This window comes from Conger conger, chromosome 9 (assembly GCF_963514075.1).
Source record: "Conger conger chromosome 9, fConCon1.1, whole genome shotgun sequence".
Lineage (NCBI taxonomy): Eukaryota > Metazoa > Chordata > Actinopteri > Anguilliformes > Congridae > Conger > Conger conger.
The window spans coordinates 24,633,490-24,777,668 of record NC_083768.1 but is presented as its reverse complement, the minus strand read 5'-3'; the positions used below and the strand labels follow the sequence as shown (position 1 = coordinate 24,777,668).

The 144,179-nt window shown below is 42.2% G+C and overlaps 8 protein-coding genes across 9 annotated transcripts in view; 3 read left to right on the top strand and 5 right to left on the bottom strand.

Moving 5' to 3' along the window:
- Positions 1-10,274: 10,274 nt before the first annotated feature.
- Positions 10,275-22,058, bottom strand: LOC133136127 (cytochrome P450 2K1-like). Its single transcript, XM_061253357.1, has 7 exons — positions 21,913-22,058; positions 21,073-21,233; positions 19,648-19,821; positions 17,452-17,593; positions 12,147-12,334; positions 11,383-11,524; positions 10,275-11,275 (listed from the first exon to the last, which is right to left on the bottom strand). Exons 1-7 carry the CDS (start codon positions 22,025-22,027, stop codon positions 11,091-11,093), a joined length of 1,107 nt encoding a protein of 368 aa, XP_061109341.1. The 5' UTR covers positions 22,028-22,058; the 3' UTR covers positions 10,275-11,090.
- A 415-nt stretch (positions 22,059-22,473) lies between these two features.
- On the bottom strand, positions 22,474-24,064 carry LOC133137605 (cytochrome P450 2K3-like). Its single transcript, XM_061255947.1, has 2 exons — positions 23,858-24,064; positions 22,474-22,644 (listed from the first exon to the last, which is right to left on the bottom strand). Exons 1-2 carry the CDS (start codon positions 24,062-24,064, stop codon positions 22,474-22,476), a joined length of 378 nt encoding a protein of 125 aa, XP_061111931.1.
- Positions 24,065-32,915: 8,851 nt separating this feature from the next.
- On the bottom strand, positions 32,916-46,607 carry LOC133136126 (cytochrome P450 2K1-like). Its single transcript, XM_061253356.1, has 9 exons — positions 46,378-46,607; positions 43,507-43,669; positions 43,075-43,224; positions 39,371-39,531; positions 38,634-38,807; positions 37,134-37,275; positions 35,260-35,447; positions 34,455-34,596; positions 32,916-34,337 (listed from the first exon to the last, which is right to left on the bottom strand). The coding sequence occupies exons 1-9, from the start codon at positions 46,582-46,584 to the stop codon at positions 34,153-34,155; spliced, it is 1,512 nt and encodes a 503-aa protein (XP_061109340.1). The 5' UTR covers positions 46,585-46,607; the 3' UTR covers positions 32,916-34,152.
- Positions 46,608-53,673: 7,066 nt separating this feature from the next.
- On the top strand, positions 53,674-92,186 carry ext1c (exostoses (multiple) 1c). 2 transcript variants are annotated; one of them, XM_061256285.1, is made up of 12 exons: positions 53,674-53,885; positions 59,765-61,050; positions 84,241-84,334; positions 85,602-85,709; positions 86,067-86,186; positions 86,580-86,712; positions 87,063-87,181; positions 87,384-87,479; positions 88,406-88,492; positions 88,986-89,146; positions 89,295-89,466; positions 91,323-92,186. In XM_061256285.1, the coding sequence occupies exons 2-12, from the start codon at positions 60,113-60,115 to the stop codon at positions 91,506-91,508; spliced, it is 2,214 nt and encodes a 737-aa protein (XP_061112269.1). In that variant the 5' UTR covers positions 53,674-53,885; positions 59,765-60,112; the 3' UTR covers positions 91,509-92,186. The 2 variants fall into 2 exon arrangements, with proteins under 2 accessions (XP_061112269.1, XP_061112268.1); XM_061256284.1 differs by lacking the exon at positions 53,674-53,885 and adding an exon at positions 54,451-54,921.
- A 457-nt stretch (positions 92,187-92,643) lies between these two features.
- Positions 92,644-98,520, bottom strand: zgc:114119 (Mediator of RNA polymerase II transcription subunit 30-like). The gene is made up of 5 exons (XM_061255631.1): positions 98,369-98,520; positions 97,173-97,400; positions 95,933-96,091; positions 95,019-95,108; positions 92,644-94,131 (listed from the first exon to the last, which is right to left on the bottom strand). Exons 2-5 carry the CDS (start codon positions 97,392-97,394, stop codon positions 94,036-94,038), a joined length of 567 nt encoding a protein of 188 aa, XP_061111615.1. The 5' UTR covers positions 97,395-97,400; positions 98,369-98,520; the 3' UTR covers positions 92,644-94,035.
- A 4,884-nt stretch (positions 98,521-103,404) lies between these two features.
- On the top strand, positions 103,405-107,837 carry LOC133137422 (uncharacterized). The gene is made up of 2 exons (XM_061255700.1): positions 103,405-103,490; positions 106,392-107,837. The coding sequence occupies exons 1-2, from the start codon at positions 103,425-103,427 to the stop codon at positions 106,902-106,904; spliced, it is 579 nt and encodes a 192-aa protein (XP_061111684.1). The 5' UTR covers positions 103,405-103,424; the 3' UTR covers positions 106,905-107,837.
- Positions 107,838-112,659: 4,822 nt separating this feature from the next.
- LOC133137604 (cadmium metallothionein-like) lies at positions 112,660-119,315 on the top strand. Its single transcript, XM_061255946.1, has 3 exons — positions 112,660-112,665; positions 115,205-115,391; positions 116,705-119,315. Exons 1-3 carry the CDS (start codon positions 112,660-112,662, stop codon positions 117,229-117,231), a joined length of 720 nt encoding a protein of 239 aa, XP_061111930.1. The 3' UTR covers positions 117,232-119,315.
- A 15,301-nt stretch (positions 119,316-134,616) lies between these two features.
- crybg2 (crystallin beta-gamma domain containing 2) overlaps positions 134,617-144,179 on the bottom strand; it is a 61,617-nt gene continuing 52,054 nt past the window's right edge. The window contains exons 12-22 of the mRNA XM_061255945.1: positions 143,434-143,560; positions 143,171-143,325; positions 141,171-141,297; positions 140,078-140,110; positions 139,271-139,383; positions 138,933-139,062; positions 137,293-137,432; positions 137,018-137,141; positions 136,729-136,887; positions 136,273-136,432; positions 134,617-135,867 (exon numbers count right to left, since the gene is read on the bottom strand). Of these exons, the coding sequence (XP_061111929.1) occupies positions 135,779-135,867; positions 136,273-136,432; positions 136,729-136,887; positions 137,018-137,141; positions 137,293-137,432; positions 138,933-139,062; positions 139,271-139,383; positions 140,078-140,110; positions 141,171-141,297; positions 143,171-143,325; positions 143,434-143,560 (1,357 nt within the window). The 3' untranslated portion in view covers positions 134,617-135,778. The remainder of the gene's footprint in view (positions 135,868-136,272; positions 136,433-136,728; positions 136,888-137,017; positions 137,142-137,292; positions 137,433-138,932; positions 139,063-139,270; positions 139,384-140,077; positions 140,111-141,170; positions 141,298-143,170; positions 143,326-143,433; positions 143,561-144,179) is intronic.

Here is a 144,179-nt window from a genome sequence, read left to right as displayed (position 1 = left end):
GTTAACATTAACCAACCAGAACTTGATGCTGCCTGAATAAAGTAATTCTAGTGAAGCTTATGATTTTATTCTGGCAATTCTTCCAGTTGAAGCTTGCTTGCTAAGTAACTATAAATGCATAACGTATATGACTTGAACTTTGTGTTATGGCTGACTTCCATGTGTTTTAGCTAGCAACCTCCATTAAGTGCATCATATTAGTTTCTCAACTATAAACTACAGCAAGATAAGCTAGATAGCTTATGAACTACTTTTAACAAATTAATCAACATTTTCTTTTAATATTCTTACAAACCTCACCTATGGAACGATTTGTTACACGATTTGTTACACGATTTGTTACACGATTTGTTACACGGTTTGTTATGAATTGTACACGATTTGTTGCGAGTTGTACAGCACACACAAAGGCATTTTGATGGGCCAGGCCAACAGTAGACTTATGATACTGATAGGCAGACAATATATGTGCAAATTACTGTATATAGTGAACTGGGCTTATCCACACCCTGGATCATGAATAACAAAGTCAACATCTAGCTGCTAGTTTTATGTAGAAAAATAGAATCCAGACTGTGTTCACGTGATAGTTAAGCTATCGCTAAGCTTGCTACTTGCTAGCACCTTTGATTCTTCATATTTTAGGTTAGCGAACCCAATTTATAGCCTGAAATAACGGAATACCGAATAGTGTAACTTTTGTAGGGTTAAAGGCAAAACTTTACAAGTGTTACAAGTGCCCCAGGCACAACGTTTAACCATAATTATTTTATAGTCCACAGAAACGAGTGTCGAAAACTACGAAAATATGAGACGCCTGCACTAGAGTCATGAAAGTGTCGGACCCCTGTCGGAGCTTGTTCTTGGCTGCTCTGTGATTGGCCAGTCTGCATTCTAGGGTGTGGCTTAGCTAAAGGCTAATTGAATGCCTCAGTCAGAATGCTGTAAATACTGTATAGTACCTGTTGGTTTGCCTGAAAATCCTCACTATTGAAGCCACTGTGGATCTGGGCAAGTTTGGTTGAACCCTCAAACATGCTTCCCTCAGGGGCAGACCATGATTTCTGTGACGTCTTCTATCTCTACCTCTGGCTGCATCCATTTTCCCCACCAAGGCTAAATAATGCAAATGCCAATCCAAAGATTGTTTGTATAATGGGGCACAAACAAAAAACACCTGGGTAGGTCATTCACTGAAATGATAGCCAGGTGTTTCAGCAGTACATATACAGTAATAGTGGAAAAAACTACATTTTCCCTATAGACATGCACATTTCAATGCAAGTATGACCACTTTTGTATAGATGGTAACAAGGCTGCAAACAAAAAAGCTGAATAAACGGAATAAACTTTCTGCAAAAATCAGAATGATCTGTCTTACGTATTTCAAGCATATACAGTCAGGTCCATAAATATTGGGATATCGACACATTTCTCCTCTTTTTGGCTCTATACACCACCACAATGGAATTGAAATGAAACGAACATGATATGCTTTATCTGCAGACTTTCAGCTTTAATTTGAGGGTATTTACATCCAAATCAGGTGAACGGTGTAGGAATTACAACAGTTTGTATATGTGCCTCCCACTTTTTAAGGGACCAAAAGTAATGGGACAAACTAACAATCATAAATCAAACTTTCACTTTTTAATACTTGGTTGCAAATCCTTTGCAGTCAATTACAACCTGATGTCTGGAACGCATAGACATCACCAGACGCTGGGTTTCATCCCTGGTGATGCTCTGCCAGGCCTCTACTGCAACTGTTCCTGCTTGTTCTTGGGGTATTTTCCCTTCAGTTTTGTCTTCAGCAATGAAATGCATGTTCAATCGGATTCAGGTCAGGTGATTGACTTGACCATTGCATAACATTCCACTTCTTTGCCTTAAAAAACTCTTTGGTTGCTTTCGCAGTATGCTTCGGGTCATTGTCCATCTGCACTGTGAAGCGCCGTCCAATGAGTTCTGAAGCATTTGGCTGAATATGAGCAGATAATATTGTCCGAAACACTTCAGAATTCATCCTGATGCTTTGGTCAGCAGTCACATCATCAATAAATACAAGGGAACCAGTTCCATTGGCAGCCATACATGCCCACACGATGACACTACCACCACCATGCTTCACTGATGAGGTGGTATGTTTTGGATCATGAGCAGTTCCTTTCCTTCTCCATACTCTTCTCTTCCCATCATTCTGGTACAAGTTGATCTTTGTCTCATCTGTCCATAGGATGTTGTTCCAGAACTGTAAAGGCTTTTTTAGATGTTGTTTGGCAAACTCTAATCTGGCCTTCCTGTTTTTGAGGCTCACCAATGGTTTACATCTTGTGGTGAACCCTCTGTATTCACTCTGGTGAAGTCTTCTCTTGATTGTTGACTTTGACACACATACACCTACCTCCTGGAGAGTGTTCTTGATCTGGCCAACTGTTGTGAAGGGGTTTTTCTTCACCAGGGAAATAATTATTCTGTCATCCACCACAGTTGTTTTCCGTGGTCTTCCGGGTCTTTTGGTGTTGCTGAGCTCACCGGTGCATTCTTTCTTTTTAAGAATGTTCCAAACAGTTGATTTGGCCACACCTAATGTTTTTGCTATCTCTCTGATGGGTTTGTTTTGATTTTTCAGCCTAATGATGGCTTGCTTCACTGATAGTGACAGCTCTTTGGATCTCATATTGAGAGTTGACAGCAACAGATTCCAAATGCAAATAGCACACTTGAAATGAACTCTAGACCTTTTATCTGCTCCTTGTAAATGAGATAATGAGGGAATAACACACACCTGGCCATGGAACAGCTGAGCAGCAAATTGTCCCATTACTTTTGGTCCCTTAAAAAGTGGGAGGCACATATAGAAACTGTTGTAATTCCTATACCGTTCACCTGATTTGGCTATAAATACCCTCAAATTAAAGGTGAAAGTCTGCAGTTAAAGCACATCTTGTTTGTTCCATTTCAAATCCTTTGTGGTGATGTACAGAGCCAAAAAGAGGAGAATTGTGTTGATGTCCCAATATTTATGGACCTGACTGTAGTTTCATTTGTCTGTCAAAATGCAACATATTTCCATCCACAGTGATCAGAATTGTATTGGGTTTTGAACTGAAAGTGAACTGTTTTGAACATCCATCCATCCATCCATCCATTATCTGAACCCGCTTATCCTGATCATGGTCGCAGGGGGGCTGGAGCCTATCCCAGCATACATTGGGCGAAAGGCAGGAATACACCCTGGACAGGTCGCCAGTCTATCGCAGGGCAAACACACCATTCACTCACACACTCATACCTACGGGCAATTTAGACTCTCCAATCAGCCTAACGTGCATGTCTTTGGTCTGTGGGAGGAAACCGGAGTACCCGGAGGAAACCCACACAGACACGGGGAGAACATGCAAACTCCGCACAGAGAGGCCCCGGCCGATGGGGATTCGAACCCAGGACCTCCTTGCTGTGAGGCGGCAGTGCTACTCACTGCACCATCCGTGCCGCCTCCTGTTTTGAACAGAGTATCTAAAATTTGTACAAAATTGCTGTAGTTGTACAGACTCTTGCTGGTAGGGAACACTGACTGAGAGAGGCATTCATGAATTTTGGAAGAAGTGGTGATTGAATGCCTTTAGTATCAAAGCAATGCAAAAATATCCACAGTTTAGTTCACATAATCTATTGATATGGTGAATGTGTTAAGTATTTTGAAAAAGTATTTTGAAACAATAATGTTCAAAAGTAGATTTACTATATAGGAGCCAAGTGGGCTTAATTTATGTGCAATGAATACGGCAAGGACTTTTACTAGAATGGGGGAGTGTACATTGTTTTGTAGTTCGTCAGCACTACTACCTCAAGCAGCAGACACTACTTGTGCAACTCAAGTCACTTCCACAACATGCTGGAAGGCGAGTGGTTGGTTTAGGCAAGTACCACGTTACCACTAGCTTTTGAAATTACATTAGAATAACATTTGAATTCTTTCAGAATTCATCATGAAATTGGCGGATTTGCCTGTCAAAACGATTATCTCTCGAATCGCAATTTCTGTCACTTAGGTTACGTAAGTAACAAGTTATGTATCGGTGCTCCACCGAAAGTACGCAAAGCAGTTGATAACATTTCCAAATCTACGGTGCCAGTAGTGTGTCGTGAGCCACGGACCCCTTGCCGAGCTCAGACCTCACGTTCCCACGAGCAGTACCTCACAATGAGGTGTCTCGGGGACGAACTCAAGTACTCCGAACGTCCTGGAGCCCTGGTAAGTTCTACTGAACTTCCAGCCCAGTCTCGAAGTGAAGGGTGTGATGCAAATCTGATATTCGATGTCCTGTATTCAATGTATTCCTCTAAAGAATCTTTATCACATATGATTATAGTAAGATATACTTTATTATAATCAATCAAAAGAATAGAGTTATACAGATTACAGTGTAAATATCATCTTTCAGTTTGCTGATCACATGCAAGTTACATATACCCCTTTAGCTCTTTCTAATTTACCTTTCCACCATGATGTTTAAAAGTCAAGGTACACCCCTCAAATACCCATCCTCCTCTTTGGCCTTTACCTTATCTTATGGCTCCCCCTTCACGGAGATAAAAGCTACTGAACTTCCATTAATACAATGGGTACGAGCACCCCTAAAGTCTACTACTTATTTATATCGTATATAGTATCTTACTAAAAAATAAAAGACATAAAAATAAAAGGAAACTTATAATGTATTACTTCTACGTATTACTTTTCCTACTTCTACAAGTAATATAGATTATAATTACCACCCATGCCCTAAATATAGCCATCTCGTTTTCTGTGGGATTTGATCCTTCTGCCTTGCTGTTGATGAGCTCTTTGAACAGCTGCATTGGTTTGGGAATCTGGGGCAGGATCAGGACCCAGACTTTCGAAAGACGTGACTTTGCACTTCGTACTTCTCCTGCCTGTTGTATGGGATGTGCACTGGTATGACCATATTCATTATTTCTGTTTTTCCCACAGTCATTTTCTCATACCTCAAAAGAAATTTCCCCAATACTTTATCTCATGTGCCCCTCCGGTTTGGGAATTTCCACCATCTTAATATACGAGTGGAAAAACACTAGCTTTTTTGTATTTTTTTAAGGAACGTATTCATTATTACATTACATTATTGGCATTTGGCAGACGCTCTTATCCAGAGCGACGTACAACAAAGTGCATACCCATAACCAGGGATAAGTTCGCTGAAAGACCCTAGAGGGAAGTACAATTTCAACTGCTACCTGTACAACAAAGATAAGGACAAGGGCCTTTTTTTTTTTTTTTTTTTTTAACAAACAAAACAAACAAACAGAGCAAAAGTGACCAAAGTTAACTATCCAAACACTGCTTACCTAGCCAACTAAAAATACCGATACACAAAGCAAGTCACAGAGACCACAATTAAGGTTCACAGGGAGGTAGGGAGGGATGGGGAGAGGTGCTGCTTGAAGAGGTGTGTCTTCAGCTTGCGCTTGAAGGTGGGGAGAGATTCTATAGTTCTGACCTCAACGGGGAGTTCGTTCCATCACCGTGGAGCCAGAACAGACAGTAGTCGTGAGCGTGAGGTGGAGGTTCTGAGAGGGGGAGGTGCCAAGCGGGCTGTGGAGGCTGAACGAAGAGGTCTGGCAGGGGTGTAGGGTCTGCTGATTTTTTGCAGATAAGCTGGGGAAGACCCTTTAACTGCTTGGAAGGCTAGCACCAATGTTTTGAATTTGATGCGAGCCATGACAGGAAGCCAGTGGAGGGAAGTAAGCAGGGGGGTGACGTGTGAGTATTTGGGAAGGTTGAAGACCAGACGAGCTGCTGCATTCTGGATGAGTTGGAGGGGTCTGATGGCGGACGCTGGGAGGCCAGCCAAGAGGGAATTGCAGTAGTCCAGGCGGGACAGAACCATCGCTTGGACCAGGAGCTGGGTCGAGTAGGGGGTGAGAAAGGGGCGGATTCTCCGTATTTTGTATAGGAAGAACCTGCAAGACCGGGTCACCGCGCAATGTTCTCGGAGAGGGACAGTCTGCTGTCCATCACCACGCCGACGTTCCTTGCACTGGGTGACGGCGTGAGTGTGGTATCCCCGAAGGAAATGGAGAGATCCAGATGGGGAGAGTTTTTAGCAGGGATGAATATCATTTCAGTCTTGCCTGGGTTGAGCTTTAGATGGTGGTTGTCCATCCAGCTCTGGATGTCCCTCAGGCAAGCAGAGATACGGGCTGAAACCTGCGTATCAGACGGCGGGAACGAGACGAAGAGTTGGGTATCGTCCGCGTAGCAGTGGTAGGATAGCCCATGTGCAGTGATCACAGGGCCAAGGGAGCGAGTGTAAAGAGAAAAAAGAAGCGGGCCTAGGACTGAGCCCTGGGGAACTCCTGTGGCGAGGGGCCGAGGTGTCGATACCGAACCAGCCCAGGCAACCTGGAAGGAGCGACCAGAGAGGTAGGACTCAATCCAGTCCAGGGCTGTGCCACAGATGCCCGTTGCTGACAGGGCAGACAGGAGGATGGAGTGATCCACAGTGTCGAAGGCAGCAGAGAGATCTAGAAGAATGAGGACAGAGGAGAGGGAGGCTGCTCGTGCGGCATGGGGAGCGCAGTCTCTGTTGAGTGGCCCGATCTGAAGCCAGACTGATGGGGGTCTAGCAGAAAGTTGAGTAGAAGCGGCTCGTTCTATAGTTTTAGAAAGGAAAGGAAGAACAGATACCGGGCGGTAGTTCTGGATGATGGAGGGATCCAGAGTAGGCTTTTTTAGCAGCGGAGTGATGTGGGCCCTCTTGGAGGATGCCGGAAAACAGCCGGAAGACAGGGAGGAGTTGACAAGGGAGGTGACAAATGGGAGAATGTCAGGTGTGATAGTTTGGAGAAGAGAAGAGGGGATAGGGTCAAGGGCACAGGTTGTAGGGCGGTGGCAGAGCAGGAGTTGAGAAACATCAGAGTCTGTAAGGGGGGAGAAAGTGGAAAAGGAAGGGATGGGCCTAGAGGGGGGGAAGGGCACAGTGAAGGGGGCGGTGGTTGTAAAGGATCTACGGATGACTGTGACCTTCTCATCGAAGAAATCAGCAAAGTCATCAGCAGCAAAGGAGGACTGAGGAGGAGGAGGCGGTGCATTGAGGAGAGAGGAGAAAATAGAGAAAAGTTTCCGGGGGTTAGAACCGGAGTTCTGAATTTGTGTTTGAAAGTATTTTGCTTTGGCGGCAGTGACAGCGGAAGAGAATGCCGCCAGGAGAGACTGGTAAGTTGTGAGGTCTGAAGCGTCTCTGCATTTCCCCCACTTCCTCTCCACTGCACGGAGGCTGGCCCTGGAGGTACGGAGGGTGTCAGATATCCAAGGACTGGGAGGGGATGTGCGAGGTGGCTTTGAGACAGGCGGACAGAGAGAGTCAAAGGCGGAGGAGAGAGATGAAAGGAGGGTGGCAGATGCAGAGTTAGTGGGGAGTTTGAAGAAGGATTCAAGAGGGGGGGGTGAGGCGATGACGGTGCTGGCGAAGGAAGAGGGTGAGAGGGAGCGGAGGTTACGGCGGGCGGAGGAAGTGTGGGTGGGAGGAGGGGGAGGAGGATGGGGAGGAAGAGGGAGGGAGAATGAGATGAAGTGGTGATCAGATGTGTGCAGAGGGGTAACCGTGGTATCGGAGCATGAGCAGTTCCTCACAAAGACAAGGTCTAGGACATTGCCCGCCTTGTGGGTTGGAGGAGAGTGTTGCAGGGAGAGGCCGAAGGAGTGGATTAGCGGGAGGAAGGCAGCAGCCTGAGAGGCTTTTATTTAACTAAAATATTTTTTAGCTAAATAACCAATGCCTCATATGTTTAGCTAAACATTTTACACAATTAGTTAAATATTTAGTGAAATGTTTAATACTGAAACAAATGATGTTATAACCAAAAATATAACTATTTGTTGTTGGTGGTGTATAGTTCTGCCAGATGTGTGGGGTTCGGGAGAATTCTGCCAGAACTATACTTATTGCTGCTGGCCACTGCCTTGTTTGATATGTTTAATTTGTAGTAGGACATTCTTTTGGACTCCTGTACAGACATCTAGAGTACAGTTTTATGTTTACACACCATGTTTACCTGTGCTTGCTAAACTAACACTGGCTCTTATATAGGGTATTTCATTGATATCCACCAAATGTTTCAGCTATCACTGGTATGAATTTACATTTTGATTTAAAAAATGACCTTTATCAATGGGCAAAGGTAAACAAGCCAATCACGTCACGTTTTTTTTCAAGTATTTAAAGTAAAAGAATATCAAAATACATAAGATTATAGTGTTAGATCACAATATTGAAAACAATTTGTCGTCCAAATCTGGGACTAATGCTTGCTCTTAACTCTTTCCTGCACTCCTGAACATAACCCTAAAGTTGCATGAACCTGAACACTTGGGTGAGAACAAAAATAAAAATAAAAATTCTAGCCTGCATCTTTCACTATTTAATAAGACTGTTTGAATCACAGATGAATCACTGAGTGTGGGCAATTAGAGCTACAAATTCCCAATAGTCTAGTTATCTCTCTTGCTAGCTCATACACAGGAGTTTATAAATGCATATTATGTATTTGTTTATTCTTGTGTGTGTCAGAAGAATGTATTCTATAGCCTATGTTGCTTATTAGTCTAGCTAGCTAACACCTTTATATTTAAAGCCAAGTCCATCCCATCCATCCATTATCTGAACCCGCTTATCCTGAACAGGGTCGCAGGGGGGCTGGAGCCTATCCCAGCATACATTGGGCGAAAGGCAGGAATACACCCTGGACAGGTCGCCAGTCCATCGCAGGGCACACACACCATTCACTCACACACTCATACCTACGGGCAATTTAGTCTCTCCAATCAGCCTAACATGCACGTCTTTGGACTGTGGGAGGAAACCGGAGTACCCGGAGGAAACCCACGCAGACACGGGGAGAACATGCAAACTCCGCACAGAGAGGCCCCGGCCGACGGGGATTCGAACCCAGGACCTCCTTGCTGTGAGGCGGCAGTGCTACCCACTGCACCATCCGTGCCGCCATTTAAAGCCAAGTTCTAATTAAAATACAAGCAGCTGCTCCATGTCTACTGTTCCCCATGAAATGACACTATGGCCCAGAAGTACAAATGTGGTTTTGGTTTTGTGAGATCCTGCAATTTATCTCACCCATGTCCCTTTAGGGGCTCCTTACTCTTACCTTAGAATTGGGCCTTTATGAAATATTTTGGCTGTATGAATGAATGATTAACCCTTTGCCCTTAACCTTTGAACCTAGTCCAAAACCTTCCTTTAGCCATTAGCATAAATATAGGCCAGGGGCCTGCATCACAAAGCTGGATTATTGAGTTAGCTAGATAGTTGCACTAACAGCTCTTTACTTCAGTTCAGTCCACTTCCAGATTTAAGTCAACTCAACAACTCACTATTGAATTAAGCACAAAATGTATTGATGTGCAATGTGATAAAACTGCCTCTTATGACTCCCTGTTGTAACTCAGCTGAAATAACAGGTATGACTACAAACCCCCTCATTGAGATCTTCCGAAGCAGGTGGATGCTGGGGTGGTGTTGGGAGCGCAAAAACTGAAAGGCATGATTTTCAGGAGTTTGAAGGGTAATTTAAGCAAAGGCAGCAGCAGCACAGCTAGCAGAGCAGCAGCAGAGTGATCAGTCAAACAGAGTAGCAGCAGAATGATCAGTGCAGTAGAGCTGCAGCAGAATGAGCAGTGCAACAGAGCAACAGTGGAATGATCAGTGCAACAGAGCAGCAGCAGAATGATCAGTGCCGCAGCAGAAGGAGCAGTGGCGTGAACAGGCAAGGTTAGTATTCTAAATAGCTCCTCTCCTTAAGATGCAAGCATCATGTGAGTGGGCAGTGCTTCTGAAGTTTTCTGTCCAAACTAAAATTATGTTCTTATTATAACACCAAGGTAGATAAGTACCACTATTCCACCTCCAAAATGCATAATGCTTCCTGAATTTGTGTTGGATGTGTACTGTATCACCAAGTTTGTGATACAGTATACATAAAAGATAAAGATAAAAGACATTGCATACAGAAACCATGTTCACTCATTTTCATATTCAAGTGTACTTAATTGGAATGCTCGAATAACAATAAAGCATCACAACGTGCTGTGTTAAACTCAAATTCATCACTCCAATGTGCAAAATTACAACGACTATGTTATTAGTAATCATAACAATAATAATGAACTTGCCTAGCCGAGAACTGCATTCATATTCCTTCTTCATTCTGCTTGGTTAAGTGTGTGAACATGTGTGTGTGTCTGCGTGTGCGTGCAATGGCAACTAACATAACATAACATAACATAACATAATATAAGGTAATGGCGAAAACAGGCCATTTAGCCCAGCAATGCTCACCTTTTCCTTCCCCTAAGTGTACCAACTGCCTAATTTGCCTAAAAGCTAAATAGAATCTAACCATATCAAGCCTGGTCTTGAAAACCCTCAGTGTTTCTGCCTCCACTAAATGTACTGGCAAGCTATTCCACACATTGACCACTCAGTATGTGAAAAAATACTTCCTAATATCTGCACAGAATTTCTCCTTTGCCATTTTCCATTTGTGTCCTCTCGTTCTGCTAACTGAACTCAACCTGAAGAATCCCCAATAATTCACTTTGTTAATCCCTTTAATGAATTTAAAAGCCTCAATCAAATCCTACCTAAACCTCCATTTACTAAACTTAAAGAGATTAAGCATTCTAAGTCTATCCTCATAACTGTATTATACATGGAATCAATCTGGTTGCCCTTCTCTGAACCTTTTCTAGTGCCTCTATGTCCTTCTTATAGTGCGGTTCCCAGAACTGCACACAGTACTCCAAGTGTGGTCTAAAAAGTGTATTGTATAATGTGAGTATAACTTCTTTAGACTTATAAGGCTTTGGTCAACTATGACCCCCAAGTCTTTTTCCACTTGACCACTATCCAGTTTTGTACCCCCCATGAAGTAATCCTGCCTTATATTTTTATTTCCCACATGTAGAACTTAAATTTAAAGTACCATGTGACAATAAGCCTGCCATTTTTGTCCATTCTTTCTGTTCCAGGGTTTTGATATGTTCTGTGTCAGTGGCTGATGGCACAGAGCTCATAGGGTATGGGTGCATAGGTGATCCCTGGGCTCTGCGAAATGTCCAGATCCTGAGGCCGGACTCCTGGGGGGGGTTGGAATGTGAATCTCTGTAGGAAGCTGGTGAAGAACAGGAAAAGCTCCATCTTAGCCAGGGTCTCCCCAACGCATATTCTCTGACCTGTGGGAGACAAACAGAGAGAGGGGACTGTTGGGGGACCCCGCAGGAAGTTGTGGCGCAAGGCCATTGGACTGAAATGCATGTCACTATGGCAACGGATCACTGACCAGCAGAGAAGGGCATGAAAGCGTCTCTCTTAACAAACCGGCCCTCTGCATCCAGGAAGTGCTCGGGGTTGAACTTGTGTGGCGTCTGCCACTGGGTCTTGTCATACAGCACAGAGGACAGCAGGGGGATGACTCGGGTGCCCTGCACAGAAAAGGAGCTGGAATGTTACCGAGGACAAAAAAAATGTTACTGAGGACAACCATCTCATTACAGGACTGACCCTATACTCCTCTGTGGCCCTTGGTAAGTGATAAAATATTTGTGTGAATCAGTAGTCAAAAGATTACGGGATCAAAGTCATATCCACTGCCCCTGCCCAATTAATACTCCTATCACCCAGGTACAAGATTGATGAAACAAATCTGAACTCCAAGCAAAACTTATTTCCCGTCTGTTCTCAATTTTTTTTTTCTCAGCTAAACGTCTCGTTTTTGTCAACACTGTGATGCGGAGGCCGGGTTAGAGGAGGTAAGTGTGTCTTTGGTCACTGTCATTAAGACCAGCTAAAGTGAAATGAGTCCATGCTGCACATCAACCTAACCTCTAATGATTTACCCACTTTGTGTTACGCTATCCATGTTGCCAAATATATTTCATAACACTGAGCAAAAGGTTATATAACTGCTATGGATTCAACACACTGAAGTAAAGCAAACCTAAGAGCGAAAAACACTACAATATCAGACTTTGTTCAGTTCTAGCCAACAAGATCGTTTTAAATAATCTGCCAGTTGCCGCAGTGCAGAGCACATTCTGATCTGACCTTTGGGATGTGGTAGCCCCTGAAGGTGGTGTCCACTTTGGTCTCATGGAGCAGGTTATTTGGAACTATGTCCCCAAAGCGCTGGATCTCATGCACCACCGCGTCTGTGTATGGCATGCGCTTGCGGTCGTCTGCTCGTGGGGGGCGCTCTCTGCCGACCACATTTTCTATCTCAGCCTGCACCTTCTCTGTTGGGAGGAGAGGTGGGGGAGAAGGATGGTGACACAAACTGTTAAAGGATCATATCATGGCAACACTTCTGCAGTATCATGTTATTCAGTTTTGTGTGGCATTTGTTGTTCTTGGTGAGGGTCCACACTGAGGTGGGTATATTGCATTGTGTGTCATTTCTAGGTTAACTCAAACTTAATTAGTGGGTCTCGGTTTATGGTGACCCACTTAGAGCTTTTGGCCACCCATGAAACCAATCAATCAAAAAAAAAAATATACTATCATTACAATTTTCATATAGTTGGTTACATGCAGGTATGAATCACTATTACAGTAAACATCAGACTGCAAACAGGTCACTCAACCCCTTTAACCCCTGTTATAATGATAAGGTTGGCTCTGTGCTGATTTGCATTGATGCTATTTACAAAGATGATGGTCATGTTCAAATGAAAACTTGCAAACCGATTTTTATCATTGCAACTGCAGTCTCACAAAAATATGAACCCCTTGTTCTGTTGCTCCTAACCAGCATGGCATGTATTGCATGTGTGGGAAACTCTGTTCACCAGGGAACCCTGTAAGTTTTCATTGCCAGACGCAAATGTAGGTAAAACTATGTACCAGGTAGGTTTTTATTGTGATTTTAAATCCTGGGACATGTAGAGGCTATTTCGCTCAATAAAGTCAGCAAAGGTGTGAATTCCCTGTGTTCTCCATTGAGGACATGAGAAAGGATGGTAGACTGTTAACAGTGTATTGTTTTGAAAAATGGGAGTGCCTAAATGCCATTTGCAGATAATCTTTGTATGTTTTTTACTTTTTCCCAAATTGTGAGAAGATACAATTATGGGCCTGAAATCTATCCAAGTTGTTATTGGGTCTAAAATAATAAGACCAAAAATCGACTTTGCATTTTGATTTTCAAAGTCAAACCACCTGTCAGTCAAAGGATGGGGGCATTTCAAACTCAACCAAGAAATCTCCCTTGGAGTCCCTGCAGGCTATGCTGCTGTAGAGTCCATACAGCAGCATAGCTAGCTACATTACATTACATTAATGGCATTTGGCAGACGCTCTTATCCAGAGCGACGTACAACAAAGTGCATACCCATAATCAGGGATAAGTGCGCTGAAAGACCCTAGAGGGAAGTACAATTTCAACGGCTATCTGCACAACAAAGATAAGGACCAGGGCCTATTTTCTTCTTTTTTTTTTACAAACCGCAACGTATGAACATACCCCTTAACTAGCCAAACACTCCTTACCTAGCCAAACTAAAACATCAAGATACACAGTCAATAAATCACAGAAAGACAACAATTAAGGTTTACGGGGAGGTAGGGAGGGACGGGGAGAGGTGCTGCTTGAAGAGGTGTGTCTTCAGTTTGCACTTGAAGATGGGAAGAGATTCTACAGTTCCGACCTCAACCGGGAGTTCGTTCCACCTCCGTGGAGCCAGAACAGACCGTAGTTGTGAGTGTGAGGCGGAAAGAAAGTTATGATGAAAACAACCTGGAAGGCAGTCCACCGTCCCTGGGTGGGCTCAAACCACCAACCTTTGGGTTAACAGCCGCACGCGCTAACCGACTGCGCCACAGAGACAGCTAGTCGGCTAGTTCTCAGAGTTTGGGAATGGATCACAGAACTTTACATGACCTAGCAAGGAAACCGGCTAAACCACGTTACGAAGCTGGTATTTTAATACTGCTTTTGTAAATCTGGTGTGGAGTAGGGCATACACAACTATTCCACAGATCTGTCTGAACATAGCTAAAATCAACCACAAAACGAATGATTAATAATAAATAAATAATAATAATAATAATAAAATCAATAATAAATTACGTAAATTACGTCAGATTGTTTTAATCTGGACGTTGCTTGATCGACTGGACATAGCTAATAAAACTGTCCAATGGGAACTTATGTAACACAGCTTCATTTTGGGCGTGTTAAGGTTAAAGGGACAATAGGTAAGACTTTTTGTGTTAAAACATTGTTACAAGACCATTGTAGGCAAGGGGGGTAACACCAGCAACATCATGAAACACTTGCAGTCTACCCATAGCATAAAGCTGAAGGAGTGCGGCGTGTTTGACTGCCTAAACAACGCATCTAAAGTTAGCAACCCTAACAACACTAACAACACCGTGCCCTCCGTGCAGGCAGACTCCGACAATGCTTTTTATTCAAGTCATGGTGAGTGTATGAATCATTAAAAGGGAAGCGCCATTTTATCCGAGTGTATAGCGTGACGTCACTCTGTCCAGAGCAATCTCGGCTGCTGCCAGAGAAAGTAAATATGTTGCTTTTCCTTAACAAAAAGTGTGAGGGCTAAATGTGTCAGGAGAAGCGCCTCCCCTACACTGTTCTGTTTACATGTATGTGTCTGTTGAGTTGAACATGTAGGCAAGGGCTTTGGTCATCTCCCTAGGTTTTTTTTAATTTAATCTATTCTGAGAAGCATTTGTAATTTTAAGTTAAGCTTCTGTTCTGTTGAAGCATTTTCACATTGACATTTACCTTTAAGGCTGTATGGAGCAGCCTGCTCGTTTTTTTGACATACCTCGCACTGCACATGTTGACTTGCTAAGGGCTTAAAAGGCAGGTGCTCTAAGTTGTTTAATGATATTGCTGGTGTTACCCCCCTTGTGGTAATAAAAAACGATTGAATCTTTTACCATCTTGTAATATCTTTATTTTATACACTAAATTACATGCCGTGGTATCGATAAGAGTATCGATAAATACCGGCACCGATAAGGAGTATCGGTATTGGTGTCGGTATCAATAAAATCCTAATGATACACATCCGTCAACTTTCCAAAACTTTATTACCGTAAATCCTCAAATTGTGGCCGGGGTCTTTTATTTACTTAGGCTGCACAAAGCACAGGCCTTTATTTGGGGCAGACTTGTATTCGAGGCAGGCCTTTATTTCTTATTAGGCTTCTGTTGTAGAATTTTATTCTTAGAAATAAAGTAAAAGGCTACACTTAAAGTGGGCCAACACTGTTCAACACTTCCTGTAACCGTTCAGAAATCATTTGGTGTAGGCTAATCTGGAACACCGTTTGATAAGTCATAGACTTAGTTTATTGCAAATATTCTCAAACACAATAAATCACATTCAAGTCCAGAATCCATAAAATAACAACTTGCCAGACACGCCTTCATGAACAATAGCAAATTAGCGTAGATAACAGCAAGTTAAGGATCTTTTTTTCCTAAAGTGCGTTTTATTGTGAGCCATGCGTTTCGTTTGGAGCAGCATACCAGTAGGCTATCAAAAGATTTTCGCTTTGGTTTGGGATCTAATTTACTTTTGGACTGTTGGATTCTATTGCTAAATGTTGGGACTGATGGGCACTGAAATCTGGGGGGTATTTGATGGTTCACTGTTAAGTTTTATGTAGTTGAAAGAGTGTCGGGATTTCCACCCGTCTGTTTATTGCGAGCCAAGGCAGGGACTGATAGCCCTACTGGTAGGCAATAATACGCCGCCTTGTATTTGGGGGCCAGCCTTTATTTGTCCAAATCGACCACGCCCCCGGCTATTATCCGAGGCCCGGCTTCAAATAGAATCCCGGACACAATTTGAGGATTTACTGTATGTTCTGGTTTGAGGGTGTTTGTTGCTGCAATTCCCCTCTTGACCGTTAGGAGTCCGACATTTACCTATTGTACTTTTAACTTACAATTGGTAAAGGTTAATCGAATATTATTTTCTTTCAGACAGCAGGCAAACACTGGCAGGGATACTATCAACAGGCTGTATGGGCTAGTACTAGCTAGGCTACAGGCCTCTGCCTACACCTATACATGGCACCGAAATCACAGTGGATGATAAATACTGCCTCCCACTAAATATACTGTTGATGCAAATGCTAGCAAGCTAGCTAAAAAAACGTAATTTTGCATTTGGTACTGGTCGTTATTTACAGAGCGAGCCATTCCACTGGATTGGAATGTAAGTTACGCACATTTTTTCGAGCCTGCGCCTTCACAGTTTGATTGACATGTCTATTGACTTTGAAAATGAAAATACAGTATCAATTACAATTTCGGCACGGTTTTTGTGTGCCCGTGTTAAAACGGAAACTGAAAATTTAATTTAATTCACCTGTGATTTTCTGGCAGCGTGTTCTGGTCTGTTTTTGTTGTTTTAGACCAGCCACCGTGGAAATGCAGGCTCTCATGATTTCAACATTTCTGTCAGCCAGAGAGCTAAAACCATTTTTTGAGGCAATTAGAGAAAGTCAAACGGATCAGATCCCTCAGCATTCTTGGGTAGGTTAACAATGCGATCCGTCCTCGATCCAAGAGAGCTGTGCCTCGGAAGTATTGCCTGTGTTTTTCTAAAGCAGCCTCAAAAATAGTCGCTAGCGTAGCAACTTTATTTTCTTCGTAGATGTTAGTCTGTCCCCTGTTGCATTAAGTTGTCCGGTTAAGGAATGTTTATTACTAATAAATAAAGATCTGATCTGTAACGTTGGTTATTTGTGTTAAAAATCAATATAATTCAGAGAGGGCACAGAGAAAAAGCACTCAGCAGGTCACCTGTGACAAATACGTTGTTGAATGACAGGGTGAAACTAAGGGTGGCTATTTGTCACGCAATGCTAGTTGTTATGCATCTCTTAATATGGAATTACTTACTATTTTCCAGCTCGTCTAATACCATCCATTCTGCCCTTACTTTAAAGGGTAGACACCTAAATACTACTGGGCTCCCCCTCTGTAGCCAGTTTCCTTTTAAGATTTCTTCCCTTTTTCTTCCTCACCACGGTGAGTGGTTTTCTACCCACTGAGTTTTACCTCACATGCTTGCTTTCATATTCAGGTCTAGTTTCGACTCAATTTTCCTTGTTTCTCTTTGTAAAGCATCTTTGTGACAGTTCTCTGCAAAAAGCACCATAAAAAGTAAATTGTCCTGTCACCTGCCACTCCGTATCACCTTCAGTAAGTTACACTGGATGGAAAGCATCTTAAACCCCTGGACCCTACCCAAAGTTGCAGTGGTGGGTCTGGTATGGACACACCACTGGAAAACCACAGCAATTGTAAACAAATTTCAGCTGGTGACCCAGTGGGCATACAGTCTGGACACAACCTGTGGTTAGGACACACCCTGAATATGGGGGTACTTCATCATGAACAGGAGACCCCAGCGAAGGGTGGTGGATGTGGTCTCTGTTCCTGCAGCAAACAGGTTCGATACACACCGCTCCATATTCTCCTCATCAAAGTAAGTGTTGGGGTTGTTGTGTTCCTGTAGGGACAGGAAGGCGAGAGCAGCAGTCAGCATTGCAGGTGCTTCATGTGTCATTCATATTTCCTGCAAAGAAACCATTTGAGAGGCAACTGGGAAAAGGACACCTAAAAGCAGGGATATTCAAATTCATCCCATGAGGCCAGTAGTGCTGCTGGTTTACAATTTTACCTGATGATTAATTGAGTGATTACTGCCACCGTTTTGCCAGAGATTAATCTCACCTGGTATAGCCAGATTTGAGTATCCCAGTCATACAGTGGTGTGAAAAAGTGTTTGCCCCCTTCCTGATTTCTTATTTTTTGCATGTTTGTCACACTTAAATATTTCAGATCATCAAACAAATTTAAATATTAGTCAAAGACAACAAAAGTAAACACAAAATGCAGTTTTTAAATGAAAGTTTTTATTATTAAGGGAGAAAAAAAATCCAAACCTACATGGCCCTGTGTGAAAAAGTGATTGCCCCCCCTGTTAAAACATAACTGTGGTTTATCAAACCTGAGTTCAATTTCTCTAGCCACACCCAGGCCTGATTACTGCCACACCTGTTCTCAATCAAGAAATCACTTAAATAGGACCTGCCTGACAAAGTGAAGTAGACCAAATGATCCTCAAAAGCTAGACATCATGCCGAGAACTAAAGAAATTCAGGAACAAATGAGAACGAAAGTAATTGAGATCTATCAGTCTGGAAAAGGTTATAAAGCCATTTCTAAAGCTTTGGGACTCCAGCAAACCACAGTGAGAGCCATTATCCACAAATGGCGAAAACATGGAACAGTTGTGAACCTCCCCAGGAGTGGCCAGCCGACCAAAATTACCCCAAGAGCGCAGCGACGACTCATCCAAGAGGTCACAAAAGACCCCACAACAACGTCCAAAGAACTGCAGGCCTCCGTTAAGGTCAGTGTTCATGACTCCACCATAAGAAAGAGACTGGGCAAAAATGGCCTGCATGGCAGAGTTCCAAGACGAAAACCACTGCTGAGCAAAAATAACATTAAGGCTCGTTTCAATTTTGCCAGAAAACATCTTGATGATCCCCAAGACTTTTGGGAAAATACTCTGTGGTCTGACGAGAAAAAAGTTGAACTTTTTGGAAGGTGTGTGTCCCATTACATATGGCGTAAAAGTAACACCGCATTTCAGAAAAAGAACATCATACCAACAGTAAAATATGGTGGTGGTAGTGTGATGGTCTGGGGCTGTTTTGCTGCTTCAGGACCTGGAAGACTTGCTGTGATAAATGGAACCATGAATTCTGCTGTCTACCAAAAAATCCTGAAGGAGAATGTCTGGCCATCTGTTTGTGACCTCAAGCTGAAACAAACTTGGGTTCTGCAGCAGGACAATGATCCAAAACACACCAGCAAGTCCACCTCTGAATGGCTGAAGAAAAACAAAATGAAGACTTTGGAGTGGCCTAGTCAAAGTCCTGACCTGAATCCTATTGAGATGCAGTGGCATGACCTTAAAAAGGCGGTTCATGCTTGAAAACCCTCCAATGTGGCTGAATTACTACAATTCTGCAAAGATGAGTGGGCCAAAATTCCTCCACAGCGCTGTAAGAGACTCATTGCAAGTTATCGCAAACGCTTGATTGCAGTTGTTGCTGCTAAGGGTGGCCCAACCAGTTATTAGGTTTAGGGGGCAATCACTTTTTCACACAGGGCCATGTAGGTTTGGATTTTCTTTCTCCCTTAATAATAAAAACCTTCATTTAAAAACTGCAGTTTGTGTTGTCTTTGACTAATATTGAAATTAGTTTGATCTGAAACATTTAAGTGTGACAAACATGCAAAAAAATAAGAAATTGAATTAGTCATGAATTAGTGTTGTGACCTCTCCTCTCATTACTTGCTTTACATAAATGTTTTAGTGAATTGGCCATACATTTGTGAGTGCAGTTCATCCTTTTTGAATTTGCTCGTCAGTGTCCCATGAATCACCTGCAACACTAGTAGGCCGCAGAAATCCGACAAGCCCGGCATGCAAATGATTTAGGTGCAAGATATGATATATATACTGTACTGAAAAGTCTTAATTTTGACCTCATTTTGCCTGACGATGAAGCAGTCAATGAAGCTCCTCACGTCATTCCTGTCATGTTCTGCTTTGTGCTGCTGGTAGACTTTCCTGAAGTAAGAATTTGCCTCATCCCTGTTGGTCCTAACCCTTTGAATATCACCCATCAGGAATATTGGTATAGGGAATGCATCATATAGCTGCAAATAAAGAGACAAGTATATAGAGTCAACATTAACCAATGCATGAACAGAACAATTTAGAGCAAATTACTCAAGTTGTAACCACAATGAATAATGGCCCTTGCCCTGTATTTATAAAGGATTTCGTAATAGAAGTGGTGATCTCCAATCAGGTTACCTGAACCATGTTATAAACTTATCCATTTGGATCAAGATGGCACAACTGATCTCAGATCAGTGCTCCTTTTCTGAGAGGATTTATGAATTCAAGCACTGGCAATCCTTTCGAACTTCATGAAAGGAAGATATCATCCCCATCCATTTTAGTTCCCAACATCACTTTCCAGCAAGCATGTCATAGAATATTGCTAAAATGTCGCAAAGACAATAATAGAATTCAGGAAATTGATAGCATGATAGCATGCTATATAGTAATTTCAGACCTTTTAATGACTGACTGGCAGGTGTTCATGTTATAGTGGGCTCAGGGTTCCAGGAAATCTCGAGCTATGACAATATTTTTCATAAATCATATTTCTTATGTTTTTATGCATTAAACTTATTTGAAGAGCCATTGAAAATATTTGTAGGGATAAAACCATTGGTTATGAGAAATATAAAACATAACCTTGGTTTTGGTGCTGGTCCCAGCACTCTCTGCCCTCACTCTGCCACTGTGTAACAGAAATGACAGGCTGCATGTAGCTAGAGCAGCCTGTGTCACCTGTATGTCATTGCAGCTCTAGCTAGCTACATGCAATCAGGTGTAGGTGGCATAGTGCACTCATCAATGAAACACTGAGGGTGCCCACTTGAAAACTTAGGACATGTCATCATCATCCCCACTCTGGGAAAGCATGGTCCCAAGGTGAAAAAAGGTTTCAGATTAGGTAAGCCGTTGTGTATTAGACTTACTTAACCTAGGCTAATTCTTTTTCTTTTTTATTATCATTAAAGTTATCACCCATATCACCCATGTGAAAAAATAATTACCCTCTTAAACATAAGAACTGGTTGAACCAACTTTTTTGAAAAGTATTTATCACAACCACAGCTAGCTTAATCTTCTCTGGACAATCCTCCTCAGATTCAATCTGTAGGGTTTATATGGTGTCAAACAATGACTTAGTTACCTGGAAAATTCCCTCCCTTTGCAACCTTAGCTTAGGATGTGACAGCCCAGACGAGGGTAGTTTTGAGTTATCGATACTTTTTTTTGTAGGTGCAGCAATCAGGTTAGTACTGAATGATCTGACATTAAGCAAGTACCTGCGTCATAGGGCTGACGGCCAGTCGAATATTCTCACTGACCAGCCTCTGCAGACGGAGGAAGTGTGGGTCGTCATACTGAAAGCGTTGACCAAACACCAGCACACAGATAATGTTGGAAACAGCAGAGTTTATGTGTATTGTGGGGTTGAAAGGCCTGCCTGATTGGGAGAAGAGGAGAAATAAATAATTGTAAAATATTTTTACACAGATGACCCCAGAGATTAATAACATTTGCCTTGAATGCTGCAATCTGCTGCTCATTCAGTGTCATAATTAGATCAATTTCAAGGCAAGGGGAAAAAACCACACAAGCCACACAAGCCAGAACAAATCTGGAATATGGATTGAAGTAAAAACTCCAGGAGTTCCAGGTATTACTCAGTGCAGTTATCCAGCTAACTCAGTAATCAGGCTTTGTGATGCAGGCCCCTTGTATGTGAGAGTAGTGAGGACATCTTTGACCACTCTGGCCCTTCTTCTCTGACCTCTCTCAGAGGTGTTTTTGCCCACAGAACTGCTGCTCACTGGATGTTATTTGTTTTTTTGCACAATTCTCTGCATACTCCAGAGACTCTTGTGCATGAAACCACCCTGTCTGGCACCAATAATCATTCCACGGTCAAAGTCACCATTCTGAGATTTGGTCTGAATAACAGCTTAACCGCTTGACCATGTCTGAATAATTATTATTACTGACTAATTATTAAGCACAAGAAGGCATTTACCCTGGTGTAAACACTTTTACTCTAGTTTGAGGAAGGTTTAACGTGATGTCGACATTTATTCTGGTTTAAGGAAGTTTTACCCAGGTGTAATTCTTGTTTGAGGAAGGCTCACCTTTGTATTGTGCAAAGACGTCCAGCGTCTGCTGTGCCTCGTCTATGATGCGGTCCTCAATAGTACTGCGGCCCATGCCAAAGTCCCGCAGAGTGGACAGCGTGAAGCGGCGCATGGTCTTCCAGGACTCGCCCACCCCAAACACAATGCCTGCCAATGAGGACAGAGACAGAGGAGATCTCCATGTGCTAGGGACTATTATACCGGTGTCAGTTAACCTCACTCTGTCAGTGGCATAGCATCAGTAGCTAGGTATCCATTAGTATGAATTTATGTGAAAATGTCAATTCAAAATTTTGTACAACTTGCCTTAGGGAAGTAAGATAAGATGATTTTAAGAAAATGCCTGACCTAAGCTGTTAATTTGATTTCCCCCAGACCACAAATTAACAGGTTGGGCATGAAGGCATGTTGAAAGCAGAAGGAGATATTGGGAGGCATACTTTTACAGCTTCAAACAAATCAGCCATTTTATGTGAAAGTATACATAGTGCACACTTGCAAATCACCCTTGAAAGGCATGTAGTAACCTGGTGTCACCCTTATAAAGTGTACACTCGCTCACTCACCCTTGCCATTGAAATTGTGCTTAGTCGATGGAGTCAAGCCCCTCTCCCCAAAGTCATGTGCCTGGGTCACCAGAGCCTCCTTCACAGCATCATATCCAGTTAGAACGATGTACTTCTTCCTGGCCATATGGAAGGTGAACACTGGTCCATACTGCTCTGCTAGCTGGAAGTGTGGAGAGGGAGAGGGGGAGGAAAGGTAGAATGTAATAACCAATAAGTCTAAAGTCTAATGAATACCTAATAAAGTGCTCACTGAGTATATACAATTTATCTCATTTCTCATATAATAAATTAAGGAAAAATGTAAATTTGGGGAAATGTTAAATGGGGAAAAAAGGGATACTTTGCTTCAATGTGGGGAAAAATGCACAAAAAACGATAACATTAATTATTGGCACCCCTAACAATTATTGTTGATAAAATCAAAGTGCAATTGGCAATACTATTTTATTTTAATTTAGTTAATATCAGCCTTAAATAACTATATTGCATCATTCCCGCCCTTCCTGTTTCACTAGACTATAAAACAAATGAGGTAACAAGCAAGCAAAATCATTGTCAACCATTAGCATGGGAAAAGCCAAAGAACTGTCAATTCAGAAGACACAGATGGTAATTAACCATCACAAGTCAGGTATTGGGGACAAAAAAAAAAAAATGGTTTAGCATACCACTTAGTACTGTAAAGGCAATAAATAACAGGTGTAAAACATAGGTGGGGCGGCCTGTAGCATAGTGGTTAAGGTACATGACTGGGACCTGCAAGGTTGGTGGTTCAATCCCTGGTGTAGAGGGGGGTGTCCCAAGGTTATGAATGATTCTGAAAAGTTCTGCATGGAGGAATGGTCAAACATCTCTCCAAATGTGTTCACCTACCATATCACAAATTATAGGAAAAGGCTCTGTCATCTTTGCCAGGGGTGTTTGCACAAAGTATAAATGGGTACCAATTGTGGGTTTTTTGGGGGGAATTGTTTTATTTTTTAAACTCAAGACTGACTCATTAATAAAGCAGACGACTTTACGCATGTTGGATAATAAAGCTTATATCAATAGCTGCATTATTTTTTTAGTTTTAGTTTGCTTTTTTTAGTGCTTTTTGTCAATATTTATTAAAGGTGCTGATAATTCTGAAGCCCACTGTACATGCATGGGTTAATTGTGTAGGCCTACCTACACTACTGACCTGTTCTGAACAGCACAACATGTTAAACACCGTTAATAGGCTACATCATTTACTTATTAACCTTTGTGCCTCTGTTTACTGTGGCTATGATTACCCGAGTCTCAAAGTTCTGCACAACGGCAAAACCAAACCACTTCTCCCATGGTTCAGCTTCCCCAATGCTGATACATACCAACAGGCATTGTCTTACCTTGCACATGGTTCTCTGAGGGTAGTTCATGTTGAGGATGTTGAGGTTGCCGATCAGGGGCCAAGGTTTGGGTCCCGGGGGGAACTTATAGCGGCTGCACCTTTTTTTTGAAGATTTGAAAAGGAGGATAAAGGAGAGCACTGCTGCGCACAGGAGGAAGAAGGAGATGGAGAAGGTGTCTGCCATGAGGGCCTTGATTATTGACATGTAAGCTTCTGTTTCTGTTTCTTTCACTGTCTCTTTATGTCAGTATGCCAACCAAATATTAACGCTTGTTCTGCAGAGCTGTTTTTGAAACCACCTTTTATGCATGTTCTGCGGAGTTGATTTATATGCTCTATCCTCCTCCTCCCCCTCATTGGTTGGCACTGAGAATGGAGCAACAACAGACCTTTATTTAAACGATATGGCATAATGATACAGTTCATGGCCTTGATACAGTTCCCTCCATAACATTTGGGACAAAGACCCCTTATGTCTTGATTTTAATTGTCGGACTGGGAATCGCACAATTAACATGTGGTTAAATACACATCTCAGATTTTATTAAAGGGTATTTTGGTTTCACCCTGTACAAATTACAGCAGCGTTCATGCATAGTCCCCCTGTTTCAGGGCACCATAACATTTGGGACACTTCACAGGTGTTTGTAATTGCTCAGGTGTGTATAATTACCTTGGTAATGCAGGTATAAGAGTGCTCTCAGCACCTAGGCCTTCCTCTTGTCTTTTGATCACCTTTGTAAATACATCTATTCCATCTATTATTACATGAGGACCAAAGTTGTGCCATTACTTTTTTTACTTTGTCATTTTGGGTTATGCAGTGTAGCTTATTGGGAAAAAAAGTGAAGGGGCCTGAATACTTTCTGAAGCCACTGTACTTGTCATTTACAACAGATGACATTGTAACATATAGGCATACAGTATACACTCAGTGAGAACTTTAGTAGGTATTAATTACTTATTTTTTAGACTTCTGCTGTAGCAGATCACTTAGAGTTCTGATGTGTTGTATGTTCAGAGATGATCTTCTGCATACTCCTGTTGTAATGTGTGGTTATTTGCATTACTGTCACGTCTCATTAACGAGGCGTTTCTGTCTGCAGAACTGCTGTTCACTGCATTTTATTTTTTTGCACCATTCTTTGCAAACCCTAGAGACAAGTGTGTGTGAAAATCCCAGGAGATCAGTCAGGTCAAACCACCAACAATCATTCCATGGTCAAAGTCACTTAGATCACATTTTTCCCCATTCTGATGGTTGAACATTAACTGAAGCTCCTGACCTGTATCTACATGATTGTATGCATGCACTGCTGCCACAAAATTGGCTGATTAGATAATCGCATGAAGTAGGTGTAATAAAGTAAAAATGTTCCTAATAAAGTGCTCAGTGAGTGTATAGTTCTTATTTATTATTTTATTCTAATGCCACATTCATACTGCTGATCATTTTATGCTAACTGTGGAATTGTCTGAATTAAGTGATGCTTTGTTATTTTGAAAAAAATGAAGAACAAACTGAAATGTGAAGACAAGGTCTTATGTGGATAAGGAAACCCACACTAATTTCAGTAAAGTCGATTTGTAAATCAAATGGCCATTCCAACATTTTAAATAGATTTGTTTTTATAACAAATAATATTTTATGATGTGATTTGCTGCAATGTAAAGTGACAATAATGCGGCAAGCAGTAAAATGTGGCCTGAAGATAAAAACATTTTATGAAACATGAGAAGGGTCATATTTCAATATTACAGCACTGATGTTATTTCAGTCTTAAATGAAACACCACTTACATTTGCTCCCACAACTGGTATCCAAACAAAATGCTTTCTTCAGCACGGTACCGCACAACATGGCGGGGAGGGGGAAGGCAAGCACAGAGAATATTTGTCAGGGCTTGTGACACACAAAACTGTGGATACAGATTTATTAGTATATCTAGATTCTGCTGACTAACATTTTCTCTGAGCACACACTGGACCTGCTCTGTTCAACAAACTTCAGCCAAGCTCGGGGCTCCTGCATTCCCACACAGGACCCAAAACCCAGGCCTCGCATTGCCAGGACAGCCTGGACAGCTTCTACCAATGTGCAATGGCAGAGACTGACAATCAGATTGGTGCCATTCTGGCTTTTGCAATAGAATTTTCTTCAGAGGCTGAAACTGAAAAGAGCAATTTCCTCGCCTTAATGCCGAAACAATTGCCACCATTCCGATTTCTGCCATTATTTCATAGTTTTCCCACAGAATGGTTTCAGATCTAAATTTAATTTTTTTTTTATGATTAGTATTTTATTGTTTTTACAACACATTTACAAATGTATTAAAGAATAGTGTTAACATACATTTGTGTACATATATATATAAAAACAAAAAACAAAAACACACAAAAAAAAAAGTTAAAAAAAAAAAAAGACAGTGATGCATTAAAATATACAGTATTACAACCGGTGTTCAGCAGATTGTACCATAATTCGACCAAAAGTAGTGAATATAGTCCAATTTGCAATGAGCTGGAAACGCCATTAAACATTCATCATATATGAATGGTACCGCTCCCACTTCAGGTAATACTCCTCAACCTTATTGAGCAGCCTATATGATAGATGCTCTAGGGCAGCCAGATGACCAAGAGACGTATGCCACACTGCTGGTTCTGGTGCAGAGGAAGCTTTCCATTCTCGGGCCAGGAGTTTGCGTCCTAACATAATAGCGGTCTGGATCCAGTCAGCGATTGTTGCATTCAAATCACTTAATGTAGAAGGGTCACCCAAGATGAATAACCTGGGGGAGAAAGGGATCTCTAGGCCAATCATTTTTTCTATATTAGTATGTATAGTAGACCAAAACTCTTGAATCTTTGAACAACTCCAAAATATGTGTACTAAAGTGCCATTTTTATCCTTGCACCTCCAGCATTCTGCACTTTCAGCCGTCCAGTAGACCCTATTTATAATTTTAAATTGTACTAGTCTAGTTCGCAGTTCCCTTGACATTTTTTTACCATTCCTAAGAATTCTTCCCCATTCCGCCTCTGTAAATGACATATTTAAGTCAGTTTCCCATGTCATTTTAAGGGATGATATATTGAGATCTGAGGCCGTAAGGACCATAGAGTAATAAGCGGAGGCCTCGTGACCAAGTCCAAAACTATTTAAAATTGTTTCTAGAGTATCAGCGCTAGGGGGGGATACTGAGGGGGAAACAAATTTTTGAACCAGTAGGTGTCTTAACTGCAAATATTTCCAAAATTGATTATTTGGTAAGCCAAATTCCTGTCTCAGTACTTCAAAAGATTTTAGAGTATCATCCTGATACAAATCCCCTAGTACTGTGATACCTTTTTGAAACCAGGACATCCAAAGGAAAGGGGATTTATCTATGCAAAGTTTGGGATTTAGCCAGATTCCAGCAGATCGGTGAAGATATGGGTCAAATTTGAAGATCTTAGCTCCCATTGTATATGGGACAAAATAGGGTGAGACCGGTTCTGTGGGGTAAGTCTAGCTATTATATAATTCATGGGCTTAAGAGGGGAGCAAATGTTGCTCTCTAGATGGGACCACAGGGGGGGCCCTCTCCGGGGGCAAAGACCACTGTGCCATATGTCTGATAGTAAAAGCATAATGATAAAAAAATAGATTAGGTACACCAAGACCACCTTTATCTACTGGCCTCTGCAGTTTTTTTAGGTTCATTCGGGGCCGTTTGTTATTCCATATAAATTTATTACACAGTTGATCAAATTGTTTAAAATAGTACAGTGGGATTCGGATTGGGAGAGCCTGCAAAATGTAGCCAAATTTCGGAGCGCAATTCATTTTAATAATATGTAACTTGCCCCACATAGAAAGATACTATGGAGTCCACCATTCTACATCAGCCCGCATTCCATCCAGTAGAGGGTCAAAATTGATTTTAATCAAATCAGATAATACAGGAGGAAATGTTATACCAAGATATCTGATGCCTTTTTTAGGCCAGGCAAAAGTGCCTGATTGGAAGAGAGATTTGGGACAGTATGAAGTAAGGGGAAGGGCCTCAGACTTTGTCCAGTTCACTTTGTAACCCGAGATGGATGAGAACTTATCAATAATTTTGAATAAAGAAGAAAGGGACCGTTCCGGATCTGAGACCAACAGAAGAATATCATCCGCATATAACATTAGCTTGTGACATTTGTCACCAATCTGTATGCCCGGAAATGTAGGTTCTCCACGGATAGCCACTGCCAGCGGTTCTAATGCTACTGCAAAAAGTAGAGGAGAGAGAGGGTCCCCCTGTCTGGTGCCCCTTCCCAGCTCAAATGAAGAAGACACAATACCATTAGTAAACACAGATGCCTTGGGATGAGTGTATATTAGTCTAATCCAATCTATGAACTTCTTACTGAACCCGAAACATTCCAGGGCGGAGAATAAATATTGCTACTCCACCCTGTTAAACGCCTTTTCGGCGTCCAGTGAGATAGCGGCCATAGGGGAGGTACTCTCTTGAGTAGCCCACATAATATCAACCAACCTTCTAATATTGTCTGCAGAGGATCGGGAGCGTATAAAACCAACCTGATCCAAATGGATCAGGGAGGTTATAACCTTATCCAAACGGTTAGCTAAAATTTTTGACAATACCTTACTGTCACAGCAAGTCAAGCTAATGGGTCTAAAATTTTTACAGTCTAAAGGGTCCTTCTCTTCCTTAAGAATGAGAGTAATGATGGCCTCAGATGACCCTTAACTAGGGCTTCATTATGGGTATCTAGGAGTAGAGGTGCTAGTTCCTCGGCGTACGCCTTGTAAAACTCGGCTGTGAAGCCATCTGGACCTGGCGCTTTGTTTGAAGGTAGGTGCTTAATAACATCAACTATCTCCTCAACAGTAATGGGTGAGTCAAGATGTTTGAGCTGATCCTCTGACAACACAGGAAGATTAAGAGTTGACAGAAAGGAAGTGATGTCTTTTTTATCAACCTTTAACTCAGAGGTGTAGAGGTTTACATAAAAGTCTCTAAAAGCCCCATTTATCTCCTTAGAATCAGACAGTAAACACCCATCATCTCTCCTAATAACTGGGATGGTGCTCATTGCCTCTCTTTGTTTTATATATCTGGCGAGTAGCCTGCCAGCCTTATCCCCCTCCTCAAAGTATTTCTGCCTAGCTCGAAAAAGAGAAAATTCTGCTCTTTGGGTCATAATCGAATTGAACTCATATTTCAATTTAGTCAACCTGGTCAGATTTTCTGAGGATGTGTCATTTTTAAAATTTGACTCTGCAATTGCTATCTCTCCCTCAAGCTCCCTAAGTTTAGCTTGATTTTGTTTCTTCTTAAATGAAGAGTGTTGGATAATGTGACCTCTCAAGAAGGCTTTCAAAGCCTCCCACGCTACTTCTGCTGATGGAGCCGTTGATAAATTGGTTTCTATATAGAGATTAATTTGCGATCTAAGAGATTCCTTAAATGGCACATCCAATAAAAGGCTAGAATTTAACCTCCATCTAGTTGATCTTTGTGGTTTATTAGAGGACAATATATTGAGAAATATCGGACTATGATCTGAGAGATGCATATTACCAATATCACATGACCCTACAGTAGATATCAAAGACTGAGACAATAGAAATAAGTCTATCCTAGAGAACGTACCATGGGGTGAAGAGAAAAAAGTATAATCCCTTGATGGTGGATTTTGTAGCCGCCACACATCTATCAGACTAGTTGCCATAGACATGTCTTTGAGTACCCTATGTGCTCTAGAAGTGCGGGCCGATGGAGAGCTACGATCTAAAACTGGGTCCATTACTTCATTAAAATCACCACCCATGATAATGGGATAGTTCCCCATGTCAGTCAATTTTTCCTCTAGTAATCCAAAAAAAGCAGGATCATCTACATTTGGACCATACACATTTGCTAGTATGATATTGTGACCCTGGATCTCGCAAAGCATCAGTATAACTCTCCCCGCTTCATCCGCACTCTCCTTTAAGCATTTAAACTGTAAATGCTTATTTACTAATATTGCAACCCCTCTGCTCCTGCTACTACTACAAGCCGCCCCCACAAAGCCCACCCAATCCTTGCAAAGCTTCTGGGATTAATTTACTAACAGGTAGGTCTCCTGCATAAATACTATGTCACACTTTTTGGATTTAATGAAAGTTAATATTCTTTTCTTCTTAACCACACCTTGGAGGCCTCTGACGTTCCAGCTCATTAACTTTAAGCTACTTGTACTACTAATTGCCATAACATGATATCATGCAAATTCTGCTGAAACCATACTGACCTAATACATAACATCACCACACAAAAATAAACGAAATAACATTAAAATGACACACAACTAAATTGCGTCTGCAAAACATGACGCTTGAAATACACTCAGCTTGGTCCGTGACTCTCTAACTTGAAGCTGCTGGGGGAGGGGGGGGAGGTATCCCATCCCACGCGCGCGTCTGAACTCATGAACGACACTAACGTGTCCTAATCATAATTGTACTCAACCAGAGCAACATACGTTATGACAGTGTTTTAAACATCGAGCCGAACTACCCTGTATAAGCTCGTTTGTAAACCTAAAAGGCCTGCTGCCTCTCGTTAGCCTCTTCCAGGAAGCCAATACGGCTTTCGACTTGAGAAATGCGGTTGGCAATATCAGCTAGTTTGCCGTCTCTTGCACTTGTGGTCAGCCGAATAGCCTCTAGTTTATTGTCGTGGTCCTCAGACTTTTCTAGAATTAGAGCCGTAAGTTTTGCGAGCTCTTCGGCCACTTCTTTTGGGAAGGAACCAACTTTATCAACATGGCCATCAACAATGTTAACGTTAGGTTCGCCACGAGGGAATGTTAGCTTCTTCTGGTTAGCTAGATTAGCCACTTCGCTAGGCTTCCCTTAAACGCCTATTCAATTTTGTTCATGAAAAAAGCCATCAACAACCCACATCACCCCTGTGAAAAAGTAATTGTTCCCTCAACATTAAAAACTGGTTGCACCACCTTTATCAGCAATAACTGCAATCAAACTCTTCCTATAATTTGATATTAGTCTTTGACATTGCTGCGTAGGTATTTCAGCCCACTCTGCTGTAATTCAGACACATTCATAGGTTTGGTATGCCATGGTCAAAGGAAACACCAGATGAGAAGAGGGGAAAAAAAGTTGTTGAAATATATCAGTCTGGAAAGGGTTACAAAATCATTTCTAAGGCTGGGATTCTAGGACTGGGCCAAACCAGTGAGAGCTATTATCTCCAAATAGAGAACAACTGGAACAGTGCTGAATATTCTCAGGAGTAGCTAGCCTCACAAAATTCCTCCAAGGGCACATTGACAACACATGATCCCAGAAGAACATGGAGGCCTCTCAACTATATCAATGTTCATGACTCTACAATAAGAAAGAGACTGGGCAAAGAAGGGATTCATGAGAAGAGTAGCAAGGTAGAAACTACTGCTTTCCAGGAGAAACATCAATGCTCATCGCACAATAGCAAAAAAGCACCTGGATGATCCGCAAGCCTTTTGGGATAATGTTCTATGGACAGATTCAAAAGTAGAACTTTTGTCAACAATATGGGTCCCATTATGTCTGATGTGAAGCAAATACAGGATTTTCACAGTGAGAACATCATACGAAAAAAAATGGTGATGGTGGGTGGATGCTTTGCTGCCTCGGGACTACTTGAGGGAAACATAAATTCTGCTCTGTACCAGACAATTCTTAAAGTGAATGTATGCTCAAGTGCAATTGTTTTATGCAACAAGACAATAATCCAAAATACAAAAGCAAGTCTAATTGGCTGAAAAAGATGTTAATTTTAAATTTAAGGGGGCAGTTTCACAGGAGTGACATGGATTATTTTATAACTTCTTTCAATAAATCAATGAAACAATATTTTTTTTTAAATGTGCTTTGTGTTTACTCCAGTTTCCTTTGTATTATACATTCTCCACTTATATATGTAGTGGGGTCCAAAAGTCTGAGACCACTAGTGAAAATTCTTCCATTTTGCATTCTTTTCTGATTTAATGCAAACTTTTTCATTACTAATTAGATTATCAGCATAACAATTCGAGTTTCAAAGATTTTAAAATCCAGTCCACAAGTCCACAAACATCTTGAGATGTTACTGAATGCTTGGCTTGTCTTCAATTGCCCTCATAAATGTTCAATGGGGGTCAGGTGATTGTGGATTGTCCAGCACTCCACACAGTAGTTCTTGCGAAGCTTTGAAGTAACTTTCATTCGTTGAAATTTTTTCTAAATCCTAAAATGTTCCGTTTATTCCCAGCATTACATGAACCCCCCTCCCCCCCCAAAAAATTTGAATTGTCGTCTCAGATTTTTGGACCCCACTGTATATATACATGTACATACTCTTTCACGGCACTGTAACGGAGGAAATATGAGAGCATTCAGAAAATTTTAAATAAATTAAATAAACTATTATTATAAAAAAAAAAAAAAAAAAAATATATATATATATATATATATATATATAGGCAGCTTTTAAAAATAATTGCCCCCCAATAACATGTCCCCCTGCCCCCCAGTGGTACACAATCTCATCTACTGTAGGTTGGCAGAAGGGCTCGAGCTGTGCCTAGTTACAGTTCAAAACAAGCTTTTATCTCATCCAAGAGCATTGTTGGCCTACATCCAGTTGAATAGCCACTAGACCACATAGCTCATTGGCATATTGCAGCTATCAGTATATCATGGAAAACATTTCAGTTATGTATTGAGTTCAGTTATGTACAATACATTACATTATTGGCATTTGGCAGACGCTCTTATCCAGAGCGACGTACAGTTGATTAGACTAAGCAGGAGACAATCCTCCCCTGGAGCAATGCAGGGTTAAGGGCCTTGCTCAAGGGCCCAATGGCTGTGCGGATCTTATTGTGGCTACACTGGGATTAGAACCACAGGCCTTGCGTGTCCCAGTCATTTACCTTAACCACTACACTACAGGTCGCCCCTACATGAAACTTAGTTGGTTTTTGCATGATGTTAGGGATCAGACACATTGCAAGAAACTGGATCTGTATGAGCTATAGATTGTATTTTATTTTGTTATTTATCTTGCAGGTGCATGGCTTTATTCTGCTGGCACTAAAAATGGCCAGCTGGATTTGGGGTATTTACTGGCCTGTACCAGTGACAAACATGATATGTTATGAAAACATTGAGGCAGCTAGCTCGCGTATGTTGCCGTCTAGATAAAAATGGCCAAAAACTTAGAGAATCAGAAGGAGAGGTAGCTACCAGAGAGGAAGAGGATGGAGCAAGAGGCCACACTTCCGGTTTGAAACATCTGTACTGGTTGGACAGACAACAGTTGCTCACAGAATGAATGGAGGTTAATGGAGTTACCAAAAGTCCAATTACAATCTGTAATTGTTTTGATAATCCAACATCGCATAACGTGAATTAAGCTAAACTAACATTAGGCAGTGATGTTAGTTAGCCAAGATATATTAGGTAACCTGTTTTGTTAACCAGCTAGGTAGTTAGAACTAGCAGTGAATTTGATAAATATAAAGTTATAGTTATTGAGTACTTGAGATCAGTTATAATTCAAGCACGAGATGGCATGTGAGAGCAGGCCAAATCTGTGTGGGTGAACAGACTTTTGAGTGCAAACAGAATAAATCTGCATGCGGGCAAAATAAATTCTGCACACAAATTAATTTATTTTGTTCTCAACTTTTAAAATTTACAGTAGGGCATGCTTTTGGACTACTGTACAGAAAGTTTTATGTTTACACATCATGTTTACCTGCACTTGCTAAACTAACACTGGCTCCCAAAATTCTCTGGTACGAATTTACATTCTGATTAAAGAAATAATCTAAATATCAATTTGTCAAAGGTAAACAAAGGAATCAAGAAATTCGTTAAAAAAATAATAATAATCAAAAAAAAAGAAACTTGTGGTCCAAATCTGTGACTAATGCTTGTGCTTACTCCCTCACTCCTGAACATAACCCTATAAAGTTGCATGAACCTGAACACTTACCCTAATTCTAAGATTGGACTTTTCTATTAACATGGTTGAAAAACACCCGGAATGATTAATTCAGCAAAAGAAATGGGAGTAAATATAGCTGTAATACTGCTTCCAAAATGTGTATAGGATGGCTCTCTGACACGTGTGCTCTTCAGTGTGTGTCTGGACTGCGTGCGTGCGTGCGTGCGTGCGTGCAGGCTGGGGAAGTGGCCGTGTGTACAACAAGTCGTGCGTTTCTCATTTCTGTTCTTCTGTTCCAGGGTATTGACGTGTGTCAGCGGCTGATGGCGCAGAGCTCATAGGGCGTGGGTGAGCTGGTGCTCCCTCGGCATGGTGAGAGGTCCAGATCCTGAGGCTGGACTCCTGGGGGGGGTTGGAATGTGAATCTCTGTAGGAAGCTGGTGAAGAACAGGAAAAGCTCCATCTTAGCCAGGGTCTCCCCAAGGCATATTCTCCGACCTGTGGGAGACGGAGAGAGGGGACTGTTGGGGGACCCCGCAGGAAGTTGGAAGCAGGAAGTTGTGGCGCAAGGCTATTGGACTGAAATGCATGTCACTATGGCAACGGATCACTGACCAGCAGAGAAGGGCATGAAAGCGTCTCTCTTAACAAACCGGCCCTCTGCGTCCAGGAAGTGCCCGGGGTTGAACTTGTGTGGCGTCTGCCACTGGGTCTTGTCATACAGCACAGAGGACAGCAGGGGGATGATCGGGGTGCCCTGCACAGAAAAGGAGCTGGAATGTTACCGAGGACAACCATCTCAGCACAGGGCTAACCTTATCCTCCTCTTTGGCCCTTGGTAAGTGATAAAGTATGTATGAATCAGTAGTCAAAAGATTACTGGATCAAAGTCACGTCCACTGTCCTGTGTCTTTTGTCACCCTTCTGTGGACTAAAAAAGCAGCCATTTAGACCAGTCAAAGTAAAATGAGTCCCTGCGGTACATCAATCTAACCTTCAATGGTTTACCCTGTTGTTCACTCTGCTACAATATCCATATTGACAAGTATATTTCATAACATAGAACAAAGGAAAATGTAACTGGCATACAGTCGTATGCAAGAACTTGGGAACCCCTGGTCAAAAATCATTTTATAGTTAATATCTTGATGAACAGAAGCAAACCTGATATTAATTATTTTTGACGAGGGGTGCCCCACTGTTTGCATACGACTGTAGGTTCAACAACACACTGAAGTAATGAAAACCTATGAGAGAAAAACACTACAGTATCAGACTTTGTTCAGTTGTAGCCAACAAGATAAGCTTATATAAATCAATTGCTTATTTGTTGAAGAGAGGCACGACCCCTGGTTAAAATGTAGAGGTCCTTTTAAATGATCTACCAGTTGCTGCAGTGCAGAGCGCATTCTGATCTGACCTTTGGGATGTGGTAGCCCCTGAAGGTGGTGTCCACTCTGGTCTCATGGAGCAGGTTATTTGGAATTATGTCCCCAAAGCGCTGGATCTCATGCACCACCGCGTCTGTGTATGGCATGCGCTTGCGGTCGTCTGCTCGTGGGGGGCGCTCTCTGCCGACCACATTTTCTATCTCAACCTGCACCTTCTCTGTTGGGAGGAGAGGTGGGGTAGAGGAATGGTGACACAAACTGTTAAAGGATCATATTACACTTCTGCAGTATTTCAGCAGCTTCATTTCATTCAGCTTCCTTATGGCCTGGGCCTGTACCCATGAGCAGCTCCCTGTAATAACATTAACCAATGCCCCTGAAATCCATACTAGAGGCTAAACGTAGAGCAGTCAAGGCACATCTCTACAATCCGCTGTCTCCTGCCCTCCTTTCACAGTGGAAAGCTGTCTGCGCTGAAACACAGAAACAACTCGGGCTCATGGAGAATCAGAAAGGCTGAAGAAATTAAGAGCTATGGCAGCAGAAACAACACCCATGCTCTCTACTCCTGTCAAAATCCTCTGTGGTCCTCAGAATCCAAACATCACCCCGGTTTGGTCAGCAGATGGCTCAATGCTCATTAAGGAGAAATCCCTGATATTGGAGCACTGGGATGAGCATTTCAGAAAACCCTCCTCAACCCCTCCAACCCTTCTGTCCTGCCCTCACTCACAGACCTCTCACACACCTTCCAGCAAGCTCTTTGGCTGAACCACCACAACTCCCAGAGTTGAGCTATAAGCAGCCTGATGGAATCCCTGCTGAGCTCTTAAAGAATGGTGGCTACCTCATTACCAGGTGCCTTCACCACTTCCTGGCAACAGGAAACCATCCCCCAAAACTGGAAGGACAGCAGCCATATAAAAAAATAAAGGTGACAAATTGGTGCCTTCATAGAACTGGCCTTTGATACCATGGATCAAACAATCCTGCGGTCACTGCTGAACAAATTTGGAGTACCATTCAAATTCCTGAATGTATTTTTGCCATCTTGGCAGCATCCTGACTCTATCCTGCCTGGTTGATCAGGATATACAAGCCTGCATCAGCAAAGCCTCAGCTTCTTTTTGCGGACTATGCTCCAGGGTGCATCACAAATAACAACCTTAAGGCACCAACAAAGATGGCAGTTTAGCAAGCTGTGTCTCTCTATACTGCTATATGGTGCGGAGGCCTGGATCGTATACCGCTCTGACATCAGGTGTCTGGAGGCCTTTTATAGCTAGCTTCCAAAAAATCCTTCACATCACCTGGGCTGTCACCATCCCTCATTTCGACATCCTCCAGTGAACTAACACCATCAGCGTAGAGGCAACTGTTGCTAAAGGTCATCTTCGCTGGGTTGGACATGGCCATTGTGAAGCTCCATGGGCTCTTGTGGTATTACCACACTCAAATCCAAACAAACATGGCAACGAAGAGCCCAGCATTGTGAGCATTTTTGTTTAGAGCATTCTCTAAACAATCAGGTGCTGGCAGTGGCTTGCTGAAATGAGCCGGTAATCAGGATATCTAATGTATATGACGTAGAGGTTCCATGATAAGTGTATGCTTTCATCACGATTGGTGGTACATGCATAAAACTTTACAGGGCAGCAGAACATGCTTTTCTCTCATAATTTATGCCGTAAATGTTAAAATAATGGCATGGATTCAAATGGTTCACTATAAAGGATGAATACATACATGTTTACAGCTTAAATAAAAATCTAAATTAAACCTCTGGACCCAGCCCAAAGTTGCAGCGGTGAGTCTGGTGGACATACCACTGGAAAACCACAGCAATTGTAAACAAATTTCAGCTGGTGACCCAGTGGGCATGCAGGCAGTAGTCGGGACGCACCCTGAATATGGGGGTATTTCATCATGAACAGGAGACCCCAGCGAAGGGTAGTGGACGTGGTCTCTGTTCCTGCAGCAAACAGGTTCGATACACACCGCTCCATATTCTCCTCATTAAAGTAAGTGTTGGGGTTGTTGTGTTCCTGTAGGGACAGGAAGGTGAGAGCAGCAGTCAGCATTGCAGGTGCTTCATGTGTCATTCATATTTCCTGCAAAGAAGCCATTTGAGAGGCAACTGGGAAAAGGGATATTCAAATTCATCCCATGAGGCCAGTAGTGCTGCTGGTTTACCATTCTACCTGATGATTAATTGAGTGATTACTGCCACCGTTTTGCCAGAGATTAATCTCACCTGGTGTCCTAGGTTTAAATCTGTTAAACTAGAAGCTAGAAGTACTACTGGCCATGAGGGCCAGAAGATATTTTTTGCATGTTAGACAATACTCGGGAGGAACTATATTTTGACTTTGTGTTGAACTGAACAAAGAAACACATTCCATGTGATAGACATGTTTTTTTGCCAAGCTGAACAAGTGCAAGAGGAATCAGTTCATGCATTTGGAAGCAGACTGAGGCAATTATGATTAATTACTCTCGGAGTCTGAGTGAGATACGTTACAGTACCCTACAGTATCGCTTTTGACATCAGAAAGGACCAGGACATATTTAGCTGTTTGATGGAAGAGAAAGAAGAAATAATTTAAAACCTAGTAAATATTTGTCACATTGATGGCTTCGGCCAATGCAAACAGAGACATTGACTTTCGATTACCACTAGTGTTGATCCACAAGTATGCAAAACCGTGTTGCTTTGCCAACATCATCATATGGATTTGTTCTGATTTGGCAATTTTACAATTTTGTCTATTCTTCATTTTTTGATCCACGTATGACAGTTAGCCTACTAATAAATGCCATTGAGGTTACTGGTTTATTGTCGCTCAAAATAAGTTTAAATAAATATTTAATTTTGTTAAATTGGTGTATTTCAAGTCTTCCGAGCGACATTCATTCCCAATGTGTTCAGTTCTCTGAGGTTCTACTGTATAATATTACTTTTATATGAAACTGAATTTTCGAAAGGGAATCTTTCTCAGATGAAGAAGAACATCATAGTACCGCTGTATGAGGATACTTCTTTTTCTAACTCCCTTTGCTCTCTTGATGAATGCAACACTTTCTCTTGCCTTTTTATTTTGGTAATTGGAACTGTTAACGCACAATGCGTGGTCTGAAATTAATGAGTTTTTAATTGTGTCGTGACCTGCCAGATAGAAATGTGGATTTCTTCTCTATTTACTATTGAAGTACTTATTAGTGAATTGGCCATACGTTTGTGAGTGCAGTTCAGCCTTAGTTAATCTGCCCATCGGTGTTCCATGCAACACTAGTGGGCCCCAGAACTCTGACAGGTAGGCAAGCTCAATTAATACCGCTGCTTGAGATTCGGCATGCAAGTGATAGGATAAGTCTACTGTGCTGAAAAGTCTCTCAGTCTCACCTCATTTTGCCTGATGATGAAGCGGTCAATGAAGCTCCTCACGTCGTTCCTGTCATGTTCTGCTTTGTACTGCTGGTACACTTTCCTGTAGTAAGACCGTACCTCTTTGATGTTGGCCCTAACCCTTTGAATATCACCCATCAGGAATATTTTTAGAGGGAATGCATTATATAGCTGGAAGTAAAGAGACAGAGATACAGTCAGTATTACCCAGTCAGTATTACCCAATGTATGAACAGAACAGTTATGTTGTAAGTTGTAACCACAATGAATACGAACCTGGGTCCGTATTTATAAAACATTGCAGAATAGTGCTGAACCACAATCAGGTTATCCTAACCATGTTCTAAACTTATCCATTTGGATCAAAAACTACTGATCTCAGGTCAGTGCTCCTTTTCTGAAATGATTTATTCATTCAAGCACTGACAATCATTTCAAACCTCATGAAAGGAGCCTTGTCTGTTTTCGGTCCAGCTTACTGTAAGACTATTGCTAAAATATGGCAAAACCATAATGCAATGCAGTACAATTGATAGCATGATAGCATGCTATATAGACCTTTTAATGTCACACCTGAAGACTGGCCGGTTGATTCTCTGAAGTGTTCCTGCCCTGTTAGGCTCAGGGGGTGACAGCCCAGCCATGGGTGGTCTTCAGTTATGCATGCTTAGGTTGTTTTTGCAGGTGCAGAAAGCAGTAGGGCAGGACTGAGGGATCTGACGTTAAGCACGTACCTGCACCATAGGGCTGCCACTCCGCCGAATAGAATCACTGACCAGCTGCTGCAGACGAAGGAACTGCTGGTCGTCATACTGAAAGCGGTGACCAAACACCAGCACACAGATAATGTTGGAAACAGCAGAGTTGACGTGGGTTGTGGGGTTGAAAGGCCTGCCTTTTTGGGAAAATTTTTTTTTTTTTTATTAAACTTTTACACAGTTGACCATAACATTTGTATTATCAGTTGCTGCAGTTTGCTGTTAATTTATTGTGAATATTTGTATCAATTTCACATTTGTAATCATTAGCAGTCAGTTTGTCCTGCCAGTGCTGGTCAAAAGCTGATTATGTTTTACAATTACAAATGAAGGTATGGCAGGCAAATAGAAGCCAATGTAAAAAAACTGTCAATTGGACAAAATTGTTCAGCTGATCCTCTTATTAAGAATGCTTTTTAGGTCTTTTTGGCTTCTAAAGGTCAAAGGTGAGGGAGAGAGAGAGAGAAAAAAAGCCTCACTGATGGTTAAGGAAAACAAAATTGCCTTTGAGCCAGTAGGAAACCCCAAATTAATTATATTATTCATGCCTGAGAATAATAAGATATAGGTGAATGTATTATGTAGAATATACATTTTTTTGTGCACATCAATCAACATTACTGTAAATCAGATCGGAGTTCAAATCGTATTTGTTTTGGATTCAAACACTTTTCTACATTTGACTAAGTTTGTCTAATGTATTGGAACAAATACCAAAAGTGTAAACCCTGTCCATCTGCTCCTCTTTGGAAGCTGGGTCCTTTATTTTTCTTCACTTATCCCCGGTCTCTTGGTCAAATCATGCAACATCACAGTGCCAGTTTTCACTGTTACACCAATGGCACTCAAATTTACATCAGCTCTTAACCATCCTCTCTACTTCCCTGACTCACTGTCCCACATGGCTTGCATGATAGTAAAACCTGCATGACCCACAACTTGTGTGGAAACTACATATCAACAGTAACAAGACCAAAATAATGCTTGTCAGCTCCAAATCCACTTTATCTGAAACGAATTTCTTGATGTCTTGATTCTACACTTTCTACTTCTGCTTTGAACCACGCAAAAAGAATATCAACAAAACAGTCTTTTTCTTCCTCTGTAACATCTCCAAACTCAGACCTTTTCTGATTTATTCCAACACAGAAAGTAATCCATGCCCTTGTAACATCCAGACTGGATTATTGTAGTTCACTTCTAATATCTATCCCCAGCAGAGCTATCAACAACTAAATAATAACTCTGCTGCTAGATTGTTGACTCACACTATATGTCATCACATCACTGCAGTTCTCCACAAGCCCCACTGGCTCACAGTTAAATTAAAAATTCAATTACAAATACTCCTCCTTATGTCCAATCATAAAAATGTTTTGGCTTGATATCACCAAGGTAATAGCTGAAGTTTCTCATATTAATATACAGCTGAATGACACTGCTACAGTATGGAATGGATTTAAGACATCAAGGGTCCAAGGTATCAAATGAGCCTCAAACCACAATGCTGCTGCCAGATACGCAGTACATAAAATATTCAGGGAAAACTATTATTTTTGTATCTTCTGCATATCTGGCAGCAGCACAGTCATTTGAGGCTCATTTGATATCTCAAATTGTGGAGTACAGAGGCAAAGAAATAAATGATGGGTATTTGTTCAAAACATTATGGAGGGCACTGTATATACATACACACTGTGTTTACATATGTATTTATTTGTGAATGTATATGCAGGTATACACTCAGTGAGCACTTTATTAGGTATTTATTCGACTCATTTCTGCTGCCGCACACTGTCCACTTAAAGGTTTGACGTGTTTTGACCAGTCTGGCCCTTCTCATCTGACCTCTCTCATTAACTCTGAGTTTCTTCTCTGCAAACTCTAGAGACATGAAAATCCATGAAAATGCACGAAACTCCCGGAATATCAGCAGTCGTCACAGTGTATATGCTGACAGGACGGTGACAGTAACGCAAATGAGCACCAACTACAAGCGTGGTATGCAGAAAATGGGCTGGTATAAATGGGATAATGGGGCTAAGCCCTCCTTATCTTTTGAATAAAAAAAACGTCTTTAAAAGTTACCCTTGTGTAGGTCTCGTTTGTCATCTTATTTCATGTCAATAATTGAAGCAGTTTAGTTTGAATTATGGTGAAACCAAGAACAACAGCACCATCTAATGGTCATAAGAAAAACAGGGTATGACCATAGAACTGTATTTTGCCTACAGGGCTACGTTCTCAGCCCCAGGTCAGCATATAGCAGTGTCAAGTGGGTGACGTGCTTTACATATAGTGACACCCCCCTTTGATTTGTTATCCATTTGGGCTAAATTTATAGTCTGAAGCAAAGACTTTATAGGTTTGACGGTCTGTGTGAGACACGCCCCTTCAATTTGTTATTGCTAACATTTGTTATATGTTAACCGTTAGTGACGAATTAAGGAAATGGCGGGTACAAATTTGAACAAGGTGGACTATATTATACTTTGCTAATCATCTATTTAATAAGATGTCTGTGGAGGAAAAGTTTCTTGGTTTGAACAACAGGACTGGCTAGGAATGTAGCTCATAATTCGTTTTTCATCTTCTCATGTTCCTTTTTGGAGTAGACACAGCAAGGCATTACAGATTGAAACATTTGTTGGAGAAAATGCTAATTGGAAACTCATATTGGAAATAGCTTTAAGCTGCATTGACAGATTGAAGCTAACATAACGTTAGCCTGTCAGTTTGATGATAGTAACTAGCTAATTGTAACTCAATACAGAGACACAATGAACACGTAAAGGAAAACGCACTCACTGTCAAGAATTGTGTTCCCTCTGCGATGAGTAGGATCAAACTAAATTATCATGCATTAATTGTATTATTTTCCTCACAGTTTTGTGTACAGTTCATATGAAACAATAAAAAGTTATTCACAAAAAATACCCCTCAAGCCCTCCACAACCAGCCCCCACCTATCTTTCTATCTCCTCCTCACTCCTCTCCTCACTTGGGGATCCGGCATTCAGCTGTGCAGCATCAAAACTTTGGAACTCATTTCCACCACACATTCATACGTCCGACTCACTCTCTTCATTCAGGAAACGGCGTATTCAGACTTATTAAGACTAGCATATGACATAGCACAATGCATTTAACTATCAAAACACATACACCCTCACACACAGAAGCGTACTTGTACTTTCTTCTTTTTTAACAAAATATACACATATTTTGATTTCCTATTATTCGTTTTTCCCTTAATAATCTTAGGTTGTATAGAAAATACTTATTTTTTTCTTTATCCTCTGTACTGATTATGATCATTATAATAATTATTATTATTATATAATTATATGAATAATTATTATTATCATTATTATCATCATCATCATTATTATTATTACTTTATCCTGGTGTAAAGACTCTTAGTCTGGTTTGAGGATGTTTTACCTCAGTGTAAAGACTTATTCTGTTTTGAGGAAGGTTTATCCTGGTATTTTTTTTTGTTTGAGGAGGTTTTACCCTAGTATAAAGACTTTTATACTTGTTTGAGGAGGTTTTACCCTGGTGTGAAAACGTATTTTTGTTTGAGGAAGGTTGATCCTGGTGTAAAGACTTTTATTCTGGTGTGAGGAAGTTTTCTACTCTGATGTAAATACTTTTATTCTTGTTTGAGGAAGGCTCACCTTTGTATTGTGCAAAGACGTCCAGCGTCTGCTGTGCCTCGTCTATGATGCGGTCCTCAATAGTACTGCGGCCCATGCCAAAGTCCCGCAGTGTGGACAGCGTGAAGCGGCGCATGGTCTTCCAGGACTCACCCACCCCAAACACAATGCCTGCCAATGGGGACAGAGACAGAGGAGATCTCCAGGTGCTAGGGACTATTATACCGGTGTCTTTTAACCACACTCTGTCAGTGGCATAGCGTCAGTAGCTAGGTTTCCATTAGTATGAATTTATGTGAAAATCACATGCTTTTACAGCTTAAAACAAATTGGCCATTTTATGTGAAAGTATACATAGTGCACACTTGCACATCATTGCCCTTGAAAGGCATGTAGTAACCTATACCCTTAGTAAGGGCATCACCCTTATAAAGTGTACACTCACTCACTCACCCTTGCCATCAAAATTGTGCTTAGTTGATGGAGTCAAGCCCCTCTCCCCAAAGTCATCTGCCTGGGTCACCAGAGCCTCCTTCACAGCATCATATCCAGTTAGAACAATGTACTTCTTCCTGGCCATATGGAAGGTGAACACTGGTCCATACTGCTCTGCTAGCTGGAAGTGTGGAGAGGGAGAGGGGGAGGAAAGAAAGAAAGGTAGAAGTTGACAGAGAAAAGAAATGGAAGAGGGAGATTGAGGTTGGAGGAGAGAGAGAAATCTTCATTATCAAATAGGCAACAGCAGGATCAAGAGGTGAGGTGACGTATGTCATGAAAGCTGCTTTCACACAAGAATCAAATGCAGGATTCAACGTCAAATAAGACGGTGACTACACATGGGAAGAATCGAGGGCCAGCAGTTGCTGAAACTTCATCCATCCAGGAAGCCATTGGTTTGTTAAACTGTAACAAGCCACAACAATATGTGATAGTAGTAGGTTGTCCGCTGTTATAAATGGCTAAATTGTGTACTCGCTTTGTGAAACCACAAATTTTATTGATGTTTTGGGGTTATCTTATCATTCAGAAATGGTCAAATCCATTCGCAGATAAATTTCAAATAAGTAACTAATGTAAACAACAGATGCATTTGAAGTTGTGTTACGAGTGATTTGGAATTTACTGAACCTAAAATGGCAAGTATAGCAAGTTGAAGAAACTGGGCCAGATTAGTGGAATTAAAATTGAAAAATATGTAAACATATTTAACAGTGCTTTTATTGTTTTCTGTTAATAGGTTACTGTAGGTCATATGCAAAATCGAAGTGTAATGTGTTTATCCCGCACAAGGTGCCGTTTCTCATAGCTAGTGTTTTCAATAATATGGGATCATGCAGTTACAATCCTGGAAGGAAAGCACGCTATTAATCAGTAGTTTTGTGCTTAATTATTCCACTTTCACAGCTAATCTTTCCAGGCCAAACCACTGCAGTAGGCCTGCCTCCTGTTTGTCAGTGACATTTTCTTCTGGCATCTATGGACCATGACCTCAACGGGCCATTTATTTTGCCTTTAATATTGTCTTTCCCTGCTGAAAAAAAAAAAACCCTAGCTTGAGCTAGGTTTTGAAACAGCTCGTAGCGGGTTGACCAGTTCAGATCAGCTCCATATTCAACATGGTTTAACCAGCTCAAGTTAGCTAGTAATTTCAGCTGGTCATTTTACACCAGGGCTGGCTATAGTTCCATGGGGGCATTACTTCTCGGGGGTAATAACATTGCAGGAATAGGATATTTTACCTAAATTAGCTATATAATTTGACAACAAAATCCAATGTTTTTTTTTATTATATGTACGACAAGCCGAAAGTATTTTGTACATTTCCATACCAAGTTGACATTTTTACGACGAGTAGTTTTTCAGAACGAGCCACCTGTACCTGTGCCAACAATTTTCATGTTGAAAATATTATAAAACAAATGTTCAGTTATTACTATGATACACTGGCAACCTGTGACTGCGTTCACTTCTGCCCAATACCTTGTTTGTCTACTTGCATTTGTTATTCCATAAACTCCTTGGGCCGCTTCTGGACGTGCGCCTTTATTTATGTGCTGTATCTGAAAGGCATGTGTCCGATACACCGAACTCTATGATCCAATAGAAGGAGCGACGGGTAAGTAGTGTAGCAGGAACTACTACAGTGGTTAGCGGGGCTTTGCGAGATATTAGCCTTGGTGGCTAACCATTAATCAAGTGGCTGGCCATCGCTAACAGTAATTAGCTGCCCTGTTATAAGCTGACTAAATTATTGCAAAGTTTTGTACGTCAGCTAGCTGGCCGTGATAACTGGGGTCGCAGTGAACAGTACTAACGTTACTGCTTATATTTTCGGGAGATTCTACCAGCATATATCCTCTCCTGGGCAGGGAGCTCATGCCTTACTCCCGACGTTTCAGTAGATTTAAAGGTACAATAGGTAAGATTTTTGTCTTAAAACATTATTAGAAGACCATGGGAATCCCTTCCCATCATTGAAAAAGGCTCACTGACATGTTGACTCACCCTCTGCCTGTGTTTATAGTCCTTAAATTCGAGTTTCAAAATATGCTGTAGACTTTTTAATTTTTTTTAATTTAACCTTTATTTTACCTGGAAATAGTCCCATTGAGATCTCTTTTACAAGGGAGTCCTGGCCAAAATGGCTTAAAATAGAACAAATAACACAGATGTTGCATTACACACAGCAAGACACAGAAGACAATATACAAATAATGTAGGTTAAAACAAGTAAAAAACATCCTGGTAAAACAAGTACGTAGTGTTTTGGTTTGAGCGTGTTTGTTGCTGCAATTCCGCTCTTGGCCGTTAGAAGTCCGAAATTACCTATCGTACCTTTAAGATGTCTGATAAAAATAAAAGCGACAACGAATTGATGCGTTTGTGAGTATGTGTGCTTGTTACAGAATTGTGCAGGCAGGCTAGAGCATACTGAAATCCACTGGTGTTAGCAGCAGTGCCAAATGCACTTCTCTACTGAATTACACATAATTCCCCTGTTATATAGCGTCGCTCTGAGCACGCCTATATGAACTGCTAATTACCAATGCAAACTAGCGATCTAATAATTATCCTAACAATTGCAGCGTCCAAAGTATCTAACTGATTCTGATCACCTAATCAGAATAACAGAAACGAGCGAAACTGCCGAACGGCTGGTGGAAAACGCACTAGATTCGCTAACTAATAACAAAATGCTACACGCAATTCGACTAACAAATCTACAACAGCTGAAACTCACAAGGTTTCCTTAATACCTAATGCTCACACGCAAAAAACAGAAACAATACTCAAGCTGATACTTACCAACAGGCATTGTCTTACCTTGTACATGGTTCTCTGAGGGAAGCTCATGTTGAGGATGTTGAAGTTGCCGATGAGGGGCCAAGGTTTGGGTCCAGGGGGGAACTTATAGCGGCTGCACTTTTTTTTGGAAGATTTGAAAAGGAGGATAAAGGAGAGCACTGCTGCGAACAGGAGGAAGAAGGAGATGGAGAAGGTGTCTGCCATGAGGACCTTGATTATTGACATGTCTCTTTATGTCAGTATGCCATCCAAATATTAACGGTTGTTCTGCAGAGCTGTTTTTGAAACCACCTTTTATGCATGTTCTCTCCTCCCTTTCCTCCGCCTCCTCATTGGCTGGCGCTGAGAATGGAGTGTTGGGCAGGACTGCCCGACCCTGATACTCGAGATCTACCATCCTGTAGGTTTTGACAACAACCATAAAAAAGACATGCCTCATTTAACAGCTATTCATCGAATTGAATTAGCGGAATCAGTTGTGCCAAATTAGGGTTGAAATGAAAACCAATGGGATGGCTGTTCTGCCCTGCTGTTAGTTAAAGGCGAAAATTCCAGAGTGTAATACATTGTGAGCAGTGTGAGAGTCCTACAATGGCACAGATGTATGTGTATGAAGTAATCTTGTCGGGAACAATAGACAGCAATAGAAGACATTGTAACGTATACTGTTCTTATTGCTGTTGATCTGCTGATGGTACACACCTGCCTAACTGTATATGGAGTGGAACGTGTGATGCAATTTGCTGCAAGTGACAATAATGTGGCAGGCAGCAAAATGTGGCCTGAAGATAAAAACATTTTATGAAACATGAGAAGGTTCATATTTCAATATTACAGCACTGATGTTATTTCCGTGTTAAACCACTTACATTTACTCCCACAACTGCTATCGAAATAACATGCTTTCTTCAGCACGGTACCACTCTTCCAGCCCTACGCCCTATCAAGCCAGGTTATGGGTGCATAAAGTAGTGGGGAGGGGGAAGGCAAGCACAGAGAATATTTGTCAGGGCTTGTGACACACAAAACTGATTTCTTAGTATATCTAGATTCTGCTGACTAACATTTTCTCTGAGCATACTGGTCCTGCCCCCTTAATCAAAACTTCAGACAGGGGCTCTTGCATTCCTCCCAAAGGACCAAATACCCTGGCTTCTCATTGCTAGGACAGCTACTGATTGACTGACAGAGACTGACAATGATACTGAGACCATTCTGACTTTCTGAATAATATTTTCTTCAGAGGCCAACATTCACAAAAGAGACTGACAGCTAACACAATTTCCGGTTGATTGATAGCATCAAGTCAAAGAATTACTGGCCTTATTAATGTCGAATGTCACTGAAAAAAAAACAACAAAAAAAAACGTATGTTTATGTTAGGGGTGGGACTGTTTAATGGAGTAAATGAAAAATAAATGTAATAAGAAATGTTTTTTTTAATTTAATTAAAATATATATATGTTTTACCTTTTTAAACAATAATTGCAATAGTAACATGTTCCCAAGCCTCCCACTGGAACACAATCTCATCTCATGGTGAAAAGGAATTGAGGAATTTCAGGTATCATATGAAAAGAAGTATTGAATTTCACAGTAATTTCTGTGCTTAGCAAACAGTTTTACCTCAGGTGACATCCATAGTTTACACATTAACAATTGGCTGAGTTTCAATGGGGAAAACAATCAGGCTAAATACACAAAGGAGAACGGAAAGCATCATGGTGCAATACAGGTTTAATCTTTAACTATTTAGTCCTGGTGAACTACACCACAGGTCATCATCATGAAATTTCATGATAATATTTAAAAGTTGTAAGTAAATTTGGATTAAAAGCTTAAAACTTAAAAGCTTAAAACTTAAAAAAAAGTCTGGATAAGAGCGTCTGCCAAATGCCAATAATGTAATGTAATGTAATGAAAAACAATGCATGAAACTTGGTTGGGTGTTATGGTATTAGGGGTCAGGTACATTGCAGGAAAGTGCAACTGTATGTACTAGCAATTGCAACTGCATATACTATAAGCATTTTATTTGCTTAATATGGCATTCCGTGCCCATTACCGTCCACTAATTACTGTGTTTTTCACAGAAACGGACATGATGCTAGACTTTGGCAGAGTGCAAAGCACGGTGAGCGTTTGTCCTCCAGTGATGGCGTAGTATCGGTCTCTAGCCCTGTCCAGCACACAGCCACCAGTGGGGGCGCTGTCCAGGGTGCTGAGCAGTTTGCCGACAGCTTGAACCTTTGGACTGTGTGGAATGTTGAACTGAATGATTTCAGAAATGCAGGAGAAAAAAAGTGCCCATACACTTTTGTTTGCCCTATGGTATGATTCTGCTTTGCAAAACACTGAATTTCATAGTGTATATTATGTGGTTTAATTTCATACAAAATGTATACTTGCCACTTGCCAGCTTTTTTTTTGGCAAATGTTTTTTCCGTTTTTGAGGATTGCTGATAATATTATCTTCGATCTCTGCTGGCTGGATTCACTTTCTTGGATTTTGGATCTGGATTCACTCACGGGCAAGACCTGTAACAAGCTAAAGACATTTTATGGATGTCATCATGTTAGGATATTCTGAAGGTGAAAGGATATTTAAAGTGAAGGTCATTTTAGAGTTGGAATTATTGCCATCCTTAATAAAAATTGAGAAAAAAGGCTGCAAATAATAAACAAAATGGACAGTGATCCATATTTCATGTATATGGGAAACCTAGAAAATATTTATATTTCAATATATTTACTCATGTTTATTTAGTAATCTCAAAACCTGAAAACCACACATGCCAAAATTATTGGCACCCCTAACAACCATTGTAAATAAAATCAAACAAAGTGAAATTGGCAATACGATTTTACTTTAATTAATTACATTACATCCCATCAGCATCTCTGCCAATTATATGGACAGATGGTGATCTAGATCTGTAAGAATTCACATTCCAAAGAACTTGAGTGAGCTCTCAATAATAAACTTCAAAGGAAAATGATCAAAAATGGATAAGATCCTGCAACCAGGGCAAAGAAATCATTTGAGTATACAGTATAGTGCAAAAGTCTTAGGCACCTGTATAACATTCTGTACAGATAAGATTCTTTAAATAATTCAATGAAAGGTCCTAAATAAACGTACTCTACATTTTACATTACATTTTAGTAATTTGGCAGGCTAGTTAAAAACTGACCACCCTTCAGCGTTAAAACTGCATCACTTCTCTGAGATAGTCAACGCTGTCTTCTGTTCTATAAGACAATCAGCAGGGAGGTTGTTTCAAGCATGTTGAAGTTTTTCTGGAGACTTTGGTTGGCTCCTTGCTTCTGATCTCAGACAGCCTTGATCAAGTTTTTCTGTAAAAAGTAGTCAATTGCTTACAGTAATATGTTTAAATACAAAATCTCTTGTATTTAAACAAATCTCAAAAGAGTTATTTTTTACTAACACAATATATATATATATATATATATATATATATATATATATATATATATATATATATATATATAATAAAGTCAAGGGTGCCTCAGACTTCTGCACAGTACTGTATATGGGAAAGTAGAATAGAAAGTAAACTCTCTAGTAACCTATATTTATATACTTATTTATGTCTTCATCTAGTCCAAGCAATTCATTTTTTAAACTGAACAGAAAATATTGAAGTTTATTTGGAATGGGAAACCAGATAAAATCAAGCAAACATACCTGTTTAATAAATATGACTGTCGAGGGGTACAATTATTGAATATTAAAGTATTGCAATCTTCTTTGAAATCATCACTGATTGGGGAACTTTGCTCAAATCCTGACTGTTTCAGTAGTAGGTTACTTGAATGGACTCAACCCTTGTTTAAGGATGGGCTTTTTGGCATTTTAACAGCTCAATTCTGACCACTTAAAATGGTTTAAAAAACAAATGTATTTCTATTTGTAAATTTTTCAGTGAATCCATACAAAGCTGGTTACAATTCCAATATCATCCACCAGAAAAAGTTACCAAATAGCTCAACAGATTATATGGTTCAATACAAGTAATAATAAACCTACACTCACTGAGCACTTTATTAGGTATTTATTACTTATTTTTTAGACTTCTACTTCTGTAGCCTATCCACTTAAAGTTACAATGTTTTGTGTGTTCAGAGATGCTCTTCTGTATACCACTGATTACCACTGGTTATTTGCACTACCTTCCCGTCAGCATTGACCAGTCTGGCCATTCTCCAAATCCCTCATTAACAAGGCGTTTCTGTCTGCAGAACTGCTGCTCATTGACTCATTCTTTAGTTTTTTGCACCATACTTTGCAAACTCTAGAGACTAGTGTGTGTGAAAATCACCAGGAGATCAGTCATTTCTGAGATACTCAAACTCTGCCAGCAACAATCATTCCATTGTCAAAGTCATTTAGATCACATTTTTGCCCATTCTGATGGTTGATGTGAACATTAACTGAAGCTCCTGACCTGTATCTAAATGATGGTATGCATTACACTGCTGCCACACAATTGTCTGATTAGATAATCGCATTAATTAGTAGGTGTAATAAAGTAAAAATGTTCCTTATAAAGTGCTCAATGAGTGTATATTTATGAAACAATGGTTTGAGAATAGAACTATCTTTATCTAGCAGAGTAGAAAACTTGATATCTCAGAGAAATAATAAATATAGTTTGTATGGTTCGAGGTGGAATACAATCTGACAGGCTGAGGGTTGGTGTTAGGCCACATTGGGGGAACAAAATGATAAATAAAGACAAAGGGATGAAAGAAATAAAAAAGAGAAAAGGAAATTCTTTAGTCAGAATTAATTAATTGCATCTAAAACTGCAAATATTGTTGGAATAGGATAAAACTATTATTGTTTATGATATCATTTGTTATTTTGTCATTTATTTTTTGGTCATTATTTTCTGTTCCCTTTTGTTCATATTGCATGTGTGACACTGACTTTCCTTTCCAACCAAATATTGTTTAATGCATGTCAAATGTTTGTATGAATCAGTATTTATGTAAAAGGTTTTAATAATAATAATAATAATAATAATAATAATAATAATAATAATAATAATAAAAAGACATAAAACATGGAATGGTTTCAAACTTGCCAGGAAGAGGACGCAAGTGCATATTAGTCCCATGGATGGTAAGGAAGATGGTGAAGGCGGTCATGAGTAGGATCGCAGTTTAAGAATTGTAGACATTGGTTGTGTCTTGGGGTCACCGAACCTCAAAAAACATAAAATGGCACTTCCATACCAACAAACTCTGTGGAAGGATGGTACGATTAACTTAGCACAATAAACAAAACCAAGCATCTTGCATTTATCAAACCTCACTTAATATTAATTAACGTTTGAATTATGACGCAGTGAGGGTAAATGTAATGAACCCGAAATGAAGAACCTTTTCCTTTGAAGACTTTTCCTTTCCTGTACATTAACACTATCTGCTCAATGTAAACATACTTAAGACGAGCCCATTTTAGTGGTGGCCCATTCACCTGGCAAACAGCAGAGGGAGCCAGAGACCAGATACAGCATCGTGGTTCCTCAACAGTCCCTCTACAAAGCATCAGATCAGATTTTGTACACAACTGTACACAAATCAATCATAATCATAGTTACATTTGTCATTTTATAAAAAGGCACTACCTTGTAAAAGTATTCACAATACGGCGTGTGTTTTCACTATTGTATACTGTATGCTGTACCAGGACTGTTGAAACCTGTACCAATAAAAACTGTTGTTTAGATGTGTGTCCATAGCATACATAGTGATGTATCACACAAACTGATGTCATTTTTGTTTTACTTTTCCGTAGCTAACCTGGGTGCCAACCTGGATGATAAAAATATTTTATATGCTCGCTATATTATGGGCCATCTCATTACTTTATGTTGCAGTACAATTTAAGAGAAGACCAAAAACATAAAATATTTGCACACATAGTGGTCACTACCAATTAAATGTGAATTATGTGAATATGCAAAAGTCAAAATCCAAATAATTATGGAGATGGCTAGGATTGGTTTTATGAGGTAGGAAAATTTATATATTTTCCATTACAAAATATATAAATCTGAAGGATTCCGATTTTAATCAATTCAAAAGACATGTCGCGTTAAAGAACACAAGTCAATATATATATATATATATATATATATATATATATATATATATATATATATATATATATGAATAAAAAAATGAAAACCTCGCTCTACAACTATGTTATCTATGTCGATTCCCAGAGCGACAAGGAAACTTCTTAAAGAAGCAAGGGCGCAGCTGTTCTAACGCATCGGGCTGATTTACCCTCACATAAACGACATTCCATTCCTAAACGACTCACAAGACATGTCTAAATTGTAAGGCCGAAGTGCTTTGGAGTTGTTGAATAAATATTTGCACTGAAAACTTTATGCAGACCCCATATCTGTGTGTTTGTGCCCACTCTTTAAAAAATATTTGTCTTAAATTAAACCAATCATATTTAAAATAATATTTTAACATCCTTGTCTACATGATATTACACCGGTTGCTTTACGGGCTCTCAAAAAGACTTTAAATATAACGTTAATTTATAAACATTAGCAGAGGCCTAATGTAATGCTACATGCCTATGTTTTTTTCAAGAAATTTACTACTTTTTGGGGGTTACTAATTTTATGAAATCATATTATGACACTATGCTTCTCAAACATTGTCACACTTTCCCAGTTAGTTTAATTAATCTTTGCCGCTCCAGTGCAAATACTTATTGGGTAGAGGTTTTTGTTCTATACAGACCAGTGGCATAGCAGGCTACTTATTGCCTAGTACAATGTACAGTAAACGTAGGTAACGTACGTAATTCCGTATATAATTCCTTTCCATGGAAACAAACCATAAATCGGTGTGTTTCTTGATTGGGTTAGAAAAGAAACTGTGATTTTCAACACTCTAGCTCGTGCCTTGAAAAATTGTGGTGAATACGTTTCGGTTCGATTATGGAGTATGTCAGGGCATCCTGAGCACAGCCTGCCGCCGTAGTTGGGGGCTGGACACCGTGGAGTTTATGCATCAGCATTCCTCGAGCCATTTCTTTTAAATGTTTGTTTTGGAGATCTGAGAAAAATAACTCTAATTCTACTGACTATGTGTTCTCGTTAGCTCTCAGTTGTTTTATCCATCCAGTAGCCGCTGGACAGATGTGCCCGTTTACTTCACATACGGCTTTGCGCTTCGGGGTAACGCTGAGCCTTAGTGACCAATCACAGACACTCGGGGCGGGGCGTCTCCGGAATGTTTTGAAAAATGGATGTAAAAACGGGCAATATTACGGTCATATCCGATAATTTCTGACGAGATCTGTGCACTGGCAACAATGACCCGCTAATGCATGGCCGAGGGTGAGAAGGGAAGTCTGAACTGGGGAACCGGATCGTGTTGCGATTGCTTGCCGGTGCAAGCGAGCTCGCTCTCGGGAGGATTCATAGCCGAGCCGGAGAACAGAATCGTGCCGAGGGAGGGTGCCTACGGTACTGGGGTTTAATCTTCTCTTTGCATATTATAACTGGTAAAATTACAGCAAATATTTTTTCACTGTTCATCATATAAGCGGGATATTTCTTTTTGAATGGCCTGAGACACAATACACACGAGTAACGTCGCAATTTCTTTCCAAGGACATTGCGACTGGATTATCAATATCCATATTTCATAAGCGTGCGTCCATACAAACGTAGAACATTGTGGTCGTCACGGTAGCTATAAAGAAGCGGATGGAGTGGCAGACAAAAACAAGGATAGGCCTAGGCATTCATACATTCACATTTCATTAAAATGCGTGTATGTTTTTTGTAGGCTAATAATGCGCTATTCAGTCGCAGTATTGTTGGTGTAGACGTAGCTACTCCGCAGGGAATATGGGAATATGGTTGCTTCTGAATACGAGAACGGCACCCACTTGTCGTGTTTGGTGTCGTTTTACAAAACACTGACAAGTCAAAACTTGAATGAATGGGATAGGATTGGAAATATTAATATTCCTGTTGCTAAATAAGGCAGCGATCGAGTGCCATGCCTGTGAAAACTGTCTGTCATTATTGTTAAACCAAGCTGTAAATCCGTGACAGAGACGAAAGATTTTGTAGACTGTAGATAGAAAGAGTGAGAGAGGGAGGCGGGGGAATAACCGTAGTGAGATTATTTTTTATTGACGCGCCCGGTGCGTATGTTTGCGCGTGTCAATCCTGTAACTCAATCATGTTGTCGGGCTGGTAAAACTAGAAGACCGCGAGTGCAAAGCTTACACGCTCCCGACTACCCACAGCACTGTGCTGCCACCGTGCCGGTTCATGCAATAAATCTATAAACTGTCTGACTCCGAAGGCTGAAAGTATTGGGCACAAGGATTCTACTAAATCGTCAACAACGAACTGGTTTAAAACACGCAAAAAACTTTATTCCACGATAGTAGCGAGAGCAATTTATGCAATTGTCCAGGTCTACAACGGAAGAAGATGCGTTTATGTTGCTGCCATACGCAGGGATCCAACTGCCACTAAAATACAGGTAATACGTTTATGGAAAATGCTTACCAATGTGTGTGTGTGTGTGTGTGTGTGTGTGTGTATGTGTGTGTGTGCGCGTGCTTGCGTGTGTTGGTGCGCGATGCTTCAAAAGTAAATATTACAGAAGGCTACATCCGTTACAGTTATAGTCCATAACTATTTACATATATTGACTAATACAGTATGATAGTCTGCGTTTGTCATCTGAAATATCTATATTTTGAAAGCTTTCGTAACTTTGACAAATCTAAGATTCGGATATGCATTAAAGTTAATCTGTAATGTTGCGTGTCAATTTAAGATAATGCATCATATAGATCTATGTAGGACAGAGTTTTACAGTTCATTCTACTCATGCACCCTGCATGGCCTATCCGGACCAAGAGTACCAACACACACAGCTATGAAAAAAACAAATTACTGGTCCATCGCATATTGTCACTGAAAGGGGCTATAATTGGTCAACCCCAAATTATTCTTTTGTTTAAGTACCACTCGTGGCGTCCGAGAGCTGCATATTGTGAAGACACAATTAATCAAGCTGAGCAGTAATTATTACGGCTCTGAAATTAAGGCGGGAGGATAGCTTGGAGCGTCAAGTCAGATCTAAACATCTTGTTAACTATTCAGAGATTTTCACTGGAGGTAGACCAATTGACGCGTATTCATGATTGGACGTTAAAAAAAAGATCGTTGTTCATCCGGTTAATTTGGCTAAATGTTTGATATAGAATATATCGGAACTATTATTTTAATATCACATTTTCTAAGGGTATCCCACCTCTACAACAAGGAGCATCAATTGAATTGTCAACCGACAATTAAGAATCGGATTATTAATGAATGATTATTTATATATCGTTATAGTAATGGCCTTTCTCTGTTTGAAAAAAAGAGAAAAAAAAGACAAACGAAGTGTGTCAATATATGAGATCTCCACACATGAAAAAAATGCATTTTTGTTGCATAACAAAAGAAAACCAAATCAACACCATTCTGCAGCTTGTCCCATACAGAAAGCTTGTCCTTGGAAGCCTCAGACTGCTGTTCCATTGTGTAATGACAGGCTGCAAGGTTTAATTTTAGTTGGGCTGAAGCAAGACTGTTTCTCTAACTTCACTAAATTTCCCCTCTCCAGGATCTGCACAACAAGGTCAATGTGTGTCCTGGTAGAATGTGTGGTGGATAAGCCTTGAATAGCGCAATGACACAGTGCCCACATGCTCCGATACTAGAACAGCTAAACAAAACTCAATGCTCATTTTCAACTTCAAAAAATCTGAAATTGATCCAGCACTAGTCCTTAAGAGCTCTAATTATTGGGGAGGATTAAGAAATGCTGTTTATCTGCGAGACACACTCCTCTGTCGTCAGTTTGTTTTATTTTGTTGCTTTGTCTCCTGGGAGTTTGCCTTAGTGCTGCTGTTGGGGTCACTCCAAAAAATCCCAGCATGCAAACATGCACACGCGCACACACACACCTACAATCCAAACATGCATACGTGTACACACAGGCATAGTAAAACCCAAACACACACACGCACATTGCAGCAGCACTTCAGAACTGCTGAAATGGAACTGTTGAATTTCTCCATTCCACAGCAGGCATAGCTAAAGCTCAGCTGAGCTGTCCCTCACACAGCATGTAGAATAGCGACAACAAACTGGGCATTTCAGAACATGGGGGATTGTGGTCATTTAGGAATATTGGGATATAGTCAATGCAATAGGGATGGCATTCGGGCAGTCAGACCACACCCACGTCTTGGCAACTAATCCATGCGTTTCCTCATGTGTTGCCCCTCCCACAAATGTACTGTCGTGACTTGCTACTGCACACAGGGCCAGACCCAACCCAGTATGTGGGCTCACCCATCATGTATATTCATGATCACCTGCATTTTGGTTAAACAACAACAGACACGGACATCATTCGGTTCGGCGCAGGTCAAGCAGTGTGCCAGGCCTTCCCAGAAAGCAGTTTGCAAGAAGTCTATAAAGTAGCATCTATTATGAAGACATTAACCGAGGCTTGTGGGGCCGGAGATAGGTGGGAGCAGTAGGTTAAGTACTGGCTCGCTACAGAACAGAGGGTTGGGCAGCTGTGTGTTTCTCCGCAGTATTGTAAGTGATGCGAGCATCTGGGGGAGTGATGCACTGGAAATATACATATTTAATATACAGATTAATGTCATTCAAGATGGATGTCTCTTACCCTCATTGATTCCTGAGGAAAGCTGAGATTAACTTCTCCAGTGAGAGACAGAGGAAATGAAGCAAAAAGAAAATAAAGGAAAGAAAATCAATGACTTAACTAAAGGAAGATATGAATTATTGATGAGGAGAATGTAATGGAATCCCAAGTGTCTGTTTCCCTACAAGTTTGTGCATGTGTCACACAGTGCATGGAGGGTGTAGCCACTGCATTCAGAAACCCAATGCCCAGCATGACGCTCACATACACTACACAAGTAAACACATACACACACATAAAGACCAACACTTATTGCTCTGTCAAAATATTCCTTAAATAACAAATGATTTTTCACAAGGAGCTGTCAGGTATGATGACTCACTCTTAGGCCAGGTGGTGACAGTGATGCAGTTCTGTACTATAAGTGCCAACATTGTTAGTTACTACTGACTACTAATAGTGATAGCAGGTAGTACCAAGAGGGAAGGGAGATGGAGGGAGGGGAGGTATGAAAGGAGAGAAAGCAGGAGAGGAAAGGAGAGGGAGAGAGGGCAGGTAAGACATGAAAGCTGCCTTTGTGTGTTGGCTGGCAGTAGGAACACTGACTCATTCTGTAAGCTGTTCCACACTTGCACTCATGCATGTATACACACAAACACGCACGCACAAACACACACGCATGCGCATACTCCTGCACAGTCTCACACAAACACACACACACACACACACACACACACATACATTCACACGTGCATACTCATGCACATACACACACACACACACACACACAGGCATAAAAATAAAGCACATTGCAACGGAGTGAAAAGTGGGTTTATGTTATGGATTGTCTAAATGTGTCAAGTTTCTTTTTTCTCCACCAAAATACAAAATAATATTTTGACTATTTGGTTAGTTTTTTAGGTTAAATATTCAGTTACAGTAAGTACACAGACTTCAAATAAGCTTTAGTCTCCCCGGGTGTCCAGCTAGATTTTAAAAGCAGCCCCCTTTTATGTTTTCTAGATTGTGTTTAGTAGCAGGGCAATTACATTGTGTACAGATGAATGTGTGTTTGTGGGACGTTGTGCACTACAGTGAGTTGCTGTTGCTGTGCCTTTGTTAGTGATGAGAACGGTTGTTAATTTTGGTGAGCCAGATCTTTTGGCTCCTTTCTTTCAAAAGATTTGTTCATTTGGCTCAGTCGTTTGTTCACTTGTACTTCCGGAAAGTACGCACATGAGGCTCATATGTTACTCAGTTCATTGTTCGTTTGTAGCATTGAACTGTATTGGTTCACAGTATAAACAAGCCACCCACACGTAGCTCTCTCAGAATATCACCCAGTCCGTCCAGTTATGGAATTGATTCATCATTTCCCCTTTTAACATTAATTTAGTATAGCATGTAAACCGCAACCAAAGTGTATTAGGTTGAATATCCATAATCATTACCCCTCTTTTAGACAGCATTTGTTGATGCCACTTGTTGCCCTATTGTAGCCTAGCCTACTAAACTAGTTTTTGGATTGAGCTGGTCAATAAATTGAACATTTGTTCAGTTATGCTTTGCAGTATGGATGATACTACACAAAAGCCATCTGCTTAGTAGCCTAAATAATACATCAGCTATGAATAGCATTAATACATGTTTTATCAGCTTCATTTCAGGTTTCTTAAGAAATTGTAAGCCATGAGACATTGTTGTCAAAGTTAAGACACATTATATAGGCTACACTTACATTGGTTATAATGTAGCATTGACTAAAAGTAAACATTGATGCAATTAAGACAATACCTGAAATATATTTTTGCAGATAGCTAGCCACATTTCAATATGCTACCTAAAACAAAAAAAAGACACAATGTACATTGTGGTCTTTGCAAAATCATTCATCACTTTTATTGCATAGCCTAGCTGACGATATTACAGGAAATGAAAAGACAACATGATTTAGATAAATATTATCTGTGATGTCCTAACTATTCAGCTGGTCCGCAGAATGTACACGCGCCGCCTGCTGACGGCATTAACGTTATGTCTTACAGATCAACTGCACTGTACTTTCAGTTCAACACCAGCTCTGTCTCTCAGTCTTTCAATGGCTCATTTGGCTCTCTGGTTCACTGGCTCCTTTCGGTCACTTCTAGTTCACTGGCTCAGTGGCTCTCTTGTTCGTTCACTCCTTTCGGTCACTTTTCGTTCATTGACTCAGTATGGCTCTACGGTTCGTCTGACCTAGGTACGTACGGACGTTCATTTGCGGTTGTTTGATTGACATTTCGGTAAGCCTATCGGTCATCAGACAAATTTTGGCCTGATAAGTAGTTATTGGACATGAAAATCACTGTCTGGATAAGGAGGCGAAGGGGAAGCAGGCAGGTCTCAGTGCTTGGGGAGAAAGCCAGACAAATAAATCTTTCACGGAGAAGGCTCGGGTCAGTTCATTCATTTGAAAGATTCATTCGAGAAGATTTGTTTGTTTGTGAACTGCCCATCATTACCTTTCGCCCAGCATGGTGTTGTTGTGCTCCTGAGCTGTGTGATGTCATAGGGGCTGTGATATAGTGTGTTTGAGCAGGACTAGGGTGTGTGTGTGTGTGTGTGTGTGTGTGTACAGCATGGAACATGAATTTTTGTGTTTGCTTTCCAGAAAAGTAAATGGAAGATACTCGGACAATGAGCTACCTTGAAAGTGAGGAAGAGGAAGACTTGCCCTTCGTCATCATCAACAGTGCCAGGCAGCGGAGAAAAAGCACACATATTCCATCTAGAATGGCTTACATGTGCTTCTGAGAGAGAGAGAGAGAGAGAGAGAGGAAGAGAGGAAGCAGCTGTTAAGATATCTATAGTTTCTCTTCAGCTGACTCAAGTAGGCTGAACAGGACTGGGAAGCCATGCTGCAGCTGACTCTGTGCTCGCCCCCAACCTCCCACTGCTAGAGCACACCCCACACTTTGTGAAGCCACCCCCAGTGGGGTGAAGAGAGACAGGGAGACCCATGCAGGCTCGCAAGAAGTATGTCCTCCTTGCCCTGTGTACTTGCTGCTGGCTGCTTGTCTTCTACTGGGGTGGGGTCCAGGTGCGTCTCCTCAAACTGCTGGCCCGGCAGCGGGGCGAGGAGTTGCGGCTGTGGCCTGACTGGGTGGACCGGGGAACGCTGCTGGGCTACGCGGAGCTGGAGGAGCTGCAGGCGGGCGAGGGCGCGGGGGAGTCGCCGCGGCAACGGCGGCAGTCGTGGTCGGGCATCTACAAGGACAGCCGCTGCCGAATGGAGACCTGTTTCGACTTCTCGCGGTGCCGCGGGCGCGACGGCTTCCGGGTCTATGTTTACCCGGGCGAGAAGGGCGAGAGGGTGTCCGAGAGCTACCGCAAGATCGTGGCGTCCATCGGCGAGTCGCGGTACTACACCGCCGACCCCCGCGAGGCCTGCCTGTTCGTGCTGAGCATCGACACGCTCGACCGCGACCAGCTCTCCGCCCAGTACGTGCCCAACGTGGACGAGCGCATCCGAGGGTACCCGCTCTGGAACGACGGCCGCAACCACCTCATCTTCAACCTGTACTCGGGCACCTGGCCCAACTACACGGAGGACCTGGGCTTCAACATCGGCCAGGCCATCCTCGCCAAAGCCAGCCTCAACGTGGAGCACTTCCGTCCCGGCTTCGACGTCTCCATCCCTCTCTTTTCCAAAGAGCATCCCCAGAAAGGCGGGGAGCGGGGATGGCTGGTGAGGAACACTGTACCTCCACGCAGGAAGTATCTGCTGATGTTTAAGGGGAAGCGATACCTCACGGGCATCGGGTCGGACACCCGCAACGCCCTGCACCACATCCACAACGGCAAGGACATTGTGTCACTAACCACCTGTCGTCACGGCAAGGACTGGGAGAAACACAAGGATGCACGATGCGACCATGACAACCTGGAGTATGAGAGGTAAGGGAAAGCTGGGATGAGGGTGCTGGGAGAAAGTTCTTTGCAGCCATTTGTGAAGCTATGCTCGCTCTCTACCCCTCTGTCTCTATATTATATTGCCTTCTTTCAGTTCACATGCATTCTGAGGGGAAAGCATTTCTGTAGTTCATTTTTGCTTCATTCCCGGGAGAGGCGAGTTCCACAGAGGCCCAGGTGTACGTCATGAGCCCACGAGGGTAAACGGAAATAGAAAAAGGTGGCGGCATTTGAGAGAAACTAGAAAAACAGCGAATGGCCCGTTGTAATGTAATCAGGCACCCTGTGTGTGACCTCAGCTTGTGGATACTGTTGACAGAGGGGCCTGGATGTGACAACTCATGAAGGCTTGATGGACAGGGTGGGGGGGAGAATGTGAAATGGTGAGGGAGAGGTGTGAGGGTGAAGAGTGTGAAAGAGGGAGAGAAGGGGGGAAAGTAGGAATTTGGGTAACAGAAAGAGAGGGGGGGAAAGAGCACTGTCCCTTTAAGAGTACTGATGTGGATGCAGGGAGTGACAGAGGGCAGGGTGTCTCTGTCTCTGTGAGGGGCGAGTGTGGGGAGACTCTTAGAATAAAAGCGGCAATACCTGTGGCCTGTTTACTTTGGGTCTGTGGTATGGGGGCCTTGTCCCCCTCTGTCGGCATGAATGAGCTCATTTATTCCATAAAGAGCCCTGTGTGTAGGGGCGGGGGGCTGGCGGAGGCAGTGGGAGGGGTTTATGTTCCATTTCGTGCTGAAGCAGGGAGAGATCAGGAGGGCATGGGCTGGGTGGCGGTTGGGGAGGAGGAGGGGGGTGGGTCGTTTAAAGTCTACTCCTGGGGGAGGAAAAAATCCCAGTTTAAAATCTGTTTCTTCAATTATTTTTGCAATGAAAAATGAATAAAGGTATCACACTACAGTATGTGTAAAATAAATAAGAATAGCTGGGCTTTAGATTTCAGCGCTCAACCTATTTTATTTTGACCTCCCTCTGCCCGCAAGGTTAGTGTGGATTTGGGGCCGAGACAGAGGGGGCGCGGGTGACATTAGACAGTAAAAATGAAAGAGGAGAAAAGCAGGTGCATTCACACACAGCCCGCAGAGTGGAGCGCTGCAGCAGAGAGGGGGCCGCCGCATGCCTTTTCTGGAAAGTGGCTTTGCCCGTTGGGCCAGCGTGCCTCATTTTGGCTCCCCTCTCTCTCTCTCTCTCTTTCTCTCTCTCTCTCTGTCTCGCCCCATCATGTCTTCAGTGTTCAGTGGGAGGGGATGACGGGATGGTGGCTATGGAGGGTTTTTACAAGGTGCTCCCAGGTTAAAGGGCAAGAACAGCTGCTCTTTCAGGAGTTTAACCCCCAAGAGTCCCCCAGACACCCAATGAGAGAGAGAGAGAGAGGCCTGAGGAAGAGGGAGAGAGGGGCTGATGTAGAAGTTCAGCAGGAGAGGCATTCAAATACACACTGGCCTAGTTTCAGTGAGAACATTATATATACAGTATACATACACTCAGTGAGCACTTTATTACATATTTATTAGACTTTTTTTACTTATTTGTCTTCTGCTACTGTAGTCCATCCAATTTAAGGTTTGGCGCGTTGTGTGTTCAGAGATGCTGTTCTGCATACCACTGTTGTAACGTGTGGTTGTTTGTGTTACTGTCACCTTCCTGTCAGCTTGAAGTAGCCTGGCCAGTCTCCTCTGACCTCTCATTAACAAGGCACTTTTCACCCACACAACTGCCACTTACTGGATGTTTTCTTTTTTGTTTTTTGAACCATTCTCTGTAAACTCTAGAGACTGTTGTGCAGGAAATTCCCAAGAGATCAACAGTTTCTGAGATACACTAACCACCCCACCTGGCACCGTCAAAGTCACTTCAATCACAAACTTCCCTTTGGTTGAAACTACAACTGAACATCTTGACCATGTATGCCTGCTTTTATGCATTAAGTTGCTGCTATGTGATTATATATAACATTAACGAGCTATTGAAGTGGTCACTGAGTATACATTTCTTTTTTGCTTTGTTCTGGAAATGTTTTGATCCAATTGGAAATTTAACCAGTCAACCAGTCTCTCTCTCTCTCTCTATCTCTCTCTCTCTCTCTCTCTCTCTCTCTCTCTCTCTCTCTCTCTCTCTCTCTCTCACACACACACACACAGTTGTAGATGTTCTAGTGGAAGAGGGAATCATTGGGGGGGGGGTAATGGTAAAATGCTGTACCTTTCCCTCCAGCTCACTGTTCCCATGACAACGGCCTTGCTATGTGGAAGACACCCTCTCCAACCTGCTTATTATTCATGAGCCTCAAAGCACTATGGGGGAAAAAGGGTTGAATTCCTTGCTCCAAAAATAATGAAAGTGCATACAATGAAAAAAGAGAAATAATAATCAACAGTATTAGGTATTGAAAGGTTAACTTCAAAGACACAATAAGGAAAGGCTGAATTATTGCCCTGCAGAAGAACACATTGAAATGAAGTTGAACATGATATGACGACAAAAGTTGATCACCCATTAAGCAAAGTCATATCTATTTGAAATTGAAAAAAGTATTACAATATAAAAGAATAATAATTATAATAATACATTTTATTCATAAAGTTCCTTTCAAGATACCCAAGGTCACTCTACAGGGAATAAGACTAATACATTACAAACAATAGCCTGGCCCTTCTCCTCTGACCTCTCTCAATAACAGCACATTTCGGACAGAACTGCTGCTTTTTTGTTTTTTGTTTTCGCACCATTCTCTCTAGAGACTGTTGTACATAAAAATCCAAGGAGATCAGTAGTTTCTGATATATTCAAACCACCCTGCCTGGCACCAACAATCATTCCACAGTCAAAGTCACTTACATCATATTTATTCCCCATTCTGACATTTGGTCTGCAAAACAGCTGAACCTCTTGACCACGTCAGTATGCTTTTATGCACTTAGTTGCTGCCACATGATTGGCATTAACAACAACAACAACAACAACAACAATAACAACAAGTTGGTGTACAGGACTACATAATAAAGTTATCACTGAGTGTATGTACCTGTAGTCCTGACTGCTAAAACCAAAAGCAATGCTGTATATTTCTGGCTGCTATAATCCAGACTCTAAATAGCCTTGGCTGCTATAGCTCTGATCGCTCTCCCCAAGAACCTGTATATTCTCGATACTATAAATATCTTCCTCAAATTACTTTAATTATTTTTCTCCTTATGTAACTGGTCTGTTGTGAAGTGTTGTATGACAACCTGTTTGGTGTTTTTGTATTTTTGAAATAATACCTTTATTGTCAAACAAAAACAAACAGAGATACACATTACAATTACACAAACAAAAACATACAATACATATGAATAGAAAGGTGTGTTATCTGAAGGGTCTGGGTTGCTGCATGTTCAGTTCCCGTCCGATGTGAAAGCATATGTCGAAGTGTCCCTGAGCAAGACACCTAACCCCCAAATGCTCCTGACGAGCTGGTCGGTGCCTTGCATGGCAGCCAATCGCCGTCGGCGTGTGAGTGTGTGTATGAATGGGTGAATGAGAAGCATCAATTGTACAGCGCTTTGGATAAAGGCACTATATAAATGCCAACCATTTACCATTTACAATTAATTGTTTGTGTATACCCAGAATAACAAGAAGAACTGAATGGTTTCTTTCTCTTTTTTTCATTAATAATAATAATAATAATAATAATAATAATATACAGCGGCAAATTTGTAAATAACACTAACATCCTTAATTTATGGTGTACCTGTATCCTGATGAGCCCAGGGCCAGGTATTGACCTAGGCTGGGATCAGATCCGCCACGCACACCCCAGCTCCACACACCCCCCAGCGCCACACACACCCCAGCTCCACACACACCCCAGCGCCACACACACCCCAGCTCCACGCACACCCCAGCTCCACACACACCCCAGCTCCACGCACCCCCCAGCGCCACACACACCCCAGCTCCACACACACCCCAGCGCCACACACACCCCAGCTCCACACACACCCCAGGGTCACGCACACCCCAGGGTCACGCACACCCCAGCTCCACGCACACCCCAGCTCCACACACACCCCAGCTCCACACACCCCCCAGCGCCACACACACCCCAGCTCCACACACACCCCAGCGCCACACACACCCCAGCTCCACACACACCCCAGCTCCACACACACCCCAGCGCCACACACACCCCAGCTCCACGCACACCCCAGGGTCACGCACACCCCAGGGTCACGCACACCCCAGCTCCACGCACACCCCAGCTCCACACACACCCCAGCTCCACACACACCCCAGCGCCACACACACCCCAGCGCCACACACACCCCAGCTCCACGCACACCCCAGGGTCACGCACACCCCAGGGTCACGCACACCCCAGCTCCACACACCCCCCAGCGCCACACACACCCCAGCTCCACACACACCCCAGCGCCACACACACCCCAGCGCCACACACACCCCAGCTCCACACACACCCCAGCGCCACACACACCCCAGCTCCACACACACCCCAGCTCCACACACACCCCAGCGCCACACACACCCCAGCTCCACGCACACCCCAGGGTCACGCACACCCCAGGGTCACGCACACCCCAGCTCCACGCACACCCCAGCTCCACACACACCCCAGCTCCACGCACACCCCAGGGTCACGCACACCCCAGGGTCACGCACACCCCAGGGTCACACACACCCCAGCGCCACACACACCCCAGCACCACACACACCCCATGGTCACACACACCCCAGGGTCACGCACACCCCAGGGTCACGCACACCCCAGCTCCACGCACACCCCAGCTCCACACACACCCCAGCACCACACACACCCCAGCGCCACACACACCCCAGCTCCACACAAACCGCATGGTCACGCACACCCCAGCACCCCCCCCCCCCCCCCCCCCCGAGGCGCCGAGCCGTCCCCCAGATCCCCCGTCAGCCTGCGGCTAAGAGAGGATCTGGGAAACAGCTCGGCAACCCAAGGAAGACCCCACAAAGCACGCACCGCCAAGGCACGCCCTAGCAGACCCAGGAAACCCAGCCCACAACCTGTCTGTAAATGGCACTATTGGAAAAAAAATTAAAATTCCTGGTTGCTGTAACCCAGAACCCAGTGCCATAATTTGGTTTTTCGTCAAATGGATTTTTAAGTGTTGCGTTGACCCAGAATAAATACCGAAATAATATGCAGTTATTTGGCTCCATAGCCAAACAAAATGTCTTGAGTAAGACATTAGGAAGTCTGCCAACTGGTTTCAAATATATTTACATAAAAAATAATTACAGAAAGGTATGGCTTAATTAACACATACATTGACTTATTTATTTGAAAGAAAACCACTAGTCTTTCCTTGCAGTGGTCTCAGTGACATTATCAAAGTCAGTCAGCTGGGTACTTCTCCCGCTCTTGATGAAAAGCAACATATTGTGGAGATGCATGAATATTTGGATTTACGTATGTCTGTCTGTTTAATTAACTTGCTCAGGCTCGACTTTGCCCTCATTTTCTGACTCGGTTTCTTCATCATTAGTCGGCCTAACAGTGTTTTTAAAATAACACACATAGCAGTCGTAGCAAGACCTGTTTGTTCCCTTTTTTGGTTTTACAGAGCCCTAATAAGTTTCCCCATTTCAAAAGTAACAAGAGGTTAATGTAAATTCACATTTACGTCAATACATAGCCTAGCTATTGGATAGTCCAGTTTGTGGAAATTAGTTATTGGACCTCAATTTATATAGCTTATATACTTATATACTTTTTTGGGAATAACAGAAATGAGATATGGATTAATTCACCATCTATAGACCCATCAAGAGCACATATTCTGCAAATGCTATTTTTATTTACTTTTATATTGTTGCAAATATTTCATCTCGGGTGACCCTGCATTGGAAAATTGAATTTTTGTGTTATTAAAGCTTGACTACCAAGCTTTACTACAAAACCTTTAGCTACTCACAGAACATAAATATCTTATGCAGTGCTGACTAATACAATCCTAAGTACTCAGTATCCCATATAGTTTTGACTGGTCTAGTTTCACCACAAATCTATACCTGCCGTTTAGTCCTAGCTTCTATAACCTGCTATAACCTGGGACCCATGTATTGTGGACTGCTGTAATTCTGCTACTCTGCTGTCTTGTGTCACTTATCTGTAACTAATGCCATTCAGAGATCCTGGTGTGTGCCTGTGTGTGTGTGTGAGTGTGTGTATCTGTGTCTCCCTCTCACTCTCTGCGGGTGTTGGCAAGCCTAACACGAGGGTGTAAATACGAAACGTTACGCCCTTCTGTAATTATGGGGGATGTGAAATTGTACCCCTGGAGAGAATGTGGTCTGTGTGACTGCGGCCCAGTCCAGCACAAACCGCGCGCTGTTTTTCACTGTTAAAAATAAGGAGCGGGCAGACAGAGGCTGAATGAGCGCTGCTACAACTCTCAGTCCCCACGACTGTTTTTCCTCTTTCTTTGTCCATCTCTCCTCTCCTTCTTCGCCATGTTTTTCCTCCACGGCCAGCTGTGCTTTCCCTCTATACCACACCCCACTTCATCAAATCCTTCTGTCACATTAGCGCACACATATGCCAACACACAAGTGCATGCTAACATCTTTACATGCCAGATAGCATGCAAACGCATACATTCACTCATGCACAATTACAGATGTTCAGACATATACACACAGGCACACACACACACACACACACACACACACACACACTCAGCACAGATTTCACAAGCCCAGGAGCAGCTGGTTTATGGTGTAAAGGTCACGCCCTCTGTCAGATAGGCTTCCTTTCTTGTAACCGAACTCCATAGCAGAGATGCGTATGCCCAGCCCTGCCCCTTCACTGCCCCCTGTCTGTCAGCTGGGCTCACAGTACTCCTTAGGACAGTGGGGTTCCCTCGTCTCTCACAGTCAACCCCACACTGAGGTCCTGAGGACAATTACACACTCAGACTCTGCATGCTGGTGTTGGATTAACACCACCACAATGCCACAATCAATAAATCACTCCATTCACTAACAATGTAGGAGCTCTTTATTCTGTGAGCAGAGTAGCTAGCTGCCCCGGTCACCACCTTTCATTCTGACATGTGTACTTTTAAAAAAAGCAGTGGGCCAAGGGGAGGGGGGATGTCACAAGGAACAGGAATCCACAGAGTAAGGATTTTGGGGTTGTCATGGTAATTAACCAATTACTTCACGCCAACACCCCCCGAACAACCTCGCCCCAGCAACCCCATATCCCTTGTGACAGTCACTTCCCAGCTTCTCTGTGTCGAGGGGATCTCCTTGGGTTCGGCACAGCCTCGCTGTTCAATAACTACACACTAACCACATTGGAATATAGATATGAATGCATACTTATATTAGACATCAAACAGTTTCTCCTAAGTTATGAAGCACAGTTTCTGTTCTGACACATAGACCCTACAGTATCAGCTGTGAAAATACACAGCGTGTATTGGCAGCTCCTTCGACAGCCAGAGAAACGCAAACAGAGCCGTGCAGCGGGGGCCTCTGTGCACTGCTGCTGTGGTGTATGAAACATGGGCAGGGGGGCATCAGTGCTAGCTCTGTGTGTGTGTGTGTGGGAGCGCCTGTCGGACTGTCAGGTGCTGATAGTGTTGTTTAAAGAGAGCCGCTTCAGGCCCCAGGCTGACGCTGCCCCGGCTAACCGGTGTGGATGTCCTTCTAATGGGGGCCATTCAGACCCCTAATTGAGCTTTTATCCGTCTGGCCGCCATGGCGATTATATGGGGAGAAGCCCCTGGCATCCCATGTCCCTTTGTCCAGGAGAACTGGAGCAGAACTGGCACAAACCTTTTTCGCAGCATTTCACCAGAGCTGGGGCACTCTGCCTCTGTCGCTATCTTTCCCTCAACCGCCCCCCCCCCGCCAACCTCTCACTCCTCCTCCTCTTTCCCCTTCCCGCCTTCCTCTCTCTCGGTTTCTCTCCCTCCCTCCTTTCTACTCTTCCCGCAGGTTTAGCAGTTCCCATTACCTCACGCTCAGTTGTCAGGGTGACTCCGGGGATCATGGTGGGGACGGGATCCTGCATTCCTTCCCCCCGCCTGCGGGGACAGCCACTGTACGGCCGTCCCCCCGAGGGAGAGGGGGAACCTGGGCGGCAGCAGCAGAAATCTGGCTGCATCCACGGGTGATACTGTGTGTGCAACTTTAGAAGTGCGAGTTGCCAGTTGCCCTAGATAAGGCTGTCTGCCGAGCTAATGAGGTGTGTGTTGAATTTCATGAATAAGTCATGAAGTTTGTGCTCTTTACCTGCACTCCTGGGTTTGACTGTTTAACATTTATTTATTTCTTTATTAATAATTGCTCCAGTATTCTCAAGAATCCCCCCATATTTCTCGAGTTTGCCCTCACACGTCAAGCCCTCCTGTCACCGTCACATTTAGGGGGCCGTTGCTCTGTCAAACCCAGTCCTTCATTAGCTGCTCACTCTGGTCTCCTTCACTGTGCTTCCTATTGCCCGATGCCATTGTGTCATATTCCCCTTACCTCCGAATTTTACAGTGTGTTCTGCGTGATTGTAAACCGGCACTCCTGGTGCCACTCCTATCCTTAACTGCCCCACCTTTCCCCCCTGAACTCCCACTGCATGACCCCACCCCCCTGTTGATCCGATCCTGCCCCGGCCAGGATGGGGTGCAGTCACCGGAGCGCCTCATTGGCCCCGGCTGTAACCCGACCGGCGTTCGCTGGGCGAGTCGTTCGCTCTCCAGTAACTACCGCAGCGGGTCCTGTCCAGTAACTGCCTGAGCGCCAGTGCATTACTGTGGAGGCGGGTCAGGGAGGACCGCTCCAGTTCCTGGAATGAAGTCCGCCTCTCTGCTTCCGCACTCCATCACTGCGCTAATGGGAGGTATCGCTTACAGGTCCCAGTCGGCAGGCAGTCAGAATCCATACGCATTTGGACGTTAAAAAGCGTCCGGCGTGAAGCATGAGGGCGGAGGCGCTCCTAGGGACTGCATGTCAGTTCCAGGACTGTCCCCGGAATGGCGCGGCTTTCCACAATCCCGCTGTAGAACGCGTAACCTCCTCGCAACGCCGCGCCGATGGCGCAGCAATGCCGCCGTGGCAACCCGATCCGCCGGTATATAAACGGATAATGATAGTGTGTTAAAATGTTGCGGAGTGTTGAGACAACATCATGTAGGGGTTATGAAACTGGACGTGCACGCTAGAGTTGTACAGATTCTGCTGGGGCGCTGCCATTGTGAAATTCCTCTGTAAATATACCGTATATGTGTGTGTTATGCGGGAGTGTGTGTAAAAAGGTAAATGAGTACTTCTGAGGGGACTGAGTACTGAGAGGGAAATTGAAAATAAATAGAAAATAAGACATTTTACTGTCACAGTTACTGCTTATGCTGGAGACGACCGTGCACCATACCAGACTGCACACATAACAGGAGAAAGTGGATTCCATGGGATTAAAGTGAGAGCTGCAGCATACCATGCAGTAGGACGTATGTAATGAGTGTGTAATTATCCATTATGTGATTACAGGGTTGAGAGTAGTACTGACTGGCTGGGTGCTGTCTGAAGGGGCCCCAGCTACAGCTGGCTGCTTTGGGTTTGGTCGGCTAGCCCAATCCGCTCCCGTCGTTTCGGAACGCCGCATTGTCTGAAGCAGATCCCACCGGCACTCATCAACAGCACTATAGGATCCGGGCTCCTCTGGTCGGCCGCCATTTCCTGTAAGGCAGAATTGATCTCAATACAGAGTAGTGGAGCTAATTGACTTACCTTTAAACAACCCCCCCCCCCCCGCTGTCTCTTCCTGTGGTTTCATTTCATTGTTATAGGTTGAGATGGAAGTGGTGCCTCTTAGCTCACCAAAGGCAGGGTGCAAAGCGCTGGGCACTGCCCTGTTTCCATTGGTCTTCTGCCTGACAGTGGTCACTTCGGTAGGACCATATTTCAGGGCGGTCACTAATTTTTACTCTTTAACCACAGCCCTGAACTGGCATTATGGTGGTCGCACGCGAAAAGTGTTTAAATGTCAGAAGAGAACAGTCTCCGAGCAATGCTTTGAGTTCTTCCACATAGTTCGTATTTCAACTAACACCCTTTTCATTCAGAATGAAACGTTTGTTATTCCACAGGAAAATGTCGATTTCCCGTTTGTGCATTGAGCCTCGCCTCCCACGTCGAACTGCTCCGAAACTGAAGAGCACAGAGTGTCTGGAGCCGAGCCTACAGGAGGGGCCAAGATGAGTGAAAACACCACAGTACATGGGAGATAAAGCTCTTTTCCATGGCCTGGCTGGATGATGGGGAACAGTGCGTTCAGCAGTAAAATAAACGGTCCAGCAGGCAATTTCCTCCTGTTCTATTCTGGTGCTACTGATCCAGCAGGATCAAGGCAGGCTCCTGTGCCGGACATGACACGCTCCTGAACAGGCCCCTCGTTGTGAAGTATCAGTGTTTTACAGTATTATCAGGGCTGGGCTCATTTCCCATTGGTTCCAGGTTATACTGTATGTATTCTTGGGTGAGTCATGCTCATGAGTATGACTGTTGTTGTAAATGTATGGTAGTCTAATTACTGCTTTAGGTTGAAGCTGCCATGCATGTACATAATGTGCTGAGAAGATTTAGACATAAGATTTAAAAAAAAAATTACAATTAGTATTAACTAATAATACGTGCAAGCAGAGAAAATATATCTTAAAACTATTTAAACAATAGTTTCTGTCTGAATTTATGTTTATAATATCATTTTATACTTGCTTTTTGTTGCAGCGTAGTATCTGTGCTCCTCTCATAGGAAGTGGCTGACAGACTCCAGCCAAACAGGAAATTGAAATCAAAGGCTGACCATGAAGTAGTGCTGATAGATATCGCTATCCTAAAGATAGGAAATACATATACTGAGAAATAAGCGTAAGAGAAAGTGGGTAAGGAATGCAACAATTTCTCTATGAAAAAGAGACTCCTAAACATGTGATATCTAGTGAATGCTGAATGTACCGCTATTTGCACTATTTGCTCAATGGACCATTTGGAGTGGGGCTCTTTTTGGAGCCTTTAGGACTTGAAAGAGAAAGTGGAGGACCAGTAGCTCCACCCAACTGACCGAGAGCAGCCCCAGGAATTGTGTACTGGAACATTCACCGTGCAGCATTTATGATTGGTTGAGGTAGGCCACCCGACCAGCTTGTGGTTGATCGGGTGGCCAGACTGCTAGAGACCCAGGTTTGGACTGGTCAGAGGGTTTGCGTTTTCTTTTTCCGAGTCGTCTGGTTTCATGTCACATTTCTTCATAACATACAATAATATAACAGCATACTACCTTGCATTTATTTATTCTTTGCTTGGAAGCTGCCTTTATCCGGGGGACTTATCCAGTTGATTGACTTGTTATGCTTTAGGTAATACCCGCTCTTATTGGATTTATGTCTTGAAGCAGTTCAGGTGAAATACCTTGCTCAAGGGTGTGATCAAGATTTCCCTGCTCAAATTAAGGTCCTTACGTACAATGCCACACAAGGACTAAATATGATGTGCATGTTAAAATGTGCAGTGAGTACTGTTAGACTGTGAGTGTGTGTGTGTGCGTGTGTGAGAGTGCGTGTGTGTGTGTGCGTGCGGCCATCTCGTCATTCCCCACAGGAGGCCTGCCTTATGGCAATATTTAAGTACATTCTGGGGTTTCACCTCCTCACTCCACAACATACAGTTACACGGCCTGGTATCTTATCTGCTCAATTTACACAGTTAGATTACGGGTGCTGACTGTGTATTCCGATGGTAATCAGATCAAGGTGCAGCTTGGCTATATTCATAGTAACAGGGATGGAAGGTACTTGGGATTAAAAAAATCTAACAACAACAACAAACAATACAATTCCATGTCCATTCTGAATATATTAAACTGTTTGTGTGTGGAATGGACTAAAATGGTTCAATATTTGCCTGATCAAGTATGGTTAGCTGTGACTCCTAGAATTTTGACTGGCAAAAATTCAATGCTTGCCAAATGCAATGGTCTAACACTCATCTGGTGGAACAAGGTGGGCCTGTAACTGGTTGACTGGTAAAGCAGCTGGCTGTTAATTCTCAAGCAGTCAGTCATGAGCTCTGTCCCAATCGAACACCCCTCCAGTGAAATGAAGTGGAACATCCTGGTCTATTTGTTTTCCTGATAGAACTCCCCCTACTGAGAGGGAAATTGGAACATTCTATTGTGTCACATGGCTGCATTTCAGCAGGCTTGGGAATATTGCACCTGACACCGGGGCTTGGAGATGATATCCTAAGTAGCACAGACTGAGAGGTGTTTATGTGTTTGTTTGTGAGAGTGAGGGTTCACCCAGAGGAATTGGGTGCTGGTAATGAAATGCTATCTTTCTGCCTGTGCTGTGTTTGTACAAACCAGAGTGCCTCTTATTGTTGCTGAGAGAGAAATTGAGAGAGTGAGAGAGAGGTGATGAATGTGTGTGTTAGAGAGCGAGAGTGTGAGAATGTTGTGTGTGTGAGAGAGAGAGAGAGAGAAAGAGGGAGAAGAGAGGGAGAGTTGGTATTCATGCGCCTGTGTTTCAGAAAGAGAACGGGCATGACGTTCTCATTGTCCCCTTGTCTTCTCCTTGGAGACGTCTAAGAGTTGTTCAGCAGGAGTCTGTCTCTGAGCTCCATGTCTAATTAACTGTACCGCTAACTACAGCTTTAATGAGGATGCTGACGGTGTGTGTTTGTGTGCGATAGAAAGTGTGAGAGACAGAGGCTGTTTGTGTGTAAGAGAGTGTGTGCCTGTGTGATAGAGAGAATTGAATTGAGAATGTAGGTGGAAGGGCCCATAATTGTGTGGGTGAGTGTGCATGCAAATTTGCATGTTTGTGTATTGGGCACAAAACTTGTGAAAAATATTTGAAACAAAAGAATGAATGTTATGGTGAGTATGGGGGGCGGGGGTAAAGAGGGGCAGTCGTAAAGATGAGATAGAGGGTGCTAAAGGGGGCGCTAAGGATGGGGGGTTGGGTAAAGGCCGTTGTTGTCTGTTTACTCGGCGTCTCCCAGCTGTAGGAATGTAAGCCAGTGACTCTGAGCCAGGCACAGGCCTTCCATCCCGGAACTGGGCTTGCGTACAGATGGGTCACTGAAAAGCCTGCTCTGTCTGCCTCACTGGACTGGCACTCACCCTGGCTGCTCTCCCACAATGCACTGGGCCAGTCTGTGCCCATAGCTGGAGAGGGATAAGGCTGGCCTCTAAATAAAGAGATGAAAGGATACATAGGCCAGCCGAATATTGCGCCCCCTCCCCTGCTCCCCTCAGTAGGGGGCGCTCAGAGGGCAGAAGCCTGCTCCATAATCCTGGAATGGAATGTCGGCAGTCCAGACTGTTCTCCAAGAGCTCTGAACATTCCATACATTCTTTTAATGGAGAGGACACGAATGTGTGTGTGTGTGTGTGTGTGTCTGTGTGTGTGAGCGAGAGAGAACGAGTGAGTGAGGATGAGAGGCAGGAGGGTGTGTGGGGTGCTGGGGTGGGGGGGTTCAACTGAAATTAGGATGCTAGGATCTTCTGACATTATGCACTGCAGCATGTTATAGTATCCATTTTGCCTGGATTGGATTGCTTCATATGATTTGGTTGGCTTGCTTTGTGGTTGTTTGGTCTGGATTGTCTGCAAATGAATCAATGGTTTGTGCAGATATGTACACAGACATGGCATCTATTACACACACACACATGCACACACACACACACACACACACACAAACCGAGAGAGAAATATGTGCTCTCTGATGCTTGCTCTCTTGACTGTGACCTCTGTCCGTGTTATTAATCTGTTCAAACTCAGTGTTTACACAGATGTCCCACAGTCCACAGTAACACACACGCACACACACACACACACACACACACACACACATCTATTCAGCAGACACAGTCACTCTGCTTGGTGTCTCAGTGCTGAACTGATTAAGGTTCAGCAGCTCTGTTAGGCTCATAAAACATTACCTCTGACCCGCATTACCCGCCAACCGTTTCCAGGTGACAGCTTTCTCCTCGCGTAATGGGAATTCATCTCTTCCTTTTTTTATCCCACCCTCCCCTAGTTAGACTGTCACAAATGTTCAAATGCTAGAGCCTGTTAAATTTTATCTCTGCATTTCCTGGTCCTATTATTAGGAAGTCAGGAAGTCTCTGAAAACAGCGATACCTGATGCAATGAGAGAGAAACTGAGTGACATTAGTCTTGCTTTCTCTGAGTCATTTTCATTTTTGGGGTTCAATAATATTTACACTCAGTGAGCACTTTATTATTTCAGTAAGTCTTTTGCTGCTGTAGCCTATCCACTCTTGTAATGCGTGGTTATTTGCGTTACTGTCGCCTTCAACCAGCCTGGCTCTTCTCCTCTGACCTCACTCATTAACAACGTGTTAATGTCCGCAGAACTGCTGCTCACTGGATGTTTTTAGTTTTTTTTCGAACCATTCTATGCAAAGTCTAGAGACTGTTGTGCGTGAAAATCCCTGAAGATCACCAGTTTCTGAGATACTCAATCCACCCTGTCTGTCGCCAACAATCATTCCATGGACAAAGTCACTTAGATCACATTTCTTCCCCATTCTGACATTTGGTCTGAAAAACAGCTGAAGTTGACCACTTCTGCATGCTTTTATGCATTTAGTTGCTGCCGCATGATTGGCTGATTAAATATTTGAATTAACAAGCTGGTGTACAGGTCTACCTAATAAAATGATCACTGAGTGTATGTTTACTCTGTGGCGGAACTCAGTGAAAGGCAGTAGAAGTGACCTTCAAGGGGGGGATACACGCAAATCAAACGAAGCCGTGCAGGCATGTGAAAGTGGAGACCCTGTGGAATGGGCCAATGAGATTATCGTTTACTGGAACGATTGATTACTGCTCTTACTGCACAAACTGCCAATTGGATTACTGCCTGTTACTGCCATAGGCCTCGTGCCTACAGCACAAAACTGTTTATTGTTTTGCACGTCTCGTCCTAGCCGCTGCGCCCATTTGGGAAGAGCGATCATCCTTGTCCTGCGGCTTCGATCTGCCATTTGCTGCTCCCTGTGATAATGTCACCTAAGGACCAATGGGAGGCACATGGGACGGCTTTTAAAAATAATCAGCTGTCATGGATACACAAACCCACAGCACTAAGGGAAGATCTGATGGTTTCCCTAGCATCCCTATACATACTGCCTCGGGTCACTAATTTGTGGAATAGCTTACCAAGGGCGTTATGCATACAAATTGCAGAAAGCACAATGAAACGATTGTGGAACTATGAAGGTGGTGGTGATGAATGATTTTATTAGCCACTCACAATCCACAGTTGTTAAGAAAATAATAGATGCATTGTACAAAATATGTACAAATGAATGTCTGGTCTTAGATTATCAAAAATTAAATGCTTTCTACATTATATTCCTAATTTGGCAGTGTTTATCTTATCCAGTGTACCATTGTGATGGTAACAGCAGCTATAAACCACTTTATCCAGTGCATCATGTCTGAATGCGTTCATTTAAAAGAGCTATTTTTCAGTTAAAGGAATTGTTTTCTATAGGCTTGTTCAGTGCAATTTTTGTAATACAGTGATTAAAAACCAATACGAACACAAAATGCCATACATAATATACAGTATACGCACTATATGTACACAAAATAAACAAATATCAACAACATAGTAAAACCTATAATAAATGCTTATAAATGTTTAAAAAACCTCCAAAATTATAAAATAAGTTTATTGGTATCTATAATTTACAAGGTACGCTGAGTATTCTACATCCTTTAACAACTTATTTAGGGAATGCTACAAACAAATTCTTACCTTTAATTTATCGATGCAATATGGTTGATTTAGCAAGTATGCTTATAAGCATACTGTAGAGTGCACAGCCTTGTAACTGAGCCAGGGTAGTGTAATTGATTGCAGATAACAATATTCACATTTGCAGGAAGTCATTGATACACGGTGCTAATATTTCCCCACCCTTCAGATAACAAACCACAAACCTGTTCCTGAACAATAGCTACACTATCCCATAAAAAGAAAGCCCGTGTGCAAAGGCTCATGGGAGTTCATCTTTCAGGGCCAGTCGATGTCCACACCCATCAAACACTATGAAATTCCTTCTATTCAAGATGGATAACTGCTAATCACTAAGTAAGAATGCTACAGACAATACCCACATAATTATAAGAGCTGAGAAATGTGGGCTTACTGTAGATGGAAGTTTGCCTGAACAAACAGTAAGTATTCACATGTGGCAGTGTGAATTACAGCAACAATTCACTATTTATGGCTCCAGTCTGACGGACACAGATTAAGCCTCCTCCTCATGTCCTTGTTTGGACATTCTCCGTACAAAACTCAATTTAGTCCAGGACTTTAAGCTTAATCTATACCTTTGAAACCGGCCCATTATATTTTAATACTAAATGCATTTAATAGTCTTGTAACTGTAACTTGACCTACTGGGGCAACTACAGCTCCCTATAACTGTGTAGGCTTTCTAGCACAGTCTCCTTTAGTCATGGAAGCACAGGGCCAATGGAATACATCCAGTAGAAAGTCCAGCTAACACTAGAAGGTGTCCTATGCATGCTGGTTCAGTTTACGTCTTGCAAATAAAGATAATAGAGCAGCATGAGGAAGGGTAGTGGATGTGGGTCTGGAATCCGTTGTACACCATCTGTGTATTGATCAGAAGTAATCAATGGCACGTCTGTGAAACATATCACTGTTTGTTTTTGTACATCTAAGATGAAGGGTTGCCACTAGTTTAGCTTGATATGAGTCATATAGTATGAGGAATTTCCTTTCAAAATCGATGCAGGTGATAAGATCTGCTACCAGACCTTTATTTGAAATATTTAAAATAAAGGTGGCTCACCAATATTTTGTTAGTATTTTTAAAAGTATTTTCCTTTCATGTGATTGCACGTTTTGTTACATGGAACATATTTCTTTGAAATGTCTCATGGATTTGGAGGAGTGTGTTCAAATTGTATCGTAAACTAAAGAGTCAAAGTGTTTCAAGTATGTATTTGACCCAGCTGCAAACTGCGCAGTTTCCATCTGTAGCGCTCTGGATGAAAGAACGCTAAAAGCTAACTGTGTGAAGACGATTCAATTAATGACTTACTTTCTAAAAGAGAGGCACAGAATGGGGCCGTGCTGAGAGGCTTTGGATGAGCGCTGTGGTTTTTTCTGGGAGTGAAGGACGGAGCGCTCTGTTTCCTCAGGAACCGACTGTGCTGTACACTGTGGACGGGCAGCATGATGCCTCTCCCACTGACTGCCGAGAGAGAGAGAGAGAAAGAGAGAGAAAGAAGGAGGGGGGGTTTGTGAGAATAACCGTCTGCAGCACAACCCCAGGGAGGCTTGTATCCAGTACGACAGCATCTCTTAAGCAAAGACTTCCACCTTATACACATACATGCAAGCACATAGAGGCAGGCGTGCTCACACACACACACAAACACACACACACACCACACACATGCACACCCTCTTGCTCAGGCACACAAAACATGTATTTGTCCGAAAAAATTAATTAGCAGGGGAAATACTGTTATTGATGTGTAAATTTGATTTACTATAAATAATTAATTGCTGAGTCTTTCACCAGGAAGTCTGCTGATAGTCTGTGTTACATTCTGTCTCTCTCTTCGCCCTTCAACCTTTTTCCCGCACTGTCACTCTCTCTGTCATGAATAAACAGGCGCCTCAACGCCATTTTCATTTCCCTTTTAAGCTCATGTTGGATATAACAGATAAAAAATTTAAATTGAACAGAAAATGAAAGATGCGCTAAGAAAGAGATGGTATTCTGATACAGGGAGATAATCTCCCCATCTCCATATATAACCCTGAAACCAGATTACAAATCAGATGTTCTTGGTCTCCGACCGCCATCTCTATTCCAGTAATTCGGTCCTTTTTTTTTTTTTTACTCTTCCTCCTGGTTTCTCAGTATCCCCCTCCTGCTCTCCTCCTCTCCCCCCTCTCTTTTTCACACGTATTAGACAGTCTGTTTTAGCATACTGTGTTCCTGTGCTCTTAGCCTAATGGACTGCGGTGGACTGAATTCTATATATAACAGTGCATGATGAAATTTCTCATACTCTCCCTCCCTCCTTCAATTAGGGCCCATCCTACCCTCTGTCATTAAGGTGTGTGTTTGTGTGTGTGTGTGTGTGTGTGTGTGTGTGTGTGTGTGAGAGAGAGAGACAGTGTGTTAGTAAGAATGTATTCATGTCACTCCTGTCTGTAAGCGTTTACAGATTTCTGAGCATGCTCCCCTTGTGTTTATGTGAGTGTGTGCATGTGTAAAAGGATCAGCTTGTAGCAGGGTTGTGTTGGATCAGATTAAAGACTTGAGTCTCTTTATCCAAATAATGCTGCAATTAACAGAGAGAAGAAGAGGGATGTTTTTTTCTTGGGGGGGGGGGGGGTTACTGAAGACAAAAAACAATATGACGATCACCAAAGCTCAGAATGAAGTTAGTGCACAAAATTATACACTGCGGTGAATTATGCTGTGTGTCATCTGTGCATCCACATGCGCATCAGTGCATGTGCATCTGGGTGGCACAGCAGCTAATTAAAGGGAAAGGTGGACTGTGTGTGTGTGTGTGTGCTTGCCCACGTGTGTTGTGTGTGTGCATGTGTATGTGTGCCTGTGCGTGTGCACATACTCGGTACCAAATCCAGGACAAACATCAGAAAAGAGCTGAATGTAGAGAATGGTTTCCTGCATGGAGTCAGCAGTTAGGAGCCAGGCTCAGACTGGGGCAATTTAAACAGCCAGCGCATCTGCTCCATCTGCTCTCAGTACTGTAATACAGTGCGCATGACACGCATGGATGAGAACAAATGATGTTTTCTGACCAACAGTGAGTAAAGGCCAGATCGCCCTAATGTTGCCACTGCCTGCTGTCCCTACGGCAGGAGAGATGAATTATAGTGCAAAGGTCTGTTAGGAATCTGGGATGGAAGCCAGAGAGAGAGAGAGAGAGCAAGAGAGATGCTTATCTGTCCGTCTGTTGCAACCGTCAGGGGGCTCCTCTCTCTAACATACTAACACACGGTCAGACTAACATCTGTGTACCCGCACACAGTCACTGACACACACGCCACGCATCCATGCAGGCAGAAATGCACATGGTTGTGCAAAGACTTGCACGTGCATGCGCCACGCATGAATGCACTTACATCGAAACATACATGATCGCATGCACACAGCTAAGGATGAACACATGCCCTCACATTCTCACATATTTGCATTTAGAACACACAGACACACACACACACACATAGACATACAGGCACATACGCACACATACAGAAACACAGGCACACACACATACAGACACACACACACAGGCATCTTTGCATTGTGGACTTGTGTATTTCGGCACAGAGATTAGGCATGGGGAGGGTTACGGGTAAGAGAGAGGGACATGGAGAATAAGAGAAGAGAGGGAGTGGGGAAGAGTGAGGGGCTACAGATTAGGGATCTTGTTACTGCTATAATAAGACATCACTGGCACCAGCTTTCATTCAGGGCCAGTCTCCCTCTCTCCTCATCTCTCTCTCTCCCTCTCACTTTCTCTCCCCCTCTCTCTCTCATTTAATGAAAGATAATCCAGGGAGCATTCATTCCTCCGGAGATTGAAACTTGATCCGCCCTTTTACCCCCTTGTCTCTCCCTCTCTCTCTCCTTTTCCTTGTTCACTGTGCCACATACAGAGAGGTCCTGACCCGTAGGCTGCAGTAACAGCTGACATCATACCTGTGTACATGTTACCAGCCTGTCCCAAAGGCTCATTCACAAGCCTGTCTAGGGTGACCGGCCAACGCTAGCGGAATAACTCGGAACATTTGTGGGCGGAATTCTTGGGATTAGAATACATACAGGAAGTATTATTGGGGCCGAACTAAATCGTTTTTCCCTCACAGTGTTTGTTTGAGTTGGAGGGTGATGGCTAGTTGTTGGGCTTGTTTTGATAGTCACTACAGTGGAAGTAAAGTGTTTTTGTTGTAGCAGATGAGGGCAGTATTTCTGGGATTCATGTTTATCTGGGTAGTAAATTAATAGTATGGACCATGGCTGAACAGTGTTTCTGAGGATAGAGCATATCTAGCTAATACTGTTGGTGTTCGAGCGCAGCTGAACTGTAATGTTGGGGCTGGGGTATATCAGGTAATTATAGTAAAGGATTAAAATGGGATTATGTGGTGTGAAGGGAACGCGCAGTGGTCAGAAGTGATTATGCTCTTACTGGTCAGGCTGATAAGTGCGTGCTGTGACTCAGCAGCATGACGGTAATGAGATCCAGTAGCTGATGTGATGAGTAGTGTGGATAAATGCCTTCTATCGATGTGTGTGTGTGTGTGTGTGTGTTTGTGTGTGCGTCTGCGTGTGTGTGTGACAGAGAGACAGACAGAGAAAGAAAGAGAGTGCCTATATTCTCAACTCCCACTGCGTCTCCATGCCAACAGTGAGCTCCAGAGCATTAGCTGAGGAGGGTGATAGATGTCTGACCTTTACTCCACAGATGACAATAGGGGATCTGCTGGGGATGAGCAGCTGTCACTCAAACCTTCTGCACTCTGGCACCCTTTTCTCTGGGACATGTTTGACTCTCATTAGCGTGGCACGAACGCATCCATTTTTAATGTTCAGCGTCGGCTCCGAAGGCGGACGCATTAGGGGAGCAGGTACAGATTCAGAGGCCGGAGGAAGTTTTCAGACTCACCACGTTACACACAGCCAATAAAGGGCCTTGGGCCTGAAGAAGTGTGAGTGTGTACGTGTGTGGGGGGCACTCCCTTTATCACAACAGGTGGATTAGGTCAGTTTTTCCTGAACTGCACATTTCCACCACATATCACCTTCAAAATTAAATGAGCTTAATATTATTATTACAGTTATATTGCTGACCATTTTTATCCAAAGTGACTTTCACTTGATTAGTCTACACAGGGGCCAATCTCCCCTGGAGCAATATGGGGTTAAGGGCCCAATAACAGCATTGATCTCATTGTGGCTACACTGGTGCTTGAACCGGCAACCTTCCGGATCGCAATCATGCACCTTAGCCACTGGGCTACCGGCTGCCACTGCCCTAGCTTTTAAGGAGGAGCAGGATCGGAAGTGGCTCTCTTAGCCGTATGTAACATTGCACCAGCTCAGAGCAGGGAAACACACACACAGGAAACAAACACAAATACACACGCATGCAAACAGAACCACGCGCATTCCCTTGTGTGTCCTGGTACTCCAGCTCAGACAGCTGCAGAAACAGGGTCAGGGGGTCCCCACTGGGCATTCTCCATGACAGCCCAGCAGTAGCACCACGCACCATCACTGCCTGCTGCCAGCCCTCTGTCATGAGCCGCCGCTCTGTGTGCAGTGTTTATCTAAAGTCCTTCTGCAAAAGCCCAACAATTCAAAACTCACAGCGCAGAGAAGAACTAGGTCACAGAACTGCTGTTCTTGCCCCATGCAGTGACTATTTATGTGTGAACACATAAACACGCGGACACACACCCGCCCACACACACACACACAGGCGCGCGTATGCAAGCACACACATAGAAAAGGGCAGCACGTAACTGTACAGCACCTCTAACAATGTAGTCTTTATATTCTGAATCGCTGATTTGTTCTCCCAAACATCCTGCAGAAGTTGTGGAGGGTGGCATTAAACTGAAGACTGAGTGAGATTTACAGGGTTCTTTCCGGTTGGGTTGGGGGGAGGGGGGGGGGGCTTGCAGGAGCTTAGCAGCTCTATAAACACGCGTCTTGTGAAAACCTTAGGGGGAAGGCTCAAGATTTCAACTCAACTTCTCTCCCATATCAAAGCCTTTCTGAACGATCAAAGCCTCATGTCTCAAATGAAAGTAGGAAAATTAATGGAGAAAACTTGAGCGATGGAGCTTGGCTTCAGAGAAGGGCGGCATTAGGGTGAGGACCTCAGAGACTTTTTGGGGGTGAGGGGGGTTGAGGTGGGGGTGATATTTATGCTAACGCTCTTCAAGTGAATAAACATAGAATGCGCCAACATAAGATAGAGGAGCTTTTCATGGTGAATGTTTACACTTTCATACGAGATGTCTGCATTCAAAAATGACAGTTTAAAAATGAGTTTTCATGGAACACGGTTCAGAAGGAAACATGGTCCATTAAACCATTTCTCGTCAAACCATACTCGTCACAGTCATGCATATAAAATTTGAGCTGGATTGAAGTAGATCTTTGCAGAACCAGGCTTAGTGATAGCCGTCAGGATCCAAAGAACATAACTATTACTGTAAAACATGTAGCAGTTTTGGTAGAAAAAAATGTGTGTGTATACAGTATGTGAGTAATAAGGCTCAGATTCTGTCCAATATGGTTGTCTCTTTCAATTTTACAGACCTTCTACAAACTTATTACCATGCACTATTCATATCTTCAACAAACTGTAAAATGACATTCATTGTAAAATCAGTTCCCTGTAATCTATACTTATTTGAAAGCAGCAACAACAAAAACACTGAAATTAAATGTTTATTGATTTTAGCAGATACTATGCTAAAAATATGTGTGGGGAAAAACTATATTTCATGTTAACAATCTAAATCTCACTGCACTCTGGCACTGTTGAGGACTGGTTATGATCTCCTTTGCACAACCATACTTACTTCAGCAATACCGGCATCAGGGCAAAGGGGAGAGATTTCATGCAATTTTATCAGAGAGAAAATGGAGGGATTGAGCTATTTGAGTGGCTAGTTTCAGGGAAGCTCTAGAGTCAAACATAGCGGTTAGAGGTCAGAGTGTCAGGCCGAGAGCGAGAGGTGATGGGGCTTCTGAAGACCATAAATCTCACTTATTCATGTGCACTGGGCCTCACCTGGGACTAAGTAACCCTCCTATAGTCCCCCCCCTCCCTCCTGCTCTCTCTCCCTCTCTGTCATCATGTGCTTGTGTGTCATAACGCTGCTTTACAAGTATTGTTGTTATTGCTGATTGGATGTGGTTGATATGAAAGGGATTGAAAAGTGAAAGTACATTTTCAAGATTAATTTTAAAATTCTAACTGGTCTTCTTCTTCGCCCCCCCTCCTTCCTCGCCTCCTCTGTGTTTCTCCTTCTCTTTCTCTCTCTCAGGTACGACTATCAGGAGCTGCTCCACAACTCAACCTTCTGCCTTGTTCCTCGGGGCCGGCGCCTGGGATCCTTCCGCTTCCTGGAGTCCCTGCAGGTGAGCCTCCATTGGCTCCTGCTCACCTGTCTGTTATCCGGGCCACACCCTCCTTACACATCCTGGGTTGAGTCAGCATTGCTAAAACAGAGACACTTGGCATTGCACACTGGCATTCCTATGAAACCACAACGGTACAGCTCCTGTTTAAATCGTTATTTTTCTTCAGATACAGCTCCAGTGTTTGGATATGTCTGTTTCTAACCTGGTTCTACTAACCCAGGAATGGGTCAGTACTCTGGGCCAAAATGGCCACCTCCGCTCAATTCCTTGCAGACCAGGCCGGAACTATAACTTTAGAGCAGAACCGCAAAGAGTCAGAAAAACAAACAAATGTTCCTTCTTCTGAGGGCGCAGGGTTAGAAGAATATGGTTAGCAGGGACATGCACACGGTTACGCACACATGCACCAATGCACAAATGCACACACACACACGTTCCTGTGGTTATGCTGCCTGTCCAGCGTGGTTTATGTCTTGGAAGTGCACACAAGGTGCCCAGAACTGTGCTGAATGAGCAAATCCATGAAACGGTGGTTTTGGAAGCAAAGCCTTTCTTTCAGTAACTCCTTTGCACTCTCCCTCTCTCTCACCCTCGCTCTCTTCCTCTGTCTTCTCCTCTTTCACACTTACTGTTCTATTCAGGCCCATTCTAAGATTTCACAGATCTTTTTTTCTTTCACAGCTGCCAAATCCCACAAAAGAACTGGCAATTACCGGCGTAGCGGAAACTTCCCGCCAACTTTCCATTGACCCTCTCTATCCTCAGACCCCTCTCCTCTTCTTCCACGCAACAGAGCAAACAACATCATCACACGCCCATCTGTGCTGATAGGCCTGCGCATTGTCAGTCAGCCCACCTCAGCATCTCTCTCTGTGGGTGGGCCGGCCAGGCGAGCCCCAGGCTCCGTCTCCAAGCTGCAGGCCGTGTCTTTCTCTCCGTCTGAGGCCTTGATAGAGCATCTGCCCTGCTTTATAATCAACACATGCGTAAGCGCACAGGAGTGAAAGATGGAAATAAAGCAGCTTTATTATGGTGGGGATGTTGGCCAGTGCCTGACTAATCTAATAGTAAGCTGCTCACTGTAACTGCAGAAGCTTGGTGTCCTCTGGGCTCCCTCAGCTGAGACACAAAAGCAGGTACTGCTGGAGGATGAAGACTTTCTTCTTTGTTCTGCCACACACACACACACACACACACACTCATAGAATAAATCTCCTCTTTTCATCCCTGTGTCTGTCTGTCCGCTTGTCTCTCTGCTCCCCAGGCGGCTTGCATCCCAGTGTTGCTAAGTAACGGCTGGGAGCTGCCCTTCTCTGATGTTATCCAGTGGAGCCAGGCTGTCATTGAGGGAGACGAGAGACTGCTGCTGCAGGTAGCGCACACACACACACGAGCACACACACCCGCACACGCACACACCCGCGCGCGCACACACACCCGCGTGCACACACACCCGCGCGCACACACACGTCGGGAGTGGCTGGGCCTTTGTTCAGTCCATGGGCTAGACTGGGGACTAGGACGAAGGTATACACAAGTGATTGTTGTGAGGTGAGCTATCTGGTTCTCTCAGGGATGCAGCTGTGGTCAGCAGGGGTGCAAGGGCGGTTTGAGGGGCATGTGACTTCTCACTCCACCTAGCTGCCCACCACGTTATGGGCCTAAGTGCTGTGGGGGGGCTGGGGAGGTTGTACTGTCTGCCTGAGACATCTCCCTCCTTCCATCTCAGGTCCCATCTACAGTGCGGGCAGTGGACAATGAGAGAGTGCTGGCTTTGAGGCAGCGCACACAAATGCTGTGGGACGCTTACTTCTCCTCCGTCGACAAGATCGTGCTCACCACACTGGAGGTGTGTATCAGCTTGGGGGAGTTCACACTGCCCATAAATGAGTATTGAGTTTTACCTGAGGAGTCAAGATTGTGGGTGAAGCTATGTCGCTCCGTGGGGAAGTTCTTTCATGTGGATGCCAGGAAGCGAGCAGTTAAAACAGGGCCGAGAGGCTTCTGAACCTCCCCACTATTTCACAACATATTATGCGCACATTATGCCAACTGCCACGTTCTGCACCCATGCCAAATGCCACAGTGCCACCTGCTGGTGATAGTGCAGAATCGCAGGTTTACATGCAGGAACAGGCAATGGAGAGAGACGAGGATTTTTCAGTGCCTGGCCTGTTTATGACTTATTTGCCGCACGTCTCACATGTTCGACTTGCGATGTGGTTTTCCTCCTCTCTCTCAGATCATTAAAGACAGGGTGTTCTCGCATGTGTCCCGGAACAAGCTTATGTGGAACGCCCTACCAGGTGGCCTGCTGGTGCTTCCAGAGTACTCCACCCACTTGGCACACTTCCCCTTCTACTACCTGAGCCAAGGTAGGGCTGGTGGAGCCTTCTTCACCGCAGTCAGCACAGCTCTCACTTTCACCATGATGTCAGACACGAAGCTGCCTTCTATGACAATAGCACACCACACCAAAGAAGCCACAGGGATATGTACAGTGCATACTGTAGACAAGTGGAACACTACGCACATTTCCATCACATTCCTATGCGATGAACTATGAATTTGTTAACCTAATTTTCCCATTTACATTTCTGAGCACTTGCTCTGCTTATTTAGTCCCTTAAAAAATGGCTTGCTTGTTTGGGTGTGTCTACTGACATTTCTTCCTCGTTCCATTTCTGTTATTAATCTCCCATGTGAACCTTTTTTTCTCCTACAGGGATCAGCCCTGGCCAAGAGTTCACTGCAGTCATCCATGCTGTGTCCCCATTAGTCTCCCAGTCCCAGCCAATCATGAAGCTCCTACAGGTGGTGTCCAAGTCCAAGTATTGCTCACAGGTACCTTCCCTCCGTCGGACATGAAAGCGTGCATGTCTATCTTCAAGAGTAATGGGTGATACAACAGAAGGTGTGCTTGTGTCTTCAAGAGTAATAAGCAATAAAAGCTGTCTGTGTGCATGCATATCTTCACGAGACTGTGTCCTGCGATAGCAGAGTTCGATTGTTGACAGCTATTGATGATTCCGTCTGCCACTCCTAGATTATCATCCTATGGAACAGCGAGAAGCCGCCTCCCCCCAAGAGCAAATGGCCGCCGATGCCAGTGCCTCTGACTGTGACCGACGGGAGGAAGAAGGTGGGTGTGCGATTCTACTGCTCCCTGCCCAGGACTTACAATAAAACATAAAACAGCCAAGCAAAACATGAAAACGCAGTTTGGTGATAAGCCTGTCCACATGGCAGAGAGGAACCCTGTCGAGCTCCCTGTAAAAACGTAATATAGTTTATTTAGGGGTAGCTCATTCAGAACTAAAATGGAGGTAATCAAAGTCTGACACACAGGGAAAGAACTGGAATGTAAACTAAGATAATGTGACATGCCATATTAGCTAACATGTTTTAATAGAATTACGGATGGAACATTTTCAATTACCACAATAACAAGAAAACTGATTAAGAAAAGTGATGCTGTTATACATTGCACTACAGTGAGCCTATCAGAAGCTATTCCTGTCAAATGCTCCTGGATATAGACTTGTGATTGTAGACTCCAAAACCTCCCTCCATTGTGCACTGATCGTTCGATCTTCCATGATGGATAATAACATATAGATTACTAAAATTACATTTCATTTTCTGGCCTTTGGCTTTGCCAATGCCTAGTAAATTAGACTTTTACCGAGGGTTTACCTTCTGAGAATTAGACTAATGACAATTGATAACATTCAGCAAGGTGTGTAGCCTGAACTGCTTCAGTGAAATACCACTGGGGAGTTTTATTTTCCTCACTTCCTGGCTTCTTGGTCTTGCCCAATTCTTTATATTCTACTTCTCTCTAAATCGTCTTTGCAAGTGTCTGTAAAAAGTGCTGTACAAATACAAATGAGTTGAACCACAGTGAAAGGAAATATCCAGCTTAACAGAACAGATTGTTTGTAATTAAAAACAAAACAATGTAAGCCTTGCTAATTTGAAGTGTAAGCAGTATTGATTACAATGATTAAACTCTTGTTTATTTACCCCCCCCCCCCCATCATCTGTTTCTTCACCCATCTGCCTCAGACCACCAGCCGCTTCATGCCTCATGTTTCCATAGAAACCGAGGGAGTGCTTAGCCTGGATGAGGACACAGTTCTGCTGACTAGTGAGGTCTGGACGAGCTTCATCACAAACACAGAAATTACTAAGTCTGCACTGCTGCATCAAAGCACTGAATTTCAAAGTTTGCTGAACCAGCTTTACTTTCAACACCAAACCTGAATGCAGTACTGAAACAGCTCCACTATAAACACTGAAATCATGCACGTAAACGTTGCAGCCACACACAGAATGCTGACACCTGTACTTCTGAACCAGCTGGTAAGATGACTTTAGGCCAGGGACCAAACACCAAAGATTGCAGTCACGGAACAAAGATTGTTTTTTGTTTTTTTTATATAAAAAAAAACACTAGGCAAGCTACAAACTCTCCAATATACTCCTTCTAAATGAACACAGCAGGAGAGCAGATCATTCCACTCATAGCTTTTACAGCGTTGAGATGTTATATTCCAATATAAAGTATAGGTCTAAGTTGCCAGTGCATTGGATTAATCCATCATGTTAAATAAATGCCTCTGACCTGTCCCTCGTTCTTCTCCAGGTGAACTTTGCCTTCCTGGTTTGGCGCAGTTTTCCTGAGAGAATTGTTGGGTACCCGCCACGGAGCCACTTCTGGGACCCCGTAAAGCAGGTCTGGGGGTACACCTCCAAGTGGACAAATGAGTACTCCATCGTTCTGACCGGAGCTGCCTTCTACCACAGGTTAGACACACAGACCATTTCTATAGCATTTCCAACACTGGCCTGACATCACAGCCACCCATCCACCTCACCTGGTCTCTCGCTGTCAGACATTACCACCACCTGTTCCCTCTGTTGGCTACTCCCCTCACTTGATTCATTTTTTTAGGTATTATCATCACCTCTTCTCCCAGTACCTGCCCCCTTCGCTCCGTGCCATGGTGGATCGCACCTCCAACTGTGAGGATATCCTGATGAACTTCTTAGTGTCGTCCGTTACTCACTTGCCACCAATCAAAGTGGCCCAGAGGAAACAGTATAAAGAACTGCCCAACCTACAGGTGAGACTATACCTGTCTGTAGAACATGTCTGTTTGCAGACTGTAGGCCAGATTACACCTATCTACACCTGATAAGAACACTGATGCAGAGGTGGAAAGTCCAGGGGTGTTTCTTCCACCAGTTTCACTTTTACTGGAAAAAAAAAAAATCTTAACCTTGATTTTCCACCTCTGCACAGATGGAAAATAAAACAGGAAGATAGCTGTAAGGATTCATATTTTGTTGGGGGGAAAAAAGAGTAGTTTTTAAAAACCTGTAACAGGAATGTTTAGGACTTTTTGTTAGTATTAGTGGGAAAGGTGCTATTTAAACATGAGAAGGTATATTGTCCTTTGGTGCGGAGCAGTATACTTTACTTGTCTCTGAACTCTGCGCACCCCCGCTACTGTTCCTAGGGATCTAGTGTCAGAGCTGGGGAACTTGTTTTTTGCAAGCAACTCTGAGGTTTAAAACTTGTTACTGGTACAGATGCCATAGGCCAGAAACTTAGAGGTCCTAGGTTACTCTATCCATCTGTCTGAATACAGAGGTTAAATAACTTGGTATTCTTCTACAATGGGTTCATGTTCAAACCAGGGCCGCAACAGCTTGTGGACCTGTGGAAAGAGTGTGGTTATCATTGGTTAAGACAGTGAAAGCAAATATTGCTAGCTAAGGCTAAAAAACATGAGCAAGTTTACCGACACAGTACATAATCAAATCGTTCCTTATGGAACTGACTACTGTATGCTACCAGGAGAACAGTTAAGCAGAAACTGCATAGTAAACTACCCATAATCTAGTGATAGTAATAAGATGCTTTATACAACAGTGTGTGATCTTATGATTTTACATATCAAATCTCGAGATACTTTTCTATGGAAATCCAAGATGGTGGACCATCTGAATTCTAAACACTTATATAGGCACATACAGTATATATAAATATACGTTGCTTTCCCCTCCAGTCATACAGTGATCATAATCCCCTTATACCATATCATAACCACTCAGTGTGCTTGCCTATGTGCACATAAGTATGATGCATTCTGGGGCGACATAGCTCAGGCAGTCAGAGCAGTCGTCTGGCAGTCGGAGGGTTGCCGGTTCGATCCCCCGCCCGGGCTGTGTCAAAGTTTCCCTGAGCAAGACACCTAACCCCCAAATGCTCCTGACGAGCTGGTCAGCGCCTTGCATGGCAGCCAATCGCCGTCGGTGTGAGTGTGTGTATGAATGGGTGAATGAGAAGCATCAATTGTACAGTGCTTTGGATAAAGGCGCTATATAAATGCCAACCATTTACCATTCTCAGTCCCTGGTATCGGTTTCCATCTGACCCAGGGGAGCCTGCACACCACTGTCTGTGGGTTGCGGTTTATTGTCCCAACAGTATCCATGTTTAACCCATGAGGTTCCTTTCCTCCAGAATGGTAAGGGCAAATGGGTCACAAGACTGTCCGTCCCATAGCCTGAGGGGTGTGGTAGACTGGTTACATTGTCTTCCCAGCCGTGGTTAACAACCTGCTGTACATCTCTGCTAGTGTCCGCACAATGAAAGAATTAAATCGAAAGTAAAGAGAATTTTACATTTAAATACACATAGCCTTTACATAGCCTTGTTCCCTCTAATGCAAGGGTGCTTTCAGGATTTTGTGCCAACATTTGCTCTTAATTATTTAATTAGCTCGATTATATCTTGATGTGACATGTGTATTAGCACTAGCTACAGCTGCAGACTGCAAGTTTATCCTAAGGATTTTGCTGTGGTCAAGTACATGCATGAACCAGTGTTTATTGAGCTGTCAGAAAACTAAAACTAAGGTCATTGGATGGAAGAAAACCCAGCATGCAGACTAATTGTGTATCTTGTTCTCAGGGAGTAAAGGGCGCCCCCTGGTCAAACCCAGAGCACTTTACTCAGAGGCAGGAGTGTGTGAACGCCTTCGCCAGCTGGTTCGGCTACATGCCGCTGGTTCATTCCCAGTTCCGCCTCGACCCCTTGCTCTTCAAGGACCAGGTGTCTGTCCTGCGCAAGAAATACAAAGACCTGGAGCGTGCCTGAGACCAAAGTACGAACAGCCTGGGCTGTGGTACGGACGGACAGACAAACGGACAAACCCTGCAAGAGAGTCCAGCACAGGCGTGCAAAAGACGAGAACGCAGGACCAATCCATGCACCCCCCCCCCTCCCCCGAGTGCCTAAAAGGAGATGGGATTGGAGGAGGAAGAGTGGGAGGAGTCCACATCTCCCTCCTGATTGGACAGTGCTATGAACAAGTCACATGTGGGCCAAAAATGGACACTGGACCTCTGCTGCTGCCAAATGTGAGGAGAGCATCCACTAGCTGCTGCAGCCAGCCCATAACGGGACAGTCCACTTACCGTTAATGCATCTCTGTACAGTGACACAGATGAAGCGCTGTCTGACTGTAGGAGATGGGGGCTGCAGCTAGACCCTGAGCACACACGTACACACACGTACACACACACACACACACACAGGTACACACACAGGCGGCGCTACAGGAGCGCTGCTGTTGTCCTAGGGGTGGGGGGACTGAGACCCAGAGCAGCAGGTACAGGCCGTGCTTGCTGCTGCTCCCTATCAGTGTTGGGAACTAGAGGAACACTCTTCGCCCCGGACACAGTGTGGGAAAACCCGCCGTGTTTCAGGCACCAGAACCAGAACAGAGGCTTCCCCTACCCCCCCCCCCCCCCCCTCCGGGCCCCGAAACCTGCTGAGGGCCGAAATTGGAAAAGGTTGCAGAGTCATTCTCATTTCACATCATATTGTAACAGCAGGAACAATAAAATAATTTCTTAAATGCACTGAACGCTATGTGAATCTGTTTCAGTAGTGTTTTAATTCATTTCAGTGACAGATTTTAAGATATTCTGTATTGCAGTAAGACTAAGAATTGTGATAGGGAATATAAAGGCTATGCACACAGCCATGGTTACATGTAATGTCAAATGCCTTTTATGTAGGAGGCCCAAAACTGTGACACCAGGTAGGCTGCAGAGTAAGTCATCCTACTAAGGCATTAGTGAAATCTCACTAATGCCAACACAGTGGAATTTTGCACATTGATCCACTGCCTGATGTAAATATTATAATTTTCCTCAGATACACACTGACAGGCATGAGGTGATTTATACTTTATTCTGTAAAAAACTGAATACAAAAATAACATACATAGAGATATCACATGGTCAGTTTTGCTTCGGTTCTGAGCAGGGTGAGCACACCTGAGAACATAGCTGCCGAGGTGTTGAAGTCTGTTGGAAGTTTTATTCACCCTCTGGTTCTACATGGTGGCAAGGGCGAGGCTGAATTTATCGCTGCACAGGATTTTTGTTTCTGCACAAAAAGCTCTTTTGAGCACGAAGTGCTGCCTCCATGCCCTGACCACCATCAGTCAGTTGGATCTTTTTTTGGACAAAATTCAGAGGTTCCATTGGTTGGCTGAGCTAATCCGGTATCGGTGCCGGAGGGCAGAATTTTAGTATTGGAAGCCAAACTCCTATTTACCAGTATTATTTACTGGGAAATATAGGAATTCCTCCACAAAAGCATCTACCCGAGGGCGAATATGTCTGAACTTTTAAATAACAACACACACACCATCACATTAGCAAGAGATCAAAGATGCACAAAGTGTAAAAAAATAAAACATAAAAAAATACAAACAAGCCCATTGAATACAAAATGACTGAGCACCTTGAGGCAAAGCAGGTGGGAATACCTGAGGATTCATCCAATGTTTCAGGCTCAGAACTCAAACCCAATTTGTGCCCACTGTGGACAGAGTCCCATAAAGGAAAACACTTTTTGAGAAATATACCTTTTTTTCCGACTTACCCAGACTTAGACGACATGTTCGATTTAATTTTATTGGCTGTCAGCACAACACTTTCACTTAGCATAAAGACTTGAAGCCATAGTCCGTAGCCTTCAAAGTGAAGAAATACACCTGACAGCAACTCCAAAGTTGTCTTATTAATACAAGGTATCATGCGTACTGTATTTGAAATACAATGCATCATTTGAAAAAAAAAAAGGTAAAAACAAGAGACGTTGTTTTCAGAGAAGTTCTACCTTTTAATACTACCTTCAGAAGGTGTGCGGATTACTGCGCTCAACCAGCGGAAGATGGAAGAGGATACATGCGTGTTCAGTGGTTATAGTTCCAACTGTCTAACTGTTTAACACAGTGCGTTTCAAATACAGTACACATGGTGCTGTAAGTTGCTAGTTGTATTTCTTCACTTTGAAGGAGGTAGGCTACGGCCTCTTATAGGCTTCAAGTCTTCGTGCTAAGCTAACACGTTATGCTAACAAGGAAATTGAGCCAGTGAATGCACAAAAATGAAAATGAAATTGAACATTTAATTTAAGTCTGGGCAAGTCTGGAAAAAAGGTATATTTCCAAAAATGTTGCCGTTTTCCTTTAACCGTGTGTCCTGTTGTGCAATATGGTTTGCAAACATATTCGCTCTGAGTATGTGTATGTGCATGTGCACGTGTGTGTGTGTGTGTGTGTGTGTGTGTTTGTATTCATGCAGGTGTGTGTACATGCATGTTTAGATCACTTCCTTAGGGTCAGCATAGCATTGACATCCCACAGAAGGTTCCGCATCTGGTCCATTAGAATTTTCATCTCCTGGTTCTTCTCCCTTACTTTCTGTGGAGGTCACATTTCACACCCTCAGACCAATTGCTTATTTTATTTGGCACATGATGACATACAGAGAGAAGAGACTGAATGGGTTAGTATTAGCACAGCGCTACTTAACTGCACGTCCTGTGGGCCACAGTGCATGCAAGAATTTACTCCTATTAGCATTAGTGTTGGCTAATTAGTATGATCAGGTGGTGTAGACCATGGCTGAAGCAAATGCCTGTAGACACTGTGGCCCGCAGGACATGGATTTGAGCAGCGCTCTATTAGTGTTTTCTTTAGCACATAATATGCAGAGTGATTTTACTATATAAACAGAAGATTATCATAATGTAATAATAATAAAATGTATTGACATGTATTCATTATGCTATCAGGATGTTGTGCAAATGAATTCAAACAAAGGCATTTATATTTACCATTTCATCCATACACTTCACACATCATTTGAATAATTTCCAGTCCATCCTCATCTAGGTGCACTCATTCCACTGTCACCCGATTCTTTTGTTCCTGCTCATTATTATTCCCCTCACTGCTTATCCATCTTAACATTCTCAAATTCTAATTGGTTCTTTTTGTGAATCTTTTGTCTCTATCGCTTGGATTTCTCCATGTCCAGTGTTTTGATTTGGCACGTATTAACATTACAGTACACTGGGATAGTGCAATATGGCATAATACATCTACCTGAAGGCAAATTTCACTGAGATCACTACAAATTAATGACTTGAGCATGCAAATAAACCAATAAACTCTTTTTAGAGATTTATAGGGTGTCGGAAAAATGTAAGATACAGAAGATACAGAAACTTACCAAAAGAAAGAAAGAAAATAAAAAAAAGTCTTAAATGAATTTGCACGAGGATCGGCTGTATAGCCTCTCTCACCTCCAGAACCTCCTGCCTCTCCTGACTCACAGCCAAGCTGCAGGGCTCCACTCGGACTGGAGGCGCTCCCTCTCCAATGTAGGGCACCAACTGGAGGAGAGGAATCCAATACATGCGTATGACCAGAAAGGAGCCTAAGCCTCTCCCTCGCTCACATACCAGAGGGGAGTGTGTATTTCACAGGCAAACGCTCAATCCTGAAGTAAGCTCTGACCTTCAGCTGTTACCCTGAGAGCTCAGCACAGCTGCGTCGCTCTGAGGCTCTCTCTAGATGGGCGCGCGCGCGCGCGTCGAAGCAGGTTTATTTACCACAGCCACTTCCTGGTTTCAGTGTCTCAGCAGGCTTCTATGCTAACATTTTTTAAAAGGAGAATGTGCTCCCCGATTTGAAAAATCGAGGAGCACGTGAATGCACCCCAGTTAATAGATTCCCTGCTAAAGGGTCATTCGGTGAAAAATCAGGTGTTGACCACTCCAATTTTCCTCAATCTTTGTGTAAATGTTCTCTATATATTCAGTAAAGAACATCCAAAACATTAGCCTCATTGGATTTGTCATTCTAGAGATATCGGCTCTTAAAAGGAAAAGAAGGGTGGGGGGGTCCAAAAAAGTCACTCGCGGAAAATGGGGTTTGTATCGATTTTGGAGCATCATATATTTGGCATTAAAGCAGGGAAAAAACCTGAAAACGTGTAGTCTAGTTTCAGATTCAGATTTTCATAATACTGCTCAGAAAAAAGTTACGGTCATTCATAAATGCTAAATTCTGCCCCTTGACAATTTTCAGCACCACTTGGTGGTATGACTTCCAAACTTCTAAGACTAGTAGGCCAGCTGTCAAGCCTTTGATGCAGTACAAGCAGACAGGACAGGTACCTCTACCAGGGTCCGGGCGGGTGGAGGAGGTGACGTACCTGAGTGGGCCCCTCCTGCAGACCGCACGTCATCTCCACACAGCGCTCGTACAGGAGGCGCAGCTTGCGGAACAGCAGGGCCAGCTGCCGCAGGTGCTCCTGCAGTTTTCCGAAGCGGTCCTGGTACACCGCCTGGCTCTGCGTCACCCCGTTGGGCAACTGGGAAAAGAGGGAGCAAAGCGTTCAACGAGCCTCTTTTACAAAGAGGCTGCAACTCCCTGACCTCTCACCTGACCTCAAATATTAAAAGCACAGCAGGGCAAGAAAAAAATTAAGTAAACAAACAAACAAACAAACAAACAAACAAACAAGGTTAGGGACTGAAGATGGGAAAGCAGAGTGGGAGGCAGAAAGCTGTGTGAGACAGACAAAAAGTATCCAAAAAGAAGAACACGAAGGGATAGGCAGGGCAAGGCCGAGATGGTGAGAGACAGAGGGTATATACTGTATTAAACACATATCCATCCTCACAAATGAACCTCATAATGGACACCTGGGACATTCTGTGAAAAATAAACCGGGTGAGGGGTGAGCACTCCAATTTTGCTCAAACTTTGTTTAAATGTTCTTGATATATTCATTACATTACATGGCATTTGGCAGACGCTCTTATCCAGAGCGACGTACAATAAAGTGCATACCCATAACCAGGGATAAGTGCGCTGAAAGACCCGAGAGGGAAGTACAATAGAATTCATGCAATGTTTTCCATGTATTCAATAGAAAACATGCTAAACATTAGCCTCATAGGATTTGTTGCAAGAAATCTTCAAAAAAATGTGGGGTAGCATCAGAGTGGAAGCGGAAATTGGGGCTTGTTTCAAATTTGGAGCGTCTTGTCTTTGGCAGTAAAATGTGAAATCCCCTGCATGCACACCTCATTTCATGAAATCCTTGTATAAATAAAGATATTGACGTGTTGCAGTATTGCATATATGTATACATTACGGTATTATATACACTTGCATGTTGCAGTATTACAATTTACAAATTTGATGATCAAATAGACCCTGGGCCTTATTTTTGTTGTACTGGTAGCAGTTGGAAATTGTACTTCCCTCTAGGGTCTTTCAGTGCACTTATCCCTGGTTATGGGTATGCACTTTGCACTTTGTTGTACGTCGCTCTGGATAAGAGTCTGCCAAATGCCATTAATGTAATGTAATGTATTGATTCATTCCTGCCATCTTAATCGAGATGTGGTGTCCATCTTCTGCCTGCTTGCACCACTTGAGTTTACCTGGGTTGCACGTGTGATCTGAAAGATCTCCATGGTTCGCGTGACTATGTCCTGCACAGTCTCCTGGCCGATGCGACAGAGAAAGACGGGGGAGATCTCCCGGAGGGCCCCCTGAGGGGGGATTGGAGGCTGAGCAGGGCCTGGACCAGGGTGGCCATGGACCTGCTGCTGGGGGGGCATGTTGGTGAGACCAGGGCCCTTTGGGGGCAAGGGAGTTGCCATGGGAACCTATGGAGGACAGTGGAGCATTGGTTACAGTATGACTGGGCAAAGGCTCAAAGCCTGTTCTCTTGGAACAGCTAACCTTTGCCAAAGTCTTTAAAAATCATACATCTTAAATGCTTTTGATGTGCTGTGGCAATCATGCAGATAATCGTCTTCCTAAAAGCTTTTCAAGACATTCTTCAACATATCATTTATCTAGCGTTTTCACATAACATTATACTTAGAATGTCTGTTTCGCGCTTGTTGCTGATTGTTTGAGTCGTTTTGCTCATGACGGTAGGCTTTGTCAAATTTGGTAAGGGTATGAAGCAGGAAGTTAATGTTAAATATCATGGTTTGACAGTTTTGAGAGTGTTTTATTTTTTCTCTCAAAATGTCAGTTTTCTAGAACTCCATTGTTTTCAATGATCAGTAGTGATTGTTTGATTGTTTCATCGTTACTATATACAAATGGATTTTAATCCTGTCTGGATTTTATATCTACCTTAAATGATTTTGGACCGCAAATCACTCAACACACAGCTAGCGTACTTGCGTGTTAATATCCAGATAATATAGTTCAATGTAATCTACTAACGTAACCTAACAAAACTCAAACAGCACAGACGTTTTTTTTTTTTTTAAAGAGAATGGCACAACGCTGTCACAACAGAGACCGGTGAGGCTGCAGTGTGAATCTCTCTTCAACTGTGGCTGTTAGTTTGATAGCCTAACAAATATCTATTTAGCGACAGTAACTTCATAATTTTCCTAGTTAAGTAACATCAGCAAATAGAGAAGGTTGGTGACACCGGTCTATCAAATTGTCAGACAGCGATATACTTCCGTAAGGAATCTATTCGCCTGTCCCGCGTGTATCGTCCAACACAAAATATCAATGAATGGAATTCACTTGCAACAAAGCGAAAGTTAAAAAGGACAAAACTCAGTAGTCTACCCAAACGTGTAGGGAAAAATGTTTAGCTACTCACTGCGTACGAAATATGTAACTATTTTTTAAACAATGTGCTTGGTTAAAAACAAATAAATCACTCAAAAATGTATCCGTGCAGAGATGATTTTGTTTAATCTTTAGCTAGTCCTGTAGCTGATTGAATCCCATTTCGGACGTTTACACACGTGATGACACACCGGCGGTTTTTGACGCAACTTCCTGCTTCACACACCATGGAATGCCTTTAGCTGCAGGTCTTTATTTATCCACTAGAGTGAACTAAACACGTATTATTCACACAATTATTTGATAGAACAGCCATCCGTAAATGCTCGAGCGCAGTTGACGAAGCTATATAACTGTAGTTATATTCAGACGCAGTGAAGCAAATGAGCAGAGAGAGAAAAATATCCCTACAAAAGAAAAGTACAATATGAATCAAAGTGAAAACAGATATACATTTTCACTCTAGCATTACCCTTCAATTCAAATCTTAATATGGCGCATTTCGCAGGGTAACTGCATCTCTCATGCCTGCTATTGATGCAGAGTATGTGCTTTCGCCACTCCTGTGCATACACACAAACGCGCGCACACGAAGTGATGAAAATGTAGAAGAAACTGAAGAGACAGCAGAGTAAATTCAACGGAGGAATTTCCTTGCAGTCTATGCTGTCTGGAACTACACAACCTCAATGCAATCAGCTTCTTCAGATCAGAGTTTTTGACAAAAAATAAATAGTAAATGGGACTAACCTGATGAAATAAAATAAAAAATATGAGCAAGAAAATGTGGAAACAATTGGAAAAATGTCTCACCAGAAATCAAGAAAAATTATAAGCCGCGGACTTGAAAAACAGGCCCAAATCGAGCTGTTTTAAAATTGTGAGTTTTTCGACTGAAATGAATTGGAAATGGGCCAAATATGACTAAGCCAAAAAAATATGTGCAAGAAAATGTCAAAATATTTTCAAAATCGCCTCCCCAAGAAGCACGTAAAGAATTATAAGCCGTGGACCTGAAAAACCAGCCAAAATCTACCCGATTTTTTCCACTGAAATGAATAGGAAATGGGCCAAATATGACGATACCAAAAAAACATGTGCAAGAAAGTTTCAAAATATATTTTTTAAATCGCCTCCCTGGGAAGCAGGCAAAAAATAATTTGCCGCGGACATGCCGCGGAAAAAACCCTGAAAAACCCGCCAAAATTGACTTGTTTTAAAATTTGGATTTTTTGACTGAAATGAATTGCAAATGGGCCAATACATTTTTATTGGGTCCTGAGAAACTCACTAAATGAACTGATTTTAAAAAGTAGATTGAAATGTGAAACAATGTTGGAAGAATAGCTCATCATGAATCTGAAAAAATGTAAAGCCCCGGAGCTGACACATTGTTCTTTAAGCGGGTTAATGCTTGTGTCAAATCCCACATTTCCCCCCCTGCTTTTAATTTCTTGTTCTTGTGTATTATCTCCTTGTTTTTATCCTCATGTACTTATTAATTGTACAGTACTTTGGTTGACGGTAGCCATTTTAAATGTGTTTTAGAAATACTGTACATTTGATGACTTCAACACCAAGTGATTGCCACCAGAACAGCACATGGATGCAGAGCTTGTGTCTTATTGCTGAGCCAAAATTCCTGAACAAGGAAGACTGCATGTCTGAGAAGTCATAACTACATAGGACTGGTATTGTCCTGCCAAGCTCTCGGGACTTTTATAGGTATAGCGTGCTAAAACAAAGGGATGGTACTTCCTTCTCTGTGCCATCCTGACAGTAAAGTTGTTTCTATATGGGCAAAAAGAGCAAAGTCCTTTTCTTACTATGCCCTTTACCTCTCCTCCTTTCTAATCAACTGTTATTTCTTATTTTCTAATCCAATTTTTCCCTGTTTATCTCAAAGAAAAAAAACCCTCTAATTCTTCTCATCCAAGAGGGAAGTGTTCCAAATAATGGTGCAACTGTTACAATCACTGGCTTCACTTCAAAGACACAGTGTTGTCAGATTTCAACACTTGTAGCAATTGTGTCTATATTTATAGACAGTGTGTAATTTATTTTGATAGAGGACAGAACGTTCATCTAGGATGATGTCACATCTCCAAATTACCTTGTGCTTGCTTTGCTCTACAAGAAAGGCAGACAAGAGCCTCAGTATTGCCGGTCAAATTGTTAACATAGTGAATATAGTCAGGAAAGTCAAGTTTGAGGTGAAATATTGTCCATTTCCAAATCCAGCAATTTTAACAATCAACACCCTCATTTAATGCTGGCACTCTATATACCAAACATAGCACATCAACTGTTAAAACCCTTCACTTATCCATTTATTTGATTGAATTTATTCATTATTATCAAAGATATCAATTAAATCACCAAATTATTTGATAGGCAGGGCAACCTGTTCAATCAACCTTCAAGATGTACAACTCACAGGGTGTCTCGGTGGCGCAGCCTGTAGAGCACTGACCGCATGCTCATTGCGAGCCGCGACGTCGGCGGTTCTCTCTCGCTCCCATTCTTCCTGTCTCTCTATACTATATACTGTCCAATAAAGCTGAAAAAGGCCTAAAAAATATCTTAAAAAAAAAAAGATGTACAACTCACAAACAGGATACAACATAAAAATCTAAGTCTAAATCTAAAGACGAGGGTCAACTCAAACAAAGAAATAACAGACAAAGACAAGTAAAATTCACAAGAGAAATTAAAGAAAGAAAGTGCCAAACCCCAGCATGTGTCTCCCAAAAGTCCCACAACATAGAAAGGAAAGATCCGAAGGCAGCTGAAATCACTCATGAAAATGTAGAAATTGCCAGAGCAGCTGTAAAACCCTCTGTAATTCCTCTGTGCACACCAACAGCAGATCAACCCCTAAATGTCCACTATCTTGACTCTGTATAAGTGTCAGGGTGAATAAGCCATCCAGGTCAAGGAAGACCTGCATTTTATATGCTTTAAACATAAAATCAGAGGGGCGCAGCTGGAAGCTAGAAGCTGGAAACTGGGAAAGGCAGAACTGACTGAGCTGAACTGAACTGAAGTTCCCTTATGTTGTTAGAAGCAGTACTGAGCAGTTCTAAGGAGACCAAATTAAATTAATATTCTAAGAGGTACTCAAGCTCAGTTATTGTATACCTCTGCTTCTAACAATAGAGGTGATAGTTGTTAAATACAGTCAGTTGCAACCTGTACCTTCAAGAAACATGTGTTCCATGTTACGGAATGAAATCGCATCGCGTTGGTTTCCGCTCGAAGCTGGAACTGCTTGTAAAAATGCAGATTTCAACTATAAGGATTCAACAACCGTTATGTGTATATCAACTTCAAGATTGTCAAACAATGATTTCAGTTTGATATCTTCACTTCAAATTGAAAGGCCTTTGTTCTTTGTAGCATGTGGAATGTTGGGTGGCAGGGTTGGGTGTGCTGTTCTTCCTAAGCCATAAAGTAATAAACTCACCATAGGCAGGATAGAGGACAACCAGATAATATGGTTTAAGAGAAGGGTCAACTTAAACACATGGGACAATGAGAAAGTTTTCGAAAATAATATCAAGTCTGTATCTTAAAGGTATTCAGACATACTTATCCGACATGAAGTTTACTTTAAATGTAAATTTTTTACTGTCATTTGTGCCCCGTATACACAATAAGATATGGTGCAACAAACTATTGCATTATAATTTAACAGGACACAGAGAATGTGCACTTCCAATATCGATGGTCAATCCATTACCATGGTTTTCTCTTTTTTTGGTTTGCAGAAGAGAATTTAAACTAATATTTGTGCTTTTGCTATTTTAAAAGGCATTTACATTTAACAAAAAAACAAACAAAACTCAGATAGGGAACTATGATAACACACAGGTTTTTATGGCAATGATCCTATTGTTTCATGGCATGTTTCACAGCAGAACCTCATGTGACCCAGCAAAATCTTGTACAGAACAAGTGCAGGGGACAGAAAGCATAAAAGACTCAGCCGTCTGATTTATATGCAACATCTGGACTGGTGACCTCTGACCCTTAACATTTTACTTGAAACTCATTATGAGGCTACTCACAAGGTTTGCTTTTGGTAGTCTGAAGCTGTGACTTCTGGGGACTGTTCCACAAAGCAGGATTACTAAATTAGCCGGATAACAAGATTGAGTAAAACCCAAACCCCCACAAATCTGGAACATGGACTGAAGTAAAAAGAGCTGTTCCATGTTTAACTCAGTGCAGCTAACCAGTTTACCTAATAATCCTGTTTCAATAATCAGCCAAAAACTGAAGTCTTGACACTGCCATAAAAGCATTGTGATGTCACCCAAAAAGTGGTCATATCTGTTTACAGGTAAAAGTGGTCATATCTGTTCAGAACTATTTACTGGTTGCCACAGATTTCAATAAGATCAGATTTTATTTCTCTGATCAGGGACAATGAGTGTGTTATAGGTTCCCTGTCTGAATCAGAGTATTTTATCTTGAACATACATGTCAGTCTTATATTGTACAACAGTCAACATGATGTAGTTACTTACCACCCAAACACAATGTTACCTTATAGGCTTCACAAATTATCCACATGAGGTTTATTGGAACCGTACTTGAATATATTGACCCTGGCTTCAAATAATAATAATAATAGCTGCAAGCAGCAATTAAGGGGTCCAAGCACACACAGCTAATATTACGACAATACTAAGTCATAGCCACAACTAAGCTGTTCTAGGATTGCTTTTTATATAGTTCTACCGGCATTACACATACATGTCCCGTGTTTGTGTTCCACTGGAGTCACCAACCTTCACTGGAGGCCCTGATCTCGTTGGCTGCTGGCATGACATTTGCAGCTGTACATTTGCCTCCTTTTTACATATCAGGCGTATTTCAATACCTGTTATTTTACTCTACCAGTTTTACAGAGCAGGTGGAGATGCGCTCCTGTCAAACCCTGTGATTGGTGCTACCCCACTTCTGCTCTTTACGTGTGTGTCTGTGTGTGTGTGTGTGTGTGTGTGTGTATGAGCATTATAAAAGCAGGGTTGGAGGTCAGGTGGCTGCAAACACAGAATTTGGGAGCCTCTGCGATCCATATGGAAACAATGAGGAGCTATGCTCTGTCCACCTGCCTGCTCCTGCTGCTTGCAGTCATCTCTGGGGTAGGTGACATATTACACTCATTATTACCTCCACACACCACACCCTCATAAATACAACTGAAATACATACAAAACAAAATGGTCTCTAAGACGGGCTTTTAACAAAGTGAACACTGGTGTGGGATATTGGAACACTAGCTTTGGCACTAAACTTGTAACCAGTTCAGCATTGACATATAAATATAATGTAAAATATAAATACAATGTAATTGAAATATACAATGTGCAAATGGAATTCAAGTCATTATATCCCCGAGACCTGGCAGAAATAGTTCTGTTTTAAGCCTTTTGACAAAATAGGTCAAAAAGGCTCATTGGTTTCAGCATAACAGAATAAATGGTTCTTGAGATTAAAACCAGAGACTTGTGTCCCCTATAGAGGATAGAAATAAACTGTCTCCTAGGATATAAACAGAATGATTTTAATACCATCAGGTGGCTATTAAAATGATAAACAAATAATGGATCCAATTCCACTGCAGGTATCTCTCTGGTGCGCTTAAACATTTGAATTGTACTTACCACCTGGTGAGAAGTGCTTCTTATTTGATTAATGCCTACCATTTGAGGTCATATTTGTTAACAATCAAAAGGCTTGTGATGTTCCATTGGATGTTATGCTTACATGTTTTTTTTAAATGTCATCTCACAATTTGCTTGTAAAACAGCATTGATGGAAACAGGAAATTGTAAAAGAGGCTAATGGTACAATAAAAATTAAATTCAGCAATGTGTGGCACAGGCATTCATAAAAAGATTCATTATTTAACTTGTTTTTCCATTCTATTCCATACCTGTTCTTTCAAACAAACCTTATAACTAAGGTTTTTTTGAAATTATAACATTTGTGCATACGGCCACATACTGTGGTATACTACTGCATACATCAGCATTGTAATGTATATTGTCGTATGCTGATGTACACTGAGTTAAATGTGTGCATACTCATATACTTTGGCATACTGAAAAATAGTAGGTTATTGTAGTGCTAATTGGTGATGCACTCCTCCTATCTCCTACTCAAAAGCAGTTGCTGAAGTCTCAAGGTATTTTTGCTTCTCCCTGTAGTTGGGTGGGGCAGGTTAATGGAGCCTGTTAACGAGTACAGTAGAGAGAACATATTTCCAGCCTCAGGAAACCCATATCTAGTTAACCTCACAAAGCACAAACACTCCCTGTTATACATCTAGTAATACTAAACAGTGCAGCAAAGAGCTGAAACAGGTTACCACTTGTGACCTATTTCCTTCAGAACCAGACACCATGAAACTGTCACACAAAAAACATCTTTCATGAGTCTCATCGGTATTCACTATCTCATTTTTGGATGCTTACAGTACCAAGAGTGGCCATCACTATGAAGGTATAAACCTTCTTTGTCAGTATTATCTTCTTTGCACCGTTGCAACCACTGTTGCAGTCACTGTTCTTGCTTTTTGATTTGGTCGATTTATTCGTTTTGTGGTTATGTCTCTCACAGTGCATTGCATTATATCACAAAATTATTTTTATTATTATTATTGTTTCACTTTTGTAGCTGAAGATTTGTTTTAGGCATATCAAAAACAACAATAAAGAAATAAAACACACGGACCAGGATTATTTTCCATAAAGTTGTGTCGAAAGTGATTTTGCCACAACCTGTGTGTGATAGCTGAACATGAAGGAACATGAAGGAACAATAGAACAGATAAGATCAGACAGAGAACACTTATGTAACACTTAATGAAGCCTGCCTTGGACATGCAAAATTCCTCATATGCAAAGTTTGGGGATGGCACCGAAAGGCCTGCAGTAATGCAAACTTTTCACAGCCTACCATGTCATGCCATAATAGGCATATATCTATATATGGATGTGGTAGCATAGATAGTTTCCATGTTACATGTATTTTTCTGCATGGTTCTGCCTGTATGGTTAATTTATCTTTCACGCATACCGTCACAAGAAAGAATTGCAACCAAATACAACAAAACAATTTCTCTAAATTAAAGTAGTTCAGCAAAGAAGAGTGTGTTAAAATTGCACCACAGCAATGTGAAAGACTGATATCAAATTCTAGCATTTGGTTGCAGTTTCTGCTGCTAAAGGTGGTGCAACCAGTTATTAAGTTTAAAGGTGGGGACTTTTTTACAGTGGTGATATGGGTGTTTGATAACTGTTATAATTAAATAAATGAAATAATATTTAAGAAATGTGTTTTTTGTTTACTTTGTGTGTATCCTTTGTATAATATGACTTTTGATCTAAAGATCTGCAACCATTCAGTGTCACAATAATAGAGTACATTCAGGAAAGGGGCAAATACTTTTTCACAGTGCTGGATATACACTCAGTGAGCACTTTATTAGATATTCATTAGACTTATTAAGTCTTCTGCTGCTGTAGCCTATCCACTTGGAGGTTTGACGCGTGTGTTTAGAGATGCGCTTCTGCATACCACTGTTGTATTGCGTTGTTATTTGCTGCTCACTGGATGTTTTTTTGTTTTTCGCACCATTCTCTGCAAACTCTATAGACTGTTGTGTGTGAAAGGAGAGATCAGCTGAGATACTCTGGCACTAAAAATCATTCCATGGTCAAAGTCACTGAAATCACATTTCTTCCCCATTCTGACATTTGGTCTGAAAAATAGCTGAACTTCTTGACCACGTCTGCATGCTTTTATTGCTGCCACATGATTGGCTGAGTAAATACTTGCCTTAACAAGCTGGTGTACAGGTCTACCTAATAAAGTGGTCACTACATTTATATGTGTGTATGTATGTATGTGTATGTGTGTGTGTGTGTGTATTGTATATTCATCCATAAAATATATATATATGGTGTGTTCAAAGTGCTTCACATACAATATACAAATGAACATAATACAATTAAAGGGTACCTATTTTTTCTCAACAGAGGAGTTCAGAATCTCCAGAATCTCCAGAATCTCCAGAATCTTCAGAATCTCCAGAATCTCCAGAATCTCCAGAATCTCCAGAATCTCCGTCCAACAGTATAAACACCACCACCATGGCTCCACAGAATGCCAGCTCTGACACATCCTCCCAGAATGTTGTGACCCCAGTTGCTGCTGCCCCCGAGCCTGAATTCCTGCCCATCCCCACCCAAAGCAGCCCTTCACCCAATGAGGAGCCAGAAGCTCCCCCAGATGTGGTCATCCCCACCGAAAGCCCTTCGGCCAATCAGGTGCCAGCTGCTCCTCAAGTCATCACCAACGACAGCAGCCCTTCGTCCAATGAGACAACAGCTACTCCTGAAGTTACCCCTGTTCAGCTCAACAGCACTGAGGCCCCCCCTGCTCCTCCCCCGCAGACAACGGTCATATTAGCCGGTGCCACCCAGCTGGGCTCTTTCACCACCATCCTGGAACTTCTGTTTTCTACCCTGATTCTCTGTCTCTCCCTCTGAGAATAAGTCTAGGCTACAGGCAGTGTCAGGGAGCAGCTTAAATACATGTGGCTAAACTATTAGTTTAATAACATTTTTCAGCATTTTGCTTGTTGTTGAACTAGCACTATCCAAATGTGTGTAGTGGTTGTAGTAGTTAATTCCTATTTTGACATTTTGAGGTGTATTTAACTGCAGAAACTACTAACTCATTTTGGCCCTAAAATATGTTTTTCCCAAACCCCTTTGACCAAATACCACATCAATTCTCTCTTTTCCTTCTAATCCTGATTGGTGAGAAGCACTCTGTTGAACTATACAGTAGTTACCAAGAGTCAACTGCAAATTGCCACACATTGCTGGTTCTCCCCATTCACCTTTACAGTAGTTCTCCCAGCATGCAAAAAGAAAGCATTGCTCACACACGCACATGTATAGTTTCCCCAAAATTGGCTATAGGTGGCTTCATGCACCTCATTCTGCATTCCATTAACACCCTGCTGTAGAGAGAGGGCACCACTTCTGACAACTTTAACCCCCCACGCCCCACATCCAGCTGTTTTGCAGTGAGAGATCCCAAGGCCTTCACTGGTCCTCAGTCACCATTTTATTCTTCTGATGAGAATCTGTCTTTCCACATCAGGAAAACTGTGCCACTAGTACTGCTATTTCAGTGAATGTAGTACTGAGGGGAACCTCCTGCCAACTTTAGCAACATAAGAAGTGAACTTAATGCTGTAAATATATGCCTTATTTCAAATGAGCAACTCATTTTGTCTGTTTTTATAGCTGAATTATAGAAGCAATTCAGACCTTTATTTCTCAATGGCATAATGGCAGTGCTGTAGCTGAGTCATACCAGCAGACTGAACTCATGACTTACTGACAGAACAGCGACACACCTTATCTTTTTTCCATAACGTTTTTGCTAAATGAGAAGAATTTTCCAATGAGGCGAAAGTTTAACGTTTTTGCCAAATTTAACTTTTTTTTAAAAACAAGCTAGTATTTTCTACATCAGAGAAAAACTATTTTAAGTTTCATTACAAGACTAAAACACTTGTTAAGACAGACATTTTTGCATTGTGAACATTAACATGCCCTACAGACAGAACTGTGACATGCACTACAGACATAACTGTGACACGCACTACAGACAGAACTGTGACACGCACTACTGACAGAACTGTGACAGGCCCCACAGACAGAACTGTGACAGGCACTACAGACAGAACTGTGACACGCCCCACAGACAGAACTGTGACATGCAGTACAGACAGAACTGTGACATGCACTACAGACAGAACCTTTGTGAACTGCCTTTGAATTTGTTCAACAAATCTGTACACAGCCTATCACAGCTATGCCCCCAGCTAATAAGGTGTTGCAATGTAAGTGAAAAAATATATACCATGTGTTTAGAAAAATGTTAATGTTCAATAAGACATGCAGTGAGAACTCTGAGACTACAATTAACATGCCATAATAACTGTTCCTTTTGTTACACTAACACCTGTTAAACACTCCAACACAACATTACACCTGCAATACACTTGTTGCACATACGGCATACACACTTCATATATGTTAAACTATTAAACACATCACACATAGTCACATACTGTACCTGTATGGTCACATTCCCTTGTTACATTTAAAAAACCTTTAACACACTGTCACAAACAGGCACACTACTGCCACACCTGGAAAATACAGTTACACATGTTATACAACTGTAACCAGCATGCTTGTCTCACTCTCTCTCATATTCTGTATGTGGTATGCCCAGGCAGAGTATAGATGGGTGTTTGGGTCTGTCAGTGGTAAACCAAAAGCAGCACCTCAGTCGAGAGCAGAGAACATTTGTGGCCCTTGAATTTTCCTTTGCCTAATAAACCTTCTGCCAGACTGCGTGTGTTTGGGGGGGCCGATTAAGCAGGATTAGTATGGTTCTAGTAGTTTTAAACTGCTTAATCATTGACTACATAGTATCAATTCGTATGTTCAGCTTTTTTTTTCTTTTTTATTTGGTTTGTAACCCTCTCCTGACTTCTCAAAGTCAACAACCCTTTATCTGGTTTCTTCTGTGAATTATTTGCCTTTCCCCATGGTGCTGCATGTCACATGGGTTTTACATGCGTTACATTTTCACCCCAGTGAAACAGGAAGACACAATATAGCTTTAATATAGATTAAAATGAACTTAAAAAGGACACTCAGTGAGCACTTTATTAGGTAGACCTGCACACCAGCTTGTTAATGCAAATATTTAATCTTCCAACTAAATGCATAAAAGCATGCAGACAAGGTCAAGGGCTTCAGCTGTTTTTCAGACCAAATGTCAGAATGGGGGAAGAAATGTGATCTTGGACTGTGGAATGTTTGTTGGTGCCAGACAGGGTGGTTTGAGTATCTCAGAAACACCTGAACCAACAACACCCAGTGAGCAGCAGTTCTGCGGGTAGACTGGGGCCAGACTGGTCAAAGCTGTCAGGAAGGTGACAGTAATGCAAAGAACCACACAGTACAACAGCGGTATGCAGAACAGCATCTCTGAACACACAACTGGTCAAACCTCTAAGTGGATAGGCTATAGCAGTAGAAGACCAATCAGTCAAAAATATAAGTCAAATAAATATTTAATAAAGTGCTCACAGAGGGTATATTTTTGGAAAAATATTCAACAATATTTTATTTTCTCTGAGCAATTGTATTAATTAAAATTAAAATGATTAAAATTGTATTGAGGCGGCACAGATGGTGCAGTGGGAAGCACTGCCGCCTCACAGCAAGGAGGTGGCAGTGCTGGGTTCGATTCCCCGTTGGCCGGGGCCTCTCTGTGCGGAGATTTCATGTTCTCCCCGTGTTTGCGTGGGTTTCCTCCGGGTACTCCGGTTTCCTCCCACAGTCCAAAGACATGCAGGTTAGGCTGATTGGAGAGTCGAAATTGCCCGTAGGTATGAGTGTGTGAGTGAATGGTGGGTGCCCTGCGATAGACTGGCGACCTGTCCGGGGTGTGTTCCTGCCTTGTGCCCTGCTGGGATAGGCTCCAGCCCCCCTGCGACCCTATTCAGGATAAGCGAGTTAGGATAATGGATGAATGTAAATTGTATTGGTGTAAAACCGTGGTTCCCAAACCTCTCCTATGGTACTCCAGCCAGATGAAGGTATGTAATATATGTCATCTTAAGCACACCTGTTGCAGCTAATCAAAGGCTTGAATAGATGCATCAGCTGTGCTTGAAGTGGTAGACGCTCCTGGACGCTCTGTTTGGGGTAGTATATTTTCTGAACAATTAGATTGCCTGTATCTTTTATTATATACACCCTTCTTTGATCTACTTTATTAAGGGAGTGAGCCATTTTTGAGGGCCTCATCTATTACACTTCAGGCCATTAATGAAATACTTTCCTAGCATCTATGTCACTTGCTTTACTGGAGTTAATATCACATTGTGGAAGAGATTGAGATTGTGCTGGATAACTGGAGGGTTTAAATCACAGAAAGAGGGATTCAGAAATTTTGGTTATGGTGTGTCATCACATACTTTCGTATCGTATATGTAATTGTAATAAAATAAAGATTTTAAAAAATGACCCTTATTTTTCACTTGAATTCACAATTGTGTTCATGTTCATCACTGCAAACTTCTCTGTCAATTAGGGAGAGCACAGACAAGCATGTAAACTCCTACAAAACACATTACCAGTTAAGCCTTTAAGGTGTAAGATCAAAAATATGAGATTATAATGATCTTAACTGAACCTTCTAAGGCCACTGTAACAAACACTAGTGGTAATGTAAAGCAATGAATCTTCAAAGGGTTAAGCTTGCACTGGCATGGAGTAGGGAAATAACACTGGTAGACCCATGGGGACTTGAGTGACCAGGCACTCTGGTGTGCAATGAGATGTAGATATCATACCAACCGAAATCTCTCACTCCCTACGTGATATCATGGTCAATTACGCATTCACCAGGGTTGGATTCAATACAAGATTGTGGCACCCATCCTTACAATAGAACAATGGTTTACCAGAGCACCCAGCACCTTTAATAAAAGCCATTATAAAACACACACACACACACACACACACACACACACAATACTATTATGAGGTCCATTTCAGTCAGCGGTACTGTTTGCTTTGTTCACTGAACTAAGAAATGTATCTCAATTTATCAGTTTGGAGATAGCTGAAAAATCTTCGTTTCCTTTCAAATGTATTACCTACAGCTGCTTTGAGAAGATGATAGGGTTACTCATTTATTTTGAAATGTAGTTACTTTCTATGAATAATTCATTTTTATTTCCTTTTATTTCATAAAGGAGACCACTGTGCTCTCCTAACCTGTAGTTAAGAATGTAAGAATGGTTCATTGGTGCATTATAACAAACAATCTTAAAAGTACATTGGAATCTTTTTGTTTCCTTCTTGGTTTTGCAACAGGGGGAAGCACACAGGTATTTTGGCTGCTACGCCTTCTTTTGCTTTGTGAAATGACAAAGCCAACAAAAACTAGATAAGGAACAATCTTTTTATTGGAATGTGAATGATATTTATTCATGTTCTGAATTACTCCATAGCTGAGGTAGTGACCTTAAAAATAAATATATTAAATACCTAATAAAGTGCTCAGTGAGTGTATGCTCTCACAGAATGGTACAAGCTTGAATTCCAGGTGGCCCATCCCACTGTTTCACCATTGCATAGCACACCACAGGGACGGCAAAGTTCAATTGGTTCCATAAAAGTGAAAAATAGTGTGTGCAGTCCCCTTTCTCCAAAACTAATAGAGTTTGCAAGCACAAGACTAGCCTAGTTCAGGACTGCTCTACCATAACTGATCATCAAAGCATACATTTGATTGGTACTATGACATGTATATACAGTACATGTCATTTCACTTATAGCTTTAAAACTGCAGAGAAACTATTGCTATTAATTTATAAAATAAATGTAAAATAAATAAATGTTATCTAATTTAAATTATAATTGTATAACTATCAAGTCTTCATATAACAGAAAGGGCTACATACGCATGGTGCCAGCATTTACACAAAGGAAATAATGAGGGAAATTAAAGAGGATTCAACTTTAAAGCCACTGCTCATGAAAAAAAACATTAGTATATTTTCTAGCTTGGTGATTTTCACTTCTTCTCACACTTTTTGAACCTAAGGGGGAAGGTTTTAGACCCGTTTTTCCCAGGACTGCCCTATAATTACCATCGGACTGTAATTACCATAGCTGTAAATTCTGATTGTGTTATGTACACAATACTTTAGGGTATCTGGACACCCTGTGTCTGAAGGAGGATTAAATAATACATTCAAAAATTAAAGAAACATTATTTTTCCCTTTTAGAATTTATGACTATGTGTGGCTTTAAATGAATGTCCTGTGATGTCCTGCTGACTTTGAAAATTATTTGATATGGCTTAATTCTGCTTCTGTTTTGGCTCTGAATGAGGAATGATTCACTTCCTGCTGATAACAAAACAATTCCTTTAGAAAGATTATTGCTTGGCAAAGTCTAAGTATGTGACCCAAATGTATTACCTGCTAAATCATTATCTCTCATTACATTTTGTCACGTTGAAAGAACAAAATCATGACAACATGTGACATACTTTGTTTCTATATGAACTACTATATGAGAGATAGTAATAGTTCTGAGCACACCACAGCATTGTTTTGCTATACGCAGACTGGATTCTGCCTCAGTCAGAAGTTCTCTATTCTAACTGGACAGACCAACTCCTTTATTGCCATGAGGGTAATTGAATACTGCAGTGGCTAGGTTCACAGAGGTCTTAGGTGCTGTGGCAGTGAGCTGAGAGGACCTGTACTCACACATATACCAGACTTGTGCAATAAAGTTATAGAGATACAGTAAGGGGGAGGAAAAAAAACGTAACAAGACCATGTTCATTATGAATCACCTCCTAATTTTCCTGCGTGACACAAAGTAGAAAACAGGTTTTTTTTGGGGGGGGGGGGGTTTGGGGGATTGGGCGGTTTCTACATGACTGAACTAAAATCCACAGTTGTATTTCTCAAGTTTCTTCCACCTATACCTGCAAGCCAGGCGCAGAAGTACACATCCAGTACACATCTGATCCATTTTACAGCCAGTAAGTGACAATATTGCAGTGAATGTGTCACAGTTTTACAGGAGAGTTCTGGCGCTGTGGGCATCTGATGTGCTCTTGTACTGAACCAAAATAACTTGCCCACTAAAATCCACTCTCCAAAAAGGACGAGGTCATGTGTTCTGCTGTTCCAGATCCCTACTCAGAGCTAACAATTGATATAGCTGAAGCTCTAATAAAGCCCAGCTTTTGTTCATGTTGGGCACTTTCAGAGACATTTAGAAACTTTCAGAGAGATTTTAATATGCAAAATATTGTATTGTGCAGTGCCTTTGAAATGTAGGGTAATGGTTGTTAAAATCTTTGCTATATACATTACAGTACTGGCAGAAATTATGGAAACAATGTGCTTAAAGAAGTTTTGTTGTTGGAAAAACATGTGACCACCAATAATTTGAAATAAAGTATAAAGCCAAAAAAAAATCTTCTTTGCATGAATATTGTCATTTCATGTAGTAAAATACTGTGCAAGATAATTACAATATTTCCAACAGTAAGATACATAAGACTGCTCAATTATAGTGGCACAGTATGAAATGACAAGTATAGGGAGGTGTAATGATTATTATTTGTTGAACACAATTATTTATTCATTTTTGTTTTATGATGACGTTACATTTAATACATTTATCATGTCAGAAATATTGCATTAGTTTAATCAAGAGGAGCTGTGAAGAAACCCTACAAACAATGTTCAGTGACATCACCAGCAGTCTCCAGAGGGCAGGAGTGAAAATATCAGCTCCCATAAAAGACTTTGAGAGCAGAAATACAACCTCTCACCAGTAGTAAAAATCAAAAGGCCAGATTAGAATTTCACAAAAATATAGATATGAGCCAGAAGAATTTTGGAACAAAGTTTTGTTTCCTTCTTTTTTTTTACTTAAGCTAAAAAAAAAACGTTACCGAAACAGTAAGCCAAAAGCCGAAAGTGTGGACTGTGGAGGAATGAACAGGCTGTAATTCCAAGTTACCCCTCAATGTGAAATATTGAGGAGGTAGTGTATTAGCTTGGGAATGTGTGGCTGTCTCTAGGAGAGGCTTATTTACCTTTATTGGTGATGTAACAGAGGATGGCAGCAGTTGGGTGAATTTAGAAGTGCACGGACATATTTGTCAGGTTATGTACAAAGAAACTGCTCCAACCTCATGGGAGGGTGCTTCATCTAAAGCGCTAACCAAGTGCAGAAAGACAACAAGCCCAAACACACTGCCTATTCAACAAAAGTTGAAAAACTGGAATGTTTTACACTGGCAAAGTCAGTCACCTGATTTAAATCCAGTCAGGCACGCATTTCACTCGCTACAGAGAGAAACCCTCTGAAACAAAGATCACCTGAAAGCAGCTGCAGTGAAGGGCAGCTCCAAAGAAGAAACGAAATGTTTGGTGATGTCAATGGGTCATAGACTTGATGCACGTACTGCATTTAAGGACTATGTAACAAAACATCAGACTTTATTACTTTAATTTACTTTAACTTAAAGTAATTTTGGGACAGCTGTTTCTGTAAAATGTTACAAAATAAAAGCTTATACTAGTCTGAATATGAGAAAAGTATTGAGTCCGTAATTTTCTCATATTCATCCAAGTATATAGCAAAAATAAATGATTTCTCTCTACCGTTCCCATACTCTTGGAGAGTACTGTCTACCTATTAGAATGAAAAATATACAAAATATTATACTTAAAAAAGCAAGAATGGCAACGATAGATCTATAGATCTCCAGTAAACCCTGACTGAAGCAGGCATCTTTGTGGAATTCCTCAGAAAGGAGTGAGGTGGGAGGTCTATGGTGCTTCTCTCTTTTATCAGAAAGTATAGGTCATAACAAGGAAATACACATTTTTGTGAAGTCTTCATGCAGTTGGCTAACAGCAAGAGCAGTGTTTATGTAGTGCCAGCATTCAAACAAAGAGGGCAAATAATTAGGGGAATTGAAACGGTAAACAACATTTGATATCAGTAACATTTAAATATGCTGAAGGGGTTTTTTGGAGGAACTCCTGAGAGAAAGGATTCTGAAAGGGTTATCGGTAAACAAATGGAACACTCCGCCTCCTCCGTGATCTGGGACTTTTTATGACCCTCTGTATATGGCTCCGACGAACAAATTCCAGAGGTTGGATCGCATGTGATGGAGTCACGCCTGTTTCAGCAGTAGACCACGATAATACAGCCGTATATAAGCTCACACGGACACCCACAACCAACATTTGTCTTTCAGAGAAACACCACAGCAGCTTCTGCAGCCTCACTGAACACCTTGAAGCAGATTCTCTTCTTCCAGCATGAAGCAGCTTTTTCAAACACTCACAATCTTGGCGCTGCTTGCTTCTGCCTTTACACAGGTAAGCATCTACATGTTATTGATGGCTCTGTACACATGCTGTGGAGATTATTGCATGGGGATGGTGTCTCTGACCTGAAAATTGGTCCAGCTGCTTTTAAGTAGGTCCATCTGGTTTGAAGCTGGTTTTGAGATGGTCAAGCTAGAAAAAAGATGGTTGAAACAGAAACCATGTTGGCAAGACCATGTCCACCTTTACACAGACAACAGGAGATCACCAAATTCCAAAAATTTTATTTTTCCTTTATTTAACGAGGGAAGTCACATTGAGATTAACATCTCTTTTTCAAGTGATCCTCGGCCAAGAAGGTATCATACCTATTTTAGATGGTATCCAGCTGAAGCAGAAGCTGATTAAAGCTAGATTCCATATTCAGCTAGTAGCTATTTTACAGTGTTAGAAAATGGTAAATCTATTTAATTTTATGTTGAACACATAATTTGTTATTTAGGCAATTCCAGCGTTATGGATGTGACATTTGGACACAAAATGACAAACAAAATGTCTTCTTACATATTAATTTTTCCACTTGGCTGAGGGGAAGGGCCAAAAAATAATTTCTAAAATATTGTTAAGCCAGAAAAATGTTACAAATAACTTGCATTTTTGGGAGAGTTTACACTTTCTAAAAGCTCTTTAAATGTGAAAGTCTAATGCAGAAAGTTTGATATCCATCTAATGTAGGAGACTTGTCAGAACATTAAAATATCAATTTAGAAAATATTTGGATCTACGTCTTGATTTTTATGAAGAGACACCAGCTTTATGGATGTGACACTTCTGAACATTATTTAACAATCTACGTCCCAATCAAATTTTATTAGTTGTCATCTGAAATGGATCTGAATATCAGTTTTGACTTTGAGAAGTTGGCTGCCGAATAGCAATGGTAATGGATCTAATAAATCCATTTTTTAAGCATTTTTCCATTTTTCTGTTGTTAGCCTACATTTTATCAGATTTCAAAATGGTCACAATTGAAATGAGAGTGAAATAATGCAAACATTTCCTTAAATGTTATGATTCACTCTAGGGCATGTCCTAAAATGTCTAATAATAGCATGATTTGTGGGTTGAGTGAAAAAGAGATACATCCTGTCAAGGTAATGCCACATAGGCATAGGGTAGGTAATATAGTTGGTTAATCTGTGCAACCAATCTCAGGTAGAATAAAAGCATGGCTTGGTAGCATGCATGTATGCAGCCTAACCTTGACAGGAAATATGCATTGTTTTCATTAATCTCCAAGAAGGACATTCCATATTACAAATTGTATGAAACCAATGCTCAAACCTTTTTCTGTTTCCAATTAGACAACACAGAACCCTGCACAAACAGCAGCCAGCACTGCTGCAACACCAGCACCGACAGCAGCCAGCACTGCTGCACCACCAGCAGCCAGCACTGCTGCACCACCAGCAGCCAGCACTGCTGCACCACCAGCAGCCAGCACTGCTGCATCACCAGCACCGACAGCAGCCAGCACTGCTGCACCACCAGCAGCCAGCACTGCTGCATCACCAGCACCGACAGCAGCCAGCACTGCTGCACCACCAGCAGCCAGCACCGCTGCACCACCAGCAGCCAGCACTGCTGCATCACCAGCACCGACAGCAGCCAGCACTGCTGCACCACCAGCACCGACAGCAGCCAGCACTGCTGCACCACCAGCACCGACAGCAGCCAGCACTGCTGCACCACCAGCAGCCAGCACTGCTGCACCACCAGCAGCCAGCACTGCTGCACCACCAGCAACGACAGAAGCAAGCACTGCTGCACCACCCAAAACAACCGAAAGTGGTACTTCCAAGCTTATGGGCTGTGTATATCTGCTCCTTAGTACCACACTAGCTCTGCCCCTGCTTTCCGGTTGGCAGTGAACTCTCCATTCAGGTCTGGCACGCTGGACTAACTCTGCACACTGGCAGAGAAGAGAGAAGCTATGAAAGACGTCTGGTGCGTGCAATATTTCAGAACTATAAAATAAAAAATATGCAGTATATTCTGACAGGAGCTTGCTTTGCTCTTTCAATGGCTTGAAAAATAAGTGGACTGCATACGTGGGTCAGTGATGGGTAAACCAAAGAAAAATTGAATTTGGCATATTGGCAAATAAAATAGGTTAAAATCAGTTTTTATGTTATGAAATATAAATACAACTTGAGGTTTTAAAAATGATTATATCATGAATTACTTAATTTTATGCTTCTCAGATTCTATTTATTTTCTGTTTAAAAATGTATATAAATAAATAGGATCTTCCCATTAAACCAGAATTTCTAGAGGACAATATTTAGTAGTACCCCTAAAAAGGGGAGGGGGACCTTTCTGTCATCCCATTATCTTTCAATTCCACCCTCCTTCACTCCACACCCCCACTCCAGCGAAAGAATGTGGAGCAAAGGAGATGAGTTAAGGAGTGGAGCAAAGGAGTGAACGAGGGGGAGTGAAGAAAATCGGGACAAGCCTTTCGGCTTCGCCGTCATCAAAGCCGACTTCCTGTGTTGAGGAATTAGCCCTATGATAACCGTTATTTTTTTGATGAGCCCACACATATTCACTTAGCCAATTAAAGATCATACGCGTGGCCAGGCCATTTCAAGCTACAAAGTTGCTTGTAAGTTCCAAGCACAAGTTGTGCAGTAGGATACAGTAGCCTGTATAAACACAAACCTAACATTGCGGTTCGCCTCGAGACACTAATTAATAGGTAACCAGCAACATTGGATCAAAGTAAAAATCAAAACAAACATATTTACTATAATCCCAGAATCCCAATGTGTCCGAAAACCTTGTACTGTAGCAGTTTTTTTCTTGCCCATTGTCAGTTGCATCAGACATACATTAATTCAGAAACATTTATGTAGATTAGTGAAACATAGCCTAGCCTAGCCTAGCATATCCTAGCCTAGCCTAACATAGCCTAGCTTCATATGTGAGTTATCGTTTTCCAATGTTCAGTGTTCGCGTTGAAAAACTATTATTTCCCACTGTAACATCTGTAACAAATGTATTGGCAATAAATATGTCATTTGGACATGGTTAGTTGAGTAAATTCATCCATGCATGTTTACGTACGTTACAGAAATAATTTTAGCTGCCATGCTTATTAAGAGTCATGCTGCTTTTATGTACAATTTAACAAATAGATAAACCGGCTACCCTGTTTTAAATTGCAGAAGATTTGTAGGATATGAGCCACAAAAACAAACTGAAATTCGCATCCCAGGTACAGTAATATGCCTGATAATAACGTCACACGAATTTGGCTAAATATTTAGCATAATTGGGGGAATTCAAGTTCCCTGCTGCCATCTCCGCTTTCTGGATCTGACCAGTGCCAGATTTAGCTAATTGGGTTTTCACGGTATGTGGTTGGGAGCATAATGGAGTCATCCAGAAACGTGAAAGGACATCCAATAAGACATACATCGTTGTACACTTTAGAGGAGTGGAGCAGGGAAATGGGAAATTGGGAAATTGGAGGGAGGCAGTCCACAAAGAATGGTTTTCAGGGCACGGAATGTAGGAGGGTGGCAGAGACGTTAGGGAGTATACACTTCCCGGCTATTGGGACACACCCAGGGATTTTGGAGTGGACAGGCCTATTCAGTAGAGAAATAAACAAAGCTCCTTATAATTTCTGACTTCATCAATAAATATATCAGTCTATTATGAATTACCATTGATGTTAGAATTTACGGCTTCGGCGGTTCATTACATTCATAAACAGAAATATGTATTTTGTAATTGTGTAATATAGTGAATAATAATTGGGCTACGCTAACCGAATTGCCTTGTGTAAACAAATGTAACATGCAATTGTTTTTCCACCTCCAGTATGTAATGACTGTGAACTCAAATGTGTACAATAAACATGTATATTAAATAAAATGTTTTAAAGTTTCAGTTTCATAAATAAAACTGACTGACACGGGATCTTGCCTAAAAAATACCCATGTTTGCACATTTAAAATTGTATTTTCTTTCTGCTTGCACCAAATGACAGTGACAGTGACAATCATGCAGACAAAGGTTTCAGGAGCTCAATCCAAACACTTACAAAAAAATAAAAAATAAAAGAATACCAGCAAAATTATGTTTGGGGATTTTTATTCTGCATTCAGCGCTATCAAACCACACATAATACTAAAGAACATGTTTGATTTGGGGGGTTAACAATAACATAATTTATTGGGTTAACTGTTTTGCAAACAGTAAGAGTTAAAGGTACAATAGGTAATATTTTTGTGTTAAAACATTGTTACAGGATCATTGTAAATTCCTTCCCATCATTGAAAAAGGCTCACTGACATGTTGACTCACCCTCTGCCTGTGTTTATAGTCCTTAAATTTGGGTTTCAAAATATACAGCTGACGGGCCGGCACTCTGTACCAAAACATTGTATAGCTGTACAGTAATTCTAGCTCATTGGTTGAAAATTGGTTCCTCCCTGTAAACCTTAACTGTTGTCTTTACCTGTGTTATTTACTTGTGTCATTAGGATGATATCTTCACTAGTTTTGTTTGGCTAGGTAAGCAGTATATTAATACATTTGCATGTGGCGGTATTATAAATTAAAAAAAATAATCAGTTGATCAAATAGGCCCTAGTCCTTATCTTTGTTGTACAGGTAGCAGTTGAAATTGTTCTTCCTTCTTCCTTCTTTATCTAGCCTATATTCCTCTTAAAGTACACCAGATTGATGCATTTAACTGTTCAAATTGACGAAATTTGTCTCCCGGTGGGAGCTTGCCACAATGCTATCACATTGAAAACACGGTTTGCAAAACATTCACGTTGCTTGCAGCAAGCGCTTCTTTCCCCTGTTCCACCAAAAAGTTAGCAACATCTTTGGGCTACTATTCTCTTTTAATATGGGATATACATGCTTGTTTCTGATTTAGTGTTTTTCAGAGGGAGAAATCTGAAAAATCCCAATCTGCCAACTTGATAAGCAACCCCCTTCTTTTCTTTTTTTCTCTCGCACCTTTCACCACCATTGACTGATTGGTTACATAGAAGCCCTAAGTAAGTAACCGTCTTATTATTTACAAACATTCGGATTTGTCCTATACTGTCCTTCAAACATCACATGCTATACACACAGCTTGCTTCGACACTGTGTTTGCATTACGTACTACGACAATGGTAAATATTGTCACTGTACACTAGTGAGAAAAGACCATATGCTGGTGGCAGACAAGGAGACTGCTATTGTAAATACTGTTCTTGAAAACAATTGCCTCTGCCTGAAAGACATCAAGATAAAATCATTCAAGACAGTGTTGTCTTTCAAAATATCACAATTGTAGGTTTGGTCACTAGATTAGATTAGTCTTTATTGACCCCCCAGGGGGAAATTCTTTTGACTATTGACTGAGTTTTGTAGAGAAATGTGGTGGTAATCATGAAGTTAGTCCATAAGGTACCTTTTGAATGGAGCACTGCCATAGTGAAAGAACTGTGGTGTCAATATGTAATATTGTATTGTCAGAAATCATATGGTACATGCTACTGAACTATGTGGAAAAACATCTATGGCCTATTGCAAATGATAGGCATGATGTGGCCTAGTAAACACCTATGAACCGTAGACAGCCTTAAACATGTTTGGCATTAAAGCAGGGAAATACTTAAAAACGTGTAGTCCGACACAATTTTCTGTCTAGTTTCAGCTGAACTTAGATTTTCCTAACTCTGCTAAGAAAAAAGTAATTCATAGATGCTAAATTGTGCCGCTTGGCCATTAAAAAAAAAATCATTTTGGCTTACTACAACAGCACCACTTGGTATATGACTTGAAGTCAAATAGATTTTTTTTGGGTACTTCAAAAGGTATAATAGTCCTAGCTATGTAAAAAAAAGTTGTTCCTGCTATGTCTTGGTATGTTTTCATTTGATCAAATATCCTGGTTAAGAACAGACTAAATTAATTCAAGTAGATACTTATAATTTTGTAATAACTTACAAAAAGTATACAATGCCAAAGTTGAATCTGGCATTGTAAATGACCCAAAAGTGTTAGATGCCAAGATGTTAGACCCAAGTTGATGGTATGGTAGAAAGTTTTCAATCAATATGAAACTTTATGTTCATCATCTGTAAATGTGATAATGTGTTCTAAGAGGCTTCTAGTGTTTGGGTGAACAGAACCAGGGAAATAATACTGCCAGTGCTATAACATAAGTGGAATATGTACACTACTGTTAAAGGTACAATAGGTAATTTTGGACTTCTATCGGTCAAGAGAGGAATAGCATCAACAAACACGCTCAAACCACAACACTGTTTATCCCTCCCCCTTCTCTGTGAATGCACTGACGTTGAAACGCCATTGGCTGTGGCAATTAGAACATTTGTAGCGCTTTTTCAAATTTTATTACAAGGGTGCGAAATGGTCTGTTGCATATACTGTGGGGCGAATCCTTCCTGATTGACGTTACAAATTGAGAGTTGTACAGCTGCCATTGTATTTATTATAAAGTTAAGGTTTTTGGCTAACTATACAAGGCCCTTGCTTGACATGAAAATATTGTCAATTAATCTTTAGCTATGTGCTTCTTTGTCTTGTGGTGGAAGTTTATCACGTGACTAACGTTACAAAAACTACTGGAAGTAGAAAATTGCATCTAACACATTGTAAAGACTATATATCAGTAATAAACAGAATAATAATCATTGATATCGTGTGTAATAATAAATATATTGTGACTGAGGGCGACATTGGCTCAGGCGGTAAGAGCAGTCGTCTGGCAGTCGGAGGGTTGCCGCTTCGATCCCCTGCGCAGGCTGTGTCGAAGTATCCCTGAGCAAGACACGTAACCTAATGACCCCTAAAATGCTCCTGACAAGCTGCCGGGCATGGCAGCCAATCACCGTTGGTGTGCGAGTGTGTGCCTGAATGAGACGCATCAATTGCACAGCGCTTTGGATAAAGGCACTATATAAATGCCAGCCATTTACCATTTCATGACATTACAACTTGTCAACTTACCGTATAGCAGTCCACAAGCCACTTTGCATACCTGTTTGCAGCTTGGGTTGGCAGAGTTTAGTATAAGAGCTCTAAGAGTATAAGTGGCATGGAGGCACTAATATTGCTTAAATTGTTAACAATGATATTATTCCAAACACCCATTTTCATCTTATGGCACGGCTCCACTGCAGCCATCAACGTCAGCCATCGGCATCAGATATTGAACGCCGAGGGAACAAATCCATCGCAATTAACGACAGCGGCTCCACAGTAGCCATCGTGTCACATTCGATGTCAGCATCAAAGTAAGAGAATCCTCTATACTTGGGGAATATATCCCTTGGTTTGGGGAGTAAAGATAAATATCTAATATTGATAACTGGCTAGATATTGTAATAGAAATGTATGTGATGGAAAAGATCACTTTCTCAGTAAATTTACTAATTAACACATTTTTTTAATGTTGGGAAAGGTGGGTTGACTATGTGATCCCTTTAAGAGACGATTTTGTGCCAATATGAATTGAAACTAAGTAACCTTCTGTTTTTATTTTCACTGATTATTAACAAGATAAGTTTGCTGTAGGTTTGCCCCCTTACAAAGAAAGGAACTGTGTAGAATTTTAATCATAGGTACATTAACATTGAGAGACAGAAGATCACAAAATAATCCACAATAACAACATCATATCAATTTTATAAATTTAATATCATATTTTCACATGAAATAAGTATTTGACTTAATACTTGGCGGAGAAACCTTTGTTGGCAAGCACAGAGGTCAGACATTTGTTGTAGTTTTTCATCAGGTTTGCACAGATCTTGGGAGGGATTTTAAGGGAATCCTTAAGGTTCCGAGGCTGTCGCTTGGCAACTCGAAGGGATTTAGGTCTGGAGACTGGCTAGGCCACTCCAGGACCTTAATATGCTTCTTTTTGAGCCACTCCTTTGTTGCCTTGGCCATATGTTTTGGGTCATTGTCATGTTGGAAGACCCATCCACGACCCATTTTCAGTGCTCTCACTGAGGGAAGGAGGTTGTCGCCCAAAATTTCCTGGTACATGGCCCCATTCATCCTCCCCTCGATACGGTGAAGTTGTCCTGTCCCCTTAGCTGAGAAACACCCCCAAAGCATAAGGTTTCCACCTCCATGCTTTACAGTGGGGATGGTATTCTTGGGGTTGTACTCAGCATTTCTCTTCCTCCAAACACGGCGAGTCGAGTTGATGCCAAATAGTTCTATGTTGGTCTCATCTGACCACATCACCTTCTCCCAAGCCTCCTCTGGATCATCCAGGTGTTCTTTGGCAAACTTCAGACGGACCTGTACATGTGCCTTCTTCAGCAGAGGAACCTTGCGCGCGCAGCAGGATTTTAATCCTTCATGGTGTAGTGTGTTACTGATGGTTCTCTTCGTGACTGTGGTCCCAACTGCCTTTAGGTCAATAACAAGCTCCTCCTGTGTAGTACTGGGCTGATCCCTGACCTTTCTCATGATCATTGACATCCCACGAGGCGAGATCTTGCGTGGAGTCCCAGACCGAGGGAGATTGGCGGTGACTTTGTGTTTCTTCCATTTTCTAATAATTGCTCCAACAGTTGTTAACTTCTCACCAAGCTGCTTGCTTATTTTCTTGTAGCCCATCCCAGCCTTGTGCAGGTCTACAATTTTGTCCCTGATGTCCTTGGACAGCTCCTTTGTCTTGCCCATGGTGGAAACGTTGGAATCTGATTGTGTGGACCGGTGTCTTTTATACAGCTACATAACGATGTAACGAGTTGACACAGGTGTTTTGGGTAATGAGTTGAGATTAGGAGTGCTTCTTAATGGAAGATTTACTGTCTGTGGGAGCCAGAATTATTGCTGATTGGGAGGGGATCAAATACTTATTTCATGCAAAACTACGATAATAAATTTATAAAATCTATATGATGTTGTTATTGTGGATTATTTTGTGATATTCTGTGTCTCAATGTTAAAATGTACCTATGATTAAAATTCTACACAGTTCCATTCTTTGTAAGTGGGCAAACCTACAAAATTAGCAAGGGATCAAATAATTATTGCTCCCACTGTATATAAGGTAGAATGCATCGGTATTGTATGGGATACGGAATATGCTTGTACTCTCTGTCTCTGGTATGTCATTCCCTGGATGTACATAGTTGTGCAACAAATTGTGAAAAATTTATAAAGATTTAAAAAAATAAAATAATAATAATAATAATAATAATATTTTTTTTTAAGTTAGAGAATTGCTTGGATTTCTTGATGAACACGCGCATTCATTCCCATATAGTGAATTGATTTTAATTAGAAATTCAGCTGTTGTGCTTCTTTTTCTTATTTAACTCCATACAAATTATGAAGTGTGTGGCTGTTCACATCGGCTACGTGATCTATGCACGTACTACAGGTGCCGGTAGAATGTCAAAATGATGGCTGATGGCGATGGCTTACGTTGAAGGCTGCAGTGGAGCCGTGCTATTAATGACAAAATACTTAGAACTAAAAATGTGTTTCAGTGAGGTTGTATCTATAGATTTAGGTCTAATTTAGATTTAGAATTTTGTACATAGAGCTTTAATTAAATTCTGATTCTTTTTAATATTCAAATGGCGTGTAATGACTTTACATGTGACTGAGGTTACATTTTTCCACATCAGCCCTGTCAGCACAAATAGCTGACCAGGGGTTTTACTTGCCATCTTGGGGCCAAGTACTGGAAAAACTAATTACACGTTTCTCTTGACAGCTGTAATTATGGTAAAGAAATCAATTTACTGGAATCTCAAAGAAAACTTTCATACTGAAAGCCAGTTTGCGCGTTGCTAAGGACGATTGTTTGTGATCGTTTAAGTGGCACTTATTTGTAGGAGCCACATGGAAAAATGAGAAGCCAGTAACTTTCAGGTCTTATCATGTTAGTACACCTGTTAAATATTCTCTACTATATATATATATATATATATATTTATTTATTTTTATTTTATTTTTTTTACAGTGCATCCGGTAAGTATTCATAGCGCTTCACTTCTCCCACATTTTTTTATCTTACAGCCTTATTCCAAAATGGAATAAATTCATTTATTTCCTCAAAATTCTACACACAACACCCCATAATGACAACATGAAATAAGTTTTTTTTTAAATTTTAGCAAATTTATTAAAAATAAAAAACTAAGAAATCACATGTACATAAGTATTCACAGCCTCAAGACTTTTTGAATATGATGCCACAAGCTTGGCACACCTATCTTTGGGCAGTTTCGCCCATTCCTCTTTGCAGCACCTCTCAAGCTCCATCAGGTTGGATGGAGAGCGTCGGTGCACAGCCATTTTCAGATCTCTCCAGAGATGTTCAATTGGATTCAAGTCGGGGCTCTGGCTGGGCCACTCAAGGACATTCACAAAGTTGCCCTGAAGCCACTCCTTTGATATCTTGGCTGTGTGCTTAGGATTGTTGTCCTGCTGAAAGATGAACCGTCGCCCTAGTCTGAGGTCAAGAGCGCTCTGGAGCAGGTTTTCATCCAGGATGTCTCTGTACATTGCTGCATTCATCTTTCCCTCAATCCTGACTAGTCTCCCAGTTCCTGCCGCTGAAAAACATCCCCACAGCATGATGCTGCCACCACCATGCTTCACTGTAGGGATGGTATTGGCCAGGTGATGAGCGGTGCCTGGTTTCCTCCAAACATGACGCCTGGCATTCACACCAAAGAGTTCAATCTTTGTCTCATCAGACCAGAGAATTTTGTTTCTCATGGTCTGAGAGTCCTTCAGGTGCCTTTTGGCAAACTCCAGGCGGGCTGCCATGTGCCTTTTACTAAGGAGTGGCTTCCGTCTGGCCACTCTACCATACAGGCCTGATTGGTGGATTGCTGCAGAGATGGTTGCTCTTCTGGAAGGTTCCTCTCTCCACAGAGGAATGCTGGAGCTCTGACAGTGACCATCAGGTTCTTGGTCACCTCCCTGACTAAGGCCCTTCTCCCTCGATTGCTCAGTTTAGCAAGGAAGAGTCCTGGTGGTTACGAACTTCTTCCATTTACGGATGATGGAGGCCACTGTGCTCATTGGGACCTTCAAAGCAGCAGAAATTTTTCTGTACCCTTCCCCAGATTTGTGCCTTGAGACAATCCTGTCTCGGAGGTCTACAGACAATTCCTTTGACTTCATGCATGGTTTGTGCTCCGACATGCACTGTCAACTGTGGGACCTTATATAGACAGGTGTGTGCCTTTCCAAATCATGCCCAATCAACTGAATTTACCACAGATGGACTCCAATTAAGCTGTAGAAACATCTCAAGGTTGATCAGTGGAAACAGGATGCATTTGAGCTCAATTTTGAGCTTCATGGCAAAGGCTGTGAATACTTATGTACATGTGATTTTCTTTCATGTTGTCATTATGGGGTGTTGTGTGTAGAATTTTGAAGAAAAAAATGAATTTATTCCATTTTGGAATAAGGCTGTAACATAACAAAAAGTGAGGCGCTGTGAATACTTATATATATATATACAGTGGTGTGAAAAAGTGTTTGCCCCCTTGCTGATTTCTTATTTTTTTGCATGTTTGTCACACTTAGATGTTTCAGATCAAACAAATTTAAATATTAGTCAAAGACAACACAAGTAAACACAAAATGCAGTTTTTATATGAAGGTTTTTATTATTAAGGAAGAAAAAAAATCCAAACCTACATGGCCCTGTGTGAAAAAGTGATTGCCCCCTAAACCTAATAACTGGTTGGGCCACCCTTAGCAGCAACAACTGCAATCAAGCGTTTGCGATAACTTGCAATGAGTCTCTTACAGCGCTGTGGAGGAATTTTGGCCCACTCATCTTTGCAGAATTGTTAGAATTCAGCCACATTGGAGGGTTTTCGAGCATGAACCGCCTTTTTAAGGTCATGCCACAGCATCTCAATAGGATTCAGGGTCAGGACTTTGACTAGGCCACTCCAAAGTCTTCATTTTGTTTTTCTTCAGCCATTCAGAGGTGGACTTGCTGGTGTGTTTTGGATCATTGTCCTGCTGCAGAACCCAAGTTTGTTTCAGCTTGAGGTCACAAACAGATGGCCGGACATTCTCCTTCAGGATTTTTTGGTAGACAGCAGAATTCATGGTTCCATTTATCATAGCAAGTCTTCCAGGTCCTGAAGCATCAAAGCCCCAGACCATCACACTACCACCACCATATTTTACTGTTGGTATGATGTTCTTTTTCTGAAATGCAGTGTTACTTTTACGCCAGATGTAATGGGACACACACCATCCAAAAAGTTCAACTTTTGTCTCGTCAGACCACAGAGTATTTTTCCAAAAGTCTTGGGGAACATCAAGATGTTTTCTGGCAAAATTGAGATGAGCCTTAATGTTCTTTTTGCTCAGCAGTGGTTTTCGTCTTGGAACTCTGCCATGCAGGCCATTTTTGCCCAGTCTCTTTCTTATGGTGGAGTCATGAACACTGACCTTAACTGAGGCAAGTGAGGCCTGCAGTTCTTTGGATGTTGTTGTGGGGTCTTTTGTGACCTCTTGGATGAGTCGCCGCTGCGCTCTTGGGGTAATTTTGGTCGGCCGGCCACTCCTGGGAAGGTTCACCACTGTTCCATGTTTTCGCCATTTGTGGATAATGGCTCTCACTGTGGTTCGCTGGAGTCCCAAAGCTTTAGAAATGGCTTTATAACCTTTTCCAGACTGATAGATCTCAATTACTTTCTTTCTCATTTGTTCCTGAATTTCTTTAGATCTCGGCATGATGTCTAGCTTTTGAGGATCATTTGGTCTACTTCACTTCGTCAGGCAGGTCCTATTTAAGTGATTTCTTGATTGAGAACAGGTGTGGCAGTAATCAGGCCTGGGTGTGGCTAGAGAAATTGAACTCAGGTTGGATAAACCACAGTTATGTTTTAACAGGGGGGGGCAATCACTTTTTCACACAGGGCCATGTAGGTTTGGATTTTTTTTCTCCCATAATAATAAAAACCTTCATTTAAAAAACAGCATTTTGTGTTTACTTGTGTGGTCTTTGACTAATATTTAAATTTGTTTGATGATCTGAAACATTTAAGTGTGACAAACATGCAAAAAAATAAAAAATAAAATAAAAATCAGGAAGGGGGCAAACACTTTTTCACACCAGTGTGTATATATATATATATATTTTTTTTTTTGGTCCATGTCCACCTTTTGATGAATTTGCCGTTGTACACTCCATCCATTAAAGATGTGCCATTCTGTTTGTAATCGAAAGTCCGTAAAACAAAATAATAATAAAATAATACATTAAATAATTGTTGGAAGAAAACTAGTGCTGGTGTTTGGATAAATTATTTTATTTTGAGATATGTTTGCAGTATTGTATTCATTTTGGTGCATTTTGGGCATGAAATGAACTGTGGGCACTGATGCTAAAAATGCTTGTTAGCAATTGTAAAAAAGAACTGTAACATCTGTCAGTTCCTATCTGCCATGGAACAGTTTGATTGGCTAGCTGCTCCAGTCACTCAATATGAATCTAACGGAGCACCTCTGGGATGTTCTGGGATCTCTGGCTCAGCATCAGCAGCTGAGCTGTCTGCAGCTTTTTTCCTTTCAAAGACACAGAACACTAAGATAAACAATGGATTCCATTACGCATAATATCTGGAGAAAATATTCCTATATATTATAGGTTATTTCTCTTTTGAACATGCAATCAAAATGAATGGCCCATAAGTGCCCTGTCTTTGTATACAGTCCATTTTCTACCAAAAATACATGTCAGTCAGAACTGTCCTCTGTAATGGTTGTTAATGCAAATTCCTGATTATGAGTGGCTGGCCTCAGCTGAGACAGCAAATCAATGGAGCTCTCAGAAGGAGCAGAGCAACAGGCATTGATCCTTCGGCCATCTAAAAGAGGAAGTTCTGACAGAGAAGTGCCTCCCAGTTTTGAAGTGCCGACTCATTCGTGCTGCAGACTGCAGATCCCTGGCAGCCCTGTGGAGCGAGGACGGAGGTGTAAAATGCCAAAGGTTTTTCGGGTAGTTCTCTCCTCTTTACGCAGCTGGCACCCAGACACTAATCCGTGCAGCAATCGTGAGATCCGACTTCCTGGTCTCTGCTGTAATAACAAGCTGGTGGAGTGATTCCAAGAACTGGTTAACACATTCTTTAGGGAGAGTGCACGGACGGGGAGGGCGGGCGGCTTTGGAATAGAGATGGAGAGAGCTTGGTAACGGTGGGAAAGGGTACACACATCGGAAGTGAGGGATGGCTATCGGGCTGCATTTACATCTACTGTAAATCTAATTTCAACATAGGGGAAACAGTGCGTTTATCTGATCCATTTGAGCCACATAGTGCCACACTTGGCTAAGAGCATTCACAAACGAGTGAAGATGCTACATCACTAAAGCACTTGTGATAACTACGCTATCCAAGAGCCAAAGTACAAGAACTAATCGTACACAGACTGCATCCCTAACAAGCCCTAAGAAGAGGGAAATTAAGCCATAAAAAAACAAAACAACCTAAATCTTAGTATGTTAAAGGTATATTCCCTGCATATTGTGAGAAACTTACAGGGTTTATACTGTACACACGGAAGTACTAAAGTAACTGAAAAACTACTGATATGTCGTTTATCAGTTATTTCATGTATTATCTTGTTTCTTTTAAAAAAATAACGTCTTGTCATTTCTTTTACCACTTTTACTACTGTAACAATCTAAGTTTTATATGAAGTATAAACGAAAGGGCTTCTATCGGGAAGCAGAAAGTCATAAATGAGTCCAAATTTAAAAATTCTAAAAATAAAAGCTAATCCAGGAAGTACCCATGAAATGACTCTCATCGGTGCAATAAAAACAAATGAGGGGAACAGATTGAGAAAAAAGTGTCTGCTCACAGGTGCGCTCCTAAGGGCTTTTAGTAGCGCTCATTGCTGCATTGCGTCATAGCACCTGATTAAATGGGAGCCATTACTGAGAACTACAGTTTCACCATGTGACTATGTACCACACCCCAAGCCCCAAGCAGTGCAGATAATGACATAAATAGCCCACAAACATGACTAAAACCCAATTTCTAAAACATTAATAAACAATAATAATAATAAAAATACATTTAATTCATGAACTATTGCCAAAATCAGTCCTGAACCATGCATTTTCCATAATATTGATACTTTTTTTCAACGGGTAACCTTCGGTTAACAGTATTGCTTCAGTAATTCATGATAACTTGCTATTCTGGTATGCTCAACAATGACAGTTAAACATAACGTTGCATAAGTAAAAACGGTACACATGCAGATTTGGCTAAGGGGGCAGGGTGGGGCACAGCGACAGGGTGACAGAGGAGTGCAGACAGGGCATGTTTCAAACTTGCATAAGGGCACCATATTAGCTTCACTATATTCAAACTTAAAACCTGTTATACCACTTTTTCTGCCAGAAAGAAAGGAGGTTACTGAAACTCTTCACAGAAATGTTCTGTATAGCACAGAACAGCGTGTTGTGCTTCAACACAATTCTCTGAATTCTCATGGTGCTGATCAGGTTCCTTTAGGGGAAAAGGACCATTTCACAAACAGATATAATACCACATCGATGGAGGATTAACGCTATCCCACGCAATAAATCATTCCAGCTCACAAACTGTTTGAGTTTTAAAAAAATCACAATTTTAATTAAGTATATAAAAAGGATTACGGATAAAATATGTAATAAATATTTTTTTATAATTTAGCCTTTTCTTCCATGACTAATATATATATATATATATATATATATATATATATATATATATATATATATATATATATATATATATATATATATAGTTCACAGCTTCATTAAAAATAATGAAGAATGTTATAATCGACTGATACAGTATTTGCAGGAACTACCAATGGACACAGCTGAAAACAGGCCAGCCCCCTTGATAGATTTATTTTTGCTGCAGGCACAAGTGCCCCCTTGTGGCTGCTAATTACTCAAACATGAATACCAGTGACCTTGTACTGTACTTTCTTTGCAGCACATTCAAACAGGAACTGCAGAATTATTTTATTTTAGATCCTGAGGCAATGGGTCTCCAGACAGCTACGCGGAATATAAATACAGAATAAAATATTCATGCGCAAGCGAAATGGTTTGGGGTTCAAACCCACATGTCCGGGAGCGAGTCTCAGCCAAGGCTCTCTCTGTACGGCGAGATCCCATCTTTATCTCAGCCCTCCGTCTAAACAATATGAAATAGACATAAGGGTAGGCTGCTGGTTGCCTTTCACAAAAAAGGACATGCAGAGTGTGTAATATGCACTGTCTCAGTGTCCTGTTCGCTATAGTCGTGTAGTTTGAGATGGAACCTTTAATGGACATGGAAGTGGAGCTGGGAGTGCAGGGAATTTTTGGCTGACTAAAAGGCACATGTTAAATCCATGTGAGGGCGAAATGTTGCGTTTCACATATTCAAATATGAAAACCTGTTATTTTTGCCTTTATGCCAGCAGGAAAGGAGGCTACACCGAGACAGGAGAATTTGAAAGAGGTAACTGGGACTGCAGAACATGCAGCACTGAGATTGGAATCAGCTTTCTGAAGTCTCAGCATTTTACAATAAGGAAGCATTCTACTCATTCAGAATCATTGAAATCGATTATAATAAGAATGTTTCACTTGATGTTTTTTAATGATGCGAGCATAGCATGGTCTAAAACATGTTAAGGCTGACCATAATGTGTACAACAGTAAGGAAGTAATGACATTGACATTTTCAGGAATGGATCCAGCCATGCAAGGTATTGCGTCTCCCCATGATGATAATTTCATGAAGCACTGGGACACACAATAAATTTATGTGAAAATGGCAAACATACACTCAGTGAGCATGTTATTAGGTAGACCTGTACACCAGCTTGTTAATGCAAATATTTAATTAGCCAATCATGAGGCTACGACTAAATGCATACAAGCATGCAGACATGGCCAAGTAGTTCAGCTGTTTTTCAGACCAAATGTCAGAATGGGGAAATGTGATCTACATGACTTTGACCGTGGATTGATTGTTGGTGTCAGACAGGGTGGTTTGAGTAAACTGCTGATCTCAGTCTCTAAAGTTTGCAGAGAATGGTGCGAAAAACAAAAAACATCCAGTGTGCAGCAGTTCTGCGGGCAAAAACAGCTTATTAATGAGAGAGGTCAGTAGAGAAGGACCAGACTTGTCAAAACTGACAGGAAGGTGACAGTAAAGCAAATAACCAAATTGTAAATGGCTGGCATTTACATAGCGCCTTTATCCAAAGCGCTGTACAATTGATGCTTCTCATTCAACTATGCACACACCAACGGTGATTGGCTGCCAACCAAGGCACCACCATCAGGGGCAATTAGGGGTTAGGTGTCTTCTTCAGGGACACTTCGACACACCCCAGCAGGAACGTGTCGTCCCGAGTCAAAACTCTGAAGTGGATAGGCTACAGCAGCAGGAGACCAGTGAGTCTAAAAAATAAATCAGTATTATTATCAATACATAATATCAAAACTGAATAAACACAGACTGCAGAGCCAACACTGCTGAACTCCTCTGAATCCCTTCCATAGAGAGACACAACATAAGAGAGATGAGAAGTGTCTGCAGCACCATATCAGCAGAGAGGGTACAAGAGGCTCACACACATAAAAATTATGTCGGAGAGGGTGACTCTGACCTGTAGAGAGGAACAGAGGTCATGCTGTTCCAACATCATAGTCAGCAGATTCTCCTCGGCAGTCGCCCTCAAACTGCAGCATCCGGCCTTATGAAGTGTTTGAGTCAGCAAAGCTGCTCTCACACAATGATCATGAGTGTTTCAATGCCTTCAATGCTCTCTCCAGCAGCAGGACGTCACCCATTAAGGCCAGTTTATAGTTCGGTGATCGTTGCCACCAGCGATTAACACATTTGGTCAGTCGCAACGACTTTTAGTTTATACTATAACAATGGACGATTTGATGTCGTCATTATCATCGTTGCGCCCACTGCTGAGACATGAATTGTATTGAACTTTGACCACGTCGCTGGCTCAATTGTCATGACAGTCGTATTATTGAACGTTCTCATCTGTAATTATATTTAGCGAAGTGTCAACTAGTTTACATGTATTGAGCTCGCACTTTGGCGATCGGTTCTTAGTTTATAGTTTTTCTGAGCGACAGCGTTCAAAATATAATACTATAATCTCGACCGATAATGGAATGCTGGTGAAAATTTCGTGATATCCATCGTCCGATCATACATCGCTTAAATTATAAACTGGCCTTTAATCGGACACATTGCTAAAGATGTGCTACCTTCTGACATCGAGTGTAAACTACACAAATGTACTTGTTTTATACGAAGACTCCAAAGTGTTGTGTTGCGGGCAAAACTGTACCCGCGTGGTATGGGTAGTGAATGCAGGCTTCTCCAGATGGCTGGAAAGTCAAGGGTCTATGTCCTGACACCCCCACCCCCCAATTACATTATTGGCATTTACAATAACGTTGCTCCAGTGAACGACACACGGTCCTTTAGAGCCCATTGCTGGCTGTGGAAGAAGTATTGTGGCAGGGAATACTCACGAGGGGAGGAGACACGAATCGTTTGTACATTCGCCAACGAAATGAGTGAGAAAGGGGTTATTCAAACTCGAGCTCAGCCGAACTGCTCTCTTTGATCTTTTTAGAGCTCCCGTCGCAGCTTCCAACATGCAGCCTCTTCGAAAATGGATACAGGCAAACGGCTAAAGCGTATCATCTTAGTCTCGCTTTATTGTACACAGAATAGCTAGCTGGTGAAATTGTTCTCACTTGTCTGATAGCGCAACACTGTTTACCGGTGATATTTCAGAGAACTGCCAACACTTCTTGTATCGCCATTGTTCTTCAGGACGCCGCCATACGTTCCTCCATTTTTCTTGTTTTCGGCGCTCCACCATCTTCTCTCTCCTGATTGGTTGACTCGTCATTCTCACCAGCCACGGACAGGCTAAAGAGATGTCCACACATTGGTCACGCTGCCCATGCATGGACTCTGAAAGGCGAAAACTCCCAAATATAAAATAAATACAAAGCATCTTTTTAAAGTTGACCTTGCATTCATATGGCTCTCTGGCATTGCATGCATGGACGACGTCACTTGGGTGAGCTGAGCAGAGCCAGCAGGTTAGCCGCTCCGCTGATTTAAATGTATCCTTAGAACTGAACCGAACAAGGCATCACACTTTGATCGACACCACATCAGCTGAAGTTAGCATTTTTAATGCATTCAATACATGTAACCTTTATTTTTATTTTACTTCCTTTTATTTGAAAACCACTCCCAATTACAAAAACTTTTCACAATGTAGTTTTTCCATTATAAAGTACAGTTTTGGGACAGGTTTACAATATTTTATAGACATATTTTTTTGTTAACTCAAATACGAATATGGACTTTGACACTTTTCACGGAACAGTAATACTACCAAACCATTAGAAGACCACATAAATAAAACACCACAATAAAAAATAGTGTCAACACTGACTTGCATTTAACCCTGAGTGGCTTCTCCAAGGCACTCTCTGGATACTATGACTACATAATGAATATAAAAATAGCTTTCACCCCATAATATAAAAGAAATAGAATAACACAAATAAAACAAGTATAATAACTCTGTAAATGCAGACACATTGTGCACACGGTAGAGCCTTGCAGCACTACATAAGTCCATGTGTGCACAGAAGACATGTAATTCCATTTGGTTCTGTACAACAGATTTAATTTCTCTATCTGTCACAGAATGACTGTATTCAAGCATGAAATGGGAGAATGGCCAGTGATTGCCTATACTTCCCCCGTTTTTCTCCCTGGGCATGATGGGTAGGTCACTTCAAAAAGATGTAACAAGAATGGCGGTTCCACTGTCGGACAAGCTGGAGTCTATGCACAGAGCAGACTAGGTGCAAATCTGTTGTCCTGTTCCTTCTTCCATTCTCTCAAGGTTGCATTCCTTTTTCTGATGAATGAAAGTGGGTTCATTTCTCACAGAAAGGATGTTTTCTCCTGACAGAAAGGGAATTGTCGCAGAAAGCAGTTTCTCTCCTCACAGAACAGGGTTTTCTTCCCACAGAATATTCTCTAAAGTATGTACAATTGAGTTATTTCTCCACAGAACACCGAGGCCCTTGAATGACTATACATTACAAAAGAAAGGTTTCAAGAGTAACCCAAAAGAGCCATTCAAAAGTGGGCCTATGTAACTGAGGGGAAAAGCAGGTGGGCTCAACAGTGCCCCCTACAAGTGATATCCATCTGTGGCAAGTCAAAATGGGCACTCCTGCTATGAGGTCTACAGGTTTGGGGAGGTTATCCCAAGGGCCAGGGGCAGGGCGAGAGCAGGAGAGGAGAGGGGCGGGGCTATAACAGCTCAATCTCCCACTGTTGGGTGGGTCTCTCCTCACTCTCCCTGTGAATGATCACGTGGTTCCGGTCATAAGTCTTCCCTCCTGAAAACAGAGGGGGAGGAGGGGGCATGTCAATTAAAAATGATTTCTGCGATGGGCGTTACAAAACTGCGCTATCCACCGTGGAGCTGAGTGTGCTGTACAGCACACAATTACGACCATTCTATAACCAGCTGAATAAAGAGCCCATTGGTTCTATGGCCTAATGAAGAAAAGACATCACACAGACACACGTGCACGAAGAAACACAAATCTCACATATGATTACACTCAGATTCACACGTGTGTGTGTGTCTGTGTGTGTGTGTGTGGGAGGGTCAGACATTAGCAGTGTGAAAGCCCCCACCATACATAACCTCACTGTTGACAGTGTTGAAAAAGCTCTGCAGAAATGAATATCACTGGCATGCACACACAGGACAGAGGGGCAGGGCTGTGTGGACTCACCCTTCAAGTCGAGCGCAATGCCCTGGAAGGTCAGGCTCCGGATGATTCCGCTGGTTTGGGCGGTCCAGAGCTGGATGGGTTGGCGCGTCTCAGACCACAGCACCACCTTCGCCCCCTCCTCCACCTCCCCCATGACCTGCAGACACATGCTGGGGGCCAGCTGTGTGTTTGAACGTGGAGAGGGAGGGATGGGTCATTTCACATACTACAGCAAACCGCCTCATTCTCATTGTATTTTTGGTATCATTTACCAGTCAGAGCCCTGGACTTACAGCTCTAATAAAATGTTACTTGCATCATCTGTTTAAACAACCCAAACAGCATCAAGGTAAAATACATAGTGTACAGTAAATACAGTACAGTGCACTGTAGGTATGTTGTGTCTAAAGCCCAGGTGCACAATGGGTATGTTGGTTGTAAAGCCCCACTGCAGTATGGGTAAATTGTAAATGGTACCTTGTTCTTAATGAGGCCGTCCTGGTAGAACCAGATGTCACTCATGCTCTCCACCTCCTCCGTCACCACAACTCGACCTGACTTCATCTCCTCCACCCCGCCCTGGATGGACATGAAGTGACCGCGCTCCTGGTTCTTGATGCGGAAGAAGTGACGCTTCTGTAGGTTATGCACACACACACACACACACACAAACAAACACATTAAATCCATGCTGGGTTATTATCATATAAAGAGTGTGCAGAGTACTGCAGTGTAATGTACAGAAACCAAAGGGTAAGGGACACACCTGTCTGATAGGATGCATGGAGCCGATAGTGGGGATCCCACTGAACTTGAGCCAGTTGGGGACCTCTATGGGCTCCAGCAGGATCTGGCGCCCCCTGTAGTTACTGTGCTCACACACCACCCAACTGTGAGAGAGGTAGAGAGAGGTAGAGAGAGAGAGAGGAGAACAATAGATGATAGTGAGATTTCACAACAAAAACAAGTGATAACACTAAACGTGGAGGTCCACTGCTACAGAGGGAGCAAAGAAAGGATGGGTGTATTAGAGAGGCTCACCAGCCGCTGTTGACCCTGACTGACAGCACGTGGTTGTTGAAGCCCTCGTCTACGAGGTTCCCCATCTCTGTTTCCAGAGTGACCTCACGACCTTCAAAACACTCTAGCCCAAAGAGAGAGATGGAAGGCACTGCAAAAATCTGGGAGAGGGAGGAGTGATGGGGAGGGAAACAGAATGAAACGAGAAAGAGATGTAGAGGGGCATGAGTGAGAGAGAAAGAAAGAGGGGGATTGAGGGGGTGAATTTACAATGACTTATCAAGTATTAATTGAATCAACCCTAATGCTAACATCAGCCTGCTCTCCATCAATGTATCAGCACAGATCCTTGACAACATGATACAGCCCTGAAGTTTGTGCAGAGCAAATTATACCCAATTATTTATAATAGCATTATATTACTATTTTTATAAATTAAACTGAAACAAAATTAATAGTATATATTGCATACAACATTATAACATTTATTACTACAGTGAAAATCTAAGTGATTTGTGGATGACACGATCATTGGCTGTGGCTGAGTCTGAATGCACAGTAGTTAGCCATGACTTTGTTTAATTGGTCAATTACTTCTGTAATATAATGAATAATGAATAATTATACTAATATTAATAATTATGTATAGGCCTATATACATACATACTGTAGGGTATATATCTGCTTCTACACTTTTATCCAGAACAACATACAGTAGGCCTATATGGCTCAGGCAGTAAGAGCAGTCGTCTGGCAGTCGGAGGGTTGCCAGTTCGATCCCCCGGCCGGGCTGTGTCGAAGTGTCCCTGAGCAAGACACCTAACCCCTAAATGCTCCTGACGAGCTGGTCGGGGCCTTGCATGGCAGCCAATCGCCGTCGGTGTGCGAGTGTGTGTATGAATGGGTGAATGGAGAAGCATCAATTGTACAGCGCTTTGGATAAAGGCGCTATATAAATGCCTGCCATTTACCATTCTATATGAATGAGATCATGGCAATATACACTCTATACTCTACAATATACACTTTAATGCAGAATCAATCGATTAATCAGACTAGTTTAAAAATGTGTATGCTACATTCCGACACGATTTATGGGCAAGCTATGTTGAAAGTGTGATACGTGCTCCCAAATAGGAGACACTGGACATGTTGGAAATAAAGCATGCTTTAGAAAAGTGCAAAATAAGCATATTGCCTCCCACTTTAATGCGCACTAATCTAAGATTGTGAATTCTTTGTGAGTTTGTACAGTAGACATTGTATATGGCTGTAGCATATTGTCAATCTTTGCGGATACCCTGATGGAGAGCAGGCTGAGGTTAGCGTTAGGTAAAATTTCCCTCGGGATGAATAACGTATCTATCTATCATCTATCTATCTATCTATCAGGGTTGATCAATTTTGTCTCCTGTCTTTTGAGGTTTTCAGCAAATGCAAACAGTTCACTTAAAAGGTAATTTTTTGTGATTAATGAATCATATACTCTGATGTATCTTTCAAGAAATATCTATGTTCTGTGAAATGTGCAACACAGTTATTTTGCAGTTGTAGACTCAGTCACTACACAGATACAACAGCATAGAATCCCTCTTTTGAGAACAGAGTAAAGTGATGTAATGCTGTTTTGAGTCCAGCAGGGGGCTCTGTGGGTCTCTTACCAGCGGGACAATCTTGAGTGAGCGCAGGGAACAGCTGGGAGGGCAGCCCATGCTGTTGAGATTTGGGTAATCCCCCTCTGGCAAGATGTACAGGTTTCCTGAATACTCACGCCCCTCATACACCACCCAACTGAAAAGGGAAAGATAGAACATGTTGACTCACAAATTCACAGCCTCCTTATCGCTCTGCTCTCTCCAGTCCCCCCGCTGCCTCCCTCATTCTCCTCCTGCGCACTCTCCTGACCATCTCTCCTGCAGAGCACCGTCCTGTTTCTCTTCTCCCTCACATCCTGTACCCCCCCCCCCGTTCCCTGTCTCAGCAGCAGCCTGTGTCTCACCTGCCCCTCAGCACTCTGCAGGACTTTATGAGGAACTCCTCTGGCAGAGAGTCCTTGTTCTCCTGGCACAGCTGGCACTGGCCCTGGAAGTCTGGCTCAGAGTACAGCAGGACCTGAGAGACAGCAGGGGGCGAGAGTCACGTCTCTGCAGTTCAACTTACACATACCACACTATGAGCACACACACGCATGCACAAACGCATACATACATACAAACACACACACACACGCATGCACAAACGCATACATACATGCAAACACACACACACACACATGCATGCACAAATGCATACATACATACATACAAACACACACACACACACGCATGCACAAATGCATACATACATGCAAACACACACACACACACATGCATGCACAAACGCATACATACATAGAAACACACACACACGCATGCACAAACGCATACATACATGCAAACACACACACACACACACGCATGCACAAACGCATACATGCATGCAAACACACACACATGCACAAACACATACATACATGCAAACACACACAAACATAAAAAATAGGAGAGACAGGGAGAGAGATGAAAGACAGGTCTCCTGTGGATTGACTTACAGAAACAGCACTATGAGCACACAAACACACACACAAACACACACACACACATAAATACTTAAGAGAGGAGAGAGGTGGGACGTTAAGTAACGGGTTAAAGGAGTGAGAAACCAGGATAGGAGGGGGATGAGAGTAGGGGCTTCAGGGGCAGGGAAGCAGACACCATCAGTCACTCGGGGAGATGAATAGAGACAGAGTGAAGGGCTCTGTTCTCACCTGGTTCCTGTTGGTGGGAGTTTCAGTCGGAGCCTGAAACACACCGGAAATACAGAGAGCCTGTCAGTCAAGAGAACGGCGAGGAGCAAGACACGCCTCTCAGCTTCGCCAGTGACCTTCACCCTGAGCTCAAGAAAGCTGCAGTGACCTCACAGCCCTTTAACCTTGTTCATTCAGACTCTTTCTGAAACCTGCCATGAGGAGTAAGGCTTTGGCCTCACTCGTACAAGCCCTGGGTCTAAAGGGATATCCCCATGTGACTCATCATAAAGCACTGCTGCTGTCGGTGTTTTTAGTTGGCTAGGTAAGCAGTATTTGGATAGTTAAGTGTGGTCACTTTTGCTTGGTTGGTTGTTTGTTTGTTTATTTGTTGTTTAAAAAAAAAAAAATAGGCCCTGGTCCTTATCTTTGTTGTACGGGTAGCAATTGAAATTGTACTTCCCTCTAGGGTCTTTCAGCGCACTTATCCCTGGTTATGGGTATGCACTTTGTTGTACGTCGCTCTGGATAAGAGCGTCTGCCAAATGCCAATAATGTAATGTAATGTAATGTTTGCTGCTAATTTAGCAGCTGAAAATGCGATGGACAATGATCCTCTTCCTCCATATGTTTCAAAGAGTAAACCCTTTCACATTAGATGCTACTGTAACTCCTCAAATATATTTATCAAGCTACACAAAACCAAGGAGTTGTACTGTATAAAACAGTGTAAAACTGCAGTAAATATGTTGAGGAAACATTAACCCTGTTGAGCGTTCAATAATAAATGCCGTGAAACCCAGAAGATGAGACAAACCAAAATATACAGGGTGCACCTGTTTTTAATGTTAAAATCACATATGAAACCTGTGTCTTATATACTGCATTTTATGGCATGTTGGGGATGTATGACATCAGAATGGAATTGAGTATGATAGTGCCATTGGGCTGCTACAGTAATTCACAAGTGTCTCTGAAATCCTTGAGGAAGACTAGCCACAACTGGGAATGACAGTGGCTCCCCCTGGTGGAAAATTCTGGGTACATCAAGTACACGGGACCTCAACATTCATTACCATTCACATGCGTTTGATATTTATATTAAATTTCTCACCAGTAGGATGGGCTGTATAGAGCAAATTTTGTTGTCTGATGCTCCCCAGTCCCCAGGGTTGTTGTAGAAACCTTTCTCGAGGATATACTGGTTACCTGAGAAATCCACGTGGGAGTAGGCAATCCACCTAAAGAGCACGAGAGCATACTTACACCTGTCACCTACAGATCATACCGTCACACCTGTCACCCACAGATCATACGGTCACACCTCTCATACATTACACTGCACTTTCACACCTGTCACCTAGAGATCATACGGTCACACCTGTCACCCACAGATCATACGGTCACACCTCTCATACATTACACTGCACTTTCAAACCTGTCACCTACAGATCATACGGTCACACCTGTCACCCACAGATCATACGGTCACACCTGTCACCCACAGATCATACGGTCACACCTCTCATACATTACACTGCACTTTCAAACCTGTCACCTACAGATCATACGGTCACACCTGTCACCCACAGATCATACGGTCACACCTCTCATACATTACACTGCACTTTCAAACCTGTCACCTACAGATCATACGGTCACACCTGTCACCCACAGATCATACGGTCACACCTCTCATACATTACACTGCACTTTCACACCTGTCACCTACAGATCATACGGTCACACCTGTCACCCACAGATCATACCGTCACACCTGTCACCCACAGATCATACGGTCACACCTGTCACCCACAGATCATACGGTCACACCTGTCACCCACAGATCATACGGTCACACCTGTCACCCACAGATCATACGGTCACACCTGTCACCTGTAAGACCATAATGTCACAGCAGTCATGTATAAGACTGTCACCTCTTAAGATACCACCGCTGCCACACCCTTCACTTATTAGACCAGTCTGTACGACTCCACTTCCACGACCTCCACACCCATTATACCGCTATGTAAACTAACATAATACAACTAATATCTACACAATATCAAAGCTCCATCTGGTCATATCTGGCTTCACTGCCAAATACAGTTATGGAAAATACCATAATGATCATGAAAATAAAGTCATAATAAAATGCATTTAATATTCAAATGTATTATTCATTACAATAGATGAATAGATGTCAGTTGTGCAATCACAATAAAGAAATGCAATAGCAAAAGTGAGTGGCTTTTCCTAATTTTCAATGACAGGTTAACCCTTATGGGTGGATGTGACCTACATGTTGCATCTCCCTTAACAGACCGGTGCCATGCTGGCGTTGTATTTGATCATATGACTGTTTTTCAAGACACATGACTGTTGACATGCATTGTGATTCCTAGGCCTTTCTATGGACTTTCTATAGGGTGCTTTAGTCCATAATGGGTTAAAAATGCCAGGCTTACAGTTAGCCAAATTCACTGCTCTTTGGACTGTTAATGTAATTGAGACAGCCTACAACTGCATTATCTCTTTCTACATTTCTGTTTACTGAAATTCTAATGTGCAGTTTATTCAGACAAGGAGGTCTCTTTGGTTAGCTGGTCTTTTAAGTAATTCTTACTCATCAGTGTTCAACATTTAGTGCCATACTCTTTCCCCAGGAGGATGTTTTCCTCTTTTAGCTGATCTTGTTTATTAAATATATTTTCTATGATTTATATTACTTCATGCCAATAAGCGCTTAGAACTGTACAGGAATAAACAGGAATAAAATACATTTGTGTGCTATTGGCTTCATTCTCACCACAGCTCCTCCAGAATTGGGCATTTGTTATTGCATTATATCTGCCACATACTGTATATCTCCATTATAACTGTTGAGAAGAATTTCACTCTCCAATATAGAGACATTGATGTTTTGAAGTCTTCTTCAAAAATCTGACCGCAGTATTTTTTTTGTCATGAATACATACCTTTGTAGTACCATGTATCTCATATTGTGTAATATTCACCTGCTCTGTAATATGTGTAATATGCGTATAATGCGCTTCCTGTGCCTATGCCTATCTCAGCCCTCCGGGACATGCACACACTAATGCAACTTACGCCCCGCTCAGCACGTGGATGGACTGGGTGGAGGTGGGGTAGTTGAAGGGTTCCACGTCCGGGATGGCCTCAGTCACCTCGAAGGTCATCTTCTCCTCCTCCTGCTCCTCCTCCTCAGGCTGGGCGATCATTACCAGCACGGGCTCGGTGAAGTCCTGGAGGCGGCAGAGGTCAGAGGTCAGAGGTCAGAGGTCAGAGGTCAGGTGCAGCCCTGGCCCGTGGGTCCAGACTGCAGGCGGCGAGGGGACGGCCGTGTGACTCACCGCTCTGATGAGGCGTACAGAGCGCAGCTCCGAGTCGCAGCCTCCCCACACTCTCCAGTCCTGGTACTCGCCCTCCTCCAGCAGGTACTGGTGCCCCCGGAACCCCTCTTTGGAGTAGCCCACCCAGCTGTGCACAGAGACAGGGTCAGGATTACACTACATATGTACAAACACACTAATGATTCACACACTCTGTGCACAGAGACAGAGTCAGGATTACACTGCATATGTACAAACACACTAATGATTCACACACTCTGTGCACAGAGACAGAGTCAGGATTACACTGCATATGTACAAACACACTAATGATTCACGCACTCTGTGCACAGAGACAGGGTCAGGATTACACTACATATGTACAAACACACTAATGATTCACACACTCTGTGCACAGAGACAGAGTCAGGATTACACTGCATATGTACAAACACACTAATGATTTACGCACTCTGTGCACAGAGACAGAGTCAGGATTACACTACATATGTACAAACACACTAATGATTCACACACTCTGTGCACAGAGACAGAGTCAGGATTACACTGCATATGTACAAACACACTAATGATTCAGACACTCTGTGCACAGAGACAAGAGTCAGGATTACACTACATATGTACAAACACACTAATGATTCACACACTCTGTGCAGTGACAAGAGTCAGGATTACACTGCATATGTACAAACACACTAATGATTCACACACTCTGTGCAGTGACAAGAGTCAGGATTACACTGCAT

Bases quoted from the DNA above. Each gene is read 5' to 3' on its own strand.
- LOC133136126 (XM_061253356.1), bottom strand. From the start codon at position 46,584: ATGTCAATAATCAAGGTCCTCATGGCAGACACCTTCTCCATCTCCTTC. The intron at 43,225-43,506 runs GTGAGTGAGTGA...CCCCATTGGCAG, and splicing joins GCACAATTTTGATGGCAAGG to GCATTGTGTTTGGGGTGGGT. The intron at 34,338-34,454 runs GTCAGTGATCCG...CGTCTCCCACAG, and splicing joins TTTCATGCCCTTCTCTGCTG to GTCGGAGAATATGCCTTGGG.
- zgc:114119 (XM_061255631.1), bottom strand. From the start codon at position 97,394: ATGGCAACTCCCTTGCCCCCAAAGGGCCCTGGTCTCACCAACATGCCC. The intron at 95,109-95,932 runs GTACGTCACCTC...CCTCTCCTCCAG, and splicing joins TGCAGGAGGGGCCCACTCAG to TTGGTGCCCTACATTGGAGA. The intron at 94,132-95,018 runs GTGAGAGAGGCT...TGACCTCCACAG, and splicing joins AGAGGCAGGAGGTTCTGGAG to AAAGTAAGGGAGAAGAACCA.
- ext1c (XM_061256285.1), top strand. From the start codon at position 60,113: ATGCAGGCTCGCAAGAAGTATGTCCTCCTTGCCCTGTGTACTTGCTGC. The intron at 61,051-84,240 runs GTAAGGGAAAGC...TCTCTCTCTCAG, and splicing joins GACAACCTGGAGTATGAGAG to GTACGACTATCAGGAGCTGC. The intron at 84,335-85,601 runs GTGAGCCTCCAT...TCTGCTCCCCAG, and splicing joins GCTTCCTGGAGTCCCTGCAG to GCGGCTTGCATCCCAGTGTT.
- LOC133137604 (XM_061255946.1), top strand. The intron at 115,392-116,704 runs GTAAGCATCTAC...GTTTCCAATTAG, and splicing joins TTGCTTCTGCCTTTACACAG to ACAACACAGAACCCTGCACA.
- LOC133137422 (XM_061255700.1), top strand. From the start codon at position 103,425: ATGGAAACAATGAGGAGCTATGCTCTGTCCACCTGCCTGCTCCTGCTG. The intron at 103,491-106,391 runs GTAGGTGACATA...TTTTCTCAACAG, and splicing joins TGCTTGCAGTCATCTCTGGG to AGGAGTTCAGAATCTCCAGA.
- LOC133137605 (XM_061255947.1), bottom strand. From the start codon at position 24,064: ATGTCAATAATCAAGGCCCTCATGGCAGACACCTTCTCCATCTCCTTC. The intron at 22,645-23,857 runs GTAAGACAATGC...CCACACTTCCAG, and splicing joins CTCAGAGAACCATGTGCAAG to CTAGCAGAGCAGTATGGACC.
- LOC133136127 (XM_061253357.1), bottom strand. From the start codon at position 22,027: ATGCGCCGCTTCACGCTGTCCACTCTGCGGGACTTTGGCATGGGCCGC. The intron at 12,335-17,451 runs GTGTGTCCTAAC...TCCTCCCAACAG, and splicing joins GAAGTACCCCCATATTCAGG to AGAAGGTGCAGGCTGAGATA. The intron at 11,276-11,382 runs GTCAGTGATCCG...TGTCTCCCACAG, and splicing joins TTTCATGCCCTTCTCTGCTG to GTCAGAGAATATGCGTTGGG.